The sequence below is a fragment of the Protopterus annectens genome, chromosome 17.part0 (assembly GCF_019279795.1).
Source record: "Protopterus annectens isolate FY-2018-M chromosome 17.part0, PAN1.0, whole genome shotgun sequence".
In the NCBI taxonomy this organism is placed as follows: Eukaryota; Metazoa; Chordata; order Ceratodontiformes; family Protopteridae; genus Protopterus; species Protopterus annectens.
Genome location: NC_056751.1, coordinates 575,612,366 through 575,756,544, shown reverse-complemented (window position 1 = coordinate 575,756,544; position 144,179 = coordinate 575,612,366). Strand labels below are relative to the sequence as shown.

At 42.1% G+C, this 144,179-nt stretch overlaps 1 protein-coding gene across 1 annotated transcript; it reads right to left on the bottom strand.

Annotated features, from left to right (window-relative positions):
• Positions 1-26,820: 26,820 nt before the first annotated feature.
• On the bottom strand, positions 26,821-113,067 carry LOC122791461 (zinc finger protein 501-like). Its single transcript, XM_044059206.1, has 3 exons — positions 113,046-113,067; positions 106,865-106,987; positions 26,821-28,614 (listed from the first exon to the last, which is right to left on the bottom strand). Exons 1-3 carry the CDS (start codon positions 113,065-113,067, stop codon positions 27,413-27,415), a joined length of 1,347 nt encoding a protein of 448 aa, XP_043915141.1. The 3' UTR covers positions 26,821-27,412.
• Between the last annotated feature and the right edge of the window lie 31,112 nt (positions 113,068-144,179).

The following is a 144,179-nucleotide window of genomic DNA, read 5'->3' as shown; positions in this document are numbered from 1 at the left end:
AAGAAAGGACCTATTCCACCATTAGGATAGATTTCAGATAACTGACTCAGTTTCTGGCAAGTTTTTCATAGGTTTAGGTTCATAGGTAGGTACTAGGCTATCGGCCCAAGGGCCTACGTAAGCCTAGCCAACAAGGTTCCCTGGCTTATGCAACCCAAGAAAGTTAATTTCCTGTGCCCCTGTCGAGCCGAGCCACAGAAGTGATCCCCAGGGTGTATTTCCTATTTCCCATCCACTCATCAAGATTTTTCTTGAAGAGTGCTCATGAGCAACTTTGCTTGACATAGATGGGTAGCTTGTTCCAGAGTATAGGAAATCTCTGGGACAGGAATCTATCCCTCCAGCATGTCCTGTTTATTGTGGTGACAAGGTTTAGGGCCCTTGAGCATGTAGCTCGGAGGGATTAGGATTTCTTTAGGTGTAGCATGTCCAACAGCTCTGGGTTTAACATAGCTTTAACTGTTAGGCAGAGATCTCCTCGGCGTAGGCGATATGCTACAGAGTAAAGCTGGAGTTTTTTGAGATGGTCAGTGTAGGGCATCTATTTGAGGCAAGTAATCCTCTTTGTGAGGTACTTCTGTGGCCTTTCCAGCTGCTGCAGATGTCTTGTGAGGTACACTCCAAAAGGGGCATTGTACTCTATAATGGGTCTAATGAGTGCTGAGTAGAGGGGAACAATGACCTCTTTTTTCCTGGATGAGAACCCTTTTGTGATGAAGTGTGCCAAATAGGATTTCCTGACTACTGTGGCAGTGATTATCAAAGGAGAGACTGCTGTCCATCTGGGTCCCAAGGTCTCTCATCACACATTCGGCATTAAGTAGACTGCCGTTAATGTGGTAGTTCAGGGGTACAGAGTTTTTACCAAAGGGGATGACAATGCACTTTTTGGGATTGAGCTTGAGGCCATGCCTCTGACACCAGGCATATGTCTCAGTGAGGCCCTTCTGTAGGATGTCCACATCAATTGGGGACTCTACTATGGCTCCTAGTTTGCAGTCATCTGTGAACTTTGTTAGCCAGAGGCCTTTTGTGTTAGCCTGTACTTCAGAGAAGTAGATATCAAACAGGAGAGGTCCCAGGACTGAACCCTGTGGTACTCCACTTGTCACTGGTTTGAAGTCAGATTTGGAGTCTGCAACTTTTACAGTGTAGGTTCTGTCAGTGACCCAGTTGGCAAACCATCTTGTGACGTAGGGATTTATACCTAGTTTAGTGAGTTTAGCTATAATTCCAGAATGGAGGACGGTATTGAAAGCCTTGGCGAGGTCAAGATAGGCTGTGTGAGCCACCTTACCCTCGTTTATGGCTTTGGTGACTGCCTCAAATAAGTCGATCAGGTTCAGAAGGCATGATCTGCCTTTCACAAACCCAAACTGGGTGGGGTCGAGTTTGGAGGTTACCAATGTCTTTGTTTACGAGTTCCATTTCTACGTGAATGCCCTGACAGTTTATCAGATTACTACTCCTGGCAGGTATAGATAACCTGGTGGTGTACAGATAATTAATTTGTATAAACAGCTTACTTCATTCACCAGATTTGCATGTTTTTCTTTGACCTAATTCATTCAGTAGATATACCATATATACTCATGTAATGGATACTCCTGGATAAGTTGAGAGGCAAGTCTCAGTGCAAAAATCTGTTACATTTTACTGGCCACCATATGCAACTAGGGGTTATTAAGTGAATATTTTACATTTTTAATGACTGACATGCCTTATTAACTCTTCTAATTGCATGCAGTTAAAAATGCATGGAACAGTATCAAACACTGTAGCAGAAGCAATCCCTGCTCCACCTGTAACTTATTACAATTAACAGGAGTCATTAATGTCTGACAGCTATTAAAACAAATTATTAAATATTTTTCACTCAGTGCTGTATGTTCTGATAGCTGTCACACCAACAGTACTGCATGCCATATTACACGTGCCTAAATTGATCCCTTTTCTAAAATCAACTTTTTGTCATAAATTCCTTGATTTGTACATGAGTATATACAGTATATGCTTTCTCCTGGATTTAATTCTCCAGATTTGAGGATTGGGATCCAAAGTCTATTACGCAGGTGGAGGACAGACACATGGTAATCAGACTCTGGTGGAAAGACAGGGTAATATTCATTATCTCAGCTTATGTCCCACAACAAAATATGGAAAATAGGTGCACGACCGCCGAATCATACGCCGATGCACTGTACGAAAACTTACATAAATGCATAGAACTAGCCATACCCAACAGAACCACAACATTCTCCTCAAAAAAAATGAAGCGAATCTGGTGGTCCCCTGCCATTAAGAAATTCTACAACAGAAGGAAGAAACTGTTGCAGAAAAAGGTAAAGTCCCAAGACTGGAAAAAAAACCCTTATTAGCCTCAACAAAAGGTTGAGATGCTTCATCAGAACCTCTAAAGCTAGCTATGAAGGCAGAATTGTGACAGACACTAAAAACAACCACAAAGCCTTCTACAGTTATATCAAGAATCTCCATGGCAATGCCCAGATTTGCTCTGAGTTACTGCACAATGGTACCTCCTATACTGAGCCAACAGATATTGCCAACATACTGACCGGCAGATTCAGTGCCAACTTTACCCCCCCCCCAAAGGATCAATCACAATACCAGAAGAATGCCAGACACCCAGCATTACTGCAGCACAGGTTAAAACTGCATTGTCCAAGGCCAAGAATGCAGGTTCCATGGGACCAGACAATATCCCTGGATGTGTTCTACATGAACTACAAAGTGAATTGGCACCACACCTGTGTGCCCTGTTCAATCACAGCCTCACCTCAAGCTTTGTCCCTACAGAATTGCGCACTGTTACAGTCATCCCTCTCCATAAAGGGGGAGCGACTACAGACCCTGGGAATTATTGCCTCATTAGCCTGACTAGTCTGATATGTAAGGCTATGGAGTGCATCATCATGGATCTAATTAACAAGGATATAGGGAATCTCTAAACACTGGATCCCACACAGTCTGGTTTTGTGAAGGGTAGATCATGCCTGCTCAACCTGGTTGACTTCTTTGAGTCAGTCATCAGAGCTGTGGATGAGGGCAAGGCAGCTCATACAGCCTACCTCGATCTGGCCAAGGGCTTATATATCATTCCCCACTCAGGAATTATTAATAGACTCAACAAACTAGGCATCAACCCCTATATCACTAAGTGGGTTGCAAATTGGCTCACAGATAGAACCCACAGTGTGAAAGTAGCAGACTCCAAGTCAGACTGCCGACCAGTCATGAGTGGAGTCCCACAGGGATCGGTCCTGGGTCCTCTCCTGTTTGGCATCTACTTCTCAGAAGTCCAGGCCAACACGGAGGGACTCTGGCTGACCAAGTTCACCAACGATTGCAAGCTGGGAGCCATTATTAACTCCCCAAGTGATGTAGACATCCTACAGCAAAGGCCTCACTGAGACCAACAACTGGTGTCGAAACCATGGCCTTAAGCTTAATGCCAAAAAATGCGGTGTCATTCCCTTTGGGAAAAACTCAGTTCCCACTAATTACCACATTGATGGTAGCCCACTGAACACTGAAGGTGTTATAAGAGATCTGGGGACACAGGTTGACAACAACCTCTCCTTTGACCACCACATTGCCACTGTGGTCAGAAAGTCCTTCTATGTGGCACATCTCATTACCAAGGGTTTTGCATTCAGGAAGAAAGAGATCATCTCTCTCTCCACTATTCCTTAATTAGACCAATCATAGAGTATGACCCATTTGGCATGCACCTCACTAAACACCTGCAACAGCTGGAAAGGCCACAAAAATACTTCACAAAGAGGATCCTAGGCCTTAAACACATATCCTACATGGACAGACACAAAAAACTCCAGCTTTTCTCTGTCTCATATCGTCTATTAAGAGGCTATCTCTGCTTAACTTACAAAGCCATGTCTGACCCAGCCCTGTTAGAAATGTTACACCTAAAGAAATCCCAATCCCTCCGCACCACACGCCCCAGGGACCTCAACCTCATTACCGCAATCAACAGAATATGCTGGAGGGGACAGATTCATAACCCAGAGGCTGCCCATGCTCTGGAACAGACTTCCCATACATGTCAAGCAGAGCTCCTCATTAGCCATTTTCAAGAGAAATCCTGATGAGTGGATGGGAAATAGAAAGTTCACCCAGGGGATCACTCCAGTGGTTCTACTTGACAGAGGCACCAGGAACTAATGGCAGGATGATGCCAGGGCATTTCTATGAGCTAGGCTTGTAAAGGCTCCAGGGCCATTGGCCTAGTGCACATCTACGAACAAGGTTGTGATGGCAAGGAAAAAAGTACAGTTTTGTACCTACCATAAATGTAGATGTTCGAAGATCCACATTGCTGCAGTCCTTACCACTTGGGTAGTCCCGCTGTCCTCGTCGGCCCCGATAAATATCAAAAGTGGCGTCTGTCGGTCAGGTCAGCGCACATCAGAGACACATCAGACAAAGGTACAAATGCGACCGACCGACGCCATATCTTTTCTTGCCCAGATCCCCAGAAGACAGAAAAATAAAAAAAAAAAAAAAAAAAAAAAAAAACAACCAACCAACCACCCGCAAACTAACTACTAACTATATATATAATATATATATACATACACAACCCAACACACCCACCACACCACACCACCACTACTAGAGGGGAGGGAGGAGGGTAGGGTGACTGCACAGCTGTATGTCTCATCTACATGGTAGGTACAAAAGGTAGTTTGTAAACTGTACTCATCTCACATTGCTGCAGTCCTTACACTTGGGTAGAATCCCAAAAGCAAGGGTAGGAGGATGGGGAACTACCACAAAGGAGGAGCTGCCAAAAATGCAAAAAAAACAGCAGTGGCAAAACCAGCCCCTGGACTTAGTAGGACTTAGAGTAAAGTGGAGAGTGAGTATGCTTAGAAAAAGTATGCCTCCAACCCCAAGCCTCTGCCTCCAAAATGTTAAAAAGCCCCTCAAAAGGCAGTGAAGTGGCAGGAGCCAGCCTAAATGTGGAATGAGGCCTGATCCCAGCTGGAATCTATGAATAACAGAAAGCAAAACAAAACCCAATCACAAACACAATTGTTTTTGAAACAGGTTTTTTTGACAAGAAACAAAGCAAAAAACAAAAAAAACTAACAACTGAAACTGAACCCTTTACTTTTGTCTTTATGTCTCCATCAAATACATCTAAACTGTGTTGTGAAAAATCTTTTAAAATTTTTTTTTGTTGCATAAAAAAGATCTGCAAAGTAGTAGGTAGAATGAAGTTTGGTTTAAAATAACCTAAGCAGGCATAAAAGGAAGGATTAGTACGTAATGATATGATGCATATGGAAAATCAAGAAAGAATCAAGAATCACCAACCCGCCATAAGGGCCTGCAAAACCCTCTTGCAGAGGTAATAAATAAACAAAAAAAGCATGATAAATATTTCAATAAAGCAACTCAGCAGTGGCTGCAAAGGTTGTAGAGTGAGTTGTGAGTTTCCAAAACAAGATCCAAGAGATCCCAAGCAGGGAGTGGGAGGGTCTTATATCTTTTTACCCCTTAGAAAATGAACAAACAATGAGATGACAAAACAATAGTGGGAATAAATAATCAGAGAGCTTGATCAGCAGCAGCAGAAATAACTGAAGAAGAAAAATCCTTTAGATGAAGAGTAGCACAGTAAGATATTTCAACAACAACAAACACTTACCAAACATCAAAATCTCAAAATCTTCTCCAAAATAAAATCTCTTCCATTAGTCTCAAACCTTCCTTGTACTAGGCCTTCTAGCATTTTAATAGCTTCCAAAATTGCTAACAAAAAAACATTCAAAAAGCTACAGGTCAAAATGGGCTGAAAGGTTGACAGCCACATTTTGGCTGGAGCTTGAGTAGAGGGATTGAAAAAATTGCTTGGAGTAAAGGCAAGAGAGCTCAGGCAGACTCAAAGGTGGCTGGTAAAGGCCTTTGCCAGACTTCTCAGTATTAGGTAAATGTGCTGTGGCTTCAATCACAATTGGAGAAAGCTCCAATCCCTTGCTCCTAGGGGGATTTAGGAGTTGTTTTGAGAGGGAGAGGCAGGAGAAGAGTTTGGAAGGCATGGCCATGGAGATGGAACCAATTGAGAACAAGAACATTTTCAGATGGAAAAGTGAAGCAGCAAAACTTTGGCAGCTGATGGCTTAGTGGAGAAGCAGATCAGGAAACAGCTGAGCTGATGGAGCCAAAATTCAATTTCTGAAGCCATGGAGTTCACATGACTGGGCGCGACCACCAAATTGGGATCTACATCTGAGTCTCTCATTGCTGTCCATGCTGCTATCTCTGCTCAACACATCTGCTAAGAGTTCTGCTGTCCATGAGAGGAGTGCTGTCTCCCCCTTGCAGTTGGAACTGAATCATCTCCCTTGTGTGTGAGTTGCCTGCATACATGTTGGTTAGAATCAACAACATTTTGGTGCCCTGGAAGAAACAAAGCTATTAATGCAACTTGGAGAATTAACATCTCTTTCATGTTGATATGAATCTGTTTTGTATTCTGACAGATTTGTTTTGAAAATCCTCTCCTTTGTCTCCATCCTCCAGAGAGTCCCGTTTGTCATCCACTTTGTCTGTCTCCCCACTCAAAAATTCCTTGAGGTGTCATTGTTTGTGAGACCTTGTCTGGGTCAAATCAATGAGCCTTTTTACAATAAGGATAGATCTGTATTCCTTTTAGTCTGAAGAAAGCTATCACTGGAGAAAAGGGCAATGCAGAGAACTGATAGTGAGAAGTCCCCCAGCGAAAACGCAGATACTTTTCTGCAATTTAGTCTGATAGGAACATGAAGAGGTAAGCCTTCCTTGAGATCCAACCATCTCCAATGCCCAGCCCAGCAGAAGTAAAAGGCTGTTCAACATTTTGAACTTGGAAATTGAGTGTCATGTTGTGGAGATATATAGTGAAATCAAATAAATCCAAAATTGTTCTCCACCTTACTTGGAACTAGGAACAAAATCCTAGGCTAAATCTAGGCCTAGGCAGAGGGACGGCCCCTAGTTGGAGCAACAGAGAAACCTGAGAGTGAGCCTCCTACCCCTAGACTGGAAATCATAAGAAGGATCGTCCACCCCACCCTTAGTAGGCTACTAAACTTTAGGAGGCTGGACCAAAAAAAAAAACAGTCTGCATAGAGCATAGATTATCTTCCTTTTCCATTTTCTTAAAAACTGACACAACAGGACCAACACAACAGACCGTCAGATTGTAAATCTAAAATCCTTTTTTAACATGTTCAGATGTTCAGATAAATTCCAGCCACCTCAGCCTGCGAAGAACTGATGACCCAGTGGCAGCTGACCTAGGCCTGCCCACCATCAATCAAACATTACCAAGAACAAGAATGTACCCACCTGTTCTTGCAACTCTTAAATCTTACATTAATTTACAATCAATACCATCAGAGCATCAAGCATCCTTTCAGAGTGAAAAGGAGATTTTTGAAATTTCAACATTTGAGACTGGTGTGAAACTGAGAATTCATAGCTAGAGTGGAAGAGTTATAGACTTTTTCCCCATCTATCCAAGGCCCCTAGCTCCCCACCTTTCTGTGGCCAGTCTGCTAGAGAAGCCACAACACCTTTTTAGGCACCTTGCCCCTCTGGCCTAGTTTCTAGGACTCTTAAAAGATAAAGATAACTCTTAAATGGCGGTAGGCGCACTACTATATCGGCTAGGAGCAGGCAGGAGAGGGAATCAAAGAAGGATTATTAAGAGATGTAAAAGCATCTTCCTACTACATCCAAAAATAAAACCAAAAGTAGTACCTGAGGTAAACAACAGAAATTCTAAGCCTTTTTCCTGGAATCAATCAGACACCCCTTCCCCTTCCCTAAATGAAGAAAAGTTTGAAAAAAAGAAAAAAAGAAAAATCCTCAGGAGGAGAGTAGCAGGAGTAGCATCATCCACATCAGAATCAGAATAAGAGAGTACTCCTGCAAGTCTGCGAAGACTCTGGTGAAACAAAACTGCTCAGAAAACAAGCCCAGGCTAGGCTTCACCCTCTCTTATCAGGGGCCCAATCAAAGTAATCATCAAATCTCAACTTCTCTTCAGCAATCTGAAGAGCACTTGGGTAACACCAGTAAAGGCGAAACCCTGGTTGGTAACACCAACTGAAGCTTAACCTGGCTGAAGAGAGAGAAGCCTTAGAAAGAGAAGGGAAGGAACCTTAGGAAGGGAGGGGGAGGGAGGGAGGCCTGTCCTGAGAGGCCCCCTCAGCTGACTAGTGAGGCCACAGGGAGCAAACACAAGTCAAATGCGCCCTGACGACGGCCAGCCTTATACTTTGATATTCGGGCCGACCGAGGACAGCGGACTACCCAAGTGTAAGGACTGCAGCAATGTGAGATGAAGAACATCTGCATTCTGACAGCAGTTGCAGGACCTAGTAGATAAAGCAGGACAATACTACTTAGTGCTCATAATGGGGAACCTAAATGCTGATACTGGAACAGACAGAACAGGATAAGAAGACTGCCTGGGTCCAAATGGGTGGAGTAATTGGAACAAAATTGCCTTGATGATGGCCAGCAAAAGAGATAGTCACCAGATCACATATAAGAATGGCCAACATGCAGTTCTGGTAGACTTCCTCCTAGTAGAGGAAAATACTTTGCTGTAGAATCAGAGATTTCAAAGTCATCCCCAGAGAAATGGTTGTTCCACAGCATATACCACTAGTGGCCACAATCAGCTACAAGTAATGGTCAGAAAAGCCTCGAAGGTTAACAAAGACTGGGCACAAGACCTGGATGTTGAATGGAGTGAAAGCACAAGATTTGAAGGAAATACTCCAGGCTCTAGCACTTCAGGAACAAGAGAAAATAGGCAAAGTTAAAGAAAATAAATGACAGCACCTTAAAACAGCATGTGTGAAGGCTACAGAGCAGATATATGGCCAGGTCAGATAAGGAAATAATGTACGTAAGAAAAACTGGTGGTGAAATGCAGAGATTCAGGAAGTCATTACAAGAGAGAAGGAATACAGGAAAACTGGGGTTTCAAACTCCTGTCATGTTCCACAAAAGTGCTGGAGAGGGTGACTGATAAATATGCTGCATAGTAGAAAGTTAGATGGGTGATCAGTAGTTCAGATTCACATCAGGATGCAGCACAACCAACCTGTTGTTTGCAGTCAGAAAGGTACTGGAGAAGAAGGTGGAGATGAGGAAAGAGTCCAACTGGGCATTGCTAGACACAGCTACACATAGTAACACTGTATCTAATACCTCTACTGCTAAGACTTTATGGCAAACCAGCACACAACCAAATTTCCTGATCACTGGTGATTAACTAGTACACCAATGTCCCCCTCATAAGACTGAGTAAGAAGAGAGTCAAGGTTAGCTGCCTTTCCGGGGCTAGGATCCATCAAGTCACTCAGGCACTCAGGTCACTGAACCATAGGTACCAGTATGACTCTGTCATAACCCATGTGGGTGTTAATGATCTGAGACGTACCTTCTTTGACTATATGAAGCGAGACATGATTGAGCTCACTAAACTGTGTGTCACAGACAGGTATGATTGATTTTAACAATTGGCTTAACTTCCGATGTCAGTCCAAGGGGGTACAATATTTGGCAGTCTGGGAGGACAAGGTTGACAGACCAAGCTGCTTTGCCAGAGATGGTCTGTACTTATCCCCTCCAGACTTTTGGATACTGACAAAGACCTTTTCCACCCCCACGGTGTCTTTTTTAGGCAATTCCAAACTGATAAACCTCCCGACTTAAATGAACCTACAAATGAAAATCTGAAGGTAGTACTCCTCAATGCTAGAAGTCTTAAAAAAGAAACTCCACTCCCTACAAACCTTCCTGTCCCTGGAGAGTGTGCAGTAACACAGATATGGTTTAAAATCACAGCGAGTACCCCAGCAGTGCAAGGTTATAATGCCTTTCACCCCTTTAGACCAGCTGCTGGTCTCAGTCTATATTAAAAACAACTTCACATCCAGAATAGTTGAAGTATATGACCACTGGAACTCATACATGTGCAACTCACTAGAGTCCAGTACCACATCCTTGCAACTTGTGGGTCCCCCCTTCATGTCCCAGGAAACCTATATTACCTGTCTCAGTTTACTAGTGTCCCTCACCATTCAACCCAATATGATCTTCATGAAGATCTCAACTACCCCTTTATATACTGGGAATCCTATACCACTTCTAATGCACAAGCCCAGTGATTCCTAAACTTTCATACCAGCATCCTGGGACAGTTGGTCCATTCTCCTATCAGAGGTACAAACATCCTTGACCTTGTGCTCACAAACATGGGGGAGCAATGTTCCCCAGAATAATGTCCTCTCTCATCAGATCTGACTATGAGGCAGTATTGCTTGAAATAAAAATTAAATCTTGGGACACAGTGAAACCAAATACCTTTAGGAACTATTCAAAAGCTAACCTCTATTAAGTGATACCCTGGCTAAATCCTAAGCATCTCCAGACCCAGAAAACACCATAGCATATGCTATTTATAAAACACCTGTACAGCCACACTGATAGCTGTATACAGACAGCTGTGGCTACTCGTATTAAGAATATGACAAACTCAAAAGACAAAACACTCTGGTGGAATCACATCAATTGGTTATACAACAAAAGAAAAAAAATCTTGTCCAAGCGTAGGAGGGACAAAGTCCAACATATTAAAACTCTCCTGACCAATCTAAACAGGCAGCTAAGAAGAAAAATAAATGAAATGCATTTAGAGGCATTTAAAATAAGTGAAAACTGGAACACTGCAGAGTGATATGACGAAGGATGGAAAGAACAGAAGAAGCTTTAAGTTGCTATTAAGCATCTATTATAAGTGAGTGAAATGAAGGAAAGACTGAGGCTTTTCGAGAACTGTTTAAAAAATAGTAAAGTTAGAAGACAGAGCGCACAGAGAAAATCTGAGATTTCTGATATACCAGAGAAACTGGAAGGAACAGATTGCATTCATTTTATGCAAGTTCAACTAAGCAAGTGGAATGTTATTCCACAGCAGGATTTGTTGACTGAAAGGGCACATTGTGTGCATGTTGCAAATTAGCCATGAGAAAGAAGCCAAGACCTACATCAGTAAGGATGCATTCACATCAGCAGAAATAGCTGCTCCTGACAAAATTACAGCATAAAGGAAAAGTATTAGCAATTGGGGACACCAGAGTGTTTGTGGAAAATAATTACTCACTGTACATCAGGCAGAAGAGAAGTGAGTTTATCCCTGCAATCAAAAAAAGTTGATGGTCAGGTGTGAGATTCATTTTCTATATCCAGCTGTTTTTAGAATATTTTTTTTCTGAAGGATCAAAGATATTTTTGGAAGCAGCACAGGCAGAAGAGGAAATAAAAAAGACTATTCAACAAAGAGTGAAGCAGCAAGCTGAAGGGGACTATGTTTCTTATTCCTCTGACAACAGTAACGCCCACAGATAGAACTTGCCATTAAAACCTTTTTCCACTGATTTCCTACTTTCACATTATTGTTGGCCTTATCTGCAGTGGTAGCGTTGTTACCTCACAACAAGAGGTTCTCCCATTCGATTCTCGGCTGTAGTGTGGGGAGTGCCTTCTGTGTCGAGTCTGCATGTCCTCCCCGCAGTCGAGTGGCGTTCCGAAAGACATGCATGGATGGGCGTGCCTTCATTGAAGGTTGGCCATCGAGCTGGCAACTCAGCACCGTAAAAATCTACTGTCAATCATTAGCAGACCGGAGTTCCACTGTGGCGACCCCTAACCGGGAAAAGACGAAAGACAAAACAAAAACATTATTGTTGGCCTTCCTCATAATCTCGGCCACCCATCACCAGACTCTGCCTCAAGTCCAAGGTACTCCTGATTTTCTAGTCTGCTTCTGGGCTTTTTTTCTTTTACATAATCACTTTCCTTTGGAAAGATGTACCTGTGAGTAAAGAAGTTATTTTTCTTACTAATATGTGTATAACACATTTCTTGACGTAAACTTCACATTACAATGCAAAACAGTTCTGTACAATATGCACGTGTGTTGTAAATGTATGGTAGAGGGAGCCTTATCAGAGACTGCAGTTTATGATATTGATGTTGAAGTAATAAAGTACTTTTTCTTCACTGTAATGTATCTGGGGTAGATACTGTACAAGATAAGGGCTGGATATAAACAGTATAATGTTGTGATCATGGCCTGATATAAGGAGGATGTAGAAGCCCACTGAGCATGTGTGTGTATTAAATTATGCTGGGTTTTCCCTGTGTTATACAGTTGGAGATTTAGACAGATGTTCTTAGTTTGTGCTGCAGAAAAGGGGGGGGTCATTCTTTTTTGAACAATCAGACTAGAAAATGAAAAAAAATACAAATTGATGGTTTCCAGGCATTTGAGAACTACTTCATGCACATGTAAAACTTTTAACTCTTTTTCTCTCCACCAGCAAAGCCCTGCAGCTGGAACAGGTCAGTCTGCAGGTTGTTTTGTTTGTCTTTTCGGCTTTTCACGGTTAGGGATCGCCACAGTGGAACACCGGTCCGCTAATGATTGGCAGTAGATTTTTTTTTTTGGTGCCGAGTTGCCAGCCCAATGCCCAACCTTCAGCGAAGGCATGTCTTTCAGAGGCCACTCAACCGCGGGGAGGACATGCAGACTCCACACAGAAGGCACTCCAGCCAAGAATCGAACAGGAGAACCTCTTGCTGTGAGGCAACAACGCTACCACTGTACCACCATGGCAGTCTGCAGGTGCAGGTAATTAATTAGGAAATGACTGAACTATGAACTCTGAGGCATCTGTATGAAAAAAACACTACAATTAGTAGTTAAAGGGGAACTGGCAAGGAACTCAATGAAAATAAATGATGTCTGACATATTGAAGGGAATATGTTTACAAAGATGCATTTCCAGCCACACTTTTTACATCAGTATAAAACAGAACTGTGTACAACCTAGGTTACTCATTTAAGGGTAGCCAGTGTACTTTTTCTTAAAACTAAAAATCAGTTAACCAAGAACCTATAAGTTGTTTTTACATCTGGGAGGGAAACAGAGATAAGACATGAATGGATGATGCTAGGGCAAGAGGGAACACAGACTCTAACATGATCCTCCCGCATGATTAAACCAAACTTTAGGTAAAGCTTGGGGGTGTAGCCGTCTACTTGAGACAAATGCACCTGCACAGAAAAAGAACTTCTCTTTTTGGAAAGTGAATATAATTGTGTGTGTCTGCTGTGAGTTAAAAAGGGCTGGGGCAATGAACTGAAAATACAGTTTTTGCTTCTTGAATGTTTTTATTGAAGAAAAAAAGTCTGTGAAAATGCAGCATGTGTCAAACAGAGATGAGAAACTGCAACTGCATTAAAACCAGCCTGCCAAAAATTAATGTGTACAAAGAAGAAAACTGGAGAATGTAATTGAAAATCAACCAAAAATCGAGAAGAAAAAAACTCTGGTGGAGAAAGTCTCACAGATGTTCAGCAAAAAAGCAGTTAGAGTTTCAGCTTTTGTGCAGAAAATGGCTTCCAATGATTTACAGGATAAAAACAAATTGCAATTTGGAAACATATATTCAAAAAATGGTAATTTAGAATATGTGAAAGTAATTGCTTTTTATCAGAATGACTGCCTTATTACATACATCATGAAATGTGAATGTCATTGTAGGTATGGACAAGAAACAAAGAGTACTGAATTATATGAAGAAATAGCAATGCTATAGAAAAAGCATTTGAATAAAAATAAACATTCTACTTTGGCAAAGAGAGAATATTAAAATGGATATTCAGCAGAGTATCAGGGACAAAGGAAAAGGGGGTAATAATACTGAAAACAAGAGGGGCTTCAACAGTGACAGAAGAGGTAAAGAAAGATGATAATGGCAGATTTGAGACAAGGAAGTAGGGTAATCAAATAAACATGAGATATTGGTGAGTTCCTATTTATTTACTGAAAGAGAGGTATTTATGGACTGGGTAGTGAAAATGACTCGAGTTATTATAGAGGATACAAATTTCTACATAAGGGATAACAAGAGAGTGGGATAAAATGAAAACAGAATTTAAGAATATGGTACAAATAAGGAAGAAAGATCTGGGAAAAATAATAGTAACTCTTAGAGGGTCATCAAAGGTTAAATACTGCAGAGTATTTAGATAATCAAAAACTAGTAGTATAATGACTTGGGCAACAGAAAATGGAGAGAGGTATTGCCGTACTTAGGTAGCCTATGACAAGAAAAATAGCCAGAGACTATAGAGGTATTAGAGATATTTTGAAAATTTTTTGAAAACCTTTATAAAGAATTGGAAAAAAGTACAGTTGTGTACACTTACCATAAATGTAGATGTTAGAATGTATTCACTGTTGCAGTCATTACATTTGCATTATCTGCTTGCAGTAGCCCTCAGTCGGCCTGATTAACAAAGTCTTGGGTCCTGCGTCGGTTGCTGTCCCTTCTTCCATGACGTCAGGTCGTCAGGGGTATAAAACATGCAGCTGACGTCATTACATCAGTTTTTCTTGCCCCAGATGTCAGGTGCCCCCCTAATGGGAAGCAATCAAATCTATAAATACAAGGATATACCTCCAACAAAAAAGCAAATACACCAAAAAGCTTTTAGAGCATAGTAAGTCAGAGCAGAGGTATAGCCAAAAGAAGAAAGGGGGCTGGAGGCAGGGTAACCAGGACTGCAACAGTGAATACACTTGAACATCTACATTTATGGTAAGTGTACACAACTGTACTATGTTCTTAGTGTTTCACTGTTGCAGTCATTACATTTGGGTAGATTCCCAAAGCTAAGGTAGGGAGGAGGAATTTAAATAGAATTAGGACCAGCTATAAGGCCCTGCAAGACTGCAGTGGCAAAACCAGCTCTGGATTTAGAGAAAACTGGCAAATGATAATGCTTGGTGAAAGTTATGTACAGAACTCCAAGTAGCAGCTTCTAGAATGTCCCTAGTAGGGACGCTCCTGAGAAAGGCTGTAGAGGTAGATGCAGCCCTGGTTGAATGGGGTCTGATGCCCTGTGGGTTAGGTTTTCCATGGTGCTTATAGCAGAAATGAATGCAGTGGCCTATCCATTTTGAAATGGTTTGTTTTGAAACAGCTTTCCCGTCACAGCAGTTGTTCAGATTTCCTTTGAGGTTTAGTCCTGTCCAAGTAGAATCTAAGCTGTCTGTGCACATCCAAAGAGTGCAGTATTCGTTCCCCTTTGTTCTGTGGGTTAGGTAAGGTAGACAGGCAAATTAATGGACTGATTAAGAGCCACACTGGATACCACCTTGGGCATGAAGGAGGGATTGGTTCTGAGGGACACCCTGTCCGCATGAAAGATGATGAAAGGTTCCACTGCCATAAGGGCCTGTAATTCAGATACCCTTCTTGCAGAAGTGATTGCTAAAAGGAAAGCTGTTTTCCAGGAAAGAAATTTTAAATCTGCAGTAGCAGCTGGCTCAAAAGGAGGAAGAGTGAGTTTCTCAAAGACAAAGTTAAGCTCCCAGGCTGGAGTTGGAGCTCTCCTGGGTGGTCTTAAAATTGTGGCCCCTCTGAGGAACTGCTTGAGCAGTGGGCAAGAGAAGAGTGGAGGCTCTGTGCTATAATGAGCTGAAATGGCTGAGGCTGAATTTTGATGGAGGAAAAAGACAGGCCCTTATGAAGCATCTTAGTCAAGTACTGTAGAATCTGAGGTAAATTGGGCACTGCTGCTTTCATTCATTGAGATTGGTTCCAGGCACAGAACCTTTTCCATTTGGCAGCATAAGATTTTCTAGTACTAGGCCTCCTTGCCTCCAAAATGATTTCAATCACTGATTTACTGAGGGCAGGTAAAGGAGAGATTAGGTAATTAGCCAGGCTGCTAGGTTCAGGGTTTGCAGCTGAGGGTGCAGAATCTGGTTCTCCTGCTGAGACAACAAGGAAGGAGTCTGTGACAGGTGCCATGGAGCCAAGTGTGACACACTGCACAAGAGTAGGTACCAATGTTGGCGAGGCCAGTCTGGTGCAATTAAAATTGTCCTTGGCTTGTCCTGTTAGATCTTTAGTAGTACCTTGGAGAGCAGAGGCAGAGGAGGAAAGGCATAAACGGATAGGTTTTTCCAGCTGAAGGCTACAGCATCCACTTTCCAAGCTAGCTTGAGGGGATTCCTTGTGCAAAATTTCTCCAGTTGATGGTTCTGGGGGGAGGCAAACAGGTCTATATATCTGGGCCCGCCCATTTGCTTGTGAACATGTTGAAAATCCTTGGTTCCAGTTTCCACTCATGTTGGTCCATGAGGTTTCTGCTTAGTCCGTCTGCCAGTGTATTCAGTTTTCTTGGCAGGAATTGAGCTTGTAGATTCACTTGGTAGCTCAAGGCTGTGTTCCACAATGCCATGGCTAGTCTGCAGAGGGGGTAAGAATGTGTACCTCCCTGCTTATGTACCACATGACAGTGGTGTTGTCCGTCTTTAAAATTAGTTGTCCTGGAAGAATGTGGTCCTTGAAGGCTATCAGAGCATTCTGTACAGCTAACATTTTCTTTTGCTTTATGTGCAGGTGCATTTGACTTGGGTTCCATTTGCCCTGAATGCACTTCCCTGCCAGGTGAGCCCCTCATTCATAGTCTGATGCGTCTGTTGCTAAGATTTGGGCGGCAGGGGGTAATGTGAATGGTAGTCTCCTGTTTTGGTGGCAGGCCTCTGCCCACCAAAGGAACTCTAGGCGTAGGCAAGGTATGATAGGAATCCTTGTTTCTAGATCCTATGAATGTTGACACCATAGGCTTTTGAGATACCATTGTAGTTCCCTCATATGCAGCCTTGCATATGGAATTAGAAGAATGCAGGAGGCCATGAACCCCAAGGCTTGCAGTATTTGCCTTGCAGATAGCTGGGTTTTTGTGGCTACTTGTTGGAAGTAAGTTGTCAAATGAATCTGTTTCCCTGGCGTGAGGAAAGCCATCTGGGAAGTTGTATTCAAGCTTGCTCCCAGGAATATAATTTGTTGACAGGGTACCAGGTGGGATTTTCTTTCGTTTATGGTGAACCCCAGACAAGTCGGTACCCTTTGAACAAAGGCCAGATGATTCAAAAGAATGTCCTTGCTTTCTGTCTGAATTAGACAATCTTCCAGGTATGGGTATATTTGAATATTTCTTTGCCTGCAAAATGCAATGACTGGAGCTAGGCACTTTGTGAATACCCTGGGCACAGTAGATAAGCCAAAGGGCAGTGCAGAGAACTGATAGTGCATGTAGCCTGCTTTGAAGTGTAGGTATCTTCTGCAAGACTCCCTGATAGGGATGTGCAGGTATGCTTCTTTTAAGTCTAGTGTCACCAACCATGCATCCTTGCCTAGCATAGGAAGCAGCTGGTGAACAGTCAGCATTCTGAAATTTGGAATCACCAGAAAGGTGTTTAGAATAGAAAGGTCCAGGATAGGACGCCATGTATTGCCTTTTCTGGGTACCAGAAAAAGTCTCCAATAGAAACCTTGTCCCTTTTCCTCTTCTAGTACCAACTGAATAGCCCCCCCATGTTTAAGAGAGAGAGTACTTGATTTTGGGGCTCTGCCAACTGATTTGGGGGTAGATCTGGCCACCTGCTTGGTGTTGGTAATGTGTAGAAATGAAATCTGTATCCTTGGGACATTATATTTAAAACCCATTTGTCCTGGGTAATGAGTTCCCAGTTTTTGGCCTGCAGACCAATCTTTCTGCCTAAAGGAGCATTCAATTGGGAAGTGCTTGGAAGTTTTAAAAGCAAGTCATTGAGACAGTTTTCCATAGGGGGGAGTCTTACTACTCCCAGGTTTGGGTGCGGAAACCGCCCACTGCCTAGTCTTGTGTGTCCCTTGGGACTGAAACCTGGGGTTTCTGCTGTGTCTGGGTTTGGCTTGAGAAGACTTGGAAGGGGCTGGAAAGGACCAATTTTTACAGGGCCAGTGCCTACTAAATCTAGGAGGCTGAACTTGTAAGACATCTTTAACAGTTTGCATAGCTTTAGCTTTATCTTCCATCTTTTTAAGAACTTCCTCAGCTTTGTTGCCAAACAGGTGGTCCTGATTTATGGGAGCATCCAGCAATTTAGCTTTAACATGATCAGGCAAACCTTGCTCCTTAAGCCAATCATGCCTTCTGAGCACAGACACAGTAACAGCAGCCCTGCAATAGGCCTCTAATGAATCAAATCCACATTGCAAAGTATGTTTTCCAACCTGTTCAGCAGAATGCATTAAATCCTGTAATTCTTTATTTTCAGCACAGTCAGGAAGTAACATCATTTTCTGTTTAAGCAATCCAATAACATGCTGTTGATACTTTAACATATGAAACTGACATTTTAAAGCCCTAATGGCCAAGGTTGCAGAAGTGCAAACTTTCTTACCTCATCTATCCAGCACCCTGGAGTCTCTATCAGAGGGGGTAGGATTTTTATCAGTAGAAGCCTTAATGCCCTTGGGTCCCTGTGAAATAGTCTCTGGATCCGCAATAGGATTTTTAAAAAGGAACTTGTGAGAATCAGGAACCCTGTAATCTCTGCCAGGTTTTCTGGGAGCAGGAGGCAAAGAATCAGGGGCCAAACTAGATTCTGAAAAGGCATCATCAACAATGTCTAGTACAGGAGGTATAGCTAAAGGCCTATGCTGAGGCAGGAGTAAGAAATCCCTAAGCCTCTTTTTTGAATCAGAAAAATCCTGGCTTTCCCAGTGGAAATGCTCCCTTAAAGTATGTAAGGTCTCACCAAAAGAAAAATCCTCTGGAGGGGAAGCAGAGGGAATAGAGTCCTCTGCATCAGAATCCTCATAAGTAGATAAGGGCAAATCCAGATCATCAGAAGAATGAGAAAAATTAGAATCCTGTTCATTAGATTCATAAACAACTTCAGTTCTAGGTCTCTCTGAAGGGGGAGGTTGGCTTCCCCTGATTAGAGTTATAAGATCTTCGGCCATTCTTATCATTTGTTTTTTAGGCATAGAGGCCTGAGCATGCGGCCTGGACATCGGTTTCTTAAGCATAGTTTGAGATTTTGGCCTAAATGAAGGAGGAGGCGTTGGTTTAATATGCAGGTCTGTAGGCCTAAATACACCCTCAGAAGCTGGTACCTGCACAGTGGCTCTGGACCTATCCAAGGTAGAGACATCCACAGTTTCCACAGTTGAAGCATCTCACAGCATACCGGACACCGAATGGGTCTCAGTAGAGGCCTGCGAGTTAGAAGTAGCAGGTATCAGGGGCTGCAAAAGTGCCTCACTGAGTACTGGCAAACTGGTGACTGGCTTAGGAGAAGCGTCGTCGGCAGCTTTGGACCGTGGTGGCTTGTCTCTATCTTTGCATTTTTTCGGAATCCCGGTAGTCGAATGGCTAACCGACAACATTTCTGGATAATTAAACTGAAAACCGAAATATTGGAAGTGAAAATATACAGACAACGGATAGTGCGCTGATTAAATAAAAGCACAAAACCAACAGCAAGGTACGTCGTGGTCAGGGCCTACACAAGGAATACAGTATGAATGAAAATCTTTGTGAGATATTTGCTTTCCACAAGTAATGCAATTATTAACTTTTACTGACATTGGTAAGGAGCAAGAAAAAGTTTCCCCAACGGGGTACTTAGCTTTAGTTGAAGACTTCTGAAACTCGAAAACAAAAATTTCAGGAGTCGGCAGACCGGCACTTGCGAACTGCTTCTGCTTCGGCCACCGCACGGCAAGAAAGACTAATGTAATGACGTCGGCTGCCATGTTTTATACCCCTGATGACCTGACGTCATGGAAGAAGGGACAGCAACTGATGCAGGACCCAAGACTTTGTTAATCAGGCCGACTGAGGGCTACTGCAAGCAGGATAACCCAAATATAATGACTGCAACAGTGAAACACGAAGAACATCTAGGAAATACACAAATGTAAATTTTTATGGAATACTTAACTAACTAGACCAATGTCAAGATGAGGCTCACAAATTAACAAGCTAAGGTAGGAAAGGATAAGATAAAATTGGTAATGTATAATCAATCACCATGGAATTCTCCAGGAAGAGCTACTATTACCACAGAAGTTTGGAAGTCAAGAGAGAAGAATATGAAAGATCTAGAAGGTTTTGCTTAATGCTATTTTAGGAGGAGAGACATTGCCAACATCTTACCCAAAGAGGGTAAGGACCCTTCAGAACCAGATATATAGAGAACCATTTAAATTTTAAGCCATGATTATAAAGTATTTATGTTTACAATAGGTAATAGAATGACAAAGGTATTTCCAAAGCTGACAGGTAAGGATTAATATGGTTTTACAGAGGGGAGGCAAGTTTTTGACAACCTTACAAGAACAAAGATTTTAATGGCATGGCAGAAATAGATCCCTACCTCAAGTCACAGCATATGTAAAAGTTCATCACATCAGTAGTGCTTCAGATTCTAACATCTGACATGTGCACTCCTCAGTATTTACAATGTACCACGATTGCCTCCTTCTGTCATGAGTTACCTGTACTGGTAGCACATTCACATGTACTTGCCCACTTGCTTCAAGGACAAATCAAATTACTTGAGTGTCTTTGTTCCATTCTGTTTTGGTGCAAGTATACATATCCCAATATTTTCAGACACTGTTTCTTTTATGCATATCACTACACTCACTAAGGACAGTTTACAAAACTGAAGCAATTTTATACTATTTTAGCAGATGTGAAGGGCTTCTTACTTCTTTCCCTCTAATTTATCCAAATATTTCTAATAGGGACCCCATTTAATGCATGATATTAGTACTGCTTCAATCTTTGATGTTTAACAAGAGTGCTTTCTCAGTACAAGTAATGCAGCCAGAAAGTACAGTTGTGTACACCTACCATAAATATAGATGTTTGAGTGTCTTCACTGTTGCAGTCATAACTGTAGGGTGATCCTGCCCAGAATTCCAAAGTCTGAGGTATAAATCTGACAGCAGATGCCATCTTCTTCAGCCTTTCTTGCCCCAGATGTCAGAAGCCCCCCAAAAAACAAAGCAAAAGGTGTCTAAAAAGGAACACAAATACACCACAAAAGAAGTGGAAGAGAAAACAAGCGGACTGGTGGGCAACAGTGAAGACACTCGAACATCTACATTTATGGTAGGTGTACACAACTGTACTATGTTCTTCGTGTTTCACTGTTGCAGTCATAACTGTAGGGTAGAATCCCAAAGCTGTGAATGAGGGAGGAGGTTATGCAGAAGAAGGGGCAGCTAGAAGACCCTGCAAAACAGCAGAGGCAAAGCCTGCGCTAGACTTAGAATACAAAGGGAGATCATAATGCTTAGAGAAAGTATGCACTGAACTCCAAGTGGCAGCTTCCAAAATGTCCTTGGTAGGAACTCCTCTGAGAAAAGCTGCTGAAGTGGCAGCTGCTCTAGTAGAATGACTTCTAACAGTACCTGGAATCCGTTTCCCATAGTGAGAGTAACAAAACCTTATTCCATGAGCAATCCATTTGGAAATAGTTTGTTTAGAAATAGCCTTACCTAGAGAACTGGAGGCATAAGAGATAAGCAATTGTTCAGATTTTCTGAAATCTTTAGTCTTGTCCAGGTAAAATCGTAGTTGCCTGTGTACGTCCAATGAATGTAAGATCCTTTCCCCTTTATTTTGAGGATTTGGAAAGAAGGTAGGAAGGTGAATAGTCTGATTTAGAGCCACTTTAGAAATCACCTTAGGCATAAATGTAGGATTTGTCCTCAAGGAAACTCTGTCTTGGTGGAAGATAATGTATGGTTCCACAGCCACGACAGCTTGCAACTCTGAAACCCTTCTGGCAGAAGTCAATGCTAATAAGATAGCTGTCTTCCAGGATAAGAACTTGATATAGCAGGCTCAAAAGGAGGCAAAATAAGTTTCTCCAAAACATAATTAAGATCCCAAGCAGGAACAGGAGGAGTTCTGGGAGGTCTTAAATTCTTAGCTCCTCTCAAAAATTGTCTCACCAGCTGGTGAGAAAAAATGGGAGGATCAGTATTAAAATGAGCCGAGATAGCAGAAGCATGAATTTTGATGGAGGAAAAGGAAAGGCCTTTAAGCAGAATTTCTGAGAAGTAAAGTAAAATGGAGGAAATATTAGGCAAAAGAGGATCAAAACCTCGATCCTGCATCCAAATACAAAATCTTTTCCATTTTGAAGCATAAGATTTTCTAGTGCTAGAAAGAACATCCACAACTTGTTTGGGAAGAGAAGGAATCAAAGGCCCTTGAAGAGCCAAGCTGCTAGGCAGAGTGTCTTGATTTGAGAGTGTTGCATCTGACCCTGATGCTGGGACAGAAGAGAAGAGAAGGGATCAGAGGAAGAATCCAAGGAGGTTCCAAGAATAGGTGTTTTAAAGTTGGATACCAAAACTGCCGAGGCCAATTTGGAGCTATCAAAATGATAGTCTTGGGCTTGTCCTGTTTTATTTTCATTAACACCCGAGGCAGAAGAGGAAGAGGAGGGAAGGCATATCCCGAAAGATTCCTCCAGCTGAATGACAGGGCATCCACTTTCCAAGCTGTTATGTGGAAGGACCTGGTGCAAAAGAGAGGCAACTGATGATTGAGATGGGATGCAAACAGATCTATCTGAGGACAACCCCAAACTGCAGTTATTTTTCCGAATAAGTTGGGGTCCAACATCCATTCGTGAGGATCCAAAAGATTTCTGCTTAGGCTGTCTGCTAAGAGGTTCTGATTTCCTGGAATGAACTGAGCTTGAAGATGCAGATTCAGATTTAGAGCTGTGTCCCATAAATTCATGGCTAGTCTGCAAAGGGGGTAAGAGTGAGAGCCCCCTTGCTTGTTTATGTACCACATGACTGTGGTATTGTCTGTACGAATCAGAAGAGGTCCTGGTTTCAAAAGAGTCTGGAATGCTAGAAGAGCATTTTGGACTGCCAACATTTCCTTCAAGTTGATGTGCCAGAGTAGTTGCTTCTTTGTCCAAGAGCCCTGCTGGCCAATGTCTAGAAAATGAGCTCCCCAAGCATAATCCCATGGTTATGATCTGAGAAGGTTAAGGCAGAAGCACAAGCCCTGGACCACCAAAGGAGCTCCTTTTGGAGGCAGGGAATCAGTGGAATCATTGTGTCTAGACTGTGGTAATGCTGAGACCATACACTCTTTAGGTACCATTGAAGTTTTCTCATATGAAGCCTTGCATTTGGAATCAACAGGATGCAAGAAGCCATGTAGCGCATTTCCTTGCAGTGAGCTGAGGTAAAGTTGCCAAGGTTTTGAAAATTGAGGCCAGCTGTAATTGTTTTTCTGGAGTGAGGAAGGCCCTTTGCAAGCTTGTGTTTAGAAGAGCTCCCAAAAAAATCATTTGCTGAGAAGGGATCAAATGTGACTTTTTTGTGTTCAGTAGTAGGAGAAGACGTTGAACAAAATCCAGATGTTGAAGTAAAAGGTCTTTGCTGTCCGCCTGAATAAGACAGTCGTCCAGATAGGGGTAAATTTGAATCCCCTGGAGTCTGCAATAAGCTACTACTGGAGCCAGACACTTGGTAAAGACTCTAGATAAACCAAAGGGCAGTACAGAGAATTGAAAGTGCCTCGAACCTGCCTTGAATCTGAGGTATTTTCTGCATTCCTGCCTGATGGGAATGTGTAAGTAGGCTTCCTTTAAGTCCAATGTCACCATCCAAGCATCCTTGGAGAGCATTGGAAGAAGTTGTTGTAGAGTAAGCATCTTGAATTTTGGAATTTCCAGAAAGGTGTTTAGTACTGAAAGGTCCAGAATAGGTCTCCATGAGTTTTGTTTTCCTGGGACCAGAAATAGTCTTGAGTAAAAACCTTTTCCCATCTGTGAAAGAGGAACAGGTTCTATGGCTCTCATGGCCAATAGAGCGTCCACTTGATTTAAGGCCTCTGACCATTGATGTTTTGGCAGATCCGGCCAACCAATAGACCTTGGCAGAGTGTGACAGTGGAATTTGTAACCTCTTAAAATCACGTCCAAAACCCATTTGTCTTGGGTAATATGAGTCCAGTTTTGGTAGAAAAGAGAAAGTTTTCCTCTGAGAGGGGCTTCCAGGCAAAGAGGACCTGTAGCCCAACAGAGAGAGTCATTGGATCTGCTTCCTTTGTGATTGAGATCTGTCTTCTCCCCTTCTAGGGGATGAAGCAGTCCATTGTCTGGACCTGTAAGAGGCTTGAGCCTGAGCTCGACCTCTGGAGCGTCTATATCTTCCCCTTTGAGGCCTGTCAGACATGGGAAAGGACCAATTTTTGGAGGGCCAATTTCTAGTAAATCTAGGAGGCTGAACTTGTAAGAAATCTTTAACAGTCTGCATAGATTTTATCCTCCATCTTTTTAATAACCTCCTCAGCTTTAGATCCAAACAGAACATCATGCTGAACAGGGGCATCTAACAATTTAGCCTCAACTTGCTCAGGCAAATTCTGCTCTCGAAGCCAAGCATGTCTCCTAATAACAGTACCAGAGGCTACAAGAAGCCTCCAAGGCATCAAAACCACAATGTAAACTATGTTTGCTAACTTGTTCAGTTGCATGCAATACATCCTGTAATTCCTTGTCCTCTGCACATGCAGGAAAGGTAGAAAGTTTTTGTTTTAAAACAGACAAAAGAAATTGCTGATACTTGAACATATGAAACTGGCAATTTAAAGCTCTAATAGAAAGAGTAGCAGAAGTATACACCTTTTTGCCCCATCTGTCCAAGGCACGAGAATCCTTTTCAGAGGGAATAGGATTTTTAGCTGAAGCAGCCTTAGCAGCCTTGGAACCCTGAGAAATAGTTTCAGGATCTGCAGAAGGGTTCTTGAACAAAATTTGATGGGAATCAGGGACTCTATAAAATCTATCCGGCTTAGAAGGAGCAGGCGGATAAGAGTCAGGATTCAGGTTAGCTTCAGAGAAAGCATCGTCCACAATATCAAGAACGGGAGGAATAGCCAAAGGTCTGTGTTGTGGGAGAAGGAGAAATTCCCTAAGTCTCTTCTTGGAAGCGGAATAATCCTGACCTTCCCAATGAAAATGCTCTCTCATCTCATGCAAGGATTCCCCAAAAGAAAAATCTTCAAGGGGAGAAGCAGAGGGAATAGAGTCCTCTGCATCAGAATCCTCATAAGGAGGAAAAGAGTAATCCTGTTCAGAGGAAGAGACTGAAGACACAGAAGCCTGATCAGAGGAAATATAAGGAATATCCTGTCTAGGCCTTTTTTCAGGAGGGAGGTGAGAACCCCTAATCATAGTAAGCAAATCTTCAGCCATCCTTAATAATTGCTTTTGGATCTTGGGAGCTGAATCCGAAGAAGCTTGAGAAGAAATCCTTGGCTTAACAGGAGTCTTTGACTTTGCCTTTGTCTTTGTAGCAATAGTGATATGAGAAGGCCTGAAAACCCCTTCAGAAGCCGGTACCTGCACAGCGGTTCTGGACCCATCTGAAGGGTCCTGCAGCAGATAAAATACTGGGCCTAGTTGGCTCCCCATGGGAGTCCGCCATCGGTTCTGAAGTGGCTGACGACAGGGGCTGCAAAAGCGAACCCAAAGCTGGCTCCGGCTGCATAGAATCCTGTTTGGACCTCAGAGGCCTATCCTTGTCCTTGCGCTTTTTGTGAATTCCGGTTGTCGGTAAAGTATCCGACGACATCCTGTAATTGAACCATCTACCGAAATAATTCAAGGCCCAATCGCATCTAACGCTTATAGTACGAGAATTAAACCTGGCACAAAACCGACAGCAAGAAACGTCGTGGTCAGGGCCTAAGCAAGGAAGACAGTAAGAGTGGAAATCTTTATGAGGTATTTGTTTTCCACACGATATACAATTATTAACTTTTTCTGACATTGGAGGAGCAAGAAAAAGTTTCAGAGAAGAAGTACAAGCAAAGCACTTTGTCCGGGAATCCGCCAACCAACAACTTGCGAGCTGCTTTCCATACGGCAAGAAAGACTGGGAAGATGGCGTCGGCTGTCAGCTTTATACCTCTGTGTACTGGCGTCAGGGTACTTGCAGGTACAGCGCCGACGGACCAGACTTTGGAATTCTGGCTGCCGGCAGGATCACCCTACAGTTATGACTGCAACAGTGAAACACGAAGAACATCTGCCTCTTGCAGTTCATGTAAGATTATGTGTGCCAGTAGCATACTTAAGTATGCCTGAGGATTCTTTATTAGCCTTGGAGCTCTTGCTACTTTTGGAACTATCTAAACATCTTTATTCCATGCTGTTCTAGTTTCTGCTTGCATATCATAGTATTTTGACCATCTGTCACAGTTTGCATGACACTATGATCATTATGTGTTGCCATTTCAATGAGTAATGTTACTTTTGTCCTTTTTTTCTTAGCCTACTACACCTGACTTACTTGCTTCTACTTTATTAACTGATGGTGGCACTTGATGGTCCCATGTCATCAGAACATCTTCAATTTCAGTAATTCTTTATGATCCAAGTTTCTAATTCTTCTCAGCTATCTGCATGCTGTAGTGTTTGCACAATTCTTGGTGTAGCAGTCTTGCCACATTATCATGCCTCTCAGATAATAACCCCTCAGCCATAAGTATATTCCACTGAGCAACAAGACATGCAACTGTTTCTAGTTCTGTACTACAGAACCTACGTTTGTCTGTATCTAGCAGATTTTTATAGACTTTGTAAACCAGCTTGCATGTAGTCCACTGTTTTGAACTACCATTACATTTCTTGCAGGTTAATTTCTCCAAGTGTTTTGTGTTGCTAATATCATGATTGGACTGGACTCCATTCCTATGCAAGAGTATGATTACAGATCATGAAATTAATATTGTTTCAGTCTTTCATGACTAAGTCAAGACCTAGGCAGACTGTAATGTGTAAAAACACAATGCACTCCGCATACTTAGATGATTTCTTTCTGGTTTAATTTTTCTCCTTATTTAGGACTTTTTAATGCTATGGGAGGAATGGATGCCCAATTCCTAAGGAAAAAACATACTTAAAACTATGCATAACATTGTTACCCCCTCAGTCTGTTATGTTTGCCAAGAGCGTTCTTCTCAACAGCCATAATGTACCCAGGATTGCCTCATTCTGTAATTCACAGGAAGATTATGGATTTTGGTAGCATATATCAACATGCATAAAAAACATTTTCACAGCCAGAACTCAAAACACCACTGAAGCTATCTGGGAGTCCTTATTTCATAAAGCTGATTTCTATTAACATCTAATGACATTTCATTTTGTGTACCTCTATGTGGAGAAGACTGAAGTCACTAAAGCTGGCTATTTCCATGAAAAATGCTATATTTCTTCAGTGATAAGATGTTTTTTACTTCTGTTTGCCTAACAGTTAATACTGGCTGATCTCACATGCTAGTCACTTCCTTTTCTCTTGTTTTAATTTCCCCAAGTGTGCAGTTTTCTTTTTATTCTAAGGTAGGAATAATTCATATTCTTAAACAGGTACAGATTAGTAATTATTCATAAATTCAGGAAATCTGTTTTGCTTCGGTCGTCACCATTTGAGAACATTGTTTTCTTTTCTGATGTCTCCTTAGATAACTCTGACGCATAAAGCGTTTACTGCAGTCAGCACACTCATATGGTTTAGTTCCTGAGTGAAGGAATTGATGTTGTTTTAAATCATACTTTTGTAGAAAACCTTTACTGCAAACTGAACACTTATATGGTTTCTCCCCTGTGTGAACAAGCAGGTGGTGTATTAGGTGACTGTGGTATGCAAAACTTTTACTGCATTCATTGCATTTAAATGGTTTCTCCCTTGTGTGATTAGCTAGGTGACGTTCTAGCTGACTGTTGTCTGTAAAATATTTATCACATTCAGAGCATTTATAATGTTTACCCCCTATGTGAAATCTCTGATGACTAATAAAGGATTCCTTAAGTCTGAAAGCCATGTTGCATTCAGTGCATTTATGTGGTTTTTCCCCAGTGTGAATCATTTGATGGGACTTTAGATCTCTGCGCAGTGCAAAACATTTACCACATTCAGCACACTGATATGGTTTCTCCCCTGTGTGAGTGACCATGTGGGATGTTAAGTGATGGCGACGAGTATAACACTTGCTGCATTCAGCACATTTGTATGGTGTTTCCCCCGTGTGAATGGCTTGATGGTACATTAAGTCCCTGGGGCGCTTAAAGCATTTGCTGCAATTGTCACACTTGTATGGTTTCTCTTCTGTATGAACAACCAGATGCCTCACTAAATCCTTTCTTTGTGGAAAATACTTTCCGCATTCTGCACATTTAAACACTTTATGAATTTGCTGATGTAATGTGAAATTAATCAGGTTTAAGAAACTCTTGTTACATTCAGTACATATATATGGTCGCTTTGGTGTCTCTCTGGGGTGAACTTGTTGATGATTTATGAAGTCATGCTTCCTAATGAAGCTTTTATCACATTCAGTACATTTATATGGCCCACCTTTGCCATCCTCTTCAGACAAACTCTCTTGAATCATTTCTAGGTTTTGCTTCTGTCCTAAATCAGTGTTACCCCGAGCATATTTATATCGTTTACCCCCAGCCCAAACTTGACGATGCCTTGCTGTGTTATTTTTCCAATCTGGATACTGACGGGATTTCATCATTTTGTTACTTTGCTTGCTTCTGGCAGGTGATGACCGTTGGCTCGAAGTTCTATGATATTCAAATTTTCTCGTGACTAAAATAAGAAAACAAAAAAATTACCAGTTTCTGTAAAAAACATAACTGATTTGTATTAAACTCTACCACAATTTAAATTCAAATTTATTAAAATATAATCAACTAAATTTCAAAATATTGATAAACACGAATAGATAAATAAAAAGCTTCAATGGAACAGAAGCAAAATGCTGAGGCAAATTAATTCCCAAATACCAAATCAAAAAAGTACGTTTTAGGGGATCTTTCAATACCAGCAAGGAGATTCTCAACCACTCTGATAACAGGTTTCAAGTGTACAGTCTCTGGAAAATGAAATACTCACCTGATGAATCAAGCTAGACTCCTGAATATCCAACAGGCCCAGGCTGGAAGCCAGCAGGACTCACTAAGTTTGGTATTAGAGAAGAAGCTCCCTCAGCAAAGGGAAACCAAAACTGTACAAGGCTATACAAGGCTAGAAAAACCAAGACAATTAATGGTAGGTAACCAAACTGATACCCAGAATATCATAAGAAGACACCCTGATAAATAGCCAGGATACAAAATTCTGCACCAGCTGTCAGTCTCTTAAGTTTTGCTTACAGAATAAAGTGTTTACAGACATATTCCTCACAGGAAAATATGAAGATCTGATAAGTAGCAAACACCTGGTGGTCCCTGGGTGTGGGCTGATAGTTAGCACACATAAATTTCACATATTTGACACAAATGCTAGTGTCACTATTGTATATAATATCACAGAATAAAACTGGAGCATATGAATTATCAAAATTCATAAACGATGAAAGGCCAGGTGGGGTCATTTGCCTAGTAAAGCCTAACCATGCTTCCCAGATGTATCTGACAAGTTTTGATACTCTAGGGTTATTTTAAGGGGGTATGCACAGGCTTGGGCATGGGTGGTCAAGCACGTACGGGTTGGAGGTTGGCAAAATAGTTAAGGCGTTTACCTTACAGACACAAGGTGCAGGGTTCGATTCTCACTTGGGGCAATTGGCTAGGCTTAAAATGGTCCATATGGGCAGTTAGCCTAGTACTACTCTATGAATCTATGAACGTATACAGGCTGCCTCTGTCTAAATGAGACACAGGTGCCAGACCAGGGGTAAATTTCAGATTTCCACATTCATGGTGCTATGAGTGGCCATGGCCATCATCATGGTGATACTAAGTTTCAGCTGATTAATGACATCCAACCATGGATGCATTTCAGTTGTGAAGCAAGTCTATATAAAGCATACATAGAATCCTTGGGAAAGGAGAGACATAGCCAAGTGTTGTCAGCATAACAATGAAAGTTTAAACCACTCCTTAAAATAATGTCTTTGAGTGGTAGTAGATACACATTGAACCACATCAGGTCCAAAACTGAGCCTTGTGGTACCCTACATATCAAAGGGAAAGCAGAAGAGGGTTAGCTGTAGACACAACCATCAGATTATGGCCAGAAAGATAGGAGATAAACCACTGCCAGACAACACTGAGATACCACATTAACGACTCAAGCAGTCCAACAGGGTCTACTATGTCATACGTTCAAGACAGATGTGTAAGAAAAACCCTTGCTCTCTCACCATAAAAATATCATTAAAAACCCAAACAGGGTGATCTTCATGCTATACCTGAATGGAAAACCAGACTGGGATGCATCATAGGTGTGGTCAGCACTCAAACATGAATCCTGCTGCACATAAGTTACCTTCACAAGGAACATATCGATGGTTTGAGATTTGTTTGTATTTACCTAGATCAGCATCTAAGCTGACCTTAAAGACTGGAGCAGAGCTGTAACTAGGGTGGTCACAAGCATAAGCTGCCAGACAGCAGGTGACAATGGCGCTGGAGTACAGTACCGCATTCATAAATGAATGATAATATTCTGTTTGTGCGCAAGGTAACTTATTTTAACTGTAGCAAAGTGCTTGTTAAATTAGCATCAATCAGCTTCCTCCAGTTTCACAGGAAAATATTTTTTTATTCTTAACACTGAGTTGAGGGGGGTGCCAGTTTGGGGATTTGCTCAGGGCACTTAAAGACCTAGCTATGGTTCTGGATTGGCTCAACCCAAGTCTGCTATATATATATTAGATGGAAAACTCCATCCCTATAATACAACACAATGATCTGGTAAAGGACTGGAACCAACCTCGCCAAACAAAATGGAACAGGTCTGATGGGACAATGATCTAATCCCAAGGACAAAAACTTCACAATCAAAAAACATTAAATGCATGTCAAGAGCAAAATGGTAGGCTCTACGCAAGACCACTGGTCACCACTGCAAATGTACCAGGACCAACACTGAACCTGAGGGTCTATATTAAGAGATAGAAAAGACCAGAGCGAATGGCTTAAACATCAAAAATGCCATACCTTGAAGTTGCTCTTGTGGGGGATCGCACTACAGTAAGGAAAGGACAAATTTTCCGATCTTCACTGTACCACGATCTCACAAAAAACACATCGATGAATGGCATTTCCAATGTTAAAGCCATTCCCTCTTCAGCCAGTTCGATAGCATGATAGGAACCCAAACCTGATGGATGTAAGGTTTATAAGCAATGTAGTGAAGAGAAAGGTCATATTCTTCATCGGAAAAAGACTGTCAAGTGGCATGACATGCCCGGCTTCTAAGCCTACGCACCATTTGGAAGAGCACTACCAATTGATTTATCACTAACACTGCCTTCTTTGTGGAGTCTGCATGTTCTCCCTGTGTTTGTATGGGTTTCCTCTGGGTGCTCCGGTTTCCTCCCCACATCCCAAAGACATGCTCTAGGTGGATTGGACACACTAAATTGTCCCTAGGTGTGAGTGCGTGTGTGTGTGCATGCGTGCCTTCTGTGGAAGGTTGAGTGCCGGGCTGGCAACTCGACACCGTAAAACTCCACTGCCAATCATGAGCAGACAGGTGATCCGCTGTGGTGACCCCTAACTGGGAAAACCCGAAAGAAGAAAAAGAAGACCTCAAGTCAAGAATAAAGACTACTTCTTGGTGACCTCATTCTGACAGATGGTTACATACTAGTTCAACAGAAGCATGTTTTCCAGCAGGTGAGTGCATTCCCTTCTATGTTCCAACCTTCAAACTGTGCTTCTTAAAGCACGGAGTTCAAGACCATACCATTACCCACATGGCACAGAATGGACCAGACTTCCACAGCTTGGGGCCAGGAACTCACAAAGGGCAGTCAAAGTCCTGTTATAGAATTCAGCTGCCTCATCAGCTCCTGACACATTTCTTTAGAATGTATTTTTCAATTATATTTACTTCAGAAAGACTTGAATCAATATTTCCTACTGTAGTTTTATATATATATATATATATATATATATATATATATATATATATATATATATATATTGCTTCAATTACAACATATAACAAAGGAAGAAGAGGAGAAAACAAGAATTACACAGCACAGATGTAAGGATGCATTACTTCACACGGGGAGTGGTGGAATCCCAAAAACCCAAAATGCACTTTTAAAGACACTGGTAGAGTGTAGATCAACAGTGGGGTTTAAAAACAAGTGTTGCAGATGAGATGGGAAAGAGGAATAGCAGGGTTAGCAGGATATGGTGTGACTGCAAAACTCACAGATATAAAAGCCACAAATCTTCTGAAGCCAATATCAATGTATGCCTATATGCCACTATCCATACTCATATGGCAACTCACATGATAGAACTCTATAAATTAATGTTGATTTCTTCCTCATTTCTGTAGTCCATCTTGTTTCATACAGACTTACACTTTGTATGATATAAAGATCTGTGATATGTTATGTGCAGAGTTCAAAGGCTATAAATATCTTACAAGCACCTTTAAGTTCTTTCAAGAGAAGATGGACATGTTTGACCTCAGATAAAACCAGGGATTTAATATTTATCACATATCAAAGATTAGGATTCTTCATCTGACCTCTGTCCAAAAGAGTTTACTATCATGTACTTGACAAACAGGTGGAAAAGTGTTCCAGTGCTAGAAAACATTGTGCAAAAGTCAGAATACTGAACACTGGCATACATGACACAACCACTGAACCTCAAAACTCCCTACTGCTCTGGACCCAGGAACAAATGATACCATGGGCCCAGAAGGGGACCAAGGTTGGACAATCAGTAAAGTCATTTTTTGACATTCTGACTTTCACGGAATGCTTTCTAGCACTGGAGGACACAATCACCTGTGTGTTAAGTACGCGATAGTAAACCATCCAAAAGTGATCAACTACCATTGGATGGAAAACCTACAACTCTCTGACAAGAAGCAATATCTCTTCCAGATAAGATTGATTTACAAGTATGTCTACTCAAAAATAGACTTCAAAGACTTAACTAATTTAGCACAGCTGCAAGGACTAAACTGTATAAAAACCTGACTTCTGCAAAGCTAGATTATCAGATTGCCTAACCCTAGGTGACCAATTCAAGTTACATTCCAGCTAACATAGCTGAAGTCTATCTGGTTCTTTGTTACTTTAATTGTATATTAAACTGTTTACAAACTGTTTTTACAACTTATGGCCTCGATCTGAATTCTACAATAAAAAAACAGAAATGGGTGAGCCATTCCACTGAAGTGGCAGGGATGACAGCTATGCTGCATTCCGCAAATTCCAATTCATGTCTTCAGTATATTACTGCAAACTTCAGTATCTTTGCATCTTCTCTAACAGCTGAACTGCATTTCAAATAACCGTGTGGCTCTACTGTTTCAGTTACTGTTTTGCAGTATCTGTCTAACTCAAAGTTAGATTCACAGAACTTTCCTGTGTGCTTCAATTTCATTTCATCCCATATCCCTCCAAGAAAGGTGAAGGGAGCTGTGAAGTAATTGGATCTGGTAGGAGTGGAGGAGTTCAGATTCGAGTAGACCTAAATTTTGAAGTGGTCGGATCCAAGGTAGTCAGATCAGACTTTTTGTGTATTTTAGAAAGAGGCTTTGATGAAGAAGCTGACGAGGAAGAGCAGTCTGAGGACCTCTTACATGACTTGTTTTCCTTGGTCACTGAATCTGAGTTACCTTGTTAGGTTTTTGGTAGGGGTTTGAGCCCCAGCTACTGAAGAAGATGATGAAGAAGGAAGGGACCAGTCAACACTAATTTATTTCTACAATCAGTAATATCTCTGCAGTTAAATCCAGAGCAGATTGAACAATCTGCAACCAAGTATATGGGTCCTAAGCAATAAATGCATTCTATGTGGTCCATCTGAGTTGAGAAGCTTATGCCCAAAGGTAATGCACTTTTTAAAAACAGTTGGCTTGTCAGCCATTGAATTCCAAGAAAGACAAATGCCTAAAGACCTTAAGGAGAGAGGAACAAAGAAGTAAAGGGCACTAAAGAGAAAAGAACTACCAACAATGGTTGAAAGAGATAACTCTAAAGAGAAGTTGCAGTCTTAAAAGGAGGGGAAGAGTACCACTACTAAGATATTGCTTTCTTCAGTATATTACATTTAGAGTACAATAATTTAATCACTTGATTACTTTGTGACTTTTACCACTGCAAATCTGTACATATCATGCCTTTGCACATTTTCAACTATTGTATATATTACTGTTGGTTTTGTGAATATTGCTTGTATTTCATAATTGTTTTATATTTTATGTACTGTTTTACATTTTATGTAGTGCTATATTGTGGAGCTTTTCTCCCTGGCCCTCCACTGAAAATGGGTTATTTTGGCCCAGTGGACTTTTCCGGTAAACAAATGCCAATAAATAAACAAATAAATATGTCATAAGATTACATACTTATTTTCAGTGCTCACCAAATTCTGCCGACTGTTTTTTTTTCATAGCATTAGTCATTATAGTACCTAACAGACTGACCTATTCATAAAGCATTTCTAAAGGAAATAATGCCAGTAACCAACTCCTTAATACGAAGGATGTGAATCACCAAAAACAAATCTCCAGCCTGGATGACTCTGATAGTGCATTCAGGTTTTCTTCAGTTAGGTGGATAACAGCTTACAAAGTTCTGCAAGCAAATGGACTTTGGACTGGCCATTCATTTTCCTTTTGTGTATAACAAAGTAAACAAACTTTTTTTTTTTTTAGCATGGATCATTTAGAAAGACAGTCTGCAAAATGTACAGTAGCTTTAGTTGTTGTGTCTTTCGGCTTACCCCGGTTAGGGGTCGTCACAGCAGAACTCCGGTCCGCTAATGATTGGCAGTGGATGTTTACGTACCGAGTTACCAGCCCTGATATACAACCTTCAACGAAGGAACACCCATTCACGCATGCCTCCACACAGAAGACGCTCTGAGAATCGAACGGCAGAGTGTCTTGCTGTGAGGCGACAACGCTACCGCAGCACCACCACCGCGGGTGTATTACAGTTTAAAGAAAATCCTAAATGTGTGTGTGTTTTCAGTTACGCAGTAGGCCTTAGACCAATGTAAAGTTCATGACAACTCTAAACTGTTTTCTAAAAATAGTAAGAGCAGTGTTGTTTGTAAAGTGATGTTAGGTTTTCACAATTATATAATGCAACAGCATGCTAGAAAGTTTATTAGACCATGGTACTCAAATAAATTCTACCACAGCTTTAGGTCTTTCCATTACAGGAGCAGCAAGCACTTATTTAGCAGGCTTTTACAAATATATTTATGAATTTCAAATACCTAATCTTTCTAGAACATATGAAGATTTTTCTAACAAATGGAATCAAACCAAGACAGAACAGGAAACGTTAGATGCCCAAGAAACATATCAAAAAGACCTAGAACAATTTAAAGAAAGGTTACAGCCTTCTCAGATTTCACAACAGAAGACTGAAAAAAACAAAAATATTTAAGGCAGATCTGAATTCTCTTAGTGCAGCCACTAACACTGTAGACTCAGCTAATCATGAGTACCAGCATACTAAAGTTTCACAAATTAAACTCAAGTAGGATGTCAGAAAGGACTTGATTTAAACTATTGAGCTGAGGTTGCCCTTTTCATTCATTCCTCAACTGTTGGGTTCATATCCAAGTCTCAGATACTACCTGGCTGCTTTTACCAGACCATCGGATCCAAAACTCTCAGGCTCCTCCCTTTGCACATAATCCCCTACCAACCTTACATACCTCATATTTAAAAAAAAAAGCAACAAAAGTGGCGACTGGAAGGCGAAAACTGCGAAGTCCAACAAAATCCACAAATTGTAAAAGTTAAGCACACAATTTTATTCAAATCGTTTTTCATCCAGCTAGTAGCCGAACTTCAGACAACAAGATAAAATAAATTACTATATCCAGGTCCATTTACACTTCATCAAAACCATTTGTTGTACAAACTGATATTGGTAGGGAAACCATTTTAAAGAAAAAGGTTCCTCAAAAATGAAATAAAGTACATTCCTCCAGTTTAAATACACTTATAAATACATGTTAAAAAATACAAAATATACATATATATATATATATATATATATATATATATATATATATATATAAATAAAATATAATGTGATACCATGAATACTTATTTTCTTGTTTTACAAACGTACATAGCCCTAAGGCTTTCCTAATGTGTGCACATTCACCATAAAAGGCTTCTTAATTTTAAAATACAAGACAAGGGAACTTTGACATTCAAACCAGGAGCCCTATACGATTGTAACTAACTGCCAGATCAACTCCTGTCTTTCCAACAGGAGTTGAAATGGGCCCCCTTTAACATCGGGCAGAATTTGATCCAATACTCTAAAAACAAAGGAGTGTGTAGGGTGTTGGTCACAGTGCTTAGCTAGAGCATTTTCCAACTTGTTTTTTCTTATACTATACAGGTGCTCGTAAATCCTGTCTTTAAGTTTCCTGTCAGTTTTGCCCACGTAAAATGCAGGGCAAAGTTGACATGAAGCAAGATAAACCACTGACTTAGATGAACAAGTGTACCTTCCTTCAAGATTGTATATCTTGTTGTTAATGACAACACTACTCCCAGATGCTAAATGTCCACAAAACTTACAAGACTCGCATTTGAATGTCCCAGCAATTCTGCATCTAGCTTTTTGACTCATTTCCATTATACCCTTTAAGTTGTTACCCCTTTTGTATATTACTGTTGGTCTATCACCAAACTTGTCAGTTAAATCCATCTCAAAGGTAAACACACTCCATTTCCTTTGTAAAATTGACCTTATTACTTCAGCCTCCAAGCTAAATACTGTAATGAAACTCATCAGATGTTTTGACTTCTGGTCATCAAAGACAATCTCTTTACAGGGGGGACTCAGACCAGTTGTTTCACTTTCAACATTATCCAAAACACCACTGTGCCTTGTCAATATAGGTTTGTAAATGCCTGCTTTCCTTTTACTCCAAACTTCCTCAAAAATATCCAATACTAACACCTCAGGGTACCCTCTCTTCAAAAACATTCTCTTGAGTAACTCATATTTCTCAAGAAATCTGTCATCTCTTGTCACAATACGTGCAGCTCGGACCATTTAGCCCTTTACTACAGATTTCTTCTGGTACTGGGGGTGGGCACTCGTATAGTGTAACATACAGTTAGAGTAAGTTTCCTTACGATGAATGGCAGCCACAAAACACTTATTAGAAACATCCTTACTTAACTCTATATCCAAATACGTAATCTTTTCATCAGTACACTTGAGTGAATTTCAAAAAATCAGTGTTGCCATTGATTCCCTCCAAGAAGCTGTCCACCTCTAAACTAGTCCCGTCAAACAAAATAAAGACATAGTCTAAAAACCTTCTGTAAAACTTAATCTTTGTTTGGTTTTCAGGTACATTCAATATATACTGGTCTTCCCATTGGGCCATTACAAGGTTTGAAAAAAGTACAGTTGTATACACTTACCATAAATGTAGATGTTTGAGTGTATTCGCTGTTGCAGTCATTACATTTGGGTTATCCTGCTAGCAGGTTGCCCTCAGTCGGCCTGAATTCCAAAGTCTTGGGTCATGCGTTGGCCGCTGTTGCCTCTTCCCCGACATCAGGTTGTCAGGGGTATAAAAGATGCAGCAGACGCCATTTTCTTCAGTTTTTCTTGCCCCAGATGTCAGGTGCCCCCAAAAAGGAAGGCTAAATTTATGTATCTAAGTATATATAAAACACATACATGCACCAAAATAAACTTTACCTTCATCTACAAGCAAATACACCACATAGGTTGTATAGATCAGAGAAGTAAAGATAAGTTACAGCATAAATAAGGGGGATGGTGGGTGGGTAACCTGGACTGCAACAGTGAATACACTCGAACATCTACATTTATGGTAAGTGTACACAACTGTACTATGTTCTTTGTGTTTTACTGTTGCAGTCATTACATTTGCGTTGAGTCCCAAAGCTATGGTTGGGGTGGCTGGGGCTAAACAGCATTAGGAGCAGCTATGAGGCCCTGCAGAACTGCAGTGGCAAAGCCTGCCCTGGATTTAGGGTTAAGAGTCAGATTGTAATGTTTTGTAAAGGTATGCACTGAACTCCAAGTAGCAGCCTCTAAAATGTCTTTGGTTGGTACTCCCCTGAGAAAGGCTGCAGAAGTGGCTGCAGCTCTGGTTGAATGTGGCCTAATGCCTTTGGGCACTGGCTTGCCATACTGTGAGTATCAGAAACGAATGCAGTGACCTATCCACTTTGAAATAGTCTGCTTGGAGATGGCCTTTCCTTGTGATGTTGCAGCATATGCCACTAGTAATTGTTCTGTCTTTCTGAAAACTTTAGTTTTGCCCAAGTAGAATCTAAGTTGTCTGTGTACGTCCAAAGAATGCAGAATTTTCTCCCCCTTGTTCTGTGGATTTGGATAAAAAGTTGGCAAATGAATAGTTTGGTTAAGGGCTACACTGGATACCACCTTAGGCATAAAATGTATGGTTAGTCCTCAGAGAGACCCTGTCTGGATAAAAAATGATAAAGGGTTCCACAGCCATGAGAGCCTGAAGCTCTGAAACTAGTCTTGCAGAAGTTATTGCTAGAAACAGAGCTGTTTTCCAAGATAAGAACTTTATATCCGCAGTAGCAGCTGGCTCAAAAGGAGGCAAGGTGAGTTTTTCCAAGACATAATTGAGGTCCCATGCAGGTATTGGCGTTCTCCTTGGAGCCCTTAAATCTTTGGCTCCTCTGAGGTACTGCCTTAATAAAGGATGAGAAAAGAGTAGTGGCTCTGTATTGTAATAAGCCGAGATGGCAGATGCATGGATTTTGATTGAAGAAAACGATAGGCCTTTGTCCAACATGTCAGTTAACTATTGCAAAATCTGAGGAATATTTGAGACAGCTGTATCAGTTCCTTGCGCTTGGTTCCAAGCACAAAATCTCTTCCATTTCCCAGCATATGATTTTCTAGTACTAGGCCTTCTGGCTTCTAAAATGACATCCATCACAACTTTACTGAGAGTTGTGGCTACATTATTCGCCATGCTGCCAGGTTTAGGGTCCTGAGTTGGCTGTGCAGAATCTGATTGTTTTGCTGGGACAGTAGATGAGGAAGTTGAGGTAAGGTCCAGGCTGGGCATTGGGACAAGTTCCTTAAGCTTGGATACCAGTACTAGTGTGGCCAGTCTGGGGCAATCTGAATCATTTTTGGTTTCTCCTTCCTGACCTTTAGGAGTACCTTGGGGAGGAGAGGCAGTGGAGGAAAGGCATATACTGATATACGTTTGTCCAGTTGAAAGATAAGGCGTCCACTTTCCATGCTTGTCTGTGATAAGTCCCTGTGCAGAATCTTTTTAGTTGATTGTTGTGAGGGGAGGCAAATAGATCTATGTCTGGGTGTCCCCATTTCTTTGTTATCATGCTGAAGACTTGTGGATCCAGTTGCCACTAGTGGGGATCCATGAGGTTTCTGCTAAGTTCGTCTGCCAGAGTATTTTCCTTTCCTGGCAGGAATTGTGCCTGCAGATTAACTTGGTAAGTCAATGCTGTGTCCCATAAAGCCATGGCTAGTATACAAAGGGGGTAAGAATGAGTGCCCCCCCCCCTGCATATGTACCACATGACCGTGGTGTTGTCTGTCTTTATCAGTAGTTGTCCCCAATGAAGTAGGTCCTTGAAGGCTGTCAGGGCATTTTGAACAGCTAGCATCTCTTTTTGATTGATATGTAGATGCTTTTGGTTTGTGGACCAAGTGCCCTGAATGTCTCTTCCTGCCATGTTGGCCCCCCAGGCATAATCTGATGCATCCGTCATAAGGCTCTGCCTAGCTGGGGGTAGTGAGAATGGTTGTCCCTTGTTTTGGTGACAAGCCTTTGCCCACCATCGAAACTCCTGTTGCAGGCAGGGAATGAGAGTAATCATTGTTTCCAGGCTGTGGCAATGTGTCCAGACACTTTTTAGGTACCAATGAAGTTTCCTCATATGCAGTCTTGCATATGGAATTAGTAAGATGCAGGATGCCATGAAGCCCAAAGCCTGCAGAAATTTTCTTGCAGATAACTGGGCCTTTTTTGCCATTTCCTTGAAATAGGTAGTCAGTTGAATTTGTTTGTCTGGAGTGAGATAAGCCATCTGGGCAGTTGTAGTTAAGCTTGCACCCAGGAATATTATCTCTTTGAGAGGGCACTAGTTTTGATTTCTTTTTGTTGACTGTGTACCCTAGGCATGTGAAAAGTCTTTTCATAAACGTCAGATGCTGTAGTAGAATGTCCTTGTTCTCTGCTTGTATGAGGCAGTCGTCCAGGTAAGGATATATTTGTATTCCTTTTTGTCTGCAGTAAGCGATTACTAGTGCCAGACACTTTGTGAAGACCCTTGGCACAGTAGATAAGCCAAAGGGCAGTGCAGAGAATTGGTAATGCTTTGAGCCAGCTTTGAATTTGAGGTATCTTCAGCATGATTGTCTGATTGGTACATGCAGGTGTATGCCTATTTTAGATCTAAAGTCACGAGCCAAGCTTTGTTGCCCAGCATGGGCAGAAGCTGCTGCAAGGTCAACATCTTGAATTTTGGTATGTCCAGGAAAGTGTTTAGAATAGATAGGTCCATTATTGGTCTCCTTGCTTTGTCTTTTCTGGGTACCAAGAACAGTCTTGAGTAAAATCCTTGTCCCTGCTCTTGCTGTGGCACTTGTTGAATAGCCCTCATGTCCATGAGAGCTGCCACTTGTTTTTGAGCCTCTGCCCATTGACTTTTTGGCAGGTCTGGCCAACCGTTTGCCCTTGGAAGGGTATGGAAGTGAAACTTGTAGCCTTGTGACACTATGTCTAGAACCAATTTGTCCTGGGTTATAATGTGCCAATTTTGAGAAAAAAGTTCCAGTCCCCCCCCCAAGGGTGCTGCCAGAAGATAAGTGCTTGGTGCAGGCAGGGGGAAGTCATTGGGACTGTTTCCTGTAAGGTTGTGATTTGTCTTCTCCACCTTTGGGGGTAGAAGCACCCCAACTGCTTAGACCTGTATGAACCTTGCGCTGTGACCTGCCTCTAGGGCGTCTGGATCTGCTCCTCTGAGATCTGTCTGACACTGGAAAGGACCAATTCTTTGTAGGCCAGTGTCTGCTAAATCTAGGTGGCTGTACCTGTAAGAAATCCTTGATCATTTGCATAGATTTAGCTTTGTCCTCCATTTTCTTTAACACCTCTTCTGCCTTAACACCAAATAAAGTATCATGCTGTAATAGAGCATCTAATAATTTTGCTTTGACATGATCAAGCAGAATTTGTTCCTTTAACCAAGCATGCCTCCTAATGATCAAACCTGTAACAGCGGCCCTGCAGAAGGCCTCCAGAGAATCAAAACCACATTGCAAAGTATGCGTTCCAACTTGTTCAGCTGCATGCAATAAATCCTGCATTTCTTTGTTTTCTGCACATTCAGAATTTACCATCATTTTCTGTTTAAGCAGTGCCATGATATATTGCTGATATTTGAGCATATGAAACTGGCAATTTAAGGCCCTTATAGCTAAGGTAGCAGATGTGTAAATCTTTTTTCCCCATCTATCCAGAGCCCTAGAATCCCTGTCAGAGGGGGTAGGGTTTTTTTGCAGTGGAAGCCTTGACCCCTTTGGGACCCTGAGAAATAGTGTCTGGGTCTGCAGTAGGGTTTTTGAAAAGGAATTTATGAGAGTCAGGGACCCTGTAGTATCTGTCTGGCTTAACCTGAGCTGAAGGTAAGGAGTCAGGGGTCAGACTAGACTCTGAGAACACATCATCTACAATGTCTAACACAGGTGGAATAGCTAGAGGCCTGTGTTGAGGTAGTAGAAGGAAGTCTCTGAGCCTCTTTTTAGATTCTGAAAAATCTTGGCTCTCCCAGTGGAAGTGCTCCCTCATGGTATGCAAGGTTTCCCCAAAGGAATAGTCCTCAGGAGGAGAAGCTGAAGGATAGATTCTTCAGCACCAGAATCCTCATAGGGGGGAAGAGAATATTCCTGATCAGAAGAGGAATCAGATGAAATGGAAACCTGATCTGAAGATTCACAGTTTGTCTCTTGCCTAGGTCTTTTATCAGGAGGGGGATGGGAACCCCTAATCAAGGTAATTAAGTCTTCGGCTATTTTGAGCATCTGTTTTTTGGGCATGGAGGCCTGCCCATGTGGCTGGTGAACTTGTTTATTTGCCTTTAAAGGTGTTTTAGTCTTTGCCTTTGAAGTTGAAGTCGATTTAATATATAATTGTTTCGGTCTGAAAACACCCTCAGAAGCCGATGCCTGCTCAGCGGCTCCAGACCCATCTGAGGGAATAATCACCGAGGCACCATTACTTTGAGTTTCCTGCGGCCTGGCTGACTCCACGTGGGAGTCAGTAGCAGCCTACAACTCTAAAGTAGCAGGCATCAGGGGCTGCGAAAGCGCCTCACTGAGATCCGGCGACGTGCTTAGGAGAAGCTTCGCCGTCGATTTTGGACCTCGGTTGCCTGTCTTTTTCATTTTCTTTGCATTTTTTGTGAACTCCGGTAGTCGGATGGCTATCCGACGACATTGTATAATTAAATCTTCGCCCAAAATATCTTAATGCAAAATTGTACCGACACTTAAAATAGTGCATTGGTTAATCTAGCACAAAACCGACAACTAGAAACGTCGTGGTCAGGGCCTAGGCAAGGAATACAGTAAGAATGAAAGTCCTTTTCAGGTATTTGCTTCCCACAAGAAATACAATTATTAACTTTTTCTGACATCGGTCTGGAGCAAGAAAAAAGTTTCCCCAACAGGGTACTTAGCTTTTAATGAAGACTTCGGATCTGAAATTCGAACATGAAAATCTCAGGAGTCAGCCGACCGGCACTTGGGAACTGCTTCTGGCACCGCGCGGCAAGAAAGACTGAAGAAAATGGCGTCGGCTGCATTTTTTATACCCCTGATGACCTGATGTCAGAGAAGAGGCGACAGCGGCCGACGCAGGACCCAAGACTTTGGAATTCAGGCTGACTGAGGGCAACCTGCCAGCAGAATAACCCAAATGTAATGATTGCAACAGTGAAACACGAAGAACATCTGGCCCCACAGAGGGAGCCCATAGCCACCCCCACTTTTTGCAAGTAAATATCGTTATCAAACATCACAAAGTTGTTGACTAAAATGATGTCCAGTAATTTCTGACTCAAACGTACTTCCCCTCCATCAGCACCATGTGCCAACATCCGTTCGACTACCCATTCTATACCTAAAGCATGCGGGATTGAAAAATATAAATCAATGACATCCACAACTTTATATTTTCTTGGTAAGGAAAACTTTCAATTGCTGCTAAAAAAGACCAAGAGTCTTTACATATCTGTGACTCTTTCCTCACATATTTCTTTAAAATATTGTCTACCAGTTTGGCCATAGCATAAGTAACAGAAGACCTAGCATTAGTAAAAACCCACATAGGGGGGTTCGAAATATCTTTATGTAACTTTGGCAGTCCAAACAAGCTTGGAATTTTAGGTGAAACAACTGTTAAATAGTTTAACGTTCCCAAATCAATAGTCCCCTCTAAAAACAAGTCATTCAACAAGACATTAATACGTTTGTAAGCAATGTTTAACTCATTTAAACTGGATGATTCATACGTGTTACAACCTAACACAGTCCTCATTTTTTCATTGTATTCATTTATATCCATTAAAACCAGACCCCCACCTTTCTCTGGTTTTAAAACACGCACTGGTAGGAATATGAATGCTTGCAAAACTTCCTTCTCCCTTTTGGAGAGGTTAGAACAACCACCATTCACCTGTTTCCCACATATATTTCTTATATCATAGGTTCAAAGGTTGATACTAGGCTATCTGCCCTAGGGCATTTATAAGCCTAGCCAGAGTGTGTTTGGCTTTCGCCACCCTTTTATATTAGTTGACTGTGCCTCTGTATAGTAGGTCACAGAAGGTAGCCCTTTTAAGGTTAGTTTATTGTACCTCTGTCAAACAGGGACACAGAGGAGATCCCAGGGGAAAACTTACGATCTCCCATCCACTCGTTCTCTTGAAGAGTGTCAGTGAGGGGCTCTGACTAACATGGATTGGGATTTTGTTCCAGAGTAAGGGGAGCCTCTGGGATATGAATCTGTCCCTCCAGCATGTCCTATTTATTTCTGTGCTGAGGTTCAAGTCCCTGGAGCGTGTAGCTCTAAGGGATTTGGATTTCCTGAGGTGAAGCATGTCCATTAATTCTGGGTTGGACATGGCTTTATACGTCAGACACAGATCGCCTCTGAGTAGGCGGTACGCAACTGAGTAGAGCTGGAGTTTCTTTAGCCGAGCCGCATAGGGCATCTGTTTGAGCCCCTTGATCCTCTTAGTGAGGTACTTTTGGGGTCTTTCCAGTTGCTGCAGGTGTCGGGTAAGGTACATCCCCAAATGGGGCATTGCATTCAATTATGGGCCTGATAAGTGATGAGTAGAGGGGCACAATGACCTCTCTTGATCTAGATGTGAATCCTTTCATGATAAGGTGGGCTATATAGAAGGTCTTTCTAACCACTTTGGCAACGTGATTGTCAAAGGAGAGACTATCTACTTGGGTCCCCAACTACCTAATTACTTCTTCCGTACTTAATGGATTATCACCCATGTGGTAATTTGTGGGCACTTTGTTTTTCCCAAAGGGGATGACTATGACCTTTTTGGCATTTAGCTTTAGGCCATGGCTCTGGCACCAGTTATCCGTCTCTGTGAGACTCTTTTGGAGGATGCTTGTGTCAGCCAGAGTCAATTACGGCACCCAGTTTGCAGTCATCTGCGAACTTGATCAGCCATAGTCCACCCGTGTTAGCCTGTACCTCTGAGAAATATATACCAAACAAGAGAGGTCCCAGGACTGAGCCTTGTGGGACGCCACTTGTAACTGGTTAGAGTCTGACATGGCACCTGCTATTCTGACCATGTGGGTTCTATCCCTGAGCCAGTTTGCAACCCATCTTGTGACGTAGGGGTTGATATTTAAGCTGGTGAGCTTATTTATGATGCCAGAGTGGGGTATTGTGTCGAAGGCTTTTGCGAGGTCCTGGTAGGCTGTGTGGACTAGCTTCCCTTCATCTATGGCTTTGGTAACTGTTTCAAAGTCGTCGACCAGGTTCAAGAGGCAAGATCTGCCCTTAAAGTCGAATTGGGTAGGATCCAGTGTCTGGAGGTTCCCAATGTCTTTGTTTATGATTTCCATGATGATACGCTCCATAGCTTTGCAGACCAGGCTAGTCAGGCTTATAGGGCGATAGTTTCCGGGGTCTGTTGTGGCACCACCTTTGTGGAGTGGGACAATTGTTGCTGTATGCCATTCCTTGGGAACATATCCTATAGTAAGGCTGAGATTCAACAGTGACTTTATATGAGGGTTTAGTTCTTCTTGGAGCTCTTGTAAGACGCAGCCCGGGACACCGTCTGGTCCCATTGATGCTGTGTTTTTTGCTTTGGAGAGGGCAGCTCTCACCTGAGCATCTGTGATCTCAGGAAGGCTACACTCTGTTGGGATAGACATTTGCTCTTTTGGGGGGGGAAGGGGGGTTTGCACTGAACCTTTCTGCCAGGATGTTGGCAATGTCTGTGGGTTCAGTGTATTTTTTGTCATTTTGCACTAACTCAGAGCATATCTGGGAGTTGCCTCCCAGGTTTCTGACATAACTAAAGAAGGCCTTGTGATTACCTTTAGTGTCTTGTGCAATTTTTCTTTCAAAGCTGGCCTTAGATGATTTTATCAGGGATCGTAGTTTCTTGCTAGTACTGATCAGAGACGCCTTCCCTTTTTGGGAATTTGCTCTATCATGTAGTAGCTTTCTCCTTCTGTTGAATAGCTTATTTATGGCTGGGGTCCACCAGGCAGGTCTCCTGCCTTTGGATGAGCGAGTCTTGGTTTTATTTGGGATAGCATGCTCCATGCATTCCTGTAGGTGTCCATAGAATGCTTTTGTAAAGGAGTCTGCATTTTGGGCCGTATTTTCCACTGGCCCAGAGGCTTTGAAGGATTCCACCTCAGTTTTGAGAAGTGCGAAGTTTGCTTTTGAGAAGTTCTTCACCGTGGTTTCCTTGGCTAGGGGTGGGGACGGAATATGGATGTCCAGTGAGATTAGTTTATGGTCTGATCTTACCAATGAGGGGTATACCTCTGGTGTGGAACATGAGAGACCCCATGTTGGTAATGACCAGATCCAATATGTTTTCCCCTCTTGTGGGAGTGGTGACCAGTTGTTCCATAGCATCTGAGTTTATAAATTCTAGGAACCGTTGGGCGAGGGTGTTTGGGCTTGAGTAGTTTACCCAATCAATGTTTGGGTAGCTGAAGTCACCCAATATAATAGTGTTTGGAGAGACCTTAATATTCTCCAGTGTTCTCAGGAAAGCCGAGTGAGGTTCCTGTGTTTGGGAGGGTGGTCTGTAGCAGGCTACAAACTGAAAGGCAGTTTTGCCCACTGTTAGTTGCACATGGATGTTCTCCGATGCTGCGTGCAGTGCCACTAACCTGGAGGTGTGGGTATCTTTGATAAATATGGATACTCCCCCTCCTTTTGTGGTTCAGTCCGAGTTTTGGGGCTGGAAAGCATGGTATGAAGTATAACCTGTTAGTGCTGGGGTGCTCTTGGGAGCCTTCAACCAGGTTTCTGTTACTGCACAGATATCGATATTCTCCATACTGAGGATAGTCTTGAGTGCGTGCATCTTGAGGTTTAGACTTCTGGCGTTGAGCAGCAATACCCTTAGTTTTTTTTTCTTTGTGTTGTCTAAGGCGGTGGGCAGTGGCGGCTGGTGACTTCAAATCACAGGGGGGCTGCAGGAGACGCTGAATGGGTGGGGTCAAAGGGAAGGGGTGTGGTCAACCATAAAGGGGAGGAGCTATGCACAAAACCACAAAAAACTAACTTTAATTAAATACGCTGCCCTGGGTGGCAAACCATCATTATGAAAGTCCAATCAAGACAAAAATAAGTGTAGAAGAATAAAAATATTTCAATGCATTGGCTACATGACAGCTTACTTAATATCTAGATGGAACAAAAGGTTGTGAGGCATGAAAAAATAAATTACTTTTTAAATACATTACTGGAATGCCAGTCAAAATCAAGTATAAGAAAAACCAGAAGCACTCAACTCAAACCACTTCTCCTTGCACTGCAGTTCTAATTATAATATATTCAGCTTTATTAAAGTACCAAGCAACATGCTGAAAGTAGAAATCTATGTCATGCCCCCACTTGTAAAAATGTTTCTTATCCAAAAAAGACCTGCTGTCTGACAACTTGTTTCATGGGGAAAACATGATAAAAGTAAAAAATGAAAAGCAAACAAGAAACAAGCTCAAGATACATTGCTTAAAGGATTACTGTACAGGTTATGGACCACACATGATTGGCATTCTGTTTAGTTTACGGGTAAAGTCTGTAGAGATGACTGGAAGTCTCCAACAAGTGTAATGAGCTTTTTAAAATAATGGAATCCTGTCCTTTAATACCCAAGGCTTATACATTATCTAGTCAAGTATTCTCTGCATGGCAACAACAGAAAGGCTTTCAATGTTGGCAATTCTTTAACAGTATGCTTATTAAAGCTTACTTGCATCTTACGATGTCAGACAAGCTTACCTTATGGTCATTAAAGCATTGCTACTTAAACACAGAGCAACAGGCACTTTGAGTAATAAGCATAAATCTGAGTAATAAGCATAAATCAACAGTACAAAAATATGACAGAAACCAGACCATTCTGCAAAATCAAGGACAGATGAAAAGCCACTGTAGTACTTATGCAGTGTGTCCTCCCCATCCAAGGTAGATACAACTACTCCTTGCCTTGCTTGGACACATCCAGAGTCACTACATGGGGGAGTGGGGTGCAACAAGCATGTCACAATTTGAAATCTCTCTGGCTGACTGTGATGGCCCTGACACATTTGTCATACCTCTCAACCTCAAGAGCAAGAAATCTGGACAAAGCCATACACAGAAGTGGGACAAAGGCACAACAATAAGGACAATTTTTAAATATTGCTCTAATAAACTTAGATAATAGAATGGGTCTTGCATTAGTATGAATTTTCTGAAAGGTATAAAATCTGAAACGCAAATGTCTGTCATTTTCTAACTTCAGTCTTTAGTGATTTGTCACTAATTTTCCAAAACACAATTTTATGAAAAATGGACCAAAAATGTGATGCAAAAATATAAAATAGACACACAATACAGCTGCTACCTGTCAAAGAAGGGACACTTTAATATTAGTACTGCTACCTTGAGCAGCTGACAAAATAAAAGAATCTACATGCATTTCAAGTAATCTATAACTTTGATTATTACAGTTATTTCTTAATTGTAAACCCTCCATGTTTTCTTCCAAAATTGCTATTTTGCGGAGGGATTATTAGGGGGAAGAGCAACATTTTGAGCCAAAAATTGGGGACAGTTGAGAGGTTGGCTATGCCTAATTCTATAATGCAATTTATTTTCATGTACCTCTCAACCTGTTAATGCAGTAAATCTGAACAAGGCCAAATATATTGGGGGCACATATAAACAGTACTAAAAATTGCTCTTGTATAAATTGAGACAGTTGATAGAACGGCTCTTACTTTAACATGCATTTTTATGAAGGTTATGAAGTCTGAAACTTATTATTTAGTGACTTCTGGCAAATCATTTAGGAATTAAAACTACAAATTTTATGAACAACAAACCAAAAATAAGAAGCAAAAATCTATTCATTCTTTGAAAATCTGGACAGTTGGGAGGTATAGTTCAGCTGGGCCTGTCTGAGTTTGCTGCCCCCCCCCCCTGACAAAATAATGGTTGAATGGAGCCTCTGCAGCCATTCCAATGAACCATTACTTGGCTATTTCACTCCATTTACCATAAACACTAATGTGCATACTGCTTTACTTCAATGATGAGTTGGACTTCATTTGAAAGTTTTATTTTGTATTTTACAGCACAAACATTAAGTCATCTGTTAAACAAAGCAATGCAGTCTCACAATGAAAACTTAGCATTAAAACTTCTCTGCCCTTGAAACTCACATTCATTGAAACAGCATTGAAACCCACATTCAAAGAAAATACATTTTGCCAGTGGCAGATAAAGATTAATTTTGGGCTGTTTTGAATCATAGGCCCCTTGCATATGAAACATACATGTGCTCTTTGATACACCTTCCTCATTGTACTAAAATTATATTCCTTGTACAATACAGTACACTTGTTAGAGGGTGTTTTAAATTTGTTTTGAACATTTTCCAGTAAGCAATGAAACAAAACATATGCACCCATAATGGCAAAACTGCCCAGTTGAGAACATTTATCATAAAAAGTCTACTCAGACTTCCACAGTCCACCATTATTAGTAAATATACACAATTCTACAGTCCACCATTATTAGTAAATATGCACAATTCCACAGTCCACCATTATTAGTAAATATGCACAATTCTACAGTCCACCATTATCAGTAAATATGCACAATTCTACAGTGCACCTTTATCAGTAAATATGCACAATTCTACAGTCCATATTCAGTGAATTCAGTTCTTGCCATAGCTGTCAACCTTAGCACAAAACCTGGACGAAGCCAATAATGGGGAATACAGTCCCAAAAATAGGGACAAATTTAAAATATTCATCTTATAAACTTAGAAAATTGCTAGAAAAAGGTTGTGCTACTATGTATTCTGAAGAACATGAAGTTTGAAATTCAAATGCGGTCAATTTTACTGCGGACAGAACAAAAACAATTTTCAGCAGAGACGAGGGATTAATACTGCAGACACGTCTTTGTAAAATGGCAGGGCACCAGAGCAAATCCACACAAACACAGGGAGGAGATGCAGACTCCACACAGAAGCCACCCCAACCAAGAATCAAACCAGAAAACCTATAGCTGTGAGGCAACAATACTACCACTGCACCATCAAATCTGCAAGGAATTAAACATTCAGAAACCTGAAGTCTGAAATTCAAATGCCGGTCAATTTTACTGCGGACAGAACAAAAACAATTTTCAGCAGAGACGCAGGGATTAATACTGCAGACACGTCTTTGTAAAATGGTAGGGAACCAGAGCAAATCCACACAAACACAGGGAGGAGATGCAGACTCCACACAGAAGCCACCCCAACCAAGAATCAAACCACAAAACCTATAGCTGTGAGGCAACAATACTACCACTGCACCATCAAATCTGCAAGGAATTAAACATTCAGAAACCTGAAGTCTGAAATTCAAATGCCTTTCAATTTTATTTAACATTTGTTAATCAGGACAGTCTGACTTGGAACAAAAAAACAATTTTCAGCAGAGGCCCAGGAAGAAATAATGCAGACATGTCTTTGCAACATGGGAGGACACAAAAGCAAACCCACACAAACACAGGGAGAAGATACAGACCCCACAAAGAAGGAACCCCAGCCAAGAATCAAACCTGAGAACGTGCAGCTGTGAGGCAACAATGCTACTACTACACCATCAAATATCAAGCATTGCAACATTTACAAACCACAGATATTATGAGGAACAGATCAGATCAAATATGAGGCAAAAATCTGCAATTTTTTTACAAATGGTGGTGGGTAGGGAACTCAAGTCTTTAACACCTGCATACAGCGTACAGGGTTCAAGCCTGAGGTATTCCCTACCACACCACCATGAGCACCTGGGGCATTTTCTCACTCACACACACACACACACACACACACACACACACACACACACACACACACACACACTCACACTCTATCCAGTTAAAAGCACCACACACACACACACACACACACACACACACACACACACACACTCTATCCAGTTAAAAGCACCACACACACACTCTATCCAGTTAAAGGCACCACACACACACTCTATCCAGTTAAAAGCACCACACACACACTCTATCCAGTTAAAAGCACCAACACAAAGTAAAATACACTTACCTGTCTGTTCTCCATATCATATCCTGCCCGCGCAATACTCACAAAGACCCGCGAGATCCCAGCAAAGCTCCTTCCCAACGAGATCCCAAGCTCCCTCCCGAGACTGTTCTGACTGCTGCTGTTGCAGTCCGGACGCGATATATCCTCCCAGCGTGTCTGTGCACTTTAAAAGTGCACAGACGTCTCCTTGTGTCCCTCTATGGGTCCTGCCGGACTGCCTTGAGCATGCGCATAGCCCGACGGTAGTTGGGACTACTGCGCATGCGCGAAGTCCGCGAAATTTAAAAAAAAATAATTTTTTTTGTTTTCTTTTTTAATTTTTAGTTTGAGGGGGCTGCAGTCCGGCAGCCCGATGCCACGAGCCGCCCCTGGTGGTGGGTTTGTCTTTTGAGCCTTGCCTAAAAAAGGCACTATGGGGGAGGCAAGAGCCTTTGCCAGGATTCGAAAACCCAGGGGTGACAGGTGCAAGCTGTCCCTAGCGAAGCAACGTGGCTTGTCGAGCTTGTCATCCCAGGCTGACGGACACTGGATCCCCTTTGAATGACACCAATACTTTAGCCAATTGTTAAAATTGGCTAAAATTGATCATTTTGTCTTTATATCCATTTCACACAAGTGCTCATATCAACATGGGGTGTGTATGGGTTTAAATGTACTAGGAACCCTTATATCAGTGTTTAAACTATCTTTATTCCCTAAGAGCACAGTCAAATCCATCCTTCGTACAAATAATACCTCAGATTTTCTTTGCCATCATTCAGCTTCAGATAAGGATCCTGTCACACTCAAGTTTTGGAGACATATTTAGACATTTTTTGTGAGTTACTGATTTAGAATTTTCTGTTATATTTCTGTTATTCTCCTACCTCCCCTACATAATCTTTCTGAGCCGTTTGCAGTACACTTTTTAGCTAGCGTTTTCTCAGTACCCCTTTAAAGTACCATCGTTGGTACTCTTCCTCCCCTTTTAAGACTACAACTACTCTTTAGAGTAATCTCTTTCAACCATTGTTTGTAGTTTTTTTCTCTTTAGTGCCCTTTACTTCTTTGTTCCTCTCTCCTTAAGGTCTTTAGGCATTTGTCTTTCTTGGAATTCAATGGCTGACAAGTCAACTGTTTTTAAAAAGTGCATTACCTTTGGGCATGAGCTTCTCAACTCGAATGACCACGTGGGATGCATTAATTGCTTAGGACCCACACACACGTGGTTCTGGATTGCTCAATCTGCTCTGGATTTAACTTCAGAAATATTACTGATTGTAGAAATAAATTAGTGTAGACAGGCCTCCTTCCTTCCTTCATCTTCTTCCATAACTGGGAATTAAACCCCTACCAAAAACCTAACAAGGGAAATCCGATTCAATGACCAAGGAAAACAAGTCACATAAGGGGTCCTCACAATGCTCTTCCTCGTTGGCTCCTTCATCAAAGCCTCTTTCTAAAATGCACAAAAAGTCAGATCTGACTACTTTGGATCCAACCACTTCAAAATGTAGGTCTACTTGGATCTGAACTCCTCCACTCCTACCAGATCCAGTTACTTCACATCTCCCTTCACCTTTCTTGAAGGGATCTCCATCTTCCATATCATCTCTTAGATCTTCCAAAAGCTTAACAGAAACTGATGTGGACAGGATAATGAGGAAATTTCTCAGAACGTAGATCCAGGTGGAGGTACTCCCAGCTCTGACTCCCACCAGATCTGTGAGAGTCATCATTTGTCCACTTCCCACTTTGTATCTCCTTCTTCGATCTGACCTACCATTTCGGATTACTCTGATTCGAGACCTCCACACCACCAACACCCACATATAGCAACATTAAATCCACATATGCAGAGGCCCTTAGCTGTAACCTGCCCAAGCAACAAGGACCTCTGAAGCTGAAACACAAACAAACACCAATCACAACCAAAGTGCCACATAGTTCACACCACCAGTGTGCCACCCAGCAACAGCCCCTAAGGCAAGACAATGTACTTAACACTTTAGTCACAGGTGACTCTATAGTCCAGCACACTGATGTCCCTCTCACCAGGTTGAAGAAGAAGAAAATTACAATCAGCTGCCTGTCGGGTGCCAGGATCCGCCACATAATGCATGCACTCAAGTCACTCCACAACATGTACAAATATGACTCTGTCATTGTCCATGTTGGAGTGAATGACTTGAGACGTACCTCCCTGGACTACATGAAAAGAGACATGGAAGAGTTCTCGGACCATGTAGCCCAGGCAGGTATGACCCTAGCCCTGAGTAGCATCCTGCCTTTGCTCAGAATGATACCACAATATACGGACAAAATGATTGACTTCAACAATTGGCTAAGCTTCTGGTGTCATTCAAAGGGGATCCAGTATATGTCTGCCTGGGACGACATGATTGACAGATCATGATGCTTTGCCAGAGATGGTCTGCACCTGTCGCCCCTGGGATTCAGGTTACTGGCTAAGGCTCATGCCACCCCTATAGTGCCTTTTTTAGGCAAAGTTCAAAGGACAAAACCACCACAGTAACAGGTACAAGCATGCAAAATCTGAAGGTAATGCTAGAAGTCTAAACCTCCAAATGCACTCTCTCGAGGCACTCCTAAAAATGGAGAACATCAACATCTGTGCAATAACTGATACCTGGTCCAAGGCTCCAGAGAGCACCCCTGCAATACCAGGCTACAACTCTTACCACACCTTTCGGCCACCAAAGCAGGACCGAAACACTAAAGGTGGAGGAGTGTCAATATTTACCAAGGATATTCACACCACCAGGCTAGTTTCCCAACACAATGCATCTGAAATTCTCCAGGTACAACTAACACTAGGTAAGACTGCAATCCAAATTGTAGCTTGCTACAGATCCCCCACCATACACCAAGATTCTCACTACACCTTTCTAAACATACTGGAAAATATTAAGATAGAACCAAACACCCTAATACTGGGTGATTTTAACTACCCTGCCATTAACTGAGAAAACTACTCATGTACCAACACCTTTGCCCAACGGTTCTTGGAATTCATAAATTCCAATGCCCTGGATCAACTAATCCATAGTCCCACCAGAGGCTCCAATATCCTAGACCTGGTCATTACCAACGTGGGAAATCAATGCTCCACACCTATGGTTACCCCTTCGTTAGTCAGGTCTGACCATAAGCTAATCACCCTTAACATCCACATCCCACCCCCACCCCCCAGTAAGGAAACCTCCATAAAAAACTTCTCCAAAGCCAACTTCATGCTACTCAAGTCAGAAGTGACAAACTTCATGACACCCATGCAGATGGGAGCTGAAAGTTCAACTGCTGAATCCTACACTAAGGCACTGTACGAGCACATCCACTCCTGCATAAATCGTGCCATCCCAAATAGAACTAAGATGCTCTCATCCAAAAAAAAGAAGCCAATCTGGTGGTCCCCTGCCATAAACAAACTTTACAACAAAAGGAAGAAACTGTTGCAGAAAAGAGGAAAATCTCAGGATACAAAAAACTTCCTTACCAGCCTCGGTAAGAAACTGAGATCCTTCATAAAATCCTCCAAAGCTAGTTACGAAAATAAAATTGCCAAAGACAACCACAAGGCATTCTATAACTATGTCAAGAATCTAAATAGCAATGCTCAGATCTGCTCTGAGCTAAAACAGAATGGCATTAAATATACTGATCCCAAGGATATTGCCAATATCCTGGCAGATCGATTCAGTGCCAACTTCACCCCCCTCTCACCCCCTAAATGGCCAATCTCAATACCGGAAGATTGCCAAATTCCGGTAATAACGGCCACACAGGTAAAAAACGCACTCTCCAAAGCTAAGAATACAGCATCCATGGGATGACATCCCGGGCTGTGTACTACATGAACTACAATATGAACTGGCACCTCACCTAAGTGTCATGTTTAATCATATCCTCACCTCAGGTTTCGTGCCCACCGAGTGGCGCAGAGCTACAGTTATCCCACTCCACAAGGGGGGATCCACCTTGTATCCCGGAAACTACTGTCCCATTAGTCTGACAAGCCTCATCTGCAAGGCCATGGAGCGTATTATCATGGAACTTATAAACAAAGACATTGGCAACCTTCAAACACTGGACCCCACACAGTTTGGGTTCGTGAAGGGCCGATCTTGTCTCCTGAACCTGATTGACTTCTTCGAATCAGTCTCCAGAGCCATGGACAAGGGTAAGGTGGTCCCACACAGCCTATCTAGACCTTGCCAAGGCCTTTGACACCATCCCCCAACTCTGGAATCATAGATAAACTTACTAAGCTGGGTATTAATCCCTACGTCACTCAATGGGTTGCTAACTGGCTTTCTGATAGAACCCACACTGTAAAAGTAGCAGACTCCAAATTTAGCTCCAGGAAAGTGACAAGTGGAGTACCTCAGGGTTCAGTCCTGGGACCGCTCTTGCTTGGCATCTACTTCTCTGAAGTACAGTCCAACACTAAGGGACTCTGGATAACAACGTTCGCAGATGACTGCAAACTGGGAGCCATTATTGAATCCCCAAATGATGTGGATACTGTACAAAAGGGCCTTACAGAAACAGATGCTTGGTGCCAGAGCCATGGGCTCAAGCTCAATGCCAAGAAATGTATAGTTATCCCCCTTTGGGAAAAAAACATGTATCCGTGAATTACCATATAGGTGGCAGTACTCTAAACACCGAAAGTGTTATAAGAGACTTAGGGACACAGGTGGACAGTGGTCTCACCTTCGATAACCATATCGCCACAACAGTCAGGAAATCCTTCTATGTGGCACACCTCATCACTAAGGGCTTTTCATCCAGAAAAAAGGACATCATTGCCCCACTGTACTCATCCCTCATTAGACCCATTCTAGAATACAACGCCCCATTTGGTATGTACCTCTCAAGACATCTGCAACAACTGGAAAGGCCGCAGAAATACCTCACTAAAAGAATCACAGGCCTAAAGCAGATGCCCTATGCTGACCGCCTTAAAAAACTCCAGCTATACTCTGTCGCATATCGTCTACTCAGAGGCGATGCTTTGCCACCTACTTTTTGGCATTTTCCGGCTTGCTAAAGTTTATATCTGTAACAGTAACAGTACTTGGAAAACATCTAGAGCCTGTTTACTGCATTTCCTGTGTTGCACTTAATTTAAAATTGTTTTTTCTCTAAAAACTGCATTTTACCTGATTTTGGCCTAGCACTCAAGTGTGGGGTCATTTATTGCACTGTTGTGATTACTTTGCTGCTTGTGTATCTCTGCTACCTTTAAACTAGAACAAAAAGAAAAAAAAAATCAAAAAAATCTTGCTTTTCTCCCACTTTCTGAAAATTAAGAAAGTTCAGTTACAGATTTGCTGTTCTGAACTGTTTGGAAGTTTCTAGAAGGCCAGCGCTTGCTTGGGCTTAAGGGAAGTCTCTGTGTTTACCAGTGGGAGTGGTTAACACTGAACAGCCTGCCTGTCCCTGGAGGAGTGGTTACTGCCTAGAAGCTGTAGTTTTATTGGCCATTTTGGGTCATTTCTAAACTCCTTGATCTCTCTTCTCTTAAAACCCTAAAACTCTCTTTTTCCGCGGTTTTGCGCACTGAGCAGCGTTGGGCAGAGCCGCCTAAACAGGTTTAAACCATTCCAGGCTCCACAAAGTCTGCCCTTCACTTTTTCCCTTAGAACTGTTCAAACTCTCAAAGTAATCACTCTATTCTCTTTCTAAAGCCCTGCACTTGCTCAGCTCTTATAAGGAAACACTAACTAACTAAAGCACTACACCCTCCTTGACTTCTCATAAGTATTAGGCTCCTGATTGGTCCTTCCTGATCAAGTGAAAAATCAGTTCCCTTCCCTAATCTGATCAGTAAAAAAACAGTTCCTTATACTAATCTGGTATGTCCAAGGGTCAGTTTCAAGGTTACTCTCCAGTCCAGCTGGTGAATCTGGGAATTATGAGGCAATGTTACAATTACCTTATGTACACAGACAACCCTCTCCTCCTTCCAACAAACTCTAATACATGCAAGTGATGCAGTTACACAGCCAAACTGGAGGCAGAGCTCTCTCAACCCAAGACTGGCACAGTCAGTCAGGAGGAAAAGGTAACCACCCACACCACAAATCCAGTCTCACACAGACCTATTGCATCTGCATACCCAACACATAAATACACAAAAACATACTCGGAGGCTCTAAATAAAAATCTGCCTAAACAGCAAAGACCTCCTAAGCAGATATCCAAGCAACAGCCACCCCTCAACAATACCCACGAATCACATATCTCACAAAATCTGTGTGCCTCACAGTCACAGCCCTTAAGGCCAAACAACACACCAAATACACTTGTTATAGGGGACTCTATTGTTCGGCACACTGACGTCCCGCTCACCAGACTGAACAAGGAGAAGGTCACTGTAAGCTGCCTGTCGGGTGCCAGGATCCGCCACATAACGCAAGCACCCAGGTCACTCCAAAGCAAGTACAAGTATGACTCTGTCATTGTCCATGCTGGCGTGAATGACCTGAGACGTACCTCCCTGGACTACATGAAGAGAGACATAGAGGAGCTATCTGACCATGTAGCCCAGGCTGGTATGACCCTGACCTTGAGTAGCATCTTGCCCTCACCAAGAATGATGCCACATTATAAAGACAAAATGATCAGTTTCAACAATTGGCTAAAGTATTGGTGTCATTCAAAGGGGATCCAGTGTCTGTCAGCCTGGGATGACATGCTCGACAAGCCACGTTGCTTCGCTAGGGAAGGCTTGCACCTGTCACCCTTAGGCTTTCATATACTGGCCAAGGCTCTTGCCACCCCCATAGTGCCTTTTTTAGGCAAGGCTCAAAGGACAAACCCACCTCCATAGACAACCCAAGGATAAAAGAACTAAAGGTAATGCTACTCAATGCCAGAAGTCTAAACCTCAAGATGCACACACTCGAGGCTCTCCTCAGTATGGAGAAAATCGATGTCTGTGCAGTAACATAAACCTGGTTCAAGGCTCCTGAGAGCACCCCAGCACTACCAGGTTATAACTCATACCATGCGTTTCGGCCCCAAAACTCAGACCAAAGCAGAAAAGGAGGGGGAGTATCTATATTCATCAAAGATACCTACACATCCAGGTTAGTGGCACTGCACGAAGCATCGGAAACCATCCATGTGCAACTAACAGCGGGCAAAACTGCCTTTCAGTTTGTAGCCTGCTACAGAACACCCTCCCTATTACAGGAACCCCACTTGGCATTCCTGAGAACACTGGAGAATATGAAGGTCTCTCCAAACACTATGTTATTGGGTGACTTCAACTACCCAAACATTGACTGGGAAAACTACTCAAGCCCAAACACCCTCGCCCAACGGTTCCTTGAATTTATAAACTCTAACGCAATGGAACAACTGGTCACCACTCCCACAAGAGGGAACAACATATTGGACCTGGTCATCACCAACATGGGGAATCTATGTTCCACACCAGAGGTAAACCCCTCATTGGTAAGATCAGACCATAAACAAATTTCCCTGGACATCTATATCCCGTCCCCACCCCCAGCCAAGGAAATCACTGTAAAGAATTTCTCAAAAGCCAACTTTGCACTTCTCAAGACTGAGGTGGAATCCCTCAAAGCCCCTGGGCCAGAGGATAATACAGCCCAATCCGCAGAATCCTTTACAAATGCATTCTATGAGCACCTGCAGGAATGCATGGATCGTGCTATCTAAAATAAAACCAAGACTCACTCCTCCAAAAACAGGAGACCGGTCTGGTGGACCCCGGCCATAAATAAGCTATACAACAGAAGGAGGAAGCTACTACATGACAGAGCAAAATCCCAAAAAGGGAAGGCATCTCTGATCAGTATTAGCAAGAAACTTCGATCCCTCATAAAATCATCAAAGGCCAGTTTCGAAAGAAAAATTGCCCTAGACACTAAAGATAATCACAAGGCCTTCTTTAGTTATGTCAGGAACATGGGCAGAAACTCCCAGATATGCTCTGAATTGTTGCATAACGGTACAAAATATACCGAACCTACAGACATAGCCAACATCCTGGCGGACAGATTCAGCGCAAACTTCTCCCCCCCCTTCCCCCCCAAAGGAGCAAATGCCTATCCCAACTGAATGTAACCTCCCTGATATCACAGATGCACAGGTGAAAGCTGCCCTCTCCAAAGCAAAAAACACAGCATCTGTGGGACCAGACGGTGTCCCAGGTTGTGTCTTACATGAGCTCCAAGAAGAACTGAACCCTCACATTACGTCACTGTTCAAACTTAGCCTTACTACAGGATATGTACCTAAAGAATGGCGTACAGCTACAGTGGTCCCACTCCACAAAGGTGGTGCCACAGCGGACCCCGGAAACCAAGCCTGACTAGTCTGGTCTGTAAAGCTATGGAGCGTATTATCATGGAACTCATAAACAAAGACATTAGGAAGCCTCCAGACACTGGACCCTACCCAATTCAGCTTTGTTAAGGGCAGCTCTTGCCTCTTAAACCTAGTTGATTTCTTTGAAACAGTTACCAAAGCCATAGATGAGGGCAAGGTAGTCCACACAGCCTACCTGGACCTTGCAAAAGCCTTCGACACAATACCCCACACGGGCATCATAAATAAGCTTACCAGCTTAAATATCAACCCCTATATCACAAGATGGGTTGCAAACTGGCTCAGAGATAGAACCCACATGGTCAGAATCACAGGTGCCATGTCCGAATCCAAACCAGTTACAAGTGGCGTCCCACAGGGCTCAGTTCTGGGACCTCTCTTGTTCAGTATATACTTCTCTAAGATTCAGGCTAACACAAGGGGATTATGGCTGACAAAGTTCGCAGATAACTGCAAACTGGGGGCATAATCGAATCTCCAGCTGACACAAGCATCCTCCAAAAGGGTCTCACAGAGACGGATGCTTGGTGCCAGAGCCACGGCCTCAAGCTAAATGCTAAAAAGTGCATAGTCATCCCCTTTGGGAAAAACAAGGTGCCCACAAATTACCACATAGGTGGTAATCCATTAAGTACGGAAGAAGTAATTAGAGATTTGGGGACCAACGTAGATAGTAATCTCTCCTTTAATAATCACGTTACCAATGTGGTTAGAAAGACCATCTATATAGCCCACCTTATTATGACAGGGTTCGGATCTAGATCAAGAGAGGTCATTGTGCCCCTCTACTCATCACTCATCAGGCCCATAATTGAATACAATGCCCCTTTTGGGATGTACCTTACCCGACACCTGCAGAAAAGTACCTCACCAAGAGGATCATGGGCTACAAACAGATGTCCTATGCAGCTCGACTAAAGAAACTCCAGCTCTACTCAGTAGCTTACCGCCTACTCAGACGCGATCTATGCCTGACATACAAAGCCATGTCAAACCCAGAATTAATAGACATGCTCCACCTCAAAAAGTCCAAGTCCCTTAGAGCTACATGCTCCAGGGACCTAAACCTCAGCACAAAAATAAATAGGACATGCTGGAGGGACAGATTCATTTCCCAGAGGCTCCCCTCACTCTGGAATAGAAGCCCAATTCATGTTAGACATAGCCCCTTCACTGACCCTCTTCAAGCGAAATCTGGACGCGTGGATGGGAAATCGCAAATTCACCCCTGGGATCTCTTCTGTGTCCCTGCTAGACAGAGGCTCAGTAAACTAATCTTAAAAGGGTAACTTCTGTGACCTACTTTACAGAGGCACAGCAGGCTAATCTAATAGGGAGGCGGAAGCCAAATACACTCTGGCTAGGCTTATAAATGCCCTAGGGCAGATAGCCTAGTATCTACCTATGAACATACAAGGCCAAGTCAAACCCAGAGCTGTTGGACATGCTACACTTAAAGAAATCCCAATCCCTCAGAGCCACACGCTCCAGGGATCTAAACCTTGTCATCACAATAAACAAAACATGCTGGAGGGATAGGTTCCTGACCCAGAGACTCCCCAGACTCTGGAATAGATTGCCCATACATGTCAAGCAGAGTGCCTCTTTGGTCCTCTTCAAAGGGAACCTTGACGATTGGATGGGAAGAAGGAAATTCACCCCGGGGATCACGTCAGTCGCCCTGCTAGACAGGGGTCCAGGGAAGTAAATAGTATGGGAAGAAATAGCCAGGGAATTGTTATGGCTATGCTTGTATAGGCCCTAGGGCTGATAGCCTAGTACCAACCTATGAACCTATGGAGGTGTCCTCACTGGATCCAAAGATAGTCTGTTCTTTGACTCCAGTGACTTCCCTGAGCCTTTTGGAGCTGGAGGATTCTTTGAGCCAAAGCGATGGCGCTGGGTCAGAGTATTGGCAAGGCTCTGAAGCTCTTGGAGCCATCTCTTCCCCTCGGGGCTTTGCGTTGGACAGCTTGGGTCCGAATCCCTCCTTCGACAGAGTGTTGGTGGGGTTGTGGGTGTAGACAGTTCAGGAACAACCAGCTCCCTTTGGCATAGACATCTTGTTTCCCCTATGCACTCTGCCTCTGAGATTGTGGAATGGGCTTTCTCACTGTCTAGAGAAGGGACAACACTGACCCACTCAGATCAAACCACCTTGCCTCCTCCAGTTCTATGCTCTGAGCCTCATATATCCATTCCATTGGGACAGCCAAACCCAGTCTAGTCTCTAGTCAGTTCCTCAGGGCACATTCATCTCTTCTGATACTGCCCCACAACACACAACTTAGGAAGTCCCTTGGAAGAGAATGTGTGACAGAAGCCACCTAGATTCCCCACAGGAATCTCTCATGGAGGACACCAATTTTGATGAAGTGAAGGGGTCCCCTAAATCTTCACATGAAGAGGTCTACTTTGGAGACATCCTAGAGCTCCTGAAACAAAAAGGTGATTAGTCCTCTGATAACTCCATTCCAGAAGGGATTGGTACTCCTAGAGTCTTCTGGATTTGGCCCGTCAACTTCTTGTGTGACTCCCCTGACTGACAAAGTCATTGATCTTGTTTCTCGCCAGGTGTGGAAGGAGGCAGACAATGTAGAGCCAATCCCAAAAAGGCCTGACAAAATACTAGCACCCTCTAAAAACCGGAAGCACTGGCGCAAAGGAGTCCCTGTCAATGCCATGGTTGTGAAGGCCACTAAGAAAGAACTTGTAGAACAGAGTTCTTCTTTCTGTCCCCCTAACAGAGTCAAGGGCTTTGGACAGATTTGGTAAGTGTATGTATATGCTTCAACGACCTTTGTCCTCAGGTTGTTGAATTATCTGATACAATTTACAAGGTTACAAACAGATTTGACCACAGAGCTTTCCAGATCTCTTTCTGGGCCCATGTATGCTGAAAATCTAAATAGAATCTCTTTGTAACTGGCCACCTTCCAGTCTATTTCTAATCAATCCATCAGGTTGATCTTCCATGCAGCGGAAGGTAACTCACAGGTGGCAGGTTCAGGCATAGTCATTAAGAGCCATGCCTGGATCCAATTATGTGATTTTGCGGAGCCCTTTAAGTCTTTGCCTTTTGATGGTTTTTCCTTGTTCAGCCCCAAGGTAAAAGACATGCACTTCAGATGTGAGCAAGAGGGAAAGATCCTGTTTGCCTTGGACATATTTTTTTCAACCTCTCAAGACCTTTCTCAAGGAATCAACAAGAAGGTAGAAAAATCTGATTTCTCAAATCCCAGGGTCCTTTTCAAGACTCGCGTGGAGATAGTTCCCCCACAGAAAGGGGGGGTCTAATGGAAGATGCCATCCTTGCGGCAGAGGTGGCCTGGAGAACCAGGGCTTCAGGGATTTTTTTATTTTTATTTTTATTTATTTTACATTTGTTGACCGGGCTAGTCTAACTGGATACATGTCCATTTTCAGTAGAGGCCCGGGGAGAAAAGCTCCACTTTAAACTAAATAAATCAAGACAAACAAACAAAAGTCCATGCAATATATAAAGTACATATACTTGAGGAATTTCTTCATCAACTTGAGTTATACAGTACTAAAAATATACAGACTGTGACTACTGAGTTTAATAAGGTAATATACAGTATTATTGTCAAGGGCAAGAGACAGATATTCAACATTAGCATATTGGGTATGAAAGTGTCTTTATAAAGATGCACATTGGTTATGAAAAAGTGTATAAGACTGAGAAGTGAGAGAATTATTGAGTGTATGTACATAATAGTGAAAGAAATAGATTGGTTAATATACAAGGTGGAAAGATACCTTCTCAGATAAGTTCTACCAGTTCTCCTGAAGGAAAATTTAAACTGGAACCTGTGTTCTGAGATACAGCCTTACAAGACTATCTGCAAATATACAGAGCTGAGTATTCTTTTATTATAGAGTTTAACTGTTGCTTAGATATCTATTGTCTCACTGTCCTGAGAGACTGATCTGCAAATATACAGAGCTGAGTATATTTTTTTGGTTTTAAAGTTTGTACTGTTAGTGGTTGCTCAGATCTCTGCTGAAACTGTCTTCCACACCCCCTCCCTGTTTTTGGTTTGTAGTTTAAATTTGGTGGCTTTTGCAGTGCCCGCCCCACTGTAGATTTGATCTAGGACACTCCCCCAGTCCCATCTCTTTACCACATTCTAACTAATAAACTCTTTCTGCACTTGCTTTTGAAAGTGTGTGGTCTAATATTGCTACACACTCAATTGTGTTAGCTTGCACTGCATGTGAATTGTTTTTACAACTGTTTTTGCTACTTTTCTGTATAAAAAAAAAAAAAAACCTGTAAGCCTGTTTCCTACATTTCCTGTAACTAGTGTTCCAGATACAGATTTGCTGTATCCAGGACTGTTTGTAACCTTCTGAGCCTTCTGAGTGTTGGAGGGAAGCCTTCTAGCTAATCAGTGGGAGTGGTAAGCACTAGGTAACCTGTCTAACACATAAGGAGTGGTTCTGGCCCAGACGTTGTAGTTACTGGCCGTTTGGGCAATCTTCCATCTCTCTCAACGTTCTGATTTGAAAGCCTGCATTTGCACTTGTTTCTGTCCTGTAACTCGTCTAGTACAGATACAGATTCTTAGTTTTAGCACTTAAATTTGCTTATTCATGCTCAGCACTTGTTCAGAACTTGTAAGCACTAAATAAGCTAGTAATTACTATAGCACTCAGCCTTCCTCATTGGCTAGAGGAAAACTGTTTTTGTACTTACTTTTCTCACTGGCATTGAGAAAAACAGCTCTTGTACTAACTTCACTCACTTAGCAGGAGGAAAACAGTTTTTATTCAGGCATGTCCAAGGGTCAGCTCCCAGTGTTCTCCCCTGTCCATCCGATGAAATTGGGCATCTTGAGGCAATGTAGAAATTGCCTCATGTACACAGACAACCCTCTCCTCCTACCACCCAACACTACAACCTGTGAGAGAGGCACTTATCTAGCCATACTGGAGGTAAAGCTCTCTCCAACCACGACTGAACTTGACAGTCATGAGGAGAAGGTAAACATTTGCACCACACCACACTCATCACATAGTCTCACCAAGTCTACACCACCAAAATCCACACATAGAAACTCAAAAACATTTGCGGAGGCTCTCAATAATAATCTACCTAAGCAACAGAGACCTCCAAAGCAGAAACACAAGCAACCTCCATCCCCCAACACAACCCAAATGACACATCGCCCACAGACTCAGTGTGCCACTCAAACACAGCCAATAAGACAAAACAACATACTAGTCATAGGTGACTCTATAGTCAGGCACACTAATGTCCCACTCACCAGGCTAAACAAGGAGAAGGTTACTGTCAGCTGCCTGTCGGGTGACAGGATCCACATAACCCACGCGCTCAGGTCACTCCACACCAAGTACAAATATGACTCTGTCATTGTCCATGTTGGTGTGAATGACCTGAGAGGTACCTCCCTGGACTACATGAAAAGAGACATGGAAGAACTCTCCGATCTTGTAGCCCAGGCAGGTATGACCCTAGCCCTGAGTAGCATTCTGCCATCACCCAGAATGATACCGCAGTACAAGGACAAAATGATTGACTTCAACAATTGGCTAAGTTTCTGGTGTCATTCTAAGGGGATCCAGTATCTGTCTGCTTGGGATGACATGTTCGACAGACCACAATGCTTTGCCTGCACCTGTCACCCCTGGGATTCTGGATACTGGCTAAAGCTCTTGCTGCCCCTATAGTGCCTTTTTTAGGCAGGGTTCAAATAACAAATTCACCACCATAACGGGAACAAGCAAGCAAAAACTGAGGGTAATGCTACTCAATGCTAAAAGTCTAAATTTCAAAATGCACTCACTTGAGGCACTCTTTAAAATGGAGAACATCGATATCTGTGCAGTGACTGAGACCTGGTTCAAGGCTCCAGAGAGCACCCCTGCACTACCAGGCTATAACTCATACCACACTTTTCGGCCATGTAACCTGGACCGAAATACCGAAGGCGGCGGTGTGTCCATATTCATTAAGGATATCCACACCTCCAGGCTAGTTGCTTAGCATAATGCATCCGAGGTTATCCAAGTGCAACTAACTCTGGGCAAAACTGCAATCCATATTGTAGCTTTCTACAGATCCCCCACCATGCCCCAGGATTCCCACTCCTCTTTTCTTTATGTACTGGAAAATATTAGGGTTCAACCAAACACCCTAATAATGGGCTACTTCAACTACCCCACCATTAACTGGGAAAACTACTCATGTACCAACTCCTTAGCGCAATGCTTTCTGGAATTCATAAACTCCAATGCCCTAGATCAACTTCTCCACATCCACATCACCGCCAGGGGCAACAATATCCTAGGCCTAGTCATTACCAACATGAGTGACCGGTGTTCCACACCTGAAGTCAAATCCTCGTTGGTCCGATCCAACCATAAGCTAATCACCCTTGATATCCACATCCCACCCGCACCCCCCCATTAAGGAAACCACAGTAAAAAATTTCTCCAAAGCCAGCTTCATGCTTCTTAAGACAGAAGTGGTGAACTTCATGACACCCATGCAGATGGACAATACAGTTACAACTGCTGAATCCTACACAAATGTACTCTATAAGCACTTACATGAGTGCATGGACCGTGCTATCCCAAACAGAACCAAGATGCTATCCTCCAAAAAAAGGAAGCCAATCTGGTGGTCCCCTGCCATAAACAACCTGTACAAAAGAAGGAAGAAACTGTTGCAAAAGAGAGTAAAATCCCATGAGTGGAGGAGAGTAAAATCCCATGATTGGAGGAGCTCCCTGATCAGCCTCAGTAAGAAGCTTTGATCCATTATAAGATCCCCCAAAGCTAGCTACGAAAATAAAATTGCCACTAATTCCAAGGACAACCACAAAGCATTCTATAGCTATGTCAAGAATCTCAATGGCAACACCCAGATCTGCTCTGAGTTAGAGCACAAAGGCATGAAAATTACAAAACCAACTGATATTGCCAACATCCTGGCAGATAGGTTCAGTGCTAACTTTACCCCCCCCCCCCCTAAAGGGCCCATATATGTACAGGAAGAATGCAGAGTCCCTGTAATCACAACTAGGCAGGTGAAAGCTGCACTCTCTAAAGCCAAAAACACAGCATCCATGGGACCAGACAACATCCCAGGCTGCGTTTTACACAAACTTCAGAATGAACTGGCTCCACATTTAAGCACCATGTTCAATAAGGAAAGTCTCTCTGTTGATCAGTGGCAGTGAAAAACATTGAGCAGCCTGCCTGCCCCTGTGGGAGTGGTTACGGACTTGAAACTGTAGTTTTATTGGACATTTTGGGTCAATTCCAAAACTCCTTCATCTTCCTCTCTTAAAACCCTCTTTTGCGTGGTTTTGCGCATTTTTGAGCGTAGCGCAACAATGGGCAGCGCCGCCTAATTGGATTTAAACTATTCCTGGCTCCACAAAGTCTGCTCTTCACTTTTTCCCTTAGAACTGCTCTATCTCTCAATTTAAACACCATATTCTCATTCTAAGGCCCTTCACTGGTCCAATTAAGTAATCCTACAAGTTAGCACTATTAAACCATAAGCACTACTTACTCTTATACTCTCTACGATTACCCTGTCCTCTACTGGTCCGTCTTAAATTCAGTTTCCCTGTTACTCTAGCATGTCCAAAGGTCAGTCAATGGTTTCCTCTCCAGTCCAGCTGGTGAATCTAGGAATTTTGAGGCAATGTTACAACTGTCTCATGTACACGGACAACCCTCTCCTCCTCCAAACAGGTTAAAATATATGTGAGAGATGCAACTATTTAGCCAAACTGGAGGCTGAGCTCCCACATCTCAAAACTGGTGTAACCAGTCAGGAGGAGAAGGTAACCTCACACAACACAATTCCAGTATCACATAGTCCCACCACATCAGCGAACCAAACACATAAATACACAAAAACATACTCAGAGGCTCTAAATAAAAATCTACCTAAGCAACAGAGACCTCCAAAGCAGACATCCAAGCAAACACTACCTCAAAACATAACACACACAACACATAACCCACAAAGTCAGTGTGCCAAGCAGCCACAGCCCTTAAGGCTGAATAACACACCTGATACTCTTGTTATAGGTGACTCTATTGTCAGACACACTGACGTCTCGCTCACCAGGCTGAATAAAGAGAAGGTCATGGTGAGCTGCCTGTCGGGTGCTAGGATCAGACATAACGCAAGCACTCAGGTCACTCCAAAGCAAATACAAATATGACTCAGTCATTGTACATGCTGGTGTGAATGACCTGAGACACTCCCTGGACTACATGAAAAGAGACATAGAGGAGCTCTCTGATCATGTAGCCCAGGCTGGTATGACCCTGACATTGAGCAGCATCTTACCCTCACCTAGAATGATGCCACAGTACAAAGACAAAATGATCGATTTTAACAATTGGCTAAAATTTTGGTGTCATTCAAAGGGGATCCAGTGTCTGTCAGCCTGGGATGACATGCTTGACAAGCCACGTTGCTTCGCTAGGGACGGCTTGCACCTGTCACCACTGGGCTTTCGGATATTGGCAAAGGCTCTTGCCACCCCCATAGTGCCTTTTTTAGGCAAGGCTCAAAAGTCAAACCCACCCCCATAGACAGCACAAGGAACAAGAAACTAAGGGTAATGCTGCTAAACGCCAGAAGTCTTAACCTCAAGATGCATGCACTCAAAGCTCTCCTTAGTATGTAGAACATCGATATCTGTGCAGTGACAGAAACCTGGTTCAAGGCTCCAGAGAGCACCCCAGCACTACCAGGCTATACCTTGTATCATGCTTTTCGGCCCCAAAACCCGGACCGAACCACAAAAGGAGGGGGAGTTTCCATATTTATCAAGGATATCCACACCTCCAGGTTAGTGGCATTGCACGAAGTATCGGAGAACATCCATGTGCAACTAACAGTGGTCAAGGCTGCTTTTCAGTTTATAGCATCCTACAGACCACCCTCTCAAAGTCAGGAATCCCATTCGGCTTTCCTGAAAACATTGGAGAACATGAAGATCTCTCCGAACACCATTATATTGGGCGACTTCAACTACCCAAACATTGACTGGGAGCACTACTCAAGCCCCAGCACCTTAGCCCAAAGATTCCTGGAAATTATAAACTCAAATGCTATGGAACAACTAGTCACCACTCCCACAAGAGGGGACAACATACTGGACCTGATCATTACCAACATGGGGACTCTATGCTCCACACCAGAAGTATATCCCTCATTGGTAAGATCAGACCATAAATTAATTTCACTGGATGTCCACATCCCGACCCCACCCCAGCCCAGAAAACCACAGTGAAAAACTTCTCAAAAGCGAACTTCTCACTTCTCAAAACCCAAGTGGAATCCTTCAAGGCCCCAGGGCCAGTGGAAACTACAGCCCAAACTGCAGAATCCTATATAAATGCATTCTACGGACATCTCCAGGAATGCATGGATCATGCTATCCCAAACAAAACCAAGACCCAATCATCCAAAGGCAGGCGTCCAGTCTGGTGGACCCTTGCCATAAATAAACTGTACAACAGAAGGAGGAAGCTACTACACGATAGAGCAAAATCCCCAATAGGGAAGGCATCTCTGATCAGTACTAGCAAAAAATTACGATCCCTCATAAAATCCTCCAAGGCCAGCTTCGAGAGAAAAATTGCACAGGACACCAAAGACAATCATAAGGCTTTTTTCAGTTATGTTAGAAACCTGGGATGCAACTCCCAGACTTGCTCTGAGTTGATTCTAAATGACAAAAAATACACTGAACCCACAGACATCTCCAATATCCTGGCAGACAGGTTCAGTGCAAACTTCTCCACCCCCTCCCCCCCCAAAAGAGCAAGTATCTATTCCGGCAGAGGGCTGCCTCCCAAACTTCTCAGATGCTCAGGTGAAGGCTGCCCACTCCAAAGCAAAAAACACTGCTTCCATGGGACCAGATGGCGTCCCAGGTTGCGTCCTACATGAACTACAAGAGGAACTAATCCCTCAAATAAAACAGCTATACAATCTCAGCCTCACTACAGGATATGTGCCCACAGAATGGCGTACAGTAACGGTGGTCCCACTCCACAAAGGTGGAGCCTCTACGGACCCTGGAAACTATTGCCCCATAAGCCTGACTAGCTTAGTCTGCAAGGCTATGGAGAGGATCATCATGGAGCTCATAAACAAAGACATTGGGGACCTACAGACACTAGATCCTACCCAGTTCGGCTTTGTCAAGAGCAGATCCTGCCTTTTGACCCTGGTTGACTTCTTTGAAACAGTCACCAAAGCCATAGATGAAGGGAAGGTAGTCCACACAGCCTATCTGGACCTTGCAAAGGCATTTGACACAAAACCCCACTCGGGCATCATAGATAAGCTATCCAGCTTAAATATAAACCCCTATGTCACAAGATGGGTCATAAACTGGCTCAAAGACAGAACCCACAGAGTGAGAGTTGCTAGAGCCATGTCAGACACGAAACCGGTCACAAGTGGCGTCCCACAGGGTTCTGTCCTGGGACCACTCTTGTTCGGTATATACTTTTCCGAGGTACAGGCAAACGTGGGAGGACTATGGCTCACCAAGTTCGCAGACGACTGCAAACTGGGCTCCATAATCAACTCTCCAGCTGACACAAACATCCTTCAAAAAGGTCTCACAGAGACAGATAACTGGTGCCAGCACCATGGTTTAAAGCTAAATGCCAAAAAATGTATAGTCATACCCTTTGGGCAAAACAATGTGCCCAAAAATTACCACATAGGCGGAAACCCATTAAGTACAGAGAACGTTATTAGGGACCTGGGGACCCAAGTTGATAGCAATCTCTCCTTTGAAAACCACATTGCCAAAGTGGTTAGAAAGACCTTCTACATAGCCCACCTCATCACGAAGGGTTTCACATCTAGATCAAGAGAGGTAATCGTGCCCCTTTATTCATCCCTCATCAGGCCCATCATAGAATACAATGCCCCTTTTGGGATGTACCTTACCCGACACCTGCAGCAATTAGAAAGACCCCAAAAGTATCTCACCAAGAGGATCAAGGGTCTCTAACAGAGGCCATATGCTGCTCGGTTAAAAAAACTCCAGCTCTACTCAGTTGCATACCGCCTACTTCGAGGCGATCTATGCCTGACATACAAAGCTATGTCAAATCCAGAATTAATGGACATGCTCCACCTCAGTAAATCTAAATCCCTTAGAGCCACACGCTCGAGGGACTTGAACCTCAGCACAGAAATAAATAGAACTTGCTGGAGGGACAGGTTCATAACCCAGAGGCTCTCTTCGCTCTGGAATAGAATTCCAGTTCATGTGAGGCAGAGCACCTCACTGAATCTCTTCAAGAAGAATCTCGATAAGTGGATGGGGGATCGTAGGTTTGTCCCAGGGATTACTCCCGTGTCACTATTAGACAGAGGCACAGTAAACTAAACCTTAAATAGGGCACAGTATACTCAAATCAAGGGGTGGCGTAAGCCATACAGAATCGGGCTAGGCTTATAATTGCCCCAGGGCAGATAGCCTAGTATGAACCTATGAACTAATAACAGCCTCGCATCAGGCTTTGTGCCCACTGAATGGCGCACAGCAACAGTTATCCCACTCCACAAAGGGGGAGCCACCACTGATCCAGGGAACTATCTACCTATTAGCCTGATGAGCCTGGTCTGCAAGGCCATGGAACGTATCATCATGGAACTCATAAACAAAGACATTGGTAACCTCCAAACTCTGGATCCCACCCAGTTCGGGTTTGTGAAGGGCAGATCATGCCTCCTGAACCTGATTGACTTCTTTGAGGCAGTCACCAAAGCTGTAGATGAGGGTAAGGTGGCTCACACAGCCTATCTTGACCTCGCCAAGGCTTTCAACACCATTCCCCATTCTGGAATTATAGCTAAACTCAATAAACTAGGCATAAATCCCTTATGTCACAAGATGGGGTGCCAACTGGCTCACTGACAGAACCCACAGTGTAAAAGTTGCAGACTTCAAATCTGACCTCAAACCAGTGACAAGTGGAGTACCACAGGGTTCAGTCCTGGGACCTCTCCTGTTTAGTATCTACTTCTCTGAAGTACAGGCTAACACAGAAGGCCTCTGGCTAATAAAGTTTGCAGATGACTGCAAACTAGGAGCCATAATCAGAAGGGCCTCGCTGAGACATATGCCTGGTGTCAGAGCCATGGCCTCAAGCTCAATGCCAAAAAGTGCAGTGTCCTCCCCTTTGGTAAAAACTCTGTACCCATGAACTACCACATAGGCAGCAATCTACTTAACACCTAATGCATGATAAGAGACCTTGGAACCCAGGTGGACAGTAGTCTCTCCTTTGATAGTCACATCGCCACAGTAGTCAGGAAGTCCTTCTACGTGGCACACCTCATCATAAAAGGGTTCTCATCCAGGAAAAAAAAAAAGAGGTCATCGTTCCCCTCTACTCAACACTCATTAGACCCATTATAGAGTACAACGCCCCTTTTGGAATGTACCTCACAAGACATCTGCAGCAGCTGGAAAGGCCACAGAAGTACCTCACAAAGAGGATTACTGGACTCAAACAAATGCCCTACACTGACTGCCTCAAAAAACTCCAGTTTTACTCCGTAGCATATCGCCTACTCCGAGGTGATCTCTGCCTAACATATAAAGCTATGTCAAACCCAGAGCTGTTGGACATGCTACACCTAAAGAAATCCCAATCCCTCCGAGCTACACGCTCTAGAGACCTAAACCTTGTCACCACAATAAACAGGACATGCTGGAGGGATAGATTCCTATCCCAGAGACTTCCCATACTCTGGAACAGGCTACCTATCTATGTCAAGCAAAGTTCTTCATTAGCACTCTTCAAGAAAAATTTTGATGAGTGGATGGGAAATAGGAAATACACCCCGGGGATCACTTCTGTGTCTCTGCTCAACAGTGGCACAGGAAAATAACTTTCTTGTGTGGCGTAAGTTAGGGAACCTTGTTGGCTAGGCTTACATAGGCCCTTGGGCCGATAGCCTAGTACCTACCTATGAACCTATAAGGCTTGACTATCTCCCTCAGGAAGCAGTTGGGGGACATTTGTCTCTGCACCAGAAAGCTTGGCTATCTGTAACAAAAGATTCTGGGGTGCAGAGTCTCATATCCAGAGGTTATACTATACTATACTACTAAATCTCACAAACCAATGTGAAAAGAATCTCCAGATGTTCCATCCAATCAGAGGGAAGCAGCATCTCTAGAAATAAAAGAGCTGCTAGAAAGAGTCAACCAGGAGGTCCCCCCAGACCACAGAGGATCCAGAACCTACTCAAGATTCTTCTTGGTGCCAAAAACGGCTTGGGACTTGAGACCAAATCTGTATCTCAATAAACTAAATCAGTCGGTGCTGCGGTAGTGTTGTCACCTCACAGCCAGATGTTGTCCGTTCGATTCTCAGCTAAAGCGTCTTCTGTGTGGAGACATGCGCAAAAGGGTGTACCTTCGTTTAAGGTGGTACATCAAGGCTGGCAACTCGGCATGTAAAAATCTTCTGCCAATCATTAGCAGACCGGAGTTCCGCTGTGGTGACCCCTAACTGGGAAAACCCGAAAGACACAAGAAGTCTGTACAGTATTCAAAGTTTTGGATGGTTATTGTTCAGTCCACTTTGCCGCTACTGCAAAAAGATGACTGAATGTACTCAATAGATCTTCAAGAGGTGTACTATCACAGCAAAATGAACAGGCACTCCAGAAGATATCTGCAATTCTGTCTGGGAGCCAGTCATTACCAGCTCAGGGCACTGTCCTTTTGTCTCACGGCAGCTCCCAGAATGTTCACAAAATGCATAGCAGTGGTAGCGACTCACTTGAGACTACTGGAATTTTGAGTGTTTCCATACCTAGACAACTGGCTCTTACCTGTCCCAAACAGGAGTCTCCTACAGACAAGGAACTACTTGCTCAAGTTGTGCGCCCAACTAGGCACCATTGTCAATTGCAACAAATCACAACTCACACCTACCCAGACTCTGGAGTTTGTAGATGGTCGTCTAGACACAGCCAGTCAGACAGACTCTTCCCTCTAGTCTAATTCAGGTACTGAGAAACCAGGTCAGGAAAGTAAACAAAATTCTTCTCTTCCAGCACAATTAATTTTACAAGCCTTGGGATCCATGACAGCAGCAATCCCCTCTGTTTCTCTGGCCAGATTTCACATGTAAATACTTCAACAGATGCTGTTGGTGCAATGGTCAATTCATCAACATCCCTTAACTGCTCCAGTCAGCATCACATAGGCATGCAAAAGGTACATTCTTACTCTTGGAAGGTCATTCATTTGTTTTCCCCTGACCATGGCCACAATGACCACGGATGTCTCCTCTCCCAAGTGGGGTGCGGGGACGCTACTTGGAAAGGACAGTCCACTGTATGTGGTCCCCTGAAGAGGGCAAGATGCATATAAATGTTCTGTAAATTACAGCAGTTCTCCTAGCATTGCAGGCCTTTCAAGATGCTCTTGATTGGATGGGAAATAGAAAATACATCCCTGGGATTCCACCTATGTCCCTGCTGGACATGAGCTAATTTACTGGCTACGCTTATAAGGTCCTCTGGGCCAGTACGCTACTAACTTGCTATAATCCTATGATCCCAGCCGGGGACAACTGCCTTTCAGATGGACAATATGTCAGTGGTCTGGTACATCAGCAAACAGGGAGGAACCACATCGTATTCATTTTGTCAAGAAGCATTGAGGGTGTGGAAATGCGTGATCTCTTCTGGTCGCTTTCTGACAGCAATGCCCATTCTGGGGAATGCCAGTGTAATTGCAGACCAACTAAGCAAGTCCATTGTGATGCTCACTAGTGGTATCTCAATGTCAGTGATGGAGAGGATTTTCTGTTGACAAGGCCAGCCCTGCTGCAATATATTTGCTTCCCCCTCAACAACAACTGCAGCAGTTTTTTTGCCCCAATCTCTCCAATGGGCGAGTCACATAGAGATGCTCGAGTCCATGACTGGTTGTAGAACACAGTTATCCTCACTGCAGTCTTCTGCCATCATCAGATTTGGTTACCCTTTCTCTGGCCTCAGCTTCTGCATCCGCCCTAGATACTGAATCACACTTCAGACCTCCTGTCTCACCAAAGAGGTGTGACTCATCCAGACACAGGCCTCAAACTGACCACATGTTTTCTCCAAATTCCACTGATTGCTAGACAGCCCAGGCTCTCCTCCCTGGTCCATCATATCTTATCTCAAAAACCTTCTACTAGAAGGATTTACAAAAGTAAATGGAGGAGATTTGTGTTTCAGGCTATCAGCAAGGACCTAGATCCTTTTTCAGCACCTGTTGCATCTACCCTTGAATTTTTAGCTTCAATTTTCAATGAAGGGGCTAGTTTTTCAACTACTAAAGTTCAATTGGCTGCAATTTCTAATTCTTACTTGGGCAAAAATAGCTATCTTAGCTTCTTTTAAACTACGTAAAGCCTTTCTCAAAGGAGCCTTTTTATTTAGAACTCTGTTAAAGGATCCTACTCTTCCTTGGGATTTAAGAATTATACTTCAGGCATTAATCCACACTCCCTTTGACCCTTCAGCCAAGGCAGATCTTAAATATTTGACTTGGAAAACCATTTTTCTAGTTGCCATCACATCAACTAGACAAGTATCTGAAATCCAGACCCTGTCTTCTAAACCTCCTTACCGTTTTTTTCACAAAGACAGGGTGTCTTTATGAACTATCTTTTTTGCCCAAGGTAGCTTTGGCGTTCAACATAAACCAGGTTATTAATGTACCAGTTTTCCCTCCAAACTTTTCAAAGTGAGAGTATATGCCCCACCTTTTGGATGTGCACAGACAACTTTGCTTTTATCTTTATAGAACCAAAGACTTCAGGAATACAGACCAGTTGTTTGTTTCCTTCTCTCCTAACAAACTGGGCAACCAGTTTCCAAAGTTACATTGACTAAATAGTTAACTGAATGTGTCTCCTTTTATGGTAAAAAAAAGGTTTATTCTTACCTAAGCCTCCTAGAGCTCATTCCTAGAGGTCTATGGTGGTCTATTCAGCCTACAGGTCAAGGGCTTACCTAAATGACATTTGTGCAGCTGCAACTTGGACTAATTCTTACATTTCTATTGCTCATTACAAATTAGATTTCATTGCCATGAAAACAGTGGCCTTTGGCTCTGCAGTATTCCAGAATATCCCTCCATAAGGTTCCACTCCATGAGGTTTCAACCGAGGTTCCAATAGCTGGGGAATCTATCCCATCAGTTGAGGAATGAATGAAAAGGACAACATCTGATAAAAAGTTATGTACTCACCATAGCGTTCCATCTATGTTGTCCAGTTTCATTCTTCTTCAGCTTCCCGCCCACCTTCCCCCATCCCCTGCTTCTGGAAAGATCTAAGAGTTGTACGGGAACCTCTGTTCTTTGAGCTCCACCTTCCTTCATCCTTTCTGCCTTTGTTAATGTAAAAGGTTGTCCCTTTATATCTAGGGGCAGCAAACTTGATCTGAGGTATGTTAGGTTGGGGACATTACGGGTAAAGGTAGGCGCTCCAGAGTTTTGGATCTGATCTGCTAGAAGCGGTTGAGTCGGATACAAACTCAGTTGACAAATCCACCACTGGTCTCCAACTTGAAATGAGACAGAAGAGGAATTGTAAAGTGTAAAGGATGAAAATGTTGAAGCCAAACTGACTTTAGGAAGCACTAAAGCTTTCTCATATGAAGTCTGGCCAGAAGAAGCAAAGGAACTTTGGATGCCATGTATCCCAGAGCCCTTAGAAACTTTCTGGCTGTAATGGAGGCCAGAGGAAAAAGGGATTGAATGGAAGCAATTAGAGTAAAAGCTTTAGGAGGAGGCAGGAATGTCAGCATTGGAATAGCTTGAAGCCTGCACCCAAGAAAGAAATCATCTTGAGGAGTCAGGAAGAATTTTTGGAAGTTCACTGTAAACCCTAGGGTTTGCAGAAGACAAATAGTATAGTGAAGATGCTAAATCAAAATATATGGAGAGAAAGCCTGAATGAGCAGTTTGTCCAGATAAGGAAAGATCTGAATTCCCCTCATCTTGCAGAAAGCAATCACAGGAGCAAGGCCTATGATGAAGATCCTTGGGGCAGTAGAGAGGCCAAAGCAGAGAAATGAAAATGCAAGGATGCAACAGAGAAACATAAAAATTTCCTGAAAATGGTAGACATCCTTGAGATCCAAAGCCTGAGAAAGAAGAGGAAACCAGGTTTGAAGGGATAACATTCGAAAGGAAGGAACCTTCAGAAAGGTGTTGAGCTGGGAGAGATCCATAATGGGTCTACACTTGCATTCCTTCCTGGGAACCAGAAACATTCTGGAATAAAATTCCTTCCCCTTTTGAGAAGGTGAAACTGCTTCGATGGTTCCTTGACACAAAAGGCCCTGAAGGACATCCAGAAAAAAGTGGAGCTATTCCTGAGGAGACTGGGGGATACCCAAAAAGGAGAGAAGGGATTTCCAAAGCATGTAGTAACCCTGAAAAATGATGGAAAGAACCCAAGAATCCTGAATGATTTGTAACCAATTTGGAAGGGACATGGAAAGACAAAGATAGAGAAACTTGGTGTGATGCCAGTGCCCCGGCCGAGCAATCAAGGAGCCACAATCCTCACCACTAACACAAGAGAGGGGCATCTCATATAGGATGAAAGGATAATAAATACACAAAGTAAAGTGCAATTTCCCTTAACAGCACACAGAGATCACAGTCAGTTTGGGGCTGGTCACTCCCTTGCTCTCTACTACATGGTCTAGATCTCAGCTTATTGGGCAAGATGAAACCTCTAGCATCCTCTTTGTCAAATCAGTGCTTCGTGTCCCTGGCCCAAGTAGCTCACACACACACACACACACACACACTTTGAGAAGAGTTTATACAACCACACAGGCACTCCTGGGGAAGGCTAGCACAGGTTCTCCCAGACTATATGGTAATACCAGCTGCTGCCACCCACTAATACTTATCAGCTAATCAAAGGCCCTTAAAAGGTGTCCAATTATTACTGTGCAATATTAATATCCAATTGGTAGTATAGCCCAGGGCTAAAGCTATTAGAGTGGCTTTGTACAATTTTACCAAAGGCATGCCAGTACTCTAAAGAGCTTAAATTATTTCTACAAAAACAGCCACAGTTGAAAGGGTTTAAAAATATGTAACAACAAATGGTCAAAACACAAGACAATACTTTTTACTACACAGTGGTAGTCAAGAGTTCAGAGATCACAGAGAAATACTTAAAATAATTCATTACTACAGTTCTGACATCACAAAAAACACTTGGTCTAATCTTTCTAGTTTCTAGCTATTTCCAAGAGAAAACACAACTCTAAGATAAACGTACATATACAACAAGACAGTGCTATGAGTTGGATGGTCAAGACAAAAATGCTTAATGCTCTCTGATTCTCTCTGTTTTTATAATCACATTCCTGGTTCATATTACATCATTCTTCACACTCTAACAGAAACTACATTTACATTCTTCCCCTCTGGGCAGAAACCACAGCAATAAAGGACATTTATGCATGCAAATTATGACCATTAACTCGGGCCTTAAAACAATAGGCAGGATGCCTCACTCTAGACTTACTGACTCTGAGGTTTAACACCAAAGTGTCACAACATGCTTTACTTGGTCAGTAGAGTGCACTGTTGTTACATTTTATTTCAGTTCCACATGTAACTCCATTTTTACCATTTAAAACAACAAGCCTGTGGTTTACACTAATATTTACAGATGACAGAATTATCTCCAAAATTCTATCTGGATAGGCTGGCAGCCTTCATCTATCTTCATCCAATCTTCAAACTTGGCTGAAGAGTGATGAAAGAATATAGTCAAACAGAACCAGGATTGTCTGGAAAAAGAGGCTTCTGAGCTGTAGGAGCCCAAGTGGACTTAGCGGGAGGGACCCTTCTAGCACAGTTTTTATCCTTGGGAGGAGAGCGAGAATGTCTACAGACAAAGGCAGACTTGGTAGGGTAATTCCTCTGAAATTTGGGAACAGGGGAAATAAAAATATGTTTCAGTCCTTCCACAGCTTCACCCTTTTCTTGAAGAGATTTGAAAAGATCAGCAGCTGCAGAACAAAGATATTTTATTGTCAAAAGGAACATCCATCAGCTTTGGCCTTGTTATCATTAGGTAGAGGTCAAAGGTGAAGCCAGGAGTACCATTTGATGGAATGGTGAGCCACTTCACAAAGACAAGGCCGAAGTCTTCCCCTCAGAATCAGAAAGATCTGAAATAACCTGAAAAGCCTGAGTGAGAATAGCCAAAATATACTTCGTTATATGGGTCTGATCATTGACAGCCCTGAAGGCCAAAGTAGCAGCAGTATATACTACCTTACTCAACATCTCCACAATTCTACTTCCTTGTCAGAGGAGAGCAGCTTAGTAGAAAGCAAATGCTTAGTGGGTTTATCAGAAGAGACAGAAATAACAGAAGGGTCAGCTGAAGGACATTTTTAAAGAAATTTACATTCATCAGGCACCTTACAAAACCTATCAGGTTATTTATGAGCAGGGGGCTGGGAATCGAGCCTGAGAAGCTGCAGAAAAAGTATTCAACAAGGCAGCAAGAACAGGAGGAAGAGCAGAAGGCTTGGAAGACTCCATTTTAAAGAGTTCATAATACCTCATTTGAACATCAGAAACCTGGGCACAGTCTCACTTTAAAAAACTCCATCATACGGGAAACAGTATCCCTAAAAGGAGAATCGGGGCTAATAGAAATCTCTTCTTCCAAACCACAATCCAAAGGAGAGGGGAAACTGGGAGGAATAGGCCAAAGATTCCTCATCAAAATCTGCTTCCTCATCAGATGAAACCTGCTCCCTAAGCCTTTTAAGAGGAGTAGAATACCAAGGGGGAGGAGGAGCAGAGACTCCCTGAGGAGGCTTCAAAGCCACAAGAGCACTGAACAAACCTTGTGCCAAATTCTGCCTTTCACACTGAGGGGTCCTTAGGAGCAGGAGAAATATGCCTAAGTCTTCTGCTTCTTTTAAAAAGGGACATCAGCCCAAATATTTTACATGGCTCAGACCCCTGCCTACACTCAATAAGCATAGGGGGAATCTCCTCCCTAACAAGGATTTGCAGAACACCGCTAGGCTCTTCAGAAATAATTAGCCGTGTTTCCCCTGAACATCTGAAATGGACATCTGTGGAGCCTCCAGTGACGTACAAGAACCCCGGTCCATGCTGGCCTCCAAAACGGGCATGGCAGAGGAATCCAAATGAAAAACCAGGTTGTCCTCATGGCTTTCACTAACCTCAAGAGAGATGTCCAGTGGAAGCAATACAGCAGAAGAATCTGACCAAACTTTCTTGGTCTTCTTCGCAGACAGCTGACCCTCGGTTCAGAATGATTCCACTATAGTACTCGGAGTCAAAAAAAAAAAAAACAATTTAAGACATTGGTTCTCTGGGTAAATAGCCAAAGAGGACAGATGGCTAAACAAAGCGGTTTTTGGGACCAAAGCCTAGCAAACAGAACAAGACATATGATCTTGAGAAGCACCTAAGCAAAACGAACACTGCTCATGATAGTCATTATGGGGACTCTGTTTCTCAAATTGGCATTTCCCCTTTCTAGATGACACGTAAACCAACAATCAGCTAAAAGTAAAACAAGAAGAAAAACTCCAAAGGGGCATGTGACACCCATGCACTGGCCCAATAATCAAAAAGTCTCAATCCTCACCACTAACACCGGTGAGGCACGTCCCCATTGGGAAGGATAACAAGTACACACACAGTAAAGTACAATTTCCCTTAAGAGCACACAGAGATCACAGTCAGTCTGGGGCTGGTTTCTCTCTCTCTCCAGATCCCCAATAAGACTACCCAATGCCACAGCTATATGGTCCAGATCTCAGCCTAGTGGTCAAGCTAAAACGTCTAGCACCCTCTCTGTCCAACCAGTGCTTCGTATTCCTGCCCAAGTAGCTGACACACACACACTTTAAGATATGAGTTATATACAAACACACAGACACTCCTGGGGAAGGCTGGCACAGGTGCTCCAGCTATGCCCCTTCCTGCCAGTCTATAAGGCAGTACCAGCTGCCACCAACCACTAATATCAGTTAAGGCCCTTACCAACGGGTATCCAATTATTACTACTGTGCACTATTATTATCCAAATAGTAAGTATGACTGAGCAGCAAGACTATTGGAGTGGCTTTGTACAGTATCACTATATACATACAATATACTCTAGAGCTTAAATTATCTCTACACAAAACAGCCACAGTTGAAAGGTTTAAAAATATTTAATAATAATACATAAAAACACAAGACAATACTTCTTACTACACAGTGCTAGTCAAGAGTTCAGACATCAAAGGAAAATGCTTAAAATAATATTGTAGAATAGTACTGACAAATATAGAAAACAGTTAGACTAAACTTAATGTTTTCTACCTTTTCCTAAGGGCAATCACAGTTCTAAAGAAATTAACATATAGAGCAAAAGCAGAGTGCTGGTGAGTTGTCCGCTTTAGACAAAATCCAAAATGCTCTCTTTCAGAGGCAGTCTTTTAAATTGATTATACATCACTGCTGACTCATTTTAGATTACATCATTTTTCCCCGATTCCTAGGCTAACAGAAACTCAGAGTTTAACATATCTTTGATTTTGCATCTGGTTAGGAAACCACAGCAATTAAAGACATTATATATGAAAAATCTAGCAATTAACTCTGGTCTCAAAACAACAGAAAGAATCTGCTGGTCCAGACATCACGGCTCCGAGTTTGAGATCAAATAGTTATACAAGGCTTGACTTATCAGCTTTTTTCCAGCAGAGTGCACTGTTGTTACATTTTTGACGTTCAACATTTTACACAATTTTCTTACATTTAAGAGAACAAGCCTATTGCTTATATTAATATTTACAAGTGACAGAATTATCTACAAAATTATATCTAGTTAGGCTGGAAGCCTTCACATATCTCGCCCCCTCCGGAGAATTCAAACTAGTTTTTCAAGTGACCCTTAAAAAATGTTGCTTGAGAGGGTTAGGTCTATCTGAGTATACCTCACAAAGTAATAAGCCCAACTCGGCTTAATTAGTCAGGAACCACGAAGCACTGCAGTAAAGTTCTTTTATTGTAAAACCATGCACCAAATAGAGACGGTGTCAGTTGTTGAGCGCTTTCATCTAGTAACTCTAGATTTCTTCAGAAATACCTTACCCCACTCACTGTCTTCAGAACCCATCTGCATTGGAACTGCTAATCCCACTGCAGTGTTGCACTGACATATATGATTGCAACCCTAGGCTCCATCTTAGCAACTTGGCATTTTGCTGGCTGTCTTGGTGTAGCCAAGTTAGGGGATTCTGATCCATAACTACAGTGAATTTTCCTCCATGGCTGAAGTTTCTGCAGTGTCCACACTATGGCTAGACATTCTTTCTCTACCGCTGCATAGCATTCCTCCCTGAGTTGAAGCCTATGACTGAGATAAACCACTGGGTGCTCTTCTCCTTTTGAAGAAATCTGGCTAAGTAAAGCCCCCACCCATGGTTCGAAGCATCCACCTGCACAACAAATTCTTTGCTGTAATCTGGACTGGCTAAAACAGGGGGTCCTCCCAAAGCTTCCTTAAGCTTCTGGAATGCCTGCTCACATGCAGGGGTCCACACTATCTTATCTGGCCTGTTTTTCCTTGTCAGGTCTGTGAGGGGAGCAGCTATGGTACTATAACTGGGGACAAACTTCCGGTAGCACCCTGCTGTCCCTAAGAATGCCCTCACCCGCTTTTTGGTAACAGGTGCAGGCCATGCCTGAATGGCTTCATTTTTGGCAGGTTTTGGCCTGATCTTAACACTCCCCACTCTGTATCCAGGTAGAAGACCTCTGCCATAACCACCTGACATTTGCTCAGCTTAATGGTCAACCCTGCCCTCTGCAGTCTGCCCAGCACCTCCCTGACATGTTGAAGGTGCTCTTGCCAGGAATGACTGTAGATGACAATATCATCTAGGCAAGCAAGGGGAAACCCTTCTGTTCCTGCTAGGATATGATCTACCAGCCTCTGAAAAGTCGCAGGGGCATTTTTTATCTCAAAGGGCATCTTTGTATACTCATACAAGCCAAAATGAGTCACAAAGGCTGACCTCTCTCTACCACTGGGAGTCGAGGGCAACTGCCAGTAACCCTTGGCAAGATCAATGGTAGTAAGATATTTAGCCCCACCCAGCTGGTCTAAGACCTCATCTGTCCTAGGCATGGGGTAAGCATCTGACTCTGTGTGACTATTTAATTTCCTGTAGTCCACACAGAACCTGGTGCTGCCATCCTTCTTTGGCACCAGCACCACTGGGGAGGCCCAGAGACTGTTGGACTCTTGAATTACCCCTAGTTCCAACGTCTCCTGTAGCTCCTCCCTCAGAGTCTGTTTGACTCTCTCAGGCACCCTATAAGGGACCTGCCTAATAGGCCTTTAGAGTCCTGTATCCACCTGGTACTGCACCAGGTGGGTGCACCCTGCTTTCCCAGTGAACATGTCCCCAAACTACTGTAACACTGCTTGGATTTCTCAAACCTGGGTAGTAGACAGCTGCTGGGACATTGCTACCCCTTCCACTGAGGTATCATTCTGAGCCTCACTCAGATCATCAGTCACCAGATCTCCCTCCGACTCCTCCTGCAATCCACTGCAAATACTCAGCACAAGGGCCTCCCTATCATGGTAAGGTATCATCATGTTAACATGGTACAATTTGTCCTCCTGCCTAGTAGTTCTACCATATAGTTATCACTTACCTTTCTTACCACCTTACAGGGTCCCTCATAAGCTGCTTGCAGCTTGTTGTTATCTGACAGTAATGAGAACCATTACCTGCTGCCCTACAACATACTCTCTAGCTCAAGCATTCCTGTCATACCAGACCTTTTTCTGCTGTTGGGCTTCTGCCAGATTCTCCTGGGTCAAGCCCATGAGTTCCCTGCGGCTTGTCCTGAGGTTTAGGACATATGCCACAACAGACTTGTTGTGAGATTCACACTCACCTTCCCACTCATCCCAAATTAAATCTAGAGATCCCCTCATACCATGCCCATACACCAACTCAAAGGGTGAAAAACCTGTGGATTCCTGGGGAATCTCTCTGTAAGCAAACAGATGGGGCAAATATTTGTCCCACTCCCTCTTAAGCTGGTCAGCAAATGCCCAGTAGCATGGACTTGATTGTATAGTTTAACCGCTCAACAAGACCATTAGTCTGGGGGTGGTAGGGCATGGTCTTCAGGTGCTTCACCTCAGAGTACTTCTACAGACAAGCCAGCAGGTCTGACATTAAATTAGTACCTAGATCAGTCAGTATTTCTTTTGGGAAACCTACCCTGATTAACATCTCTAACAAAGCATTTGCCACCTTTTCTGCCTCAATGGAGGACAAAGCCACTGCCTCAGGGTATCTTGTAATAATCTACTACCACCAGGATATACTTTTTCCCTGTGGAACTTGGATACTCAGAGGCCCAACAATATCCATAGCTAGTCTCTGAAATGGCTCCTTAATCACAGACAAAGGCACCAAAGGAGCTCTCACCTTGTCTCCTGCCTTGCCTACCTGTTGGCACTGTTCACAGGTCCTGCAGTACTCTTGTTACATCTCTGGAAATTCCAGGCCAATAAAAGTTCTGCACAATATGCCGCTATATACGTTTTATGCCCATATGGCCTTCAAGGAGAATATCATGGGCTATAGCTAGAAGCGCCAGATGGTAGGCTCTAGGCACTACCAACTGTTGTATCCTCTCAACTTCTAGTCCTCCCTCAGGGGTCCACTCTCCATACAGTAACCCTTTGTCCCAGTATACAGACTGCCCTTCCCTTGAGAATCAGGTGACTCAATAACTACTTGCCTTGAGCCTTGCAATCTCAGGTCTGAGAGCTCAGACTGTATCAACTTTCTCTTTGTAACCCTTCCCAGCTCCCCTTCCACTTGAAGTCTGGCATCCTCTGACAGTGGTGCCTCACTGTCAGCCTAGGTACTACTACTCACCCCTACCTTTACCTCTGTCCAAGGGAACATCAGTACCCACAAGCAGCTGTGGCTCACCTTCAGTCTCACTGCTACAGAGTACTTCCCTCTTGGATGTAATCACCTCACCAGTCCTGGCTGCAAGTTTGCAGTGTGTCTGGGTCTGCCCCAGGCTACCAGACCCACATGCTTGTCTCTAAGCCTAACTGCGGGTGACTGCATGAGCACATGGCACTGCATTATCAAAATCATTCCCTATCAGGACATCTGCAGGGATATCTTCAAATACACCTACTTGCTGCTTTCCTTTTCCACCCCTCCCAGTCAAAATGACCCTAGCCAAAGGTATTTGGAATGGGGTCCCTCCTAAAGTTCTGACTGGATAAGACTGCCCAGGCATGTAGTGCTCCTTTGTAACCATTTCAGGCTTTACAATGGTTATACGTCAGAGGTTCTCTCTCTCTTAGCAATGGCCTCTTTGCCATTTACTACAATAGGATATAACCTCTTATGGTAGTTTGGTACCCTTGTTGTCTCAAGACAACCTACTTATTAGGATTTTGTCTTACTGGCTCCCTCACCTTTTGTTCCCCACGTTGCCTCCATGGACATCTTATATGCCACATGGCTCCACTGGCTGCATTTAAAACATTTAACCCTAGGTCATGGATGCGTACCTGGACTAATGGCTTCCCCTACTACTGTCAGATTCTGTTGGGGCAGTCTGGGCTGCCCACCATGGGTTCTTTTAGACCCATGAGCTGTACTGGGGGTCCCTTTCCTGTGCATGGATGCCCTGCTTGCTAGGTATAGGTCTTCCTTCTTCCCCAACTTATCTAAAGTAGCACATTGTCTATCAGCCTACCACATCCTTGTGACCTCAGGCAAAGTGCTAACGGCTTGCTCCCTCACCAAAAGGTCTGGCAGCCCTTCAAAAGTGGTGACCTGACATCCACTCACCCTCCTATGAAAATAAGTGCTCAGTTCAGCAACATATTCACACACACTTTCTTCTGCCTTGCATCTATGCTCAAAAAACTTTTTCCTGTAAGTTTCAGGTGTTAGGTTAAAAGATTCTAATAGACAATTCTTAACAGCAGTATAATCAAAAGAATTGTGATCAGAAAGTTTAGACAACACAGTTACAGCATTACCATGGAGTAAGGGGGGGTCAGGAACTGTACCCAGAGCCTTTGGTCTACATTATACTGTTTACATAGTTTCATTCATATGTTTGAGAGGCTATCAAAATTATCCCAATCTGTAAACTGTGGAAGAAATTTACTGACCTTTTGTGCTTCTGAAGTCTGGTTACTTCCTTCCCCATTACCTCCATGACTCTGGCAGAGAGTCAGCATCTCCTTTTTCCTGCTGCCTCTGCCTTTCCTTCTCCTCAGCTTCCAGACATAGCAGTTTCTCTTTCTCCTCAGCCTGTAGACATCTCAGTTTCTCTGCTGCTTCTGTTTCCAAATGCCTAGCCTCCAACTCAAGTCTCTTTAGCTCCAGAAGGATTTTTATGTCCTATGCAGAAAGGTTGAACTGGCCATTCTCTGAGTGTTGTACATCTCCACGGCCAGTCTGATCGCCCTCCTGACTGTTGCTTCCTGATGCAGCTGTGACCTAAGCTGCAATCATGTCTGCCTTAGTCAGGTTTCCATGCACCAGTCTCTTAGCCTGGCACATCTCAGCCAACTGACTCCTTGATAGCTTGTCACACTCCTCTGTTGACATGCTTGCCTGCTATCCCTGACAAAGCTAACAAAAGAAATAAAACAATTGTGATCTGAACTCTGAATATTCAGTGCGTGGCTGATTTAGAGTACAAAAACACCTTCAGTGATCACTGTACACAAGCTACAGGAATTCACTATCCACACCACTACAAGCCAATTGCCAGGCAATTAATATGTGGTGTGGATATTCCAACACTGCCAACCATTTAATATGTGATGCCTGTGCACTGGCCCAGTAATCAAGGAGCCTCAATCCTCACCACTAACACCAGTGAGGGGCATCCACATTGGGAAGGATAAGAAGTACACACACAGTAAAATACAATTTCCCTTAAGAGCACACATAAATCACAATCAGTCTGGAGCTGGATTCTCTCTTTCTCTCCAGATCCCCAATAAGACTCCCCACTGACACAGCTATATGGTCAAGATCTTAGCCTAGTGGTCAGGCTAAAACCTCCAGCACTCTCTGTCCAACCAGTGCTTTGTGTCTCTGCCCAGGTAGCTCATGCACACACACACACTTTAAGATATGAGTTAAATACAAACACACAGACACTCCTGGGGAAGGATGGCACAGGTTCTCCAGCTATCCCCTTCCTGCTAGTCTATAAGGTAGCACCAGCTGCCACCAACCACTAATATCAGCTACTAATAAGGCCCTTACCAAAGGGTGTCCAATTATTACTGTGCACTACTATTATCCAAATAGTGTGAATGAGCAGCAAGACTACTAGAGTGGCTTTGTACAGAATCAGTATATACATGCAATGTACTCTAGAGCTTAAATTATCTCTACACAAAACAGCCACAGTTGAAAGGTTTACAAATATTTAATAATAATAACACGAGACGTTACTTCTTGCTACACAGTGCTAGTCAAGAATTCAGACATCACAGGAAAATGCTTAAAATAATACTGTAGAATAGTTCTGACAAACATAGAAAACAGCTAGACTAAACTTACTATGTTCTACCTTTTTCTAAAAGCAATCACAGTTCTAAATAAACTTACATATAAAGCAAATGCAGAGTACTGGTGAGTTGTCAGCTTTAGACAAAATCCAAAATGCTCTCTCTCTCTCTCTGACAGTCTTTTAAATTGATAATACATCACTACTGACTCATTTTAGATTACATCATTTTCCCTGGTTCCCAGGCTAACAGAAACCCAGAGTTTAACATATCTTTGATTTTGCACCTGGTCAGGAAACCATAGCAATTAAAAACATTACATACAAAAATCTAGCAAGTAACTCTTTTCTCAAAACAACAGAATGAATCTGCTGGTCCAGACATCACGGCTCAGAGTTTGAGATCAAACAGTCATACAAGGCTTGACTTATCTTTTTCCAGCAGAGTGCACTGTTGTTACATTTCTGATATTCAACATTTAACACATTTTTTCCATTTAAGAGAACAAGCCTGTGGCTTATATTAATATTTACAAATGACAGAATTATCTACAAAATTCTATCTACCTAGGCTGGCAGCCATCACAGGGCACTTACCTGAAAATAGCTTGGCAACCAGCAGATGAAAAAGTGTTCAGATTGACAATTGGGGATGGCATATGGACTGATGGCAAAAACATTCTGAGGATGGTACATCACCTTTATACCATGCACGGGGAGCATACATGTGATGTACAATGTCCCTATTGCAACCTAAGGCTTTGGTATACCGTCCGGATGCCAGGCTGCCCTAGGCAAGGGATCCTTACTGTAGGGAATACTCAACAGTGACACAGAAGGACATCTAATAATGCCAGATGTGTCACATCAATTTTAACAGGCAGCAACCAGCAAAGGCAGTATTTCTGTAATGTTACCGCAACAATGGCCACATGGCAAAGTCAAGCATATACAAAGCAAACTAAAGCCAGTGACATTTTTCAGTCGTATTCTTATACCACTTGAAAAAGGTTTCCATCCCTGCATATAGGCATTATTAGCACTCCACTGGGGTCTAAATCAATCAATCAGAATATAAATAAATGAAAAAAGGGGTTCAACAGTCAACAAACACACTACAAATAAACTGAAGTGGTGACTAGTATAGTATGCAGTGCAAGTCTCCAAATCCAAGTAGGAATCCAATTAGGCATGAAACAAAAGTTTTTATTTATAAAATAAGATTGTGCTTTTGTCCTTACAAATCAAGGACTTTGTCAGAATACACTAAAACAAGCCTAAAAGAGAGTTAAATACCATGTTCAAACCAAACATCACTTGCTTATTGGCTAATACCAAATAATTTAATTAGTTGCAAGTTGAACCTCACTTACTAACTCCTCTTCTTAAAGAACTACTACTATTAGACTGTTTGCTAACATGACTGTGGTTTACACTGTTTAAGGTCTTAAACTTTTTGTGGACATCCCACTTAGTTAAAAAAGATTCAGAAGAAAAAAACATGTAAAGACAAAAACACAGCAAGTCAAAAGAAACCACAATTTGTTAAGCATTCTGTTGTTAAAGAAAAAAACATTTTGCCCCCATTTTATTACCTAGGTATAAGTAATTTCAATACAGGCTTAATACTAATATGGTCATTCAAACCAGTGTGGGTGGGTGGGGGGTTAAAGGCATTGAGTCAAAATTGCCATAAGAGTTCTTTATATTCCAACCAGCTTTCCCAGTCCCCTCACCTAGGATTAATGTCAATTAGTTCTAAAATTCCAAATTTAAATTCAGTGCATGTCATATCCAGTAATGTATGATTAAAAAGGGAATTTACTCGATGCTGAAAAATGATCATAAACTTGTTTTCTTAATGGTCCTTCAGTTTTTCCTACATATAATTTATTACATTTTGCACATACAACTAAGAAAACTAGTCTCTTACTCTCTCAACTTCCTCTTTTTTAGTGCACCTTAGTTTGTAAGGTGATCTCAAGGGTTAGGTACTCAGCCTCTAAGATACACGTACACTGATCACATGCCCCACATTTTTTGGTTCCATATCTAACCCTAGGTTGGGCTGTAAACCCCTCTCGCACAGGATTTTCAAGTTCTGACCCATTTTAAAAATAAATTTTAGACTGGATCCTACAATCCTCCCAAACTCAGAGGAATATGTAAACATATTCCAATTTTTGCTACTAATCTCCTTAGCTCTATCAGATGCATAATTAAATTCAACCACCATGGCTCTTTCAAAGTCCTTCATACTGCTTTCTTCTTTGTTGAACAGACTCTAACCATCAATCCCCTAAAGTAGCAAGGGTAGGTTCTTTCCATCCCATTCGCTGGGTATGTTCCCTGAGGTGTCCTGTAATAACCATCGTGGATATCCTCTATCAAAGAACACGTGTGCGACCTTTTCTATCTTGGGTGCGAGATCATCTTTATTAGAAGTCATCCTGGCAACCCTTATACACTGGTCCTTTACTAAACTCCTTTTTCTGAGAAAGAGTGGGCAGTACCAAATGGAAGGTATGAGTTGCTAAAGGTGGGTTTACAATAGATTTTTGATTTAAAACCTTTCTCTGTCAACTCAGTGGTAGTGTCTAGGCAGTGGATAGCTTTTCTATCAAAATGGTAAGTGAACTTCAGAAAATAAGTGCTCTTGTTTAAATGTTCTATAAATCTTGGGATGCTGTCTTCTGGACCATCCCAAAGGATGAAGATATCATCCAAAAATCTTAAGTAAAGGTTAAGATGATTGTGAAATTCTGAACCAAAGACAGCTTCTTTCTCCCATGCTAACAAAACCAGGTTGGCATAACTGGGGACACAAGCGACACCCCCTTAACTTGTCTAAAGGTTTCCCCTTCGAAGTACAAAAAGTTATTCTCTAACACTATGGAAGTCAGAGTACATCACACAATTTACACCTATCCTTATAAGTCTCCTCATCATGTAATCTCAATGTGGGAAGGTACAGTTGGTAGTAATGCTGTAATTAGCTTTATGTAGTGTCAGTTCCAAATTAGTATCATGAGGATTTAGTGTGAAGTAATGGCAGAGCAAAATAAGAATGATACTTCCAGATCACTCTAAGATGGCTGGAGCAAATGACAGGAGCAGTTCCCTAGTATGAAGGGAGATCCATATCAATTAACAATGGAGATGGTAGTACTGCAGATTGTTTTTTCATGTCCCCCCCCATACTCCTTAACAGATGAGCAAGACTGATGGGGAAGAACTAATGAGAATTTCCAGTTACATCACCACAGAAGAACAATCTAGTGGGACAGACAAATGGACAACAGACTAGAAAAGCCAGCAAGGGAGGAGGAAGAGGTGCTACCTAGTGAGATACACAAGATAAATGGATAACCTTTTTTGATTTAAAGTCTGAATGGTGTTATGCTCTATGAGTTGAAGAACTGTGTTCTCAACAATGGCTTTTTCATTGCAACGCACTGAGTAACTATTACAACATTGACTGAACTAAAGTTATTCCCACATAAGCCAAACTTTAAGTATTTAATGCCAAATTTATTTTGCAGTATCTGTACTAAATCCATCTTAAACAAAAATATAATTTTAATCCCTCCCCTCAACAAACAGTATCTATTTTTGGGAAGCATGTGAGAATTATACCTAAAACTACAGTATAAATCTCCACAAAAGTGGTATTTTAACTTAACACACTATAAAAATGCATTTAGTGAGCTGAGAACAAAGAAAAGTCTGCATAATGAACCTGGATAAAGGGGAAGTAGTAGTTTTAATGAGCACTTTACAATACACAGCAAAATTTTGCAACTGCAGAGTAACACATTTTTTGAACAATTCACTTTAAATGACATTCATTGGGAGCTCATAAGAATATTGATCTTACACAATTACAAATGCTGCAGAATAAAAGTGCCACCTGAATTTTAGACATTTTTGTCAATCATACAAGCATTCAAAGTTTGCACAGCATAACGAAAAATTAACCAAAATATTGAACTAAACACCAATGAGACTTAATACTGTGACCAGGGGGATCTACAAAATATTTCTTGGCATGTTTTATAAAAGTAAAAAATGTCTTTTTTCAAGATGATTTGATTAGTGCAGCATTTTAAAAAATCTGTACACGATGATTTCTCACATAGCATGTCTAAACATGGTTAGAGAATATTTATTAGTAAACAAGGCTTTAAGTGCGTATGCTACTCACAATTTACGGTATGTGTTAAAGTGAATCTTGTTGAATAATGGCATTGTTATGAGTGCTGCAAAAGGATTCGTTTATGCAAATACAGGAATCGGCAAGTGGGAAAGGAAGTGTGTGTTTATCTTCTTAGATCTGAATTTACATAAAAACTAATCAGATGTATTGATCATTTATACAGCATCACTGCCTTTCTTAAAATTTAGAGCCAATTGGTTGCTCACTGTTACTGAGTTATTAAATAATGTACTTTTTAAAGATACTGTGAATCAAATCTTTATCTAGTTTTTGCTTTAGACCCACAAATGTGCACTCAAGTTATTAAAACTAATATCAAAAATCAGGAAGCTAAAGTGACAAAAAGTATATTCATGTCATTACCACTGTTCTTTAACAAAGTGAGGAATCACAGGAATAAAATGTGTTGCAGTTCTGAAGAAAAAGATGTTAGCAACTGTCTATAGTCCTGACAGATATATAAGGATGGAAGACAAGAAGTAAATCTTAAAAGTATCTTGTAACTCCAACATCTTAAGCATCATGTGGCAGTTTGAATTGGTTGGTAACACCCACTATTTACATACAAAAAGGCTAACATAAAATTGTAAACAGAGAATGATAATTCTGGTTTGTGACATCACTTCAAATAAGGTGAAGAGCACATACCCATGTGATTTTTGCAAGCAATGTCCATATACTAATGTAGGTGTCAATGTTATGTTGACCTGTGCAAGTTCAAATAAGAACTACAATCTCAGCTTCAGTGGTGCAGTTTAACTCTGTAGGAAAACCTGTGATGTTTTTATGTGGGGAAATGGCCCATAGGCTAGCCCTGAGAATTTAAGAACATAATTATGACATTAAAGAAAAAATGACCACAAAGGTCTTGTATCAATTTTCTGTCGACTGCAACAATTTTAAAAATTACAAGTTATTTGCAACATTTGTCTGGACATGAGAAACAGAGGTTTTAAGTCCTCACTGGAAATAAAAGAATTAAGAGTTTCAGTGCCACTACCTTCGCAGGTATCTATTTTATTATGAATACATCCTACACTGCAATGCCAAGAGGGAGAGAGAGAGCTCTGACAACATCCCAGCTGATTGGAGTTTGATGAGAGACCGCAGCACTGGAGCTATATCTCTCTTTGGGACGGGGTGCTAGGGGCATGGCTGACTTGTCAGCCACTGTGATGATACTGGGACCAGAGTGATGAGACAGTAAATGGCTGGGCATCGGATGTGGTATCACCAAGAAGTCTGGAGGGTATCCCTCAAATGCACTGGCTACAGTTTTATCACATACTTAGTACTCTGCTCTTCACTGTTACATAATATAGGACTTTTTAAATGATGTCCATACCTGAATTATTTTTGATCAATTTGTGTGCATCTCGGTTACATACAGACTGTTTACTTTCTACAGCTGCATTGTCTTTGCTCTTAAACTTGCTTAACATAATTATAGTTTTCAGTACATAACTCCAACATTCATTATTATCTTGGTGTTTTACAATCACTCATTTTTACAAATTTCAACAACATATAATTTTGAGAAGTTTTCAAATAGCACAGCTTCCTGAAAATGCTTGAGTGTGGCAATAGTATAACTATGTTACTGTACAATGATTAGTGCTTCAGTCACAAGATACAATGAAGCTTTTAAATACTCATTTTAAATGCTCACTGCACAGCTCTGTTTTATTATGAAGAAGTCTTGTACTGTTAAAGAACAAATATACTAAAATCACTGAAACTGTAGTTGTGTTTGCTGGGGGTGGTGGTGTTGGGCTTGTTTAGCACATTAAGGATAAAGAAAGGGAAGGGTGCAGCTGGTGTGTTGTAAATACAGTGCTGGGGGGGGGGTCAGAGGAGGGTTAGGTACAGGAATGAAGTAGGTCAGACCCACATGCAGTGCAGAAAGTACAGTTGTGTACACTTACCATAAATGTAGATGTTCGAGTGTATTCACTGTTGCAGTCATCACTGTTGGGTTTTCCTGCTGGCAGGCAGCCCTCAGTCGGCCAGAATTCCAAAGTCTGGGTCCGTCGTCGGCTGCAGTCGGGTTCTTCCCTGATGTCAGTGCGCCAGGGGTATTTAGGTTGCAGCAGGCGCCATTTTCTTCAGTTTTTCTTGCCCCAGATGTCAGGTGCCCAATAAAGGCTAATGACTTTTGTCAGTAACATAAGCATGCACCAAAATAAACATTTTTAATTTCTTACCAGCAAATACGCCTCAGAAGTAGAGTAGAGTAGAGAGGTACAGAAGCATCCTATGAGAAAAATAAGTAAGGGGGATGGAGGGAGGGTAACCCAGACTGCAACAGTGAATACACTCGAACATCTACATTTATGGTAAGTGTACACAACTGTACTATGTTCATCGTGTTTCACTGTTGCAGTCATCACTGTTGGGTTGAATCCTAAAGCTATGGATGGGTGGCTGGCTAAACTACAGAAGGCGCGGCTATGAGGCCCTGCAGGACTGCAGTGGCAAAGCCTGCCCTGGATTTAGAGTAGAGAGGTAAATAGTAGTGCCTGGTAAAAGTATGCCCTGAACTCCATGTAGCAGCCTCTAAGATGTCCTTGGTTGGCACTCCTCTGAGGAAGGCTGCTGAGGTGGTTGCAGCTCTGGTGGAATGTGTCCTGATGCTGTTGGGGACTAGTTTACCAGAAACAGATGCAGTGGGCAATCCATTTAGAGATAGTTTGCTTTGTGATGGCCTTTCCCTGTGATTTAGCAGCATATGCTACAAACAATTGCTCTGTTTTCCTGAAAGTTTTGGTTCTGTCCAGATAGAAGAGAAGTTGTCTGTGTATGTCCAGAGAATGCAATATCCTTTCCCCCCTATTCTGTGGGTTTGGATAGATGAATAGTCTGATTCAGGGCTACTTTAGATATTACCTTAGGCATGGATGTTGGGTTTGTCCTCAGAGAAACCCTGTCCTGATGAAAGATAATAAATGGTTCCACAGCCATGAGTGCCTGTAGCTCTGATACTCATCTGGCAGAGGTTATTGCTAAAAGCAGAGCTGTTTTCCATGATAAAAACTTTATATCAGCAGTAGTGGCTGTTGCCCTTCTAGGAGGCCTTAAGTTTTTAGCTCCTCTGAGATACTGCTTTAGTAAAGGATGGGAAAAAATAGGCGGATCCGTATTGTAATGTGCTGAGATTGCTGAGGTATGTATTTTTATAGAAGAAAAGGATAGGCCCTTGTGCAGCATCTCTGTTAAGTATTGTAAAATCAGTGGAATGTTTGGGGTTGCTGTGTCAAACCAGAGCCTGGTTCCAGGCGCAGAATCTTTTCCATTTTCCAGCATAAGATTTTCTAGTGCTAGGCCTTCTGGCTTCAAGAATTACATCCATTACCTGTTTGGTAAGGGCAGTATTATACATGGCTACTGGATCAGCCAAGCTGCCAGATTCAGTGTTTTGAGATGACTGTGCAGGATCTGGCCTTTTTTCTGAGACAATAGTTGTGGAGTTTGAAGTAAAATCCAGGGTGGTCCTTGAGACAGATTCATTATGGTGGAGTACCAGAACTGAAGGGGCCAGTTTGGAGCAAGCAAAATCATTTTTGGCTTGTCCTGTTTGACTTTTAGCAGTACTTTCGGTAGAAGAGGCAGAGGAGGGAAGGCATACACTGAAAGGTTTTTCCAACTGAAGGACAGTGCATCCACTTTCCGTGCTTCTTTGTGGTAGACTCTTGAACAAGAGGTTTTTAGCTGGTAGTTTTGAGGAGATGTGAATAGGTCTACGTCCGGACATCCCCATGCCCCTATTATCATCTTGAAACCCTGAGGATCCAATCTCCATTCGTGAGGGTCTGTTAGGTTTCTGCTGAGATTGTCTGCTAGAGTGTTGCCTTTTCCTAGCAGGAATTGAGCTTGCAGGTGTACCTTGTATTTCAGTGCTGTGTTCCACAGAGTCATGGCTAGTCTGCAAAGAGGGTAGGAATGAGAGCCCCCCTGTTTGTTTATGTACCACATGACTGTAGTATTGTCCATCTTTATTAGCAGTTGTCCTGGTTGAAAATCAGGTCCTTGAAGGCTGTCAGGGCATTCTGTACAGCTAGCATCTCCTTCAGATTGATGTGCAGTTGCATTTGGTTTTCTGTCCATGCACCCTGGAGACATTTTCCTGCCATGTGAGCCCCCCATGCATAATCTGATGCATCTGTTGTTAAGGTTTGTTTGGCTGGAGTGAGATAAAAGGGCTTTCCCTTGTTCTGGTGGTAGGTCTTTGCCCACCATAGAAATTCCTGCTGAAGGCATGGTAAGATTGCAATGACTGTTTCCAGACTGTGGTGAAGCGGAGACCACACACTCTTTAGGTACCATTGCAGTTTCCTCATATACAGTCTTGCATATGGAATTAGTAGAATGTAGGATGCCATGAATCCCAAGGCCTGCAGAATTTTTCTTGCAGTTAGCTGGTTCTTTGTGGCCAACATTTTGAAGCATGTAGCTAGTTGCAACTGTCTGTCTGGTGTGAGGTAAGCCATCTGGGTTGTGGTATTTAGATGTGCACCCAGGAATATTATCTGCTGAGAGGGTACAAGGTTTGATTTCTTTTCGTTTACTGTGTACCCCAGGCACATTAGAAGCTTTTGTACAAATGCCAGATGTTGAAGAAGGAGGTCTTTTCTGTCTGCTTAAATGAGGCAATCATCAAAATAGGGGTATATTTGTATTCCCCTCTGTCTGCAGAAGGCCATTACTGGTGCCAGGCACTTTGTGAAGACCCTGTGTGCAGTAGATAAGCCAAAGGGCAGCGCAGAAAATTGGTAATGCTTCGAGCCAGCCTTGAATCTCAGATATTTCCTGCATGCTGGTCTTATTGGGACATGCAGGTATGCCTCTTTTAGGTCCAGGGTCATCATCCAAGCGTTCTAGCCCAGCATGGGCAGCAGCTGCTGAATGTGAGCATTTTGAATTTTGGAATATCCAGGAATGTGTTTAGAAATGATAGGTCCAGGATTGGTCTCCATGTTTTTTTTCCTTTCTAGGGCCCAAGAAAAGCCTTGAGTAAAATCCTTGCCCTTTTTCTGCATCCGGAACTAGCTGTATGGCCCTCATGTCCATGAGGGACTGTACTTGTTTTTGTGCCTCTGCCCATTGATTTTTTGGCAGGTCCAGCCATCCATTTGGTCTTGGCAAGGTATGGAAATGAAACTTGTAGCCCCTTGATACTATGTACAGAACCCATTTGTCTTGGGTTATATGGAGCTAATTTTTGCAAAAAAGTGCTAATTTCCCCCTAGAGGTGCTTTTAGGAGTAAGTGCTCGGAACTGTTAAGGGTGAGTCATTGAGACTGCTTTCTGTAGGGTTGCAGTCTTTCTTCTCCACCCTTGGGTGTGGATGCACTCCACTGTCTAGGTCTGCAAGAGGTTTGGGGCTGCGATCTCCCTCTGGGACACCTATATCTGCCCCTCTGTGGTCTGTCAGTATTTGGAAAGGACCAATTCTTAGCTGGCCAATTCCTGCTAAACCTTGGTGGTTGCACCTGTAAGAAATCTTTGACTGCCTGCATAGATTTGGCCTTGTCCTCCATTTTCTTTAATACCTCCTCTGCCTTTACTCCAAACAAAACATCATGCAGCAGAGGGGCATCTAGTAATTTTGCTTTAACATGATCTGGTAAACTTTGTTCTTTTAACCAAGCATGTCTTCTAATAACAATACCTGTTGCAGCGGCTCTGCAGGAGGCCTCTAAGGAATCAAAACCACAATGCAAAGTATGCATTCCAACTTGCTCAGTAGCATGCAATAAATCCTGTAATTCTTTGTTCTCTGCACACTCAGTAATAGTCAACATTTTTGTTCCAAAACTGACAAAAGATATTGTTGATATTTAAGCATATGAAATTGACAATTCAAAGCTCTAATAGACAAAGTAGCAGAAGTATAAACCTTTTTTCCCCATCTTTCTAAGGCCCTGGATTCTGTCGGAGGGATGGGGTTCTTTGCAGTGGCTGCTTTTACTCCCTTGGGACCCTGAGAAATAGTTTCTGGGTCAGCTGAAGGGTTTTTGAACAGAAATTTGTGAGAATCTGGTACCCTGTAATATCTATCTGGTTTAACTGGATCAGGAGGCAAGGAGTCAGGGGTCAAACTGGACTCGGTAAAAACATCATCCACAATATCTAAAACAGGAGGAATAGCCAAGGGCCTATGCTGAGGGAGTAAAAGGAAATCCCTGAGCCTTTTCTTAGATACAGAATATTCCTGACCTTCCCAATGGAAATGCTCTCTCATATCATGCAAGGTTTCCCCAAAGGAATAATCTTCAGGAGGAGAAGCTGAAGGAATAGATTCTTCAGCATCAGAATCCTCATAAGAGGGAAAGAATAATCCTGTTCAGAAGAAGAGACAGAAGAAATAGAAACCTGATCAGATGAGTCATAGTCTGCCTCTTGCCTAGGCCTTTTATCAAGAGGTGGATGGGAACCCCTTATCATAGTTAACAGGTCTTCGGCCATCTTGAGCATTTGCTTTTGTGGTCTGGAGGCCTGGTCAGCAGAGGCCTGCACTTGTTTCTTTGTCTTTGCTGGCACTTTAGTCTTAGAAGCTGAAGTCATCTTTACATATAATTGAGTAGGCCTGAAAACTCCCTCAGAAGCAGGTGCCTGCACAGCGGCTCCAGACCCATCTGAGGGAAAATTGTCCGAAGGGCCTGTCCCTTGAGATTCTGATGGCCTTGTCGGCTCCTCGTGGGAGACAGTATCGGCTTGCGGCTCCAAAGTGACAAACATCAGGGGCTGCAAAAGCGCCTCACTGACGACCGACGAACCAGCAACTGGCTCTGGTGAAATATCGTCGTCCGCTTTGGACCTCGGAGGCATGTCCTTTTCCTTTTCTTTGCGTTTTTTGTAAATTCCAGTAGTCGGATGAGTATCCAACGACATTTTATAATTAAATCATCTTCCAAAATAATGGAAAGCAAAATCGTACCAACGCTTTATAGTGCGTTAGTTAAATCTAGCACAAAACCAACAACTAGCTATGTCGTGGTCAGGGCCTAAGGCAAGGAATACAGTAAGAATGGAAGTCCTTATTAGGTATTTGCTTCCCACAAGAAATACAATTATTAACTTTTTCTGACATCGGTCTGGAGCAAGGAAAAAAGTTTCCCCAATGGAGTACTTAGCTTTATAATGAAGTCTTCGGATCTGAAATTCGCACACGAAAATCTCAGGAGTCGGCCGACCGGCACTTGCGAACTGCTTCTGCTTCGGGCACCGCGCGGCAAGAAAGACTGAAGAAAATGGCGTCGGCTGCAACCTAAATACCCATGGCGCACGGACATCAGGGAAGAAGCGGCTGCAGCCAACGCCGGACCCAGACTTTGTAAATTCTGGCCGACTGAGGGCTGCCTGCCAGCAGAAAAACCCAACACTAATGACTGCAACAGTGAAACACGATGAACATCGGTCAGTTCTCATGCATGCAGGACTTCAGAAAGCAATTTGAAGTAACTTGCATTAGCTGTAGGAACAAAAAAGCTACCATCTTTAAATCTTTTGCATTTTTTCTTTTCACTGTTGGGTTGAATCCTAAAGCTATGGATGGGTGGCTGGCTAAACTACAGAAGGCGCGGCTATGAGGCCCTGCAGGACTGCAGTGGCAAAGCCTGCCCTGGATTTAGAGTAGAGAGGTAAATAGTAGTGCCTGGTAAAAGTATGCCCTGAACTCCATGTAGCAGCCTCTAAGATGTCCTTGGTTGGCACTCCTCTGAGGAAGGCTGCTGAGGTGGTTGCAGCTCTGGTGGAATGTGTCCTGATGCTGTTGGGGACTAGTTTACCAGAAACAGATGCAGTGGGCAATCCATTTAGAGATAGTTTGCTTTGTGATGGCCTTTCCCTGTGATTTAGCAGCATATGCTACAAACAATTGCTCTGTTTTCCTGAAAGTTTTGGTTCTGTCCAGATAGAAGAGAAGTTGTCTGTGTATGTCCAGAGAATGCAATATCCTTTCCCCCCTATTCTGTGGGTTTGGATAGATGAATAGTCTGATTCAGGGCTACTTTAGATATTACCTTAGGCATGGATGTTGGGTTTGTCCTCAGAGAAACCCTGTCCTGATGAAAGATAATAAATGGTTCCACAGCCATGAGTGCCTGTAGCTCTGATACTCATCTGGCAGAGGTTATTGCTAAAAGCAGAGCTGTTTTCCATGATAAAAACTTTATATCAGTAGTAGTGGCTGTTGCCCTTCTAGGAGGCCTTAAGTTTTTAGCTCCTCTGAGATACTGCTTTAGTAAAGGATGGGAAAAAATAGGCGGATCCGTATTGTAATGTGCTGAGATTGCTGAGGTATGTATTTTTATAGAAGAAAAGGATAGGCCCTTGTGCAGCATCTCTGTTAAGTATTGTAAAATCAGTGGAATGTTTGGGGTTGCTGTGTCAAACCAGAGCCTGGTTCCAGGCGCAGAATCTTTTCCATTTTCCAGCATAAGATTTTCTAGTGCTAGGCCTTCTGGCTTCAAGAATTACATCCATTACCTGTTTGGTAAGGGCAGTATTATACATGGCTACTGGATCAGCCAAGCTGCCAGATTCAGTGTTTTGAGATGACTGTGCAGGATCTGGCCTTTTTTCTGAGACAATAGTTGTGGAGTTTGAAGTAAAATCCAGGGTGGTCCTTGAGACAGATTCATTATGGTGGAGTACCAGAACTGAAGGGGCCAGTTTGGAGCAAGCAAAATCATTTTTGGCTTGTCCTGTTTGACTTTTAGCAGTACTTTCGGTAGAAGAGGCAGAGGAGGGAAGGCATACACTGAAAGGTTTTTCCAACTGAAGGACAGTGCATCCACTTTCCGTGCTTCTTTGTGGTAGACTCTTGAACAAGAGGTTTTTAGCTGGTAGTTTTGAGGAGATGTGAATAGGTCTACGTCCGGACATCCCCATGCCCCTATTATCATCTTGAAACCCTGAGGATCCAATCTCCATTCGTGAGGGTCTGTTAGGTTTCTGCTGAGATTGTCTGCTAGAGTGTTGCCTTTTCCTAGCAGGAATTGAGCTTGCAGGTGTACCTTGTATTTCAGTGCTGTGTTCCACAGAGTCATGGCTAGTCTGCAAAGAGGGTAGGAATGAGAGCCCCCCTGTTTGTTTATGTACCACATGACTGTAGTATTGTCCATCTTTATTAGCAGTTGTCCTGGTTGAAAATCAGGTCCTTGAAGGCTGTCAGGGCATTCTGTACAGCTAGCATCTCCTTCAGATTGATGTGCAGTTGCATTTGGTTTTCTGTCCATGCACCCTGGAGACATTTTCCTGCCATGTGAGCCCCCCATGCATAATCTGATGCATCTGTTGTTAAGGTTTGTTTGGCTGGAGTGAGATAAAAGGGCTTTCCCTTGTTCTGGTGGTAGGTCTTTGCCCACCATAGAAATTCCTGCTGAAGGCATGGTAAGATTGCAATGACTGTTTCCAGACTGTGGTGAAGCGGAGACCACACACTCTTTAGGTACCATTGCAGTTTCCTCATATACAGTCTTGCATATGGAATTAGTAGAATGTAGGATGCCATGAATCCCAAGGCCTGCAGAATTTTTCTTGCAGTTAGCTGGTTCTTTGTGGCCAACATTTTGAAGCATGTAGCTAGTTGCAACTGTCTGTCTGGTGTGAGGTAAGCCATCTGGGTTGTGGTATTTAGATGTGCACCCAGGAATATTATCTGCTGAGAGGGTACAAGGTTTGATTTCTTTTCGTTTACTGTGTACCCCAGGCACATTAGAAGCTTTTGTACAAATGCCAGATGTTGAAGAAGGAGGTCTTTTCTGTCTGCTTAAATGAGGCAATCATCAAAATAGGGGTATATTTGTATTCCCTCTGTCTGCAGAAGGCCATTACTGGTGCCAGGCACTTTGTGAAGACCCTGTGTGCAGTAGATAAGCCAAAGGGCAGCGCAGAAAATTGGTAATGCTTCGAGCCAGCCTTGAATCTCAGATATTTCCTGCATGCTGGTCTTATTGGGACATGCAGGTATGCCTCTTTAGGTCCAGGGTCATCATCCAAGCGTTCTAGCCCAGCATGGGCAGCAGCTGCTGAATGTGAGCATTTTGAATTTTGGAATATCCAGGAATGTGTTTAGAAATGATAGGTCCAGGATTGGTCTCCATGTTTTTTTTCCTTTCTAGGGCCCAAGAAAAGCCTTGAGTAAAATCCTTGCCCTTTTTCTGCATCCGGAACTAGCTGTATGGCCCTCATGTCCATGAGGGACTGTACTTATTTTGTGCCTCTGCCCATTGATTTTTGGCAGGTCCAGCCATCCATTTGGTCTTGGCAAGGTATGGAAATGAAACTTGTAGCCCCTTGATACTATGTACAGAACCCATTTGTCTTGGGTTATATGGAGCTAATTTTTGCAAAAAAGTGCTAATTTCCCCCTAGAGGTGCTTTTAGGAGTAAGTGCTCGGAACTGTTAAGGGTGAGTCATTGAGACTGCTTTCTGTAGGGTTGCAGTCTTTCTTCTCCACCCTTGGGTGTGGATGCACTCCACTGTCTAGGTCTGCAAGAGGTTTGGGGCTGCGATCTCCCTCTGGGACACCTATATCTGCCCCTCTGTGGTCTGTCAGTATTTGGAAAGGACCAATTCTTAGCTGGCCAATTCCTGCTAAACCTTGGTGGTTGCACCTGTAAGAAATCTTTGACTGCCTGCATAGATTTGGCCTTGTCCTCCATTTTCTTTAATACCTCCTCTGCCTTTACTCCAAACAAAACATCATGCAGCAGAGGGGCATCTAGTAATTTTGCTTTAACATGATCTGGTAAACTTTGTTCTTTTAACCAAGCATGTCTTCTAATAACAATACCTGTTGCAGCGGCTCTGCAGGAGGCCTCTAAGGAATCAAAACCACAATGCAAAGTATGCATTCCAACTTGCTCAGTAGCATGCAATAAATCCTGTAATTCTTTGTTCTCTGCACACTCAGTAATAGTCAACATTTTTTGTTCCAAAACTGACAAAAGATATTGTTGATATTTAAGCATATGAAATTGACAATTCAAAGCTCTAATAGACAAAGTAGCAGAAGTATAAACCTTTTTTCCCCATCTTTCTAAGGCCCTGGATTCCCTGTCGGAGGGGATGGGGTTCTTTGCAGTGGCTGCTTTTACTCCCTTGGGACCCTGAGAAATAGTTTCTGGGTCAGCTGAAGGGTTTTTGAACAGAAATTTGTGAGAATCTGGTACCCTGTAATATCTATCTGGTTTAACTGGATCAGGAGGCAAGGAGTCAGGGGTCAAACTGGACTCGGTAAAAACATCATCCACAATATCTAAAACAGGAGGAATAGCCAAGGGCCTATGCTGAGGGAGTAAAAGGAAATCCCTGAGCCTTTTCTTAGATACAGAATATTCCTGACCTTCCCAATGGAAATGCTCTCTCATATCATGCAAGGTTTCCCCAAAGGAATAATCTTCAGGAGGAGAAGCTGAAGGAATAGATTCTTCAGCATCAGAATCCTCATAAGAGGGAAAGAATAATCCTGTTCAGAAGAAGAGACAGAAGAAATAGAAACCTGATCAGATGAGTCATAGTCTGCCTCTTGCCTAGGCCTTTTATCAAGAGGTGGATGGGAACCCCTTATCATAGTTAACAGGTCTTCGGCCATCTTGAGCATTTGCTTTTGTGGTCTGGAGGCCTGGTCAGCAGAGGCCTGCACTTGTTTCTTTGTCTTTGCTGGCACTTTAGTCTTAGAAGCTGAAGTCATCTTTACATATAATTGAGTAGGCCTGAAAACTCCCTCAGAAGCAGGTGCCTGCACAGCGGCTCCAGACCCATCTGAGGGAAAATTGTCCGAAGGGCCTGTCCCTTGAGATTCTGATGGCCTTGTCGGCTCCTCGTGGGAGACAGTATCGGCTTGCGGCTCCAAAGTGACAAACATCAGGGGCTGCAAAAGCGCCTCACTGACGACCGACGAACCAGCAACTGGCTCTGGTGAAATATCGTCGTCCGCTTTGGACCTCGGAGGCATGTCCTTTTCCTTTTCTTTGCGTTTTTTGTAAATTCCAGTAGTCGGATGAGTATCCAACGACATTTTATAATTAAATCATCTTCCAAAATAATGGAAAGCAAAATCGTACCAACGCTTTATAGTGCGTTAGTTAAATCTAGCACAAAACCAACAACTAGCTATGTCGTGGTCAGGGCCTAAGGCAAGGAATACAGTAAGAATGGAAGTCCTTATTAGGTATTTGCTTCCCACAAGAAATACAATTATTAACTTTTTCTGACATCGGTCTGGAGCAAGGAAAAAAGTTTCCCCAATGGAGTACTTAGCTTTATAATGAAGTCTTCGGATCTGAAATTCGCACACGAAAATCTCAGGAGTCGGCCGACCGGCACTTGCGAACTGCTTCTGCTTCGGGCACCGCGCGGCAAGAAAGACTGAAGAAAATGGCGTCGGCTGCAACCTAAATACCCATGGCGCACGGACATCAGGGAAGAAGCGGCTGCAGCCAACGCCGGACCCAGACTTTGTAAATTCTGGCCGACTGAGGGCTGCCTGCCAGCAGAAAAACCCAACACTAATGACTGCAACAGTGAAACACGATGAACATCGGTCAGTTCTCATGCATGCAGGACTTCAGAAAGCAATTTGAAGTAACTTGCATTAGCTGTAGGAACAAAAAAGCTACCATCTTTAAATCTGCAAAATAAAGTAGGGGACAAGGATTGTAATCCATATGGAGCTATCCCAATGGAGGATTTGTTTTCCAAAGTGTTGAGACAAGGAGCCAGCTGCACCAGCAAGACAGGTACAGTTTATCAGGGAGCTTGTGGCAACTCCAAGTACAATTATGATGCAAACATACCTTCTACTAACACAGTTGGACTATAACTAAAAAGGATTGTATGTTTTAAATACAGAAAAAACAGCTTACTAAGATTATTATGAGAGAAAGAATACATGATCAGTAACTTACGAGGCAAACTGCTTACAGCAGAGTATTATCTGACCACAGAGCAGATTTACTTTCCCCCTTGTAAAATTCATGAAGACAGCAAGGACACACTCAGGCAGTGCTGTAACTCCTTTGCTTGAAGTTCTTTTAACATTTAGGACAGTGGCATACAAAGAAGAGATGGCAGAGCTATCGTTAACGGTAAACTATGAATTAGCACAAACTGCCTGCAACAGTGTCCATGTAGTGTACATCTTTTACTCAAGAGTATCCAAAGATGTTCTTTTGCACATCTCATTTCATATGGAACTTCCTCAATGCACATTTATTCGACTGTGAAGGTCAGAGGAGGAAACAAAGCTCTCACAACACAGGTAAGGTCAACTTATGCTGTAATAGCCGAAGACAGTTTGTTTGTCTTTTCAGCTTTTCCCAGTTAGGGGTCGCCACAGTGGAACTCCAGTCCGCTAATGACTGGCAGTCTATTTTATGGTGCCAAGGTGCCAGACCGACGCCCAACCTTCAGCGAAGGCACGCCCATTCACGCATGTCTTTCGAAGGTGACTCAACTGTGGAGAAGACATGCAGGCTCCACACAGAAGGCACTCCAGTTGAGAATCGAACAGGAGAACCTCTTGCTGTGATGTAACGCCACAGCTGTACCACCGTGGAACAGCTGAAGACAGTACACCTTCAAATCTGGACCAGAATCCATGCTTAGAAATACTATCCCACAAACCCACTTTTATAACGGCATCCAGTAAATACTGAAATGTTGGCACTCGTAAAGCACAGTGCTGATACTCAGAAGCAAAAACAGAACATGAACGCATGAGAAGAGCGAAAATGGAACATCCTCTGCTTTAAACTTTTTTTTTTTTTAAGGGGGACTTGCCCCTACACCCTCCAAACTTACTAATTCCAACTACAAGACTGCCATAACTCCCAAAAAAAGGGAATATTATGAGACATGGCCATCTCTGACTTGACATATGGAAGTCCAGTTTTTCAGTCATTCAGTTCCTACACTTCAGAACACACTGAAACAGGTCCCAGCATTTCAACCCAATGAACACCACGAAATGAAAACAAACGTCATTACGTGCGGTTATTTTATGCCATTCAGAACATGTGGGACAAGCTTAAAATGATGAAGCTAGACAATTAAACAGGTCCTTCTCAACTGCAATAGAGACACTAGCACTGCTGAAAGGCAGCAGCAATATATATATATATAGCAAAAATGTACTGGGAGTGGGTAAAAAAAATGACAACATGAAATAAGCTACATGGGCAAAATGACTGACAATCATTTAAACACATCTGGCCAATGCAGGAATGAAGCAGAATAGTACACTCACTATGAAAAAAATCAGGTATACATGCTCTAGAAGAAAAGGATTAAAAAGAATTAAGTATGGAGGTACAGAGTGATACATTTACCATTGTACTTGTGAGTGAAATAATTTTGAATCCAAGAATAATGAGACCAGAAGATTGTAAGCTGAGGCTATAGAGGACCACAGGAGCAAACAATGTCAAACGTCAAACCTCCTGACCTGCATGGATACAGAAACAAGTGCTAACATGAGTCCAGAAGGGGGCAAGTCTGGTGGATCACTCCTGCGGTCTTTGACTTCTTGACTTATGATCTTCTGGTCTCTCTATTCCCAGAATCTAAATTGCTCCAATCACAAATGTGAAAGAAATCCATGATAAGCATCACAACTACACAAAGGGACAGTATACAGCACAATGTCATTCAAACTAAAGATGGTGTGGGAGAGGAAACAGCTGGCAGGGACAGAGTTAAGATACTGGCACAGTGGGAGTCCAGATAGTCTACAAGTTTCTTTCCCACTATTGTCCTTTTCACATTTGGATTATATTTAACTTGTTTAGTAGCATTCAACTAGAGCAGCAGGTAGCATGAAACATTCAGTTCCTACATGTGTACAAACTTGGGAGCCCTAAAATAGTTACTGATTTAACTAGGAACAAATTGTCACTATCCCAATAGAAAACTATGTCCTTAAAGTAAAACAGAAACAAATAAGTGGACTTGTAGTTAGTACAGGAACAAATAAGGTGCAAATGTGCATTTGTGTAGCACTTCCAGGCTGTAACTAAATACAACCAAATGTTCAAAACACTGAAAAAATAGTTGGTTATGGGTATGTTGGAAGGAAAGAATAAATGCTCCATGTTCTGAAGGGCAGTGCACCATCTGGAAACAAGCATCCATACTGCCAATGCATTCATACTCAGAGTAACTGCCAAAAAAGAAAGAACCTACAGACTTCTTTTACAGAAACTTGTTTTTGTTGTTGTTCTTCTTTCGGCTTTTCCCAGTTAGGGGTTGCCACAGCGGAACTCCGGTCCGCTAATGATTGGTGGTAGATTTTTTACGGTGCCGATGTGCCAGCTCGATGCCCAACCTTCAACGAAGGCATGCTCATTCATGCATGTCTTTCAAATGCCACTCGACCGTGGTGAGGACATGCAGACTCCACACAGAAGGTGCTCCAGCTGAGATTCAAACGGGAGAACCTCTTGCTGTGATGTGACAACACTACCACTGCACCAGGTGGCCTAGTCCCAAGAAAATATGACAAGCAATCAAGTGTAATGTTATGCATTAATACTAATAGTTTTTTTGGCTAAAAATATTAATTAGAAAAAAGCTGCATTCTTAGGTCACAACAGTTTTATCTGCCATAATGTCAAAATGTTTCCTTTAGTAACTATTTTTTTCTTTTCCAGATACTCATTACTCCTTTAAAATGAACCGGGGAATGGTTTTCTGATCTTGGCACAGACTTACCACCACCAGTGCTGCCAGGATAACCATACTTCAGTGGTATGTCTTCTGTGTTCACATCATCCGGTGGGGCTTCATCATCCGACAGAATAAATGAAATCACTTCTTCATTTGGGACAAAATTGCCTGAATAATGAAACAAAAACATGAAGTTTATATTCACTTACAATCACAAGTAATTAAAACGAATTGATCACAGGTGATGGAGGTATACTGAAAGTACAGTTTTGTACACTTAACATAAATGTAGATGTTCGAGTGTATTCACTGTTGCAGTCATAACAATTGGGTTATCCTGCTGGCAGGCAGCCCTCAGTCGGCCAGAATTTCAAAGACTTGGTCCAGCGTCGGCTGCTGTCGCTTCTTCCCCGACGTCAGTGTGCCAGGGGTATTTAGGTTGCAGCCGACGCCATTTTCTTCAGTTTTTCTTGCCCCAGATGTCAGGTACCCACCCAAAAGTCTAGGCTAAAAAGATATGCCAATAAAACATGCATGCACCAAAATAAATAATGCTCTCCTCTACAAGCAAATACACCACATAGGTTGCATAGATTAGAGAAGTATAGATGAGACCCAGAAAAAATATGGGGGATGGAGGGAGGGTAACCCAGACTGCAACAGTGAATACAGTCGAACATTTACATTTATGGTAAGTGTACAAAACTGTACTATGTTCATTGTGTTTCACTGTTGCAGTCATAACAATTGAGATGAATCCCAGAGATATGGATGGGGGGATGGAGCTAAATGGCATTAGGAGCGGCTATGAGGCCCTGCAGGACTGCAGTGGCGAAGCCTGCCCTGGATTTAGAGTAGAGTGGTAAATTGTAGTGCTTTGTAAAGGCGTGCACTGAACTCCATGTAGCAGCCTCTAAAATATCTTTGGTTGGTACTCCCCTGAGGAAGGCTGCTGAGGTGGCTGCGGCTCTGGTTGAATGTGGCCTAATGTCATTAGGTACTGGTTTGCCATGATGCGAATAGCAGAAACAGATGCAGTGGCCAATCCACTTGGAGATTGTTTGCTTTGTGATGGCCTTTCCTTGTGGTCCTGCAGCATATGCCACTAGTAATTGTTCTGTCTTCCTGAAGGCTTTGGTTCTGTTCAAATAGAAATGTAGCTGTCTGTGTATGTCCAAAGAATGCAGAATTCTCTCCCCTTTATTCTGTGAGTTTGGATAGAAAGTAGGCAGATGAATAGTTTGGTTAAGGGCCACTTTTGATACTACTTTTGGCATAAAGGTTGGGTTTGTCCTCAGGGAAACCCTGTTTGGATGGAAAATAATAAAAGGTTCCAGAGCCATGAGAGCCTGAAGCTCTGAAACTCGTCTTGCAGAGGTTATTGCTAGGAGCAGAGCTGTTTTCCAAGATAAAAACTTTATATCAGCAGTAGCAGCTGGCTCAAAAGGAGGCAGGGTAAGCTTTTCTAAAACATAATTGAGGTCCCATGCAGGAACTGGTGATCTCCTAGGAGGCCTTAGGTTTTTGGCTCCTCTAAGGAACTGCCTTAATAAGGGATGAGAAAAGATTGGTGGCTCAGTATTGTCTTCTTCTTTCGGCTGCTCCCTTTAGGGGTCGCTGAGCTGAAATTGCAGAAGCATGAATCTTTATAGATGAAGAAGATAGGCCTTAGTGCAACATCTCCGTTATGTATTGTAAAATTTGAGGGATATTTGGTGCTGCTGTGTCAACTACCTGAGCCTGGTTCCAGGCACAGAATCTCTTCCATTTTCCAGCATAAGATTTTCTAGTACTAGGCCTCCAGGATAACATCCATGACTTGTTTGGAGAGAGGCGTGTTTTGTATGACTACATTATCCGCCATGCTGCCAGATTTAGCATCTTGAGTTGGCTGTGTAGAATCGGATTGTTATTCTGAGACAGTAGATGTGGTATTTGAGGTAAGATCCAGGCTGGGCCTTGCGACAGGTTCCTTAGGGTTGAGTACCAGTACTGGCGGGGCCAGTCTGGGGCAATCAGTATCATCCCTGGCTTGTCTGACCTTTAGGAGCACTTTGGGGAGGACAGGCAGTGGGGTAAAGGCATATACTGAAGGATAGGACATCCACTTTTCATGCTTGTCTGTGATAAATCCTTGTGCAGAAAGTCTTTAGTTGGCAGTTGTGGGGAGATGGAAACAGATCTTTGTCAGGGCATCCCCATTTCCTTATTATCATGTTGAAGACTTTTGGATCCAATTTCCATTTGTGGGGATCGATGAGGTTTCTGCTTAGTTCGTCTGCCAGAGTGTTTTTCTTTCCTGGCAGGAATTGTGCCTGTAGATGTACTTGATAAGTCAATGCTATGTCTAGTCTGCAAAGGGGGTAGGAGTGAGTGCCTCCCTGCTTGTTTATGTACCACATAACTGTGTTGCCTGTCTTTATCAGTACCTATCCTGGAAGGAGCAGATCCTTGAAGGCCGTCAGGGTGTTTTGAACAGCTAGCATCTCTTTCAAATTGATATGTAGATGCTTTTGGTTTGCCGCCCATGTACCTTGAATACATCTTCCTGCCATGTGGGCTCCCCAGGCATAATCTGATGCATCTGTTGTTAATGTTTGTTTGGCCGGGGTTACAGTGAATGGCTGTCCCTTGTTCTGTTGACAGGCCTTTGCCCACCATCGAAATTCCTGTTGCAGGCAGGGAATAATCGTAATTATTGTTTCCAGGCTGTGGCAATGTTGGGACTAAACACTTTTTAGGTACCATTGTAGTTTCCTCATGTGCAGCCTTGCATATGGAATTAGTAGAATGCAGGATGCCATGAAGCCCAAGGCATGGAGAGTTTTTCTTGCAGATAACTGGGTCTTTGTAGCCAACATTTTGAAATAGGTAGCCATTTGCCTTTGTTTATCTGGTGTGAGATAAGCCATCTGGGTCAATGTATTTAGGCTTGCACACAGGAATATTCTCTTTTGGGAGGGTACTAGTTTTGATTTCTTTTCATTTACTGTGTACCCTAGGCCTGTTAATAGTTTCTTTACAAACGCCAGATGTTGTAGTAGGAGGTCTTTGTTTTCTGCTTGAATGAGGCAATCATCCAAGTAGGGGTATATTTGTATTCCTCTTTACCTGCAGAATGCCATTACTGGTGCCAGGCACTTTGTGAAGACCCTGGGCGCAGTAGACAAGCCAAAAGGCAGTGCAGAGAATTGGTAGTGTTTCGAGCCAGCTTTGAACCTGAGGTATTTTCTGCATGCTGGTCTGATTGGGACATGTAGGTATGCCTCTTTTAGGTCTAAGGTTACAAGCCAAGCATTCTTGCCCAGCATGGGTAGAAGCTGCTGTAGGGTCAACATTTTGAATCTTGGTATATCCAGGTAAGTGTTCAGAATTGATAAGTCCAGAATTGGTCTCCATGTTTTGTCCTTTCTGGGAACCAGGAAAAGCCTTGAGTAAAATCCTTGTCCCTGCTCTGGTTCCAGTACTTGTTGAATGGCCCTCATGTCCATGAGGGATAATACTTGTTTTTGTGCCTCTGCCCATTGATTTTTGGCAGATCTGGCCACCCGTTTGCCCTTGGTAGGGTATGGAAATGAAACTTGTAGCTCCGTGATACTATGTCTAAGACCCATTTGTCCTGGGTTATTAGGTGCCAATTTTGACAAAAAAGTGCTAATTTTCCCCCTAAAGGGGCTGCTTGAAAATAAGTGCTTGGTACGGGCAAGGGGGAGTCATTGGGACTGTTTCCTGTATGGCTGTGATTTATCTTCTCCACTCTTGGGAGTAGATGCACCCCACTGCCTAGGCCTGTATGAGCCTTGGGGCTGGGATCTCCCTCTAGGGCATCTATATCTGTCCCTGTGTGGTCTGTCTGAAATTGGAAAGAACCAATTTTTCGAAGGCCAGTGTCTGCTAAACCTTGGAGGTTGAACCTGTAAGAAATCCTTGACTGTTTGCATGGATTTGACTTTGTCTTCTATTTTCTTTAACACCAAAGTATCATGTTGTAAAGGAGCAAACCACAGCAAATGCCCTCAAGCCAAGGAAAACCAAATGATGCTTTAACACTCTTTATTCAAGACAAAACGTTTTCGCCCCTGCTATGCAGTAAGCTTCATCAGAGTTGTTTCTGATGAAGCTTACTGCATAGCAGGGGCGAAAACGTTTTGTCTTGAATAAAGAGTGTTAAAGCATCATTTGGTTTTCCTTGGCTTGAGGGCATTTGCTGTGGTTTGTCGCTGTTTTCCAACTTGGTTTCACTAGTATGTTGTAAAGGAGCATCTAATAATTTTGCCTTAACATGATCAGGTAGACTTTGTTCCTTTAACCGAGCATGCCTCTGAATGACTGTACCTGTTACTGTGGCCCTGCAGGTGGCCTCCAAAGAATCAAAACCACATTGCAAAGTATGCTTTCCCACCTGTTCGGTTGCATGCAATAAATCCTGCATTTCTTTATTTTCTGCACAATCAGTAATTGTCAACATTTTCTGTTTAAGCAATGACATAAGATATTGTTGATATTTAAGCATATGAAACTGACAATTTAAGGCCCTTATAGCCAAGGTAGCAGAAGTATAAATCTTTTTTCCCCATCTGTCTAGAGCCATAGAATCCTTGTCAGAGGGGATAGGGTTTTTTGCAGGGGCAGCTTTGACCCCTTTGGGACCCTGAGAGAGTTTCTGGGTCAGCAGCAGGGTTTTTGAAAAGGAATTTATGAGAGTCTGGAACCCTGTAATATCTGTCTGGCTTAAATGGAGCCAGAGGTAAGGAATCAGGGGTCATAATAGACTCTGTAAATACATCTACAATGTCTAATACAGGTGGTATAGCTAGGGGCCTATGCTGCGGGAGTAAAAGGAAGTCCCTGAGCCTTTTCTTAGGCTCTGAATAATCTTGGCTGTCCCAGTGGAAATGCTCCCTCATGTCATGCAAAGTTTCCCCAAAAGAATAATCCTCAGGAGGAGAGGCTGAAGGGATAGATTCTTCAGCATCAGAATCCTCATAGGGAGGAAGAGAATATTCTTGATCAGAGGAGGAATCTGAAAAAAATGGAAACCTGATCATAAGAATCATATTCTGGCTCTTGCCTAGGCCGCTTATCAGGAGGGGGATGTGAAACACTGATCGAAGTAAGTAAATCTTTGGCCATCTTGAGCATCTGTTTTTTGGGCCTGGAGACCCGGTCATAAGAATGCTGTACTTGTTTCTTTGTCTTTGAAGATAAAGTCGTTTTAACAAATAATTGAGTAGGCCTGAAAACACCCTCAGAAGCCGGTGCCTGCACAACGGCTCCGGACCCATCTGAGGGAATAGTATCCGAAGGTCCTGTCCCTTGAGTTTCTAGCGGCCTGTTCGTCTCCTCGTGGGAGTCGGTATCGGCCTGTGGTTCCAAAATGGCGGGCGTCAGGGGTGGCGAAAGCACCTCACTGAGGACTGACGAACCGGCAACTGGCTTAGGAGAAATATCATAGTCAGCTTTGGACCTCGGAGGCCTGTCTTTTTCCTTTTCTCTGCGTTTCTTGTGAATTCCAGTAGTCGGATGACTATCCGATGACATTATGTAATTAAATCGTCTGCCAAAATAATGAAAAGCAAAATCGTACCAACGCTTTATAGTGCGTTGGTTAAATCTAGCACAAAACCGACAACTAGCAAAGTCGTGGTCAGGGCCTAGGCAAGGAATACAGTAAGAATGAAAGTCCTTATGAGGTATTTGCTTCTCACGAGAAATACAGTTATTAACTTTTTCTGACATTGGTCTGGAGCAAGAAAAAGGTTTCCCCAACGGGGTACTTAGCTTTAGATGAAGACTTCGGTCTGAAATTCGAACACGAAAATCTCAGGAGTCGGCCGACCGGCACTTGCGAACTGCTTTGCTTCGGGCACCGCACGGCAAGAAAGGGGCAAGAAAAACTCAAGAAAATGGCGTCGGCTGCAACCTAAATACCCCTGGTGCACTGACGTTAGGGAAGAAGTGAAAGCAGCCGACGCCGGACCAAGACTTTGGAATTCTGGCCGACTGAGGGCTGCCTGCCAGCAGGATAACCCAACTGGTATGACTGCAACAGTGAAACACGATGAACATCTTCAAACTCACTAAGATCTACTCGACTAACATTATAAAACAGAACATGCAGAGTGTTGCCTTCTGATTACTGGAGACAAGCTGGGCCTCTGCTTTAATCAGAGCAGACAAATGGTAATGCTGAACATCCTTGCTCAGCTCTCTCCCGACTACTTACTATCAGATAACCAAATGCCCATCTTACGGATTTTTAGGGGTTGCATTTCCAACAGACCAGGTCAGTGATGTCTGGAACAGTACAACTATAATGCCTCTAATCACAGAAGCAAATGGATTTCATTTCTTACTGAGGACTCACCACATCACATACTACAAAATTTTCAGCATGTACTCATTTATCCAAGAGGAGGCACTCTGTAGAGGGTCAGTGTTACAACTCTCTCTGCTGCTATCTTTGCATGTGCAATGCTACCATACACAGGGATAGGAAAGTAAGCTTAACTACTACACCACTGAGTTTCACCCCACTCACTGAGTAAATCCAATACTCATGAAAAGAAAGAAAAAAAGTACAATGCAGTAAAATTATAACAACGCATAGATTTCCCTAAGTAGATTCAACCTCAGACATTGGTTGGACAGGGCATTCAAACACCTGTGGACAGTGGCAGGGAAATATGTACCCATTTCGAAAGACGTACGTCACTGTAGAGCTTCTGAACTGACTCATTCAAATGGATGACAAGTAAGCCTATCAATCAGAATATTTAAGCTTCAAGAAGAAGGGTTCTTTAAAGATGAAAAAACCTGTATAAATACCCTTTACTAAACCGCTTAATCATTTGTAATGACAACAGTGCTGTCTTACCTCAAAGTTATAATATACAGAGAAACCTGAAACATGAAAACACTATGAAGTAACTGAGATTCAAATCAAACAACAGCCTAATGCCGGTCAGGACCACCTTCAAGCTAAGTGACTGCAGTAACACAGGACACCTACACACCAATATGAAGAAAGTCTGCAGCTCAGCAGGATACAGCTAACAAATGGAAGGCATTGTGGCAGATTTTATCACCTCTGAAATCTCCACTGGAACACATGGCAGGAACAAGGGAACAAAAAGAGAAGGCAGGTTCTAAGTGGGACTCTGCTTCTCATAGCAGGTGAACACCTTTAGCTTGAACTAGGATACTGCCCTGTACCGAGGAGGAACTGAGATCAAACCTTTCTCAGCTACCACAGGGCAATAAGAACAAGTACTGGTCTTCTCTGAATTGATAAGGAATAGAATAAAAGGAATGAAGAAAGGAACAAAACTCTTCCATGCCACTGCAGAGATAATGTTTATGTCACGGAATGTCTTACAACTTACTGAGCAAGTACAACAGAGAAGAACCACATTCTACTCTGTGGGGAACAGGTTAATGAATGCCCCACTACTTTAAGATCCTGATCATACAGGACTTCCAAATCCTTAACTCAAGTTGAGGACTAGTGCTGGAACTTAAGGAGTCTGCAATTTCATTTACTTCCCATGGAGTCTCAACAGTAGTTGAGATGATGCCTCAGTTTATGGCCCAGTGCCACACCAGCATTATTCTCTTAATAGGTACAGGAGAACCAGGCGAGTGCCACATTTTTTTTTTCACACACCACACCAACTGGACTACACAAGGAAGGACTATCACTTTAACTCCCCTTCTAAAGCTTTCAGTGAGTGCAATACTACCCAAAGTTCTTGCTGGACTACAAAATCCCCCCCCCCCCTTCCTGGAGGTCCACTTTTTTTTTTTTTTTTTTTATTCGAAGAAAGAGCTTCCCAATCTTCAAGCAAGGTGCCCACCATCAGCAACTGTGAAGGGTTCTTTTACAAAGAAAGGAAGCCACAAAGAAGACTGTTGGGAGTTGTCACTCTGCATACCAGTTACAAGGATTAGAGGATGGCATGCAAAGTTTTGTAGCCAATTACACCTGAAAATCAACTGTAACGTGTGCACACACACTGTACTATGAAGACTGTGGATGCCAAGGCTCCTGAAGCACATGAAAGTCTGAGCCTGAACCCTTCCTCTGCATTTTGAGGCATGCATATGGCATCATGAACATAGGGCTACTAAGGCCGAAAAGCAAAATACAAGTACGAGCTTGAACCCTTTCTCTGCATTCAACACAGGATATAAAGTTTATATATTTCATGGGCTTTTTCCAAGAGCAGGAATAAACATCAGTTGAGGAATTCTACCACTTCGTGGAGTTATTTTTATGGTCTGAAACAACAGGAGTGCCCATGCAATGGAAATTAAAAGAAAGTCCCTCAATGAGTCTACCAGGAACTCCAGATAAGTGAACACATGAATGCTGTTCTCCTGCAAGGCCTCCACCATTACAACTAACTTCCTCTAACTCTACAGGTAGAAGAGACCAAATGGCAGCCCTTTGTACTGAAAATTATGTAAACCAACAGCAAACCAAAGAGACTTTTTAGATGGACCTAGACACTAATGTGAAAAACAGTGCCTATCAATGTTCAGTGGCACCATCCAGGCTCCCTGAAACAGCAGGGGCTTGACCTCCTTCAGAGTCAGTTTGCAAGTTGATGGTCTGATGTGCTTGCTGAACTTGTTGCTCATATCTAGAATAGATGAGAAGTCTCATACACCCCTAAGAATAAGGAAAAGGTGAGAATCAAACCCTTTGCCTTTCTGTAAAGGATCAATAGGCTCTACTATGTGCACTTTTTCACTTTTGTAGTAAAGTGTAGGTCTGTCTCAAGAGGTTCACATAGACTGCCTAAGAGTGTGAGCTACTTTGTCCTTGAGAAAGTCAAAACTCCACTGTTGCACACCAGAGATTCCACAAACCAGTGGGACCTCAGAACCAGCCTCCTATGTGTAGTCAGTATGTGTCAGACAAGTCATACGCTTTGAAGACTTTGCCAACACACACAGTGGAAGTGGAGACAATACTGCCAAATACTTGAATTTACTAAACTATTGATCTGTGATTATCTTAAGAAGTCTAGTCTTATATTCATGTGGCAACTTTTAGCCCTTATAATTTGCATATGGATAACTCAGAGGTTGGCGAAGAAGGATATGTCAGAACATTTACTTCCTGCTCCTATCCATGAGGAGGATGTTTATTCTATGCAGGGCCTTTTGTTCCCTAGAGAACCAAGGAGGCCTAAAAGAAGAAAAAGTGGTTGGGAAGGTACTACAGAGACCCTTCAGTGTACTTGACCATCAAGGTTCACAGGTAAACTGCCTGTTTGGGCTGTATTAAACCTAGCAAATTACCCTCAACGATGAGAATCAAAACCTTGAAGCTTGTGTCTGTGAATTAAACACTTCAACCATTATGTCAACCCCTAACCAGCTTGACCAAACGGGTAGTGTTGGTCCTTGCTCGAGATCTGTTGGCTAATGAAACACTGTAACATTATTTCTGGTACTGAGCACATTGTTTCCAAGATAAATGTCAAGGTTAACATCCATAAAGTAAGAGTAGCTACAAAGAATACTGGCAAAGGGATCAGGCACAATCTCACTGCATTATACAAGAAGTCAAACACTTGCCCCTTGCATCATGAGGTGACTACTTTTAAATGATCTAAGATGGATGAAACAAATCTTGCTTTTTTCCCACTTTTCTGAGAGTTAAAAAAGTTCAGTTACAGGCTTGCTGTTCCTGAACTGTTTGAAAGTTTCTGTGAGGCCATTTTTGCTTGGGCTGAAGGAGGGTCTCTGTGTTCATCAGTGGCAGTGACTAACATTGAGCAGCTTTCCTGCCCCCCGTAGAGGTGGTTACTGACTTGAAACTGTAGTTTTATTGGCCACTAGGGGTCATTTCCATAACTCCTTCATTTGTCCTCAGAGGAGTGGTTTAAGGCAGTAACTTGTAGTTTATTGGCCATTTTGGGTCATTTCCTGTCTTTTCCAGCCCCCTGCTATAAAGCGCGCATTAGCGCGATTTAGCCCGATTTAGCGCGGAGTTGCTACCGTTGCACACTAGGGCAGCGCCAGTTAAGCAGGTTTAAACTATTCGGGCTACCTAAAGTCCACTCTTCAAATTTTCCCTTAAAACTACCTTCCTCGAACCATACTACTGATCTAATCAGCGTATCCAATAATTAAAAAGATCATCTCTACTTGACTCCAAGTAGACTATTCTCTATCTGTTAAACGTAGCACTTGCTCCTACAGTACTTATTACCTTGATACGGCACTCTTGTCATAGATAGTACCCCAAAAAGGCAACCCCCCATTTCTCGGTCACCCACGTCCCTCGGAATCTTTTTTAAAGTTTTTTTGTCTATTCCTTCTAGCATGTCGAGGGATCAGTTGCTAGTGTCCTCTCCTGCTCAGCTGGTGAACCTGGGAATATTGAGGCAATGTTACAATTGCCTCATGTACACAGACAACCCTCTCCTCCTCCCACAAAACACAAATACATGTGAGAGATGCAACTATACGGCCAAACTGGAGGCTGAGCTCTCTCAACATAGGACTGGCAAGACCAGTCAGGAGGAGAAGGTTACCACACACACTATAGACCCAGTCTCACATAGTACCATTACAACCTCAAATCATACACATAAACACACAAAGACATACTGGAGGCTCTGATCAAAAATCTACCAAAACAGCAGAGGCCACCAAAGCAGACACCCAAACAACCACCACCTCAGAACACAACACCTGCAACACATAGACCTCACAGTCAGAGTGTCAAACAGTCACAGCCCTTAAGGCCAAACACAATGCCAGACACACTAGTCATTGGTGACTCCATAGTCAGACACACTGACGTCCGCTCACCAGACTGAGTAAGGAGAAGGTCACAGTAAGCTGCCTGTCGGGCGCTAGAATCCGCCACATAACGCAAGCACTCAGGTCTCTCAACAGCAGGTACAAATATGACTCAGTCATTGTCCACGCTGGTGTAAACGACCTGAGACGCACCTCCTTGGACTACATGAAAAGAGACATTGAGGAGCTCTCTGATTATGTAGCCCAGGCAGGTATGACCCTGACCTTGAGCAGTATCCTACCTTCACCAAGAATGATGCCACAATACAGAGATAAGATGATCAGCTTTAACAATTGGCTTAAACACTGGTGTCATTCAAAGGGGATCCAGTGTCTGTCTGCCTGGGATGACATGCTGGACAAGCCACGCTGCTTCGCAAGGGACGGCTTGCACCTGTCACCCTGGGATTCCGGATATTGGCAAAGGCTCTTGCCACCCCATAGTGCCTTTTTAGGCAAGGCTCAAATTCTAAACCTACCACCCTAGAACACAAAAAGGAAAAAACTAAGGGTAATGCTGCTCAATGCCAGAAGTCTAAATCTCAAAATGCACGCACTAGAGGCCCTTCTCAGTATGGAGAACATCGATGTCTGTGCTGTGACAGAAACCTGGTTCAAGGCTCCTGAGAGCACCCCAGCGCTATCAGGTTTTACCTCATATCATGCGTTCAGCCCCAAAATCCGGACAATACCAAGAAAGGAGGGGGTATCCATATTCATCAAGGACACCCACACCTCAAGACTGGTGGCAACGCACGATGCATCGGAGACCATCCAGGTGCAATTAACCATAGGCAAGACTGCTCTGCAAATTGTAGCATGTTACAGGCCACCCTCACAAACTCAGGAACCTCACATGGCCTTCCTGAAAACACTAGAGGGATAAATGTATCACCAAACACCATCATACTAGGTGACTTCAATTACCCTAATATAGACTGGGAACACTACTCAAGCCCAAACACCCTAGCCCAAAAGTTCCTGGAATTCATAAACTCAAATGCCATGGAACAACTAGTCACCATCCCCACAAGAGGAGATAACATACTTGATCTCATCATCACGAACATGGGAGCACAATGTTCAACACCGGAGGTGTACCCCTCACTGGTGAGATCAGACCACAAACTAATCTCGCTGGAGGTCCTCATCCCACCCCAACCAAAAGAAAAAAAGACCACAGTAAAGAACTTCTCAAAAGCCGACTTCACACTTCAAAAGACTAGTGTGGTCTCCTTTAAGGCCCCGAGCGGCGGAAAACAGTACTCAAGCCGCTGAATCACTTACAAATGCCTTCTACCAGCACCTGCAGGACTGCATGGATAAGGCAATCCCAAGCAAAACAAAGACTCTTTGTACCAAAGGCAAGCGTCCAGTCTGGTGGACCCCAGCCATAAACAAACTCTACAACAAAAGGAGGAAGCTACTACAAGATAGAGCAAAATCCTTAAAAGGTAAGACACCCTTGATCACTATAAGTAAAAAACTAAGAGCTCTCATAAAATCATCCAAAGCAAATTTCGAGAGAAAAATAGCTAAAGACTCAATAAGGCCTTCTTTAGCTATGTTAGAAACCTGGGAGGAAACTCCCAGATATGCTCAGAGCTAGTTCAAAATGATGTGAAGATTACTGATCCTACAGACATTGCCAACATACAGGCTGACAGGTTCAGTGCAAACTTCTCCCCCCCCCCAAAAGGAGAGATATCTATACCAAACGATTGCAGCCCCCCCAAACATCTCCAGCGCCCAAGTGAGAACTGCTCTCTCCAAAGCAAAAAACACAGCATCCATGGGACCTGATGGTGTCCCCGGCTGTGTGCTCCATGAACTCAATGAGGAATTAAACCCACAGCTAGGACAGCTGTTTAATCAAAGTCTTACCTCTGGATACGCACTCCAGGGAGTGGCGCACTGCAACTGTGGTACCACTTCACAAAGGCGGTGCCTCCACCGACCCTGGAAATTACCGGCCCATTAGCTTGACAAGCCTTATCTGCAAAGCCATGGAGAGGATCATAATGGACCTCATAAATAAAGACATAGGGAATTTGCAGACTTTGGATCCAACCCAGTTTGGCTTTGTCAAAGGCAGATCATGCCTTTTAAACTTGGTTGACTTTTTCGAAACAGTCACCAAAGCCATTGATGAGGGAAAGGCAGTCCATACAGCCTACCTCGATCTGGCTAAGGCCTTCGATACAATACCCCACTCGGGTATCATTGAAAAACTCATCAGCTTAAATGTCAACCCATACAGCACAAGATGGGTTGCAAACTGGCTGAGTGACAGAACCCACAGGGTCAGAGTTGCTGGCGCCATGTCAGACTTATAGGCACCAATGGAAGTTCAGTTTCCACCAATATTGATATGGTATCAAATAGTGAAATAAATAAGAATAATATAATGGATGTTGTTAACAATGTTAACTTACATGAAAGTGGTGATTTTAAAATATTTAATTACACTTCTCATCCAATTTCCTCGGATCATTATGATATATTTTCTAAAGGGATGAAGTATATACCCGATTATAGTTTTGATATTACAGATACCATGGTTGAATTCAAACTGTTTTTGAGAAAACTTAATTTGGGTATTTTTTTCAAGAATCAAAATAGTACTGCTATTCTACAAACGGGTGAATTAAAAAAGAAAAGTACATTCACCCCACCAATGTGCATGACTTTAACATCTTTTGAAAATGTGGTTAATCCTCAGTTTTATGCCTTATATAATAGATACAAATACTCAAGCGGGGACAAAAAGAATAGAAACATGATTTTTGACACTGTGAAAAGTTTATGTGAGAAAAATATTAGAATTATGTCCGCTGATAAGGGTGGAGGTATTGTGTTTTATGACAATGACAAATATATTAACAAAATTTTTGAATTGTTGAACAATTCAACACAATATACCCCATCTTCATTAAATGAGGTCAATATTGCTCATGCACGCATAGATTCATATTTGGAAGAATTCATAATTGAGAATAGAATAAGTGAGGAAATGTATAGATTTTTGAAGGTTGAATACCCTATATTGGCAACTATTAATGGCATTCCTAAAGTGCATAAAAATGTCAATGACCCACCATTTCGTCCAATAATTTCTGGTAGTGCTAGCAAAGCTTTCCCTTTTGGTCAGGTGATCCATCATAAGTTGAAACACATGTACAAAACAGTGAATCATATTATGAGGGATTCATGGGAATTTTTGGGTATTTTTAAGCCAGAAATATGGTCAAATAATTTATTATATGTCACCATTGACATTCAGGATCTTTTCTCGTGCATACCAAAGGATGATGGATTAGATAGGTTTCACAATAGTATAAACAGAGGAAGTGGTTTAGGACAGGACGAAATTTCTTTATTGATGGAATTTATGGATATTGTCCTGGATCACAATTACATCTATTTTGAGGGAGAACACTACAAACAAAAAACTGGGGTTGCTATGGGTACCTCCTGTGCTCCCATCTACGCCAATCTGGTGTTATTAGATTGGGAAACGGAATATATTTTTAAAACTGAATGGATGTCCAAAATTAAGAAATATGTGCGTTACCTGGATGACATTTTTTTGTTGTGGGAGGGGGGCGAACTGGATTTAAAATGCTTTATGAGATATATTAATAACACTACTGAGTATCTCAAGTTCACCCACCAGTATGATCCCGTTGGTATTAGCTACTTGGATGTTTTTGTTTATAGTGATGGGGAAGCATTTCAGTCACGTATACACAGGAAGGATACCTTTAGTAATGGATACCTTCATTTTAGTAGTGCACATTCATACAATAGCAAAAGGGGTATCCTTAAGGGGCAATGCATACGTGCTGCCCGTATGACAACTGACAAGAGGTATTTATTAAAAGAAATGGCATTTATAGGGCAATTATTTGCAGAGAAAGGGTAAGTATGGTAGACATACTAGGGAGGTTAAGAATATTATTTCAGATAACTGGAATATATTGACTAGTGATTTGTCAATTAAGGACAAAGTAACTATGGAACCGCATTTTGTTTACAAAACAGGTAACAACTTAAAAAGGATTATAGAAATTAAGTCTAACTATGAGCAGTCCAGCAAAATCAAAAGAACGGGCACCAAAAAATGTGGTCAGTGTAATTTCTGTAAATATATTTTGGATACACCTAATGTAGTGTTGGTGAACAAATTAAAAAGCAAAATATGGTTTTGCAATGGAAACTGTTTGAGTAAACACATAGTGTATCTGGCTATCTGCCAGACATGTAAAAGCTACTATGTGGGCAAAACCGATCGCTTTTTAAAGAATAGGATATATGACCACACTTATTGCATGAGGAAACTGGACATGAATAATGCCCTATCTCGACATTTAATTAATAATCCACAGTGTAAGATGTTTAAATTTGCTATTCTTGACATTATCCATCCCAACCCACGTGGGGGTAATATTAAGGCTATAGTTGGTGAAAGGGAGATTAGATGGCAGATTGTGCTAGATGCAGCCACCCCACCCGGCCTTAATGAGGTAATTCCAACAAAACCATTAGTTAGGGTTTAGAATCTTTAATTTGTCCCTAACGGTATGTGTAATGATAAAAATATATACATATATTTTTATACATATTTGGTTATACATTTTACACACATTTTGTAGGTTGTGTTCCAATATGTACTTGCTTACACAATATTCATTAGTGTTTCTGATATGAACTGGACCTTACAAAGATATATTAGGGGAAGAAGATATAAGAAATTAATATTAATTTTATTTTTGAATGACTTTTTTCATTAAATGAAAGTGTAGTTTTTAAGGTCATCATTTTTTATACATGGTTTTTAATGTATTTAGCAAGTTATGTACAGCTTTATATTGTTATCAGATATATAAGCAATGTTACTATTTGGTATAGCTTGCTATGTGTTGAATGGAATGTTTTAAATGTCTAATTTTGTTATATAGGAATGTGTCTTTTTAAATTTTAATTGTTTAATTGATTAAAAAAGGCGGGTTTCAGTGGGGGCATATGTATATATGTGATGCATTTAAAATTTTTATTGTTCTGATGAAGGCAGTTATTTTCACTGCAGAAAGCGCTTAACCTGTACTTTGGATATATTAAATTCTGTTTCCAGCTTCCAGTATTGCCTCCGGTTTCCTGGTGTGTTTTGCCTGTTTGGCTTTTGTGTAGTAGTTTGGTGGTCACTGGGATATTTTATTTGCTTCATCAGCTTAAATGTCAACCCATACAGCACAAGATGGGTTGCAAACTGGCTGAGTGACAGAACCCACAGGGTCAGAGTTGCTGGCGCCATGTCAGACTCAAAGCCTGTCACAAGTGGTGTCCCACAGGGCTCAGTCCTGGGCCCACTCTTGTTTGGCATCTACTTTTCCGAAGTACAAGCAAACACAGGAGGGTTATGGCTGACAAAGTTTGCAGATGACTGCAAACTGGGCGCCATAGTAAAAAACACATCTGACACAGATATCCTTCAGAAGGGTCTCACAGAAACGGATAACTGGTGCCAGAGCCACGGCCTAAAGTTAAATGCCAAAAATGCATAGTCATACCCTTCGGGAAAAACAAGGTTACCCCTAGCTACCAAATAGGTGGCAATCCACTGAGCACAGAAGAAGTTATCAGGGACCTGGGGACCCAGGTTGATAGTAGTCTGTCATTCGACACCCATGTAGCTAAAGTAGTTAGGAAGACCTTCTACATTGCCCACCTTATCATGAAGGGATTCTCATCTAGCTCAAGGGAGGTCATAGTCTCCCTTTACTCATCACTCATCAGACCAATGATTGAGTACAATGCCCCATTCGGAATGTATCTGACCCGACACTTGCAGCAGCTGGAGAGGCCACAAAAGTTCCTCACCAAAAGGATAAAGGGTCTCAAAAATCTGTCCTATGCTGCCCGACTGAAAGAACTCCAGCTCTATTCAGTCGCCACCGCTTGCTCAGAGGTGACCTTTGCCTAACATACAAGGCCATGTCAAACCCAGATTTGATGAATATGCTTCACCTCAAAAATCTAGATCCATCAGAGCCACAAGGGCGGAGACTTAAACCTTGACACGGCTATTAATAGGACGTGCTGGAGGGATAGATTCATCACCCAAAGACTCCCTATGCTGTGGAACAAAATCCCGGTACATGTGAGGCAGAGCACCTCGCTGGCCTTGTTCAAGAGAAATCTTGACCAATGGATGGGAGATCGCAGATATACCCCAGGGATTACCTCAGTGTCACTGCTCGACAGAGGCACAGCAAAATAATGGGTATAGTTCCCCATACTAAAGGGGTGGCGTAAGCCACAAAACGATGGGCTAGGCTTGTAAATGCCCTCTGGCAGATAGCCTAGTATGAACCTATGAACCTATGAATAGACAGATATTAAAACAAAAATAAAGAATCAGAAAAAATAAGGCCCTTGAGTGTAGGGACAAAAAGCGAGCAGGGGATATTGCAGTACCAGTTACTTAGGAATGCAGCCTCATCCAACTGCTTATGGGAAATAATATGAAAAACAAATAAATGTCGTTATTCTTGTGCCTTGGGCTTGAGACTGCTACATCAGCAAAACATACATGACAGTAGTTAGGCCCTTCAGAGAGGGAAAAATATATAAAAAAAACAGGGAAACAAGTGTTCATCAAGAGGTGGGAAAGAGATTACAACTTCTAACCATAGCAGTTGTGTGTGGGGCTTCATGTCCACAGACTAATTCTTGAGTATTTCCCTTTGGGTTACAAGCTTTTTTTTACGAACATTTGGAAAAGCTGAGATTTGTTTATGTTTTTCTGTCTTTAAACATTAGCACCATGATTTGCGAACACAGAACTTCATAAAGAGTGAACTCAAGTACAAATCTATCTATAAATGTACATGGGCATACAAATATTTCACTGTTACATATTTTACTCACTGTTTTTTAACACTTGAAATTCAAACACTGCTTTTGGTTTTCAGTAAGGTATAGAGCAGATGTCATCCAGGTAAGATTTTTTTTCCAAAGAAACACAAAAAAATGCAAATTATTTTTACTGCTGTGAAAACTGCTGCCATTTTGTTTGAAAATAAATTTTGTTTTATATTGCTGTTTTTACTGTCAGTCATAATGGTGGCAAAAAATTGAGAACTACATAGTGGAAACCTAAAGAAGTGCCATGGATGTAGGAAATTATGAACCTGATATGAGAGGACAAAGACAGGCATTGTAAGGAGGGACCCAAATGATCCCACTTATGTAGACGGATGCCCTGAGTGCATCCTTAGGATCAAGTATTAAGCCACAGCTATTTTATGATAGCATTTAAGAATTTCAGGGGCAGAGACCTTTGATTTCTAAAGGACTTATTTTCCTCTTGGGGTTCTCTTTCCCTTTTATCCTATCAGTGAAAGTAAACAATTGATCATACCATTAATTGTTTTTTTTTTTTTTTTTTGGGATAATGTTGTGTCTTAACTTTTATTTTTTGTTTTTATTTGGCTAAAAGTGCATTGAAATTATTCTTTCAATAAAGTTGTTTCCCCATATAAAAAAGACTTGTGATCCACAGTCCTCATCTGCATGGATGCACACAATTTTGCCCCCCCCCCCCAACATGCACTCACACATTGAGCTACAAAGTACCTATTTCATCATCATTCCCTTTTAAATAGTAAACTAGAAGAATAGCTAACCTTTGTTTAGGGCTTTTTACCTTGATTTAAGGGGACACTATCTCTGCATTCTAAGGATACCACTGTGACTGCAAATACATACATATGCACATAAAAAGTTTACTGCAACAAATAAAGTGCATTACAATATTCATTTAAGCAGCAACAATGACCTTATCTTTTTTTTTTAAACAAAATAAAAAAAAAAAAGTTCTCTCCTTCAAATTCAAAAACTGCCTTTGTTTTTTTACTTAGGAGTCAAGCAGGTGGATTATGTTAAACAAAACATTTTTTTTTTACTTCATAGAAAGGAAAACCTATTTCAAAAGTTCATACTAGCCTATCTGTCTGCAATCTATTACAAGCCAATCAACATTCAGAGGTCAGAATTAAACACTGTACCTTGTATCTGTGAGGTTAAGACCTTAACAATCATGCTAAACCCCTCCTCACAGAAAAGTAATTACTGTCTTTTGGTTTGATAAGTTGTCTTCTTCTTTTGGCTTTTCCCAGTTAGGGGTTGCCACAGTGGATCATCTGTCCGCTCATGATTGGCAGTGGAGTTTTACAGTGTCGAGTTGCCAGCCCAGCGCCCAACCTTCCACAGAAGGCACACACACACCTAGGGCCAACTTAGAGTGTCCAATCCACCTTTGGGATGCCTTTGGGATGTTGGAGGAAACCCACGCGACCACAGGAAGGACATGCAGACTCTTCACAGAAGGCACCCCAGCCAAGAATCGAACCGGAGAACCTCTTGCTGTGAGGTGGCAATGCTAACCGCTGCACCACCGTGGCCGCCCTTTTGGTTTGATAAGTAAAGGGTACTTATTTTGTTCTGCTAAATTAGAAACACGGTGTATAACAACCCATGAACACAGTAATGAAAGAAAAGATGAACCACTATGAGTACAAATTAAAAAACAAACATATATTATCTTGATATAAAGCAACACAAATCTCCCCACATCATATGCATCTATCACTAAATTTTATTTTGTTCTAAACCTAAATGACCTGATATGGGCAGATGTACTAACAATTTTAATTTTCTAGCTAAGCCTTCTCTGTCCCATAATGAACTTTGCATCTCCAGAAGATATAATAATGCCCTATTCTCTTCATGCAAGCTCTGGTTTCCATTCACTTACTGTAGAACAGCTGTACTCAGAATCGCTGCTTACTTTCAAAAATCACTGGTCACATTGTTGATAATAATTAAGTGATCCTCCCAGGTTTATGTTCTTAGGCTCAAACACTGCAACAAGCCTCCTTTTTCAGCTACAGAACGGGATGAAATGAAATTGCATTTTTAAGGAAATAGAGTGCTAGGACTACCAGCAACAAGAGCTGAAGCTATCTGTATTCGTCCTGTCAGTCACAGTATCTTATCCCATGCCATTCCAGCTTCAGCTGCTCACTCAGATGTGACAGTGCCTTCTTGTCTCTTCCCCATAAACCTGGAACTGTAGAGGCTCAACAGGTTTAAGGAACCGGGGTGGGAAAGTAGAACAGTAAAAAATCTTGTTATAGGTTTTTCATTTCACAAACATTCTTAAAGAAAGAATGCCACTTTACATACACTCAACATAGTGTGCACTGAGGAAGGTGAATAACATTTAATGCCAGAGAAAGTGAAAAACTGCTAAACCATGCTTCATTAATATGTAGCAATATAAACATCATTTTACAGGGAAGAAAATACACTCTGGGCAGAGCAAAAATGTGTTTAGGATGTAGCTGTTACTTTAAGAAATGCATACACCTGGAGATATCAAACGTTTAAATCTCAAAAGACAGGCAGTGTAGAATGGTTCCAGTTAAAATTTCTGTCTCTGGGTTAGAATAAACATTCAGGACTCCATAACTGCTGCTGTGTCTGGTTTGTCTATAAACATAAGGACTAAACCTTCAAACTTAAAGCAAGCATCTTTTGCTGAAAAACATGTAGAGGTTTAGATTTTATACATTTTACTATCAATGGGGCTTTGGGGGTAATCATTATTCAAAGTGTTACACTTGCATCTCACTACAAATGGATTAGTGACAGTTTCAGTAAAATTTGAGATTTTAGCTGTCTCTGGCACACAGAATGTCAAATACTTGCAGACTCTCTAGACTACATCACCCATTTGCCACTTTCCAGAACTCATTAAATGTAAGGCTCCATGCTGCATTAAGTACACTGGCTATAAAAAGTACACACACCCATACCTCTCAAGTGTACCTCATTACGAGGAACGTGCCTCATTTGGGGGTCTTAAAAAGTTCATGTTCCTCAAAGTTCCTCAATGTTCCACATTGAAAGACTCTGTCACACATTCAGTGTTAGGAATTCTTTTAAGTGAAATCCATGGTAAATAGAAATGAATCATATTAATTCATTAAAAGATCTTTTTTATAAGTAAAACCAGCATATTTTAACCATCCTATGTCCTTCCTAGTTGAAGGTGATAGTAAGCCATTAGTATGTGTTCCACATTTTGCCCATTTGTTCCACATTATGAGGGCTAGTGTTCCTCATTTTGGAGATGGAAGGTTGAGAGCTATGCGACACACCCCCCTGCTAAAATGCTAGGTTTTTGTGATATAAAAAAATGAGATCACAATAAATCATTTCAAAACTCTTCCCACCTTTAATGTGACCTATAAATTGTACAGTTCAATTGAAAAACAAACAAATCTGTTAGGGGAAAAATATAAAAAATAAAAAACTTACAATAAGCTGGTTGCATAGGTGTGCACACCCTTTAATACTTTGTTGAAGAACCTTTTGATTTAATTACAACATTCATTCTTCCTGGGTAGGAGTCTGTCAACATGGCATATCTGGACTTGGCAATATTTGCCCACTCTTCCTTGCAAAAGTGCTCCAAATCTGTCAGATTGCAAGGGCATCTCTTGTGCACAGCCCTCTTCAGGTCACCCAACAGATTTTCTATTAGATTTAGGTCTGGCCTCTGACTGGGCCATTCCAAAACTTTAATTTTTATTTTGGTGAAGCCATTCTTTTGTTGATTTGGATGGACACTTGAGGTCATTGTCGTGTTGAAAGGTAAAATTCTTCTTCATCTTTGTAGCAGATGCCTGAAGGTTTTGGGCCAAAAGTGACCGGTATTTGGAACTGTTCATAATTCCTTCCACCTTGACTAAAGCCCCAGTTCCAGCTGAAGAAAAGCAACCCCAAAGCATGATACTGCCACCACCATGCTTCACCGTTGGGATGGTGTTCTTCTGGTGATGCAAAGTGTTGTTTTGGCACCAAAAGTACCTTTTGGAATTATGGCCAAAAAAATCAACCTTGGTCTCATCAAACCATAACACATTTTCCACATGCTTTTGGGAGACAATGTATTGTTTTACAAATTTTAGCTGGGCCTGGATGTTTTTCTGTGAAGAAAAGGTTTCCATCTTGCAACAATACCCCACAGCCCAGACATATGGAGAATATGGGAGATTGTTGTCACATGTAGTACTCAATCAGTACCTGCCAGAAATTCCTGCAGCTTCTTCAGTGCTGCCGTAGGTCTCTTTGCAGCCTCCCTGACCAGTTTTGTCTAGTCTTTTCATCAGTTTTGGAGGGATGTCCAGTTCTTTGCAACAGCACTGTTGCCGCATATTTCATCACTTTTTGATGACTGTCTTCACTGTGTTCCATGTTAGATTCAATGGTGTGGAAAGTTTTTTGTACCTTTCTCCTGATGGATACCTTTCAACAATGAGATCCCTTTGATGCTTTCCAAGCTCTCTGCGAACCATGACTTTTGCTGTAGCAGGCAGCTGAGTAAATGTCAGGAAAATCCTACTAGGCCAGCTGAACTTTATTTGGGGTTAATCAGAGTCTCTTTAATAGATGGCAGGTGTGTACCCAAGAAGACTGAATGCTGTAATAAAAAGATGCTTCAACAAAGTATTAGTTTAAGGGTGTGCACAATTATGCAACCAGCTTATTGTATTTTTTTATATTTTTATATTTTTTTCCCCTAACACATCTGTTTTTCAATTGAATTGTACAGGTTACAGGTCACATTAAAGGTGGGGTAAGTTTTAAAATGATTTTTGTGGTCTCATTTTTTTATAACACAAAAACCTGGCATTTTAATAGGGTTGTGTACGCTTTTTATATCCACTGTAGATGTTAAGATTGTTACAGTGGCACAAAGAAGCTGGTATTTAAAATTTTACTTTGAAAATGTCCTTACAGCTATGTGTGCTTGGGGGGGGGGGGTGACGATACATTGCTGTGGTGTTACAAAATTAAGAAATGTGGACTTCACAGCAATCCACAGATGTCAGGCTGCTCTGTGGGTTATGTAGTTGTTGACAAGTTTTCTCTATTGATTTCTACTCTATAATCAGGAACATCCAAAATGGAAGTGCTCTTTTCAGTGGAATCATGGGAAGAAAAGTGCCATTTTGCAAAAGCTTTAAACAACAAACCACTTTATAACAATAATATAAGCCAATATCTGATATGACATAACCCAATGAAAGCTTTAAAAAATAAACAACTTTATAACAATAATATAAACCAATACCTACAACAAACAAAAATACACAGAGTTCTAAAAAATGAATGACAGTAATATAATGATGGTCAGTATAGTTGTTTTAAGAACTTGCCATAATTGCTTATATGTAAGTATCTTCACTATTGCAATCATCACTTCTGTGATTCCTGCCTAAAGCAATCCAACATTTGGCCTAACTATCATAGCTTTACCTTCCCCCTGCTGGCTTTCTCCAAGTCCCTTCCACTTTGACATGTCGGTGATGTAAGAAGGGTATTGGGGGCAATGCCATCTTCTGAATCTTTCTTGTCCTAGCTAGACAAGGAACTCGTCTTTTTTCTCATACCTACAATACTTTTATTGCAATGTTTTTTTAACACCTTTACTGAATTATCACATATGACAAAGGCAAACATACATTTATATAAAGGAAAACAAACTATATTAACATATTCCCAGATGCAAACATTATAGGTCACATATATTAATTTAACTCAACCGCGAGTTTTTTTCTTTCCTTGTTAACTCGTCCCAGCCATCAGCAGTTACCTGAACAGACAAAGAAGTTTGTCAGTTCTACATTTCTGCCTTTCCCTAGTGTAGGGCAGGAAAGCCCATCCCCCAATCACTGGTATCGCATCCTTTCAGGTGGAGTTGGTCTGCACCTTCCTGATGTACCTTTGACAAGGTCAAATCAGTAGTTCCCCTCTCATGCTTCTCCTCCCGGTCCATGTGAGGCAGAGCACCTCGCTGGCTCTGTTCAAGAGAAATCTTGACCGGTGGATGGGAGATCGTAGGTTTACCCCGGGAATCATCTCTGTGTCACTACTGGACAGAGGCACAACAAACTAATGGGCACAGTATTTCTAACATAAGGGGCGGCGTAAGCCACATAACTTTGGGCTAGGCTTATAAATGCCCTAGGGCAGTTAGCCTAGTATAAACCTATGAACCTATTATGTAGCCCAATCCACTTATCAGCTGCTATAAACTACTTAAAAAGTTGTTGCAGAACTTAATTCCATCCACCGTTTCCATCCAGCGTGAAAACAGCATTGTATCCAGTAATTTCTCCAGCAGAACAGCAGGCAAAGTCTGTGGTGAACATACATACTTTTCCATATTTGTTCCGGTAAGTTTATTTAACTATCGGTACTGGATACAACTATCTGGCCACAACTCTGCCGCTAAAGTTTAAAGCAGTATTTTTTTTACTTTTGTTCTCCTCCTCTGTCTTAGCATTGTGCAAATGTTGTTGTATCTTTTGGCTTTTTGTGCAAATGTATTATTAGTTATTGTCAGGGTTTGGTATGCAATGCCTCCTTAGTAAAATTGCTGCACGATATCGGTGTCCAACTACCCTGCTACAGTGCATGCATGTATGTGTAAGAGTGCTTGTGTCTGCATGCGTGCGAGTGAATGCGTGGATGAAAGCAGTATGTATATGTAAATGTAGAAAAGTTTGTGTCCGTGAAAGCAGAATGTGTGTGTTTTGAATCCAGAAATTAGTGCATGCGTAATAGCAGTATGTATCTCTGTGTGAATGCAGAAAACACTGTTTCATGCTTGTGTGTGAGCATGAGAGAATGAATTGGTGTGTAAGCAAGCAGAATGAGTGTCTGTGTGTATAAGAGACGTGTGTGTGTGTTGTCATGCATCTGGCCATCTAGGGTGACAGCTAAAGGAACATCCACTTTACTTTTCTTCCCTGGATGTAGGTCTAATTGTAATAAGCCGATCGCTTACAATGTATGGATCGGCTTATTACTGTGTGAAGTCCATTTAATTTTTTTTTTTTTGGCGGGGTTTGCTTCTTCAGATGGGTCAGGCTGCTGCCTTAATAATCTTACAATGTGAAGTCTGTTTTTTTTTTTTTTTTTAATTTATTCATTTTTTATTTTATTCTACAGAGGGGTTGTGGTGCTGCCCTAAAAGACAGAGCAGGGGGTGTAGATCACAATGTAATAAGCCGATCGCTTACAATGTATCGATCGGCTTATTAATGTGAAGCCCATTTTCCTTTTTTTGTTTTGTTTGATTTTACAGAGGGGTTGTGGTGCTGCACTAAAGGACAGAGCAGGGGATGTAGAGCACACTGTAATAAGCTGATTACTTGCATGAATGTATCAATCGGCTTATTACTGTGAAGTCAGTTTTTGGGACTTTTTGTTCTGAAATGGAATGATTAATAGCATAGACATAGGGTAGCAAATGGCATTGGCAGAGATTTCTAGATATTCGGCTGGTAATAGGTCAGCTGCTAATGTTGTTGGTTTTATTTTTTTTAGTTTTTGATAGTATCTATGGAAACAGGTTGAAAAGAAAAGGAATTATTGTTTAGTGTTGTTTCTAGAGTGGGTGGAGTGAGTGGAAGGCTATTGCTCTTTATAATGGCCAAAATGGATTCAGTGAAATATTTACTAAATTGTGACTCTATACTTTCATTTGAGTTATTAGTTGATGGAGAAGGTGTGTTTGCTTGGCCAGGGTGCAACAATTTAATTACCGACCAGAAATTTTGTGGATCTTTTTGTTATTTGATTTGACTGGTGGTGAAATGATTAAGTTTATCCTGCCTAATCTGTGTTTTAGCTTTACTGCATAGTTCAAAATAAGCCTGTTTTTTTATTGGGGTTTTATTGTTAGTCCATTTATCCCAAGCTTTATCTTTCATTTTTAATAATGACCTAGTTGCTTTGCTTTACCAAGGGGCATAATTGTCTTTACTCTTGTTGTCCCGGGAGGGGCGAGATCATCTAGTATCCTAAAGAAGACTGTATTAAAGAACTGAAGTCTTCCTCTAGAGGTAGGTGTTTGATAGGTGACCAATTACAGTGATTTAGGATGGATATGAAGTCTGTAGAGAAGTTTCTTTTATTACGGATCTGATAAGTATTTAGGTTAGTTGGGTTTATGTGTTGTCTGAGAAGATAGGTTGGATAATGGTCACTAAGGGTGTCAGGAAGGCAACCTGATAGTAGACAGAGTGATGGTTTATTAGTGTCCAGTCGAGGATGATCCAGATGATTTGTCAATTCTGGTAACAGACTTTAATAGCTGAGCAAAGCCATAAAGAATTATATATAATTTCAGGATAAATTAAAAGAAAAAAGAAAAATAGAGTAAGTTAGCTGGAAGAAGTAGAATGCAGTATATATCAGAGTTGTAGTACCAGTGGCACTGAGGAGAGAAAATAAAGGGGGAGCCACTTAGCAAGGTGAGCTGAGGGAGATTAACCTGGGGTGGTCCAGGTACAAATTCAGTGATTGAGATAATTATTTACTGCAATTTTAAACTTTGTTAGAGAGGGTTCTGCTGTTATGGCAGGAGGGAGTACGTTCCAAGTTATTGCTATGTAGTTAGACAATACCGAGTCACTGGCATGATTACCAGATCTAGTGGTCTTTATCACTCATTTGTCATTAGATCTCAGTGGTCTGGTATTGATGTGGGGGTAATTAGTGGTTGAATTCCACATACTCTGTCTGGCTGGTAAAGGATTTTGTGGGCTATAGTAAGCTGATTGTAGAGAAGTAGGTTGGGAACCTCTAGCCAGTTTAGTGCTTTTATATTTTGGCAGTGGTGTGTGTGATGGGGGACCCTAAAGCAAATCTAGCAATATGTTTATAGTAGATGGTTAATCTATTTAGCTAGTTTTTTGTGATATTAGTGAGGATAAGTAAGACATAAAGGAGAGAAGAGAGTAGGTGGGTATATGCTGTGTTAGATATGGCCAAAGAAGTTAGTTAGGCTTTGTTTCTGTAGAGTGAGCCCAGTTTTTTTATTGGTATTCTTGATTGTTTGATTGACATGTAGGTCAAATTTCAGACTGTTGTCAATTACTAGCCCAAGTAGTTTGCTGTGGTTAACAGGGGATATAATGGTACCATTGCTGGAGGTGATACTAAAATCGACTTGAAGGGAGTGTCAGTTTGGGGAGAACAGCAGAAGTTTGGTTTTATTAGCATTTAGTAGAAGATGTCTGCTAGTAAACCAGTTTTCTACTAAGTTAAATGTTTTCTGGGTTTGGGTGTGGAGTTCTGCAAGGGATTTGGCTGAGGAGACTAAAGTAGAATCGTCTGCGTATTGTTTGCAGGTAGCTTCAGGGGTGACTGTTTGCAGATCATTAACAAACTTTGAGAATAGTAGAGGACCTAATATGGACCCTTGTGGAACTCCTATTGATACAGGTCGATGGGTGGATAGACTATTTTGCCAGATCATCGCCTGAGCTAGAAACTACATACTGCTCAAAACATCATGTGCTATTATTGTCTAAGTACCATATGGAATTGCACAGAAAGATCTAATGTCTTAGTCAGCAGCCGCTATCAGTTAGCCACGCAGAGTATACAGCTACACTTTAATAAACTCACGTATACTGTAAGACCCTGTAAAAAAATAGTCTGGTTTATGGGTTCTCTGCAATCTTTCAATTCAATGAATTCTACAAAAGCCAACTGAATACCACATTCAGCTGTTATCATTAGCTCTCTTTTCCTTTAGACACTTCTGGATTTATTGCCATATAGAGACAGCTTTGTAACTCAACCATCTTCATATCATGCAGAAACTTGACATCCATCACCTTGGCGGGATTGTTTATTTTGCATTGGAATTTCGCCAGCTTACTACGTGTATGCTTCAGAGCTTTCAGGAATTAATGTAACCTTAGGTGCCGAAGTTTTACATACTTAAAAGGAATAGTGTGTGACACACTATGTTCTGTTCGGCAAGTATAACTTTATCGTGGCATATCCTACATTATCTCTTTTTTTATTTAAGACCTTTAGTGAATTATCACTTAAATAGGCCACGGTGGTGCAGCGGTTAGCATTGTCGCCTCACAGCAAGAGGTTCTCCCGTTCGATTCTCGGCTGGAGCACCTTCTGTGTGGAGTCTGCATGTCCTCCCCGTGGTCAATTGATGTTAAAGACATGCAGGTAGGTGCGTGCGTGAATGTGTGTGCTTTCTTTGAAGGTTGGGCATCGGGCTGGCAACTCGGCACCGTAAAAATCTACTGCCAATCATTAATGGACCAGAGTTCTGCTGTGGTGACCCCTAACTGGGAAACGCCAAAAGAGTGAATTATCACTTAAGACATAGGCAAAAATGCAGTTATATAAAACTAACAATAAACAATATTAGCATGTGCCCAGTTACAAACATTCTACAGCATATATTTCTGTATAACTATCAATAATCCAACATTTAATAATTGGCTGAATCTCTTCCTTCCCTCATATCTCACTCTTCTTTCAAGACATTATTCTGCATGTATTCCCAATTTTTCTATGTAATTTGCTCCTACCCTTTTCTAAAAATTATACTTCCAGTTCTTTTGTCTCTGTTACAATATTAAATACATGGAAACGTAGTTGGTTAAGACTTTGATTTCCATTTTGTAGTAAAATGGCCGTTTTGCCAGCCACCACAATGTCTAGACAATTCAGATCTTATATCCTAGCTAAAAAAAGCATTTCCTTGGATGCAGTCATTTGCTCGGGCAATACTTCTGACAGAGTTCTCTGCTTGTAATTTTTAAAGTCTGTCAAATTCTTACACTCACAAAACGTATGTTCCCATTTAACTTGTTCTTTCCTATCACACCTCCGACTTTTGTCCGCTACCTTGGAGAAAGGAAAGGAAAGAGGGTATAGCCATAAGTTTTTAAGGTGATCTATGTAAGACATGTTTACACACTGTACTCTGAGTGGAGCTTCTATGGACATTCTACTTGCTGCATGTGCCTCAGCAGGTACATACCTAGTGTTTAGTCATAGGAGTATACTAGCCTAATGATTACTATGGCCTCTATAAGCCTAACCATGCAATTCAGCCCAATTGAGTCCCTATAGTAGGTGTCAACTGTCCAGATTTTGGCTTCATGTTGTTGGTCTGTTTTTCATCAAATCTGTGGGTTTATGACAAATATCTGAGGATTGCATATATTTGAGTTTCCGATTCTATATCCTCCACAAAAACGCATCATAACACACATCCTATTATTCTGTCTACTTTCTACATTTTTAAGAGTAATGTTTAAAATATGTCCCTATTTTAAGGCCTTTGTCCCCACCCTAATTTTGAGCTTTTTCCAGATTTCCTGTGCTAAGAGGTTGAGAGGTGTGGTCACTATGTATCAGGGGCATTTAATACAGGGGTATGTTACTTAGGAAGATACTCTGTGCCTCTATCTGAGACATGGAGCCAGAACTGGTATGGCTCTCCAACTGACCATGTCTCGCTCAAGGTTACGTTTAAATATGGATAGGGGTAGACTCTGCTTCACATGGAGGGGCTGCTCCAAAGCATGGAGATTCTATGAGACACATCTATCGCACCAACATGTCTTATTCATGTCACAAGCAAAATGTAAACCCTTGGCTTAGGTGGGTCTGATGCTGTTTGTTAATGCCAGGTAAACAACGCCCATGAGAGCTGGATCAAAGATGCCTTGTTTGCTAGGCAAAGATCACCTCACAGTAATATGTCTGAGATGCAGTATACAGATATGGCTTTAAGGTGATCCAGGTAGGGCAATGTGTTTATACCCTGTATTCTCCTGGTAAGGAACCCTTGGGGGCCATTCCAACAGGTGCATATGTCTGATCAGGTACATGTCAAAGAGGGCGCTATACTCACTGATTCGTCTGATAAGGACCAAATATGGTGGCACTATGACTTCCTTTGACCTGGATGCCATTGCCCAAGTTATAAGTTGGGTGCTATAGGATGATTGTCTTACTACTTTGGCCACAGGTAGGTCAAGGGCCAGATTATTATCTATATATGTTCCCAGATCCATGGATACTGGGTCATCTGTTAGGGGTGTCTTACTGATGGAGTACTTAGCTTGGGTGGCAGGTTTTCCCAAAAGCACTATATTGTACTTCTTGGCAATGAGTTGTAGTCCGTGCCTTTGCAACCCATTATTTGTGGTAAACCCTCTTTTAACATGTTTGTGTCATGGGAGAATCTGTCATAACTCACAATTAAGTCATCTAGGATCTTGGTCCGCCTTTACCTCTCAGAGGTATATGACAAATAGGATTGATCTCAAAATGGAGCCCTGAGGTACCTAGCTTGTCAATGGTCTTTTAGTGGACATGGTATAACCAATCCTGATTTCCTAAGTCCTGTCTGTGAGACAGCTTGCAATCCAGAAAGATATGTAATGGTTTATGGCGAATTCATTGGGTTTGTCAACTATACCCGAGTGGGATATTGTACCAAATGTCTTAGCCAGGTCCAGGTCGGTTGGAACTGTGTACACCATCTCACCCGCAAGCATTGCTTTAGTGACTTTGTTACAGAAATACGCCAGGTTAAGCAGACATAGCCCTCTCTTTACAAAGCCAAACTGCGTTGGGTCCATTGTCTTTGAACCTTTCCAGGTTAATTCACTTTGTTGCTTTGCATATTAGACTAGTCAGACTAATAGGTCTGTAGTTTCTGGGGTCACTTCATCATCCACCATTGTGAAGTGGATTTACATCTGTACACCTCCATGATCACCCAGAGGACTTTTGTCCACCATTCAGGCGATAACTCATGAACATATTCCACCAGAGCAGTAACCTTACACTTGAAACAAACTAAAGATGATGTAAAGTGTGTGTGTGTGTGTGTGTGTGTGTGTGTGTGTGTGTGTGTGTGTGTGTGTGTGTGTGTGTGTGTGTGTGTGTGTGTGTGTGTGTGTGTGTGCCCATAAGATTGTGATTAAGTGAGGTCCTAAGCAGTGCAATCAACTGGATGTCCCAGACCCCCAGACATACCAGTATCCAAGTACTTATTTCTCTCCCCAGTTACTATAAAATACTGTTCAAACCTGTTAGTGCACAAGCTATTTTCTTCCTTACTATTACAATGAACACATAGATTATTGGATTTAATTACAAACTTGTATTTTCAAAAATTAAAGCAAAACACAATGATAGATATTTGCTAAACAGCAAACTTCAAGATATATGCTCCGATTGGTAGTTAAATATCATTTACTGAAGCAATGATTAATGACAATGTGAAGGGTGCAAGAATTCCAAAAGTGATGTGTACAGGCAACTGGATACAAGTATCCCTTTTAGTGGTAGACCAGGAGTACTGTCTGATGAAGTGACTAGGTCAGTCCCACAGTAGACAAATGAAAGCTGTGTTAATCAAACCCTGCATTACAGGAAGCAGTGGACTGACAGCTCCTAACCTTATTCATCTGCAATATCAGCTAGACCAACACTTCTACAGCCTAACACAATACATTTCACTGTGTGTCTTAGGAAAAGTAGATAAACAAAAATGTATTCAGAGTCTTACTGTTGCCCGGTTTACTCACAGCCAAATAATAAGCACACTGTCAACACTCTACATAACAGTTTAACCAAAGACTGTACCCAAAGAACATAATTCATTTGATAATAATGCTTTTCTTTCATGTTATAACTACTCTTGGATACTGAAGTTTTATGCACGCGCGCGTGCACACACACACACACACACACACACACACACGTCAGTTACAACCCAGTGTATGACTGCATACTCAGATGTTTGCTTACAATCAAATGAATGCCCAAATATAAAATAATGAGCTACACATGTATTTCAGCTTGCTGCTGTGAAAAATATATAGTGTCTCCCATTGTATATTCCATGCCCTCTCTATTTCTTAACTCTGAAATCAGAAACAAAGGCATGAAAATCCAGAAACTATTTTCTGAAGGATATATCCTTTAAAATTCACATGTTTATAGGTTATAATTTCATAGGTGTTTACAGGCGAATGACCACAAGGGCCTTTTTTAGCCTAGCATCAGAGCCGGATCCAGTAGTAGGTGACAAACATTAACCTAGGGCTACATGGCTGGGGCACCCACTCTGGCTAAGAGGCTTAAGCATTCTTTTTAGTAATATATTAAATAAAAAAACATCTTAACACCCTGTTGGTGGCCTCTTCTCCTCCGCAGAAGTAAACGCATTCCCAAATTATGCTTGTAATTTAAAACTAGCTGGTCCTCTAAGAGAGAAGGCAAGTGTAATTTTAATTAGAAAATGTGTCTGTATGTTCATATAATTTAAACTAGCCATTCTGTGTCTGTATGAGAGAGAAGGTGTGTATGTGCCTTCGTGTATGTATGTGTTTGTAATTTCAACTAACCATTCTATTCGTATGGCAGATAAAGTCTAGTGTGTCTGTGTAATGCCCCAGGTGCTACATGGTGTTGGGTAGAGAATAAGGTTTGAACCCTGTACCTTGGACCCAGGTGGCAAGAGCCTGAATCCCCAACCCACCACCATTTGTTAAAAATGCTGCAGATTTTTCCCTCATACTGGTTCTGTTCCTCATAAAATCTGTGGTTTCTGCATTTTTGTGTCCTTGGCTCCTTGCAAAGCCAGTAGTGCATTGGTGCAGTGGTAGCATTGTTGCCTGACAGCTACGTGTTCTCTGGTTTGATTCTTGGCTGGGGTCCCTATTACCTTCTGTGTGTTCTCCCATCTTTCAAAGCCATGTGTCTGTCTGGAGTGTTTCTCCCTGTGCCTTGGCTAAAAATCCGCTTTTGTTCCAAGTCAGACTTTCCTGGTTAACAAATATTAAAAATGACATGCTTTTGAATATCAGACTTCATATTCTTCAGAAAGTGCATGGTAACACAAAATCCTTTCTTCTAGCAATTTTCTAAGTGTATAAGATGGATATTTGAAATTTGTCCCTATTTTTGGGACTGTATTCCACCATTATTGGCTTCATCCAGGTTTTCTGCTCATGTTGACAGATATGGTAAGAACTGAATTCACTGAATATGTTTGGGAGTTATATTCCCCCAATACTGGCTTTGTCCGTGTGTTTTTTGCCAAGAGGTTGATAGCTATGGTGAGAACTGAATTCACTGAATGTTTGGGGGCTGTATTCACCCATTATTGTCTTTGTTCAGGGTAGTTTTGCTAAGAGGTTGACAGCTGTGCTATGATGACTACTGAATTCAGTAAATGGTAGCCATTTAAGTTTCCGTCTTCCTCTTTCACAAAACAGCTGATTTGGCATAGTGGTATGTTGCTCTGACCGATTTGCACAGGGTCCTGGGTTTAAGGCTTGGCAGTGAAATGTATGGTGGTAACCCAGCATTTTATTCTAGCAACTTCCCAGTATTATACAAGCAATGTTTAAAATGTGTCCCTGTTTTTTGGGCTTTTGTCCACCCCACAATAAACTTTGGATTTTTCCACATTTCTTTGTGATGCAAAGTTCGAGATCCAACTGAGTGAGTAGATTTTACAAGGAGCTGAGAGCTGCAGGGGAGCAAAAGTTTTGTGCTGCTTATGGTGAGTCTGCTTGCATTATTAATAGCACAACAGGTAGTATGCTTGCTTTTGATGCTGAAGGCTGTGGGTTCTACTCCCACAGTAGACTGATGCATTGCTGATACTGTACTGTGTTGCAAAAGGGGTGGATGTGAAGATACCTAGTAACTATGAACCTGTTATCATTTTGTCACCCATTCCCTATTGCAATATTGCTAGCTTATCATTTTTTTTATTGTAAGATAGGCAATTTATTCCTCAAGGGTAATGGGCACTTTATTTGTAGATGAAACAAAAATACACATTTGTTTGCTAGCAGCAACCTCTTCATTAGTTACAGATCTCTTTAATGTGGAATTATTTAGATGACGTTTACTTCTTCAGAGATTGTGCATATGTACTGATACTGGTGGACTGTAGAAGTTTGAGTAGACTTTTATGATGGAAATGTTCTGAATTGGGCAGTTTTGTCGTTACTGGTGCATGCATTTTGTTTCATTGTTTACTGGAAAATGTTCTAAACAATAACTTTAAAACACCATCTAAAGCTGTACTGTATTGCACAAGGAATATAATTTAATACAATCAGGAAGGTGTATGAAAGAGCATGTGTATGTTACGTGTGCAAGGGGCCTGTGATTTGAAAAGAGCCCAAACCCAAAGTTAATCTGTCACTGGCAAAATGTATTTTCTTTGAATGTGGGTTTCAATGCTGTTTCAGTGATTGTGAGTTTTCAAGGGCAGAGAAGTTTTAATGCTAAGTCTGTTCTCATTGTGAGGCTGCATTGCTTTGTTTAGCAGATATGATATCTATTACTGTTTGCGCAGTAAAATGCAAAATAAAACTTTTAAATTGAAGTTCAAATCATCGCAGAAGTACAGCAGTATGCACATTAGTGTTTATGGTAAATGGGGTGAAAGAGCCAACTAATGATTGATTGGAATGGCTGTAGGGGTGAAGGTCATACAGAAATACATGCTGAATTATACTGTACAGTTGGACACTAACCTTTATTCCTGCAATGGAGTTCAGGATGTTTGCAGTGTAACTTCCAATAGACGCAGTCTAAGACTTCGGACAGAATCAAAGTATGTCCTAACATATCAAACAAATGTTCATATCTGTCTAACCACATGGATTATGAAAGAAGTATACATTTCAAACTCTTCAGTACAAACTATGGGTTCTGGGTCGTACACTGAATTTTATAAGTCACAGTAAACACACTATTACATTTATAATATTTTGTAAACAACTTACAATATCTCAGCAATCACTCAAGTTACACACATACTGTCTGCAAATTTTTATTCATCTAGCTGAGCGCTTTCATCTGAGGCTAAGGAGTTCTGTCTGTATTGCTTGGTTGTTGAGTTATTTAGAACAATGTGAACATTACATCTATGTAAAGCAGAATCATAAAAACAACATTTAATTTTTATTTACCTGCACTAGACAGAAGTCAAATATTAATGTAGTTGAGTTTGTCACTGCAGAAGCTTTACAACTAAATCAATTAAAATATTCTAACTGCCTGACAGGAAGAAATAGACCTCAGCATAAATCCAGGCTAGCCTGGTCATTTTTAATGTCCCTGAAGTGTATTGAAGTTGATATGAGAGTTTATTATTAAAAACAATACCTATATCTTTAAATGAAGTAACTACTGAAGTTTGCACTAAACTTGCCTGCCAGAATGTTGGCAATATCAGTCGGTTAAGTGTATTCTGTGCCATTCGTCACTAACTCAGTGCAGATCCTAGAGTTTCCAGTTAGGTTCTTGACATAGCTAAAGAATGCTTTGTGGTTATCTTTGGAGTCCGTGGCAATTTTTCTTTCAAAGCTAGCCTTAGATGGTTTTATGAGGGATTGTAGTTTCTTGCTGATACTGATCAAGGGGTGTCTTTCCTTCTTGGGATTTTACTTTTCTGTACTAGTTTCCTCCTTCCATTCTATAGCTTGTTTATGGCAGGGGTCATCCAGACTGGTTTCCTTTTCTTGGAGGAGTGAGTCTTGATTTTGCTTGGGATAGCACGATCCATGCATTCTTGAAGGTGCTCATAGAGTGGCTTTGTAAGGGATTCAGCAGCTTGGACAGCGTTGTCCTTTAGCATGGGGGCCGTGAACCTTTCCATCTCGGTCTTGAGTAACGTGAAGTTTGCTTTTGAAATGTTTTTCACGGTGGTTTCCTTGATTGCGGGTGGGGGCAGAATGTGGATATCCAGAGCGATTAGTCTATGCTCTGCTCTAACCAGCGAGGGGTTGACATCCCGTGTAGAACAACGGTCACCCATGTTGGTGATAACCAGGTCCAATATGTTGTCACCTCTGGTGGGGATGTTGACCAGTTGATCCAGGGCATTCGCGTTTATAAATTCTAGGAAGCATTCGGAAAGGGAGTTAGTACTTGAGTAGTTCTCCCAGTTAATGTCTGGGTAATTGCTGAGTTATATGATTTTAATCTAAAGGAAGCATTATATTCAAATCGGACAGGGAAAATAAGACTTTTTTTTTGCTCTGAATGAAATACCCTTCATTGTCAGTTTGGGGAGGTAGAAGGATTTTCTAACCACAGTGGAACCATGATCACCAAAGGATGGGGATCATTCAATATGGATCTTAAGGAGGACACCATATATTTATTTATGTGCTGCTGGTTAACCAGGATAGTCCATTGGGCCAAGTGAACCCTTTTTCAATGGAGTCCTGGGGAGAAAAGCTCCATGAAAGATTACATGTTACGGAGATTTACAATTACATAGCATACAAGACATAACAAGGTACAGAGGTTATAATCAGTAAAGTTAAACAACAAAATATAAAAAAATAGCAAAATAGAAACAAAATTATATCATAAGAAAACCATTTTTTTTTTTTTTTTTTAGAAGGATAAGGAAGTGAGTAGATAGATGCAGAAGGCTTTCAGGATGATAAGTATTATTAAGAAATTGATTACTAGCTGTAATAGAGAAAGTGAGAGGTGAAAGACTGTAGAGAGTGGAGAATGATTATGTGGGGTGGGAGCAGGAGCATTCCCATGTGGATGTTAGGTAGGAGTGGAGTGATTTTTTTAAAGGTAGGAAGGCTAGTGATGGTATGAATGGAGGGAGGGAGTTCCATAGGCGTGCTAGGGAAAAGGAGAGGAGGTTATGTCCTGGGGGGTGAAGGGGTCTGTAGACTTCTATTAGGTTTTGATTAGTAGATCTGAGAAGTCTTTGGGTGTGGTGAATTTTAAAGGTAGTGGACAGGGAGGGACAGAGGGATGGTTGAAAAATGAGTTTGTGTGCATATGTGAGCTGAGTATAGGAGAGGTAGTTGGGAAGTTCACGCCAATTTAGTTTCTGGAGTGGTGCATAGTGATGTGTTGAAGATTTATTGCTAGTGACGAATTTGGCTATTTTATTGTAACAGGTAGATAGTTTTGTTTTGAGAGATGATTGTAGATTAGTTAAAAGAGGGGCACCATATAGAAGGGAGGGTAAGAGAAATGTGGTAGAGAGAGCGAGTTTGGTAGCTGATGAGAGGAATCGCTTGTGTTGGTAGAGCAGGCCGAGTTTTTGGTGGTTTTTTTAATGTTTAGTAGTAGATGGGACTCGAATTTAAGCTTATCGATTTGGACACCTAGTAGTTTGGTTTTAGATACCAGTTCAAGTGAAGTATTATTTTGACTGGTGATGGAGAATAGTTGTCAATCCAATGTGTTGGTTTTAGAGGGGGTAAATATCATTAGTTTTGATTTAGCTGCATTAAGTGCAAGATGGTTATCTTTCATCCACTGTTCTGTGGTAGAGAAGGCATCTTGAGTTAGCTTTAGGAGAGTTGGAATGAAAGAGGAAGCACAGATGATTGTAGAATCATCTGCGTATTGGATGATGTTAGCATGTGGGATAGAGTGATAGTAATCATTTATGAAGATATTAAAGAGGAGGGGTCTTAATACGGAACCTTGTGGGACACCTGTGGGGGTGTTTAGGAAAGAGGAGATGGCTTTTTTCCACTTGACAGCTTGTTGCCTGTTTGAGAGATAGCTGGTGAACCAACTGAGAGTTGAAGGTGATAGGTTG

What these genes read in the sequence shown, in the direction of transcription:
- LOC122791461 (XM_044059206.1), bottom strand. Translation starts at nt 113,067, where the DNA reads ATGGGCATTTGGTTATCTGATA. An exon ending in GGGCATTTGGTTATCTGATA is followed by an intron (nt 106,988 to 113,045) that starts GTAAGTAGTCGG and finishes TTCATTATTCAG; the next exon opens with GCAATTTTGTCCCAAATGAA. An exon ending in TCCTGGCAGCACTGGTGGTG is followed by an intron (nt 28,615 to 106,864) that starts GTAAGTCTGTGC and finishes TTCTTATTTTAG; the next exon opens with TCACGAGAAAATTTGAATAT.